We start from the raw sequence: 143,381 nt of genomic DNA, 5'->3' as shown, positions 1-143,381 counted from the left end.
CAGCATAGCACTTGTCACTTTCTGATAGTAGAATATTTCTATATAATTATTTTTTGAGGTAGTATTAAAATAAAGATTTTGTAAGACGATAAAACTCTATTTTGAGTCCAGCTAGCTTATTCCATATCCAGTGAATGACCAGAGAGTCAAAGGTCAATTGAAGGTCAGTTTAAGTAGTAAACAGGTTTATGTTTTCATGACTGATTTTGCAAGAAAATGATAGTGGATAGTGATAATTAATAGTAAATAATAAAAATGTGAACTTGAGAGACGCTAATCTGAAATTTCCTAGAAAGAAAATAAGCAGACATTTTTAAGGAACCACTCAAAAAAATAAGTTTATTGTTTTGGGGGAATGCTGCCCTATTTTGAAAATCTAAAAGGGACCCCTCAGTTCCCAAGGTGACATAACAGAGCTCCAAGCTAGAGAAGAGAGGAGATGTTGGGAGAACAGTAAGTTAGACATGGCCTTATGCTCCTTCCCCAACTACTGGGCTGACTCAACGGGGGACAAATGACATCATGGAGAGTACACCTCCTTAGGGTGTGGAAAATCCAGGAAGAGCTGCTGCCTGACTTCTGATCTGGGGCTTCTGAGAACAGCAAGCCCACTGAAGCTCTTCGTGTCAGGAGGCAAGGCAAGGACAAGCGAGATGGTAGCTTTGATACAGGAAAGAAGAGCATCCCTTCCCCTCCTTCCACCCCTTACACACACCAGCTTTCCAAGGCAGATCTCAAGGAGTGCACAAGAATTCCAGACTTTTCACAGATTCCTGTGGGGATTTATTTGGACTCAAGATTTTGAGATGACAAAATGTTGCCATGTTTTAAGTGTTTAAAATAAATTTCAGAAGATCCTCTTAAGCATTTCATTTCACATCTTTCCCTTAGTAATCAATCTAACATTTATTATTATTATTATTATTAGACATACTCATCATATCAGAAGCAGAAAAAAGGTCTATTTGTCAAAAATGTGAAGTAACAAAAGTAGGTTTTATTTCCTTAATTTTCTGTTGACAAACCAACTGACAAATTTACTACAAGAATCAGAGGCAAGCAACTCTCGAGAGGCTCTTGGAAGCAAGCTGGCTACTGTTTACAGTTAAATCTGGGGTTTGTATTTAATGTTTTTCTGTAAACTGTAATCTCTCTCCTATTTTGCTGTAATACCTCTTCAGGATTTAATCAGTACTGAGTGATTGTACGTATTAGATACCACGTATTTTATATTTCATTTGTTCTCTTAGAAGAATTAGATTATATATTATCCGAAAAAATAAAACTACAGTGCCCACTAATGTGAGATATTAAGGGGCAGTGGTGGAAATTTTGGATTATAAGTGTTTAGAATTAACCATTAAAAATTTTAGCATTGGGATTGGAAAAGGAGAGGCTATAGGTGAGATAACAGAGGGACTATTAAGGAAATTAGAACTTTTTTGAGGCTGAAAGAAAAGTCCAGGAACCAAAACAATTTTACCTTTAGAGTAATGCTTCCTAATGCAAAACAAATAAATAATTTCATGAAAATGTAAAATAAACAAAAATACACGGTTAAAATAGTGTAATAAACGACTAAAATAATAAACCACTTAAAATGAAAAATAAAAAGAGAAGCAATAGAATAAGTTTTAGCTAAAGAAAAAGTCACATAGGTGCTTTCCAATGTCATCAGGCTAGAAATGTTACTGTAGTTTCCTCATAAAACATCTTTTTTTTTTTTAATTGGGGTATAGTTGCTTTACACTGTCGTATTATTTTCTACTGTACAATGAAGTGAATCAGCTATATGTATACATATATCCTTTCCCTCTTGGATCTCCCTCCCACCTCCCCCACATCCCACCCATCTAGGTCACCACAGAGCACTGAGCTCCCTGCATTATACAGCATGTTCCCACTATCTGTTTTACACATGGTAGTGTATATATGTCAATCCCCATCTCCCAGTTCATCCCACCCCCCATTCCTCCCCGCCATGTCCACATGTCTGTTCTCTATGTCTGCATCTCTATTCCTACCCTACAAATAGGTTCATCTGTACCATTTTTCTAGATTCCACGTATATGCGACAATATTTGTTTTTCTCTTTCTGACTCACTTCACTCTGTATGACAGACTCTAGGTCCATCCATGTCTCCACAAATGACCCAGTTTCATTTCTTTTTATGGCTGAGTAATATTCCATTGTCTATATGCACCACATCTCCTTTATCCATTCATCTGTCAATGGCCACTTAGGTTGCTTCTATATCCTGGCTGTTGTAAATAGTGCTGCAGTGAACATTGGGATGCATGTGTCTTTTTGAATTATGGTTTTCTGGGTATATGACCAATAGTGGGATTGCTGGGTCATATGGTGGTTCTATTGTTAGTTTTTTAAGGAACCTCCATACTGCTCTCCATAGTGGCTGTACCAACTTACGTTCCCACCAACAGTGCAAGAAGGTTCCCTCTCGTCCACACCCTCTCCAGCATTTATTGTTTGTAGATTTTTTGATGATGGCCACTCTGACCAGTGTGAGGTGATACATCAACACTCTTTGACATAAATCACAGCAAGATCTTTTTTGACCCATTTGCTAGAATAATGGAAATAAAAACAAAAATAAACAAATGGGACCTAATTAAACTTAAAAGCTTTTGCACAGCAAAGGAAACTATAAACGAGATGAAAAGACAACCTTCAGAATGGGAGAAAATATCTGCAAATGAAGCAACTGACAAGGGATTAATCTCCAAAATATGCAAACAGCTCATGAAGCTCAATATCAAAAAAACAAACAACCCAATCAAAAAATGGGCGGGAGACCTAAATAGACATTTTTCCAAAGAAGACATACAGATGGCCAAGAGGCACATGAAAAGATGCTCAACATCACTAATTATTAGAGAAATGCAGATCAAAACTCCATAAAACATCTTGATTGAAACCGACAAGTTTGAAAATAATAGCTAAATAAAAGACAAAGCAAATCGTATCTCCTTCCACTGAATGCATGTCTGGTGGTGAGAGGTTTCCAAACAGATATAGCAGCTCCACCTACATGAAAAATGGCTGACAGACACTTTATTTTCGCCTCATTTCCTGCTCCACTGTTTACAGCCTCAGGGTTGTGTTAAATTGAACAGTTATCCCTAAACTGTGTATGCTGTCTATCGGAGGAAGACAGCAACTCCATTATTCCATTTGATAGCAGCCTTTGTAGAGGCCAGGGCTAGAAGGGGCTGGGAGAGGGGAAAGGGGAAATGTATCTGGGTATCGAAGGAAGTTTGATGACATCCTGATGTGTAACAAAATGCCTGCATCTGAAGGTGGATTTGAGTTTTGTTATGCTGCAATATTTCACAGGATTATAGAAACAAGCAGTGGGACTGTTAAGCACAGCAGATTCAGCCAAGATCAGTGCTCTTCAAACAATTTTAACTGTGACTGCAGTAAGAAATGCAGTTAACATACACACACGTGTATGTACATACAACTGAAAACAGTGAAAGCTGAGCAATATTTCAACAGTTACGTGCAAGGTGCACTGACGTTGCTAGCTGGGATTTCCTAAACTGATTTCAAGATCTGTTAAGAGGTTGGAATCCCCAGTTCGAAAAACACCGCCCTAGATGAAAGATTGTGGGAGGAAAGCACTGGGAATTGAGATAAGTACTAATGACCACAAATAGACCTATAGGCATAGGTCTTGGAAAAGTATTCAACCCACCTATGTGTATATCAAGTGAACAAAACCAAGGGAAATCTACAAGCCTTTTAGCAAGTGAGTCTGGAAAGATTGCTGTTTGTTTGAGGATAAAGATGCAAAAAAATGGAAATACAAAAAAAATCGAAATATCAAGAAAAAATGACCAGAAAATTTAAGACTCAGAGGAAGAGCTTAAAAGTTTTTAAAAATAATTTACTAGATAAATCAGACAGAAATTTAAACTTAAAACTTCATCACCAACAAGAATCAATACAACAATTACTCAAGTGCATGTTTATTTATAAAGTGGAATACAATAGAAAAGAAGATAAGAGAAATGAATATATTCAAATATACTGAGCTGAAATAACATCATTAAAATTATCAAATATTACTTTAAAATTAAAAGTTGATAAATCTGGTTCAAGGTAGAACTACTGACATAGATAATAAGTATGAGTTAAGACCAAAATGATAATGAGGTTAAAGGAATTTGAAAAGAAATGGTTTTGATGTTCAGAGAAAGATGATCCCAAATAAATGTAACCTGTGTCTTCCACAGCATCCTAACGAATGGAAAAAGTATTATTAGGAATATAGATGTCACACTTTGCTTTTAAACTGATCCTTCTCAAACTCTTCCAAAAAATTGCAGAGGAAGGAACACTCCCAAACTCATTCTATGAGGCCACCATCACCCTGATACCAAACCTGACAAAGATACTACAAAAAAAGAAAATTACAGACCAATATTACTGGTGAATATAGATGCAAAAATCCTCAACAAAATACTAGCAAACAGAACCCAGCAACATATTAAAAGGATCATACACCATGATAAAGTGAGATTTATCCCAGGGATGCAAGGATTCTTCAATATATGCAAATCAATTAATGTGATACATCATATTAACAAATTGAAGGATAAAAACCATATGATCATCTCAATAGATGCAGAAAAAGCTTTTGACAAAATTCAACACCATTTATGATAAAAACTCAACAGAAAGTATGCATAGAGGGAACATACTTCAACATAATAAAGGCCATATATGACAAATCCAGAGCAAACATCATTCTCAATGGTGAAAAACTGAAGGCATGTTCTCTAAGATCAGGAACAAGACAAGGATGTCCACTCTTGCCACTATTGTTCAACGTAGTTTTGGAAGTCCTAGCCACAGCAATCAGAGAAGAAAAAGAAAAAAAAGAATACAAATTGGAAGAGAAGAATAAAACTCACTGTTTGCAGATGACATGGTACTATACATAGAGAATCCTAAAGATGCCACGAGAAAACTTCTAGAGCTAATCAGTGAATTCGGTAAAGCTACAAGGTACAAAATTAACACACAGAAATCTCTTGCATTCCTATACACTAACAGATCAGAAAGAAAAATTAAGGAAAAAATCCCATTTATCATTGCAACAAAATGAATAAAATACCTAGGAATAAACCTACCTGAGGAGGTAAAAACCTGTACTCAGAAAACTATAAGACACTGATGAAAGAAATCAAAGATGACACAAACAGATAGAGAGATATACCATGTTCTTGGATTGGAAGAATGAATATTGTGAAAATGACTATACTATCCAAAGCAATCTACAGATTCAATGCAATCCCTATCAAATTACCAATGGCATTTTTTACAGAACTAGAACAAAAAAATTTACAATCTGTATGGAGACACAGAAGACCCCGAATAGACCAAGCAATCTTGAGGGGAAAAATAATGGAGCTGGAGAAATCAGGCTCCCTGACTTCAGACTATACTGCAAAGCTACAGTAATCAAGACAGTATGGTACTGGCAGAAAAACAGAAATATAGATCAATGGAACAGGATAGAAAGCCCAGAGATAAACCCACGCACATATGGTCACCTTATCTTTGACAAAGGAGGCAAAAATGTACAATGGAGAAAAGACAGCCTCTTCAATAAGTGGCAATGGGAAAACTAGACAGCTACATATAAAAGAATGAAATTAGAACACTCCTTAACACCACATACAAAAATAAACTCAAAATGGATTAAAGATCTAAATGTAAGACCGGACACTATAAAACTCTTAGAGGAAAACATAGGAAGAACAGTCTTTGACATAAATCACAGCAAGATCTTTTTTGACCTGCCTCTTAGAGTAATGGAAATAAAAACAAAAATAAACAAATGAAACTTCAAAGCTTTTGCACAGCAAAGGAGACCATAAGCAAGACAAAAAACAACGCTCAGAATGGGAGAAAATGTTTGCAAACGAATCAACAGACAAAGGATTAATCTCCAAAATATATAAACAGCTCATGCAGCTCAATATTAGAAAAACAAACAAGCCAATCAAAAAATGGGCAGAAGACCTAAATAGACATTTCTCCAGAGAAGACATACGGATGGCCAAGAGGCACATGAAAAGCTGCTGGGCATCAGTAATTATTAGAGAAATGCAAATCAAAACTACAATGAGGTATCACCTCACACTGGTTAGAAGGGCATCATCAGAAAAATCTACAGACAGCAAATGCTGGAGAGGGTGTGGAGAAAAGGAAACCCTCTTGCACTGTTGGTGGGAATGTAAATTGATACAGCCACTATGGGGAACAGTATGGAGGTTAGTTGAAAAACTAAAACAGAACTACCATATGACTCAGCCATCCCACTACTGGCCATATAACCGGAAAACCATAATTCAAAAAGATGTATGTACCCCAATGTTCACTGCAGCACTATTTACAATAGCCAGGTCATGGAAACAACCTAAATGCCCATCAACAGATGAATGGATTAAGAAGATATGGTACATATATACAATGGAATATTACTCAGCCATAGAAAGGAACGAAATTGGGTCATTTGTAGAGACGTGGATGGACCTAGAGAATGTCATACAGAGTGAAGTAAGTCAGAAAGAGAAAAACAAATATCATATATTAATGCATATATGTGGAACCTAGAAAAATGGTACAGATGAACCAGTTTGCAGCGCAGAAATAGAGACACAGATGTAGAGAACAAACATGGGCACCAAGGGTTGAAAGTGGGGGTGGGGGTGGGGTTGGTGGTGTGAATTGGGAGATTGGGATTGACATATATACACTAATATGTATAAAACAGATAACTAATAAGAACATGCTGTATAAAAAATAAGTAAATTAAATTAAATTTAAAAAAGTAAACCACCTTCCCCATGACACCTGTAGGAGACAGAGCCAAGGCTCTTCCCAGATTCCTTCCATACTTTCACTAGTTCTTCGCACCCACCCCCAGCTTCACCGTGCTTTGCTTCTAAGTTTGCATCTGTGAAGTTTTTCAGAGGTCAGTCTTGGGCTCCTTGACAAGTTCCTAGGGGTTTACCTCTGCCTTGGGTGTTGTCCATCACCAGCGACTCCCTGGTGCTGGAGTATGAAAGCTTAGCTTCCTTTCCTAAAAGTGGGACAAACTCTGAAGTGTAATTGATGCTACGGATCTTCCTGCCAGATCAGGCTGAAGTTAAGGCTTTGTCCAAAATCAGTTGCCCCCTTGCCTGGCTTCTTCCCTTCTATGCCCTTCTTTCCCCAACTCCTTTTTTTTTTGGTGTCTTCTGGAGGCACTTTCTTAATAACTCACTGGTTCATTTTTTCCTGTCTCAGGATCAGATTTTGGGGAAGGTGACCTAAGAGAATACCTCCCTTGATAACTAAAATATGAAGCAACCATAATGCTTTCGTTCACTCATTACGTTAATTAACTTATTCACTCGTTATATAATATTATTCACTCATTACATAATATTTTTCACTCATATAATTCACCCAGTCACTCATTATTACCCAGAACATAACAAGTTTTTTATTATATTGATTTTTTTCAACCTTATTAAAATATGAAGTTTCTACCGGATACATTACTACATCATTCACTATTGATTTGAAAGACGGGGATTTCCATGGAATCATGAATAAATGTTTTTAATAATGTCAAATAGTTTAAGTAAGTTTTAAATTTTATTATAAATAGTTTAATATAAAATAAACATACTCGTTAAAGAAAATTAAGGGAAAGACTCCTAAGATGAAAACAAGTTAGCTATAAACAAATTATAGAAATATCCTAAAACAGTGCATGGCTTGTGTGCTTGAAATCTGTGTATATATTTTCCAAGTAAACTCTCCTTATTGATTCTCCACTTTTTTCCTTCTTTTAAAACTTTACACAGGCTACAATAGGTGTTTTAGAATGTCAACGCCCTGGGAAATACTTCAGATAGTACATAATACTAGATCACACACTGTTAAGTTTTATAACTATTTTTTCAATCAGAGGACACCCTTATTATAAGAAATATGCTTTTGAAAATCTCAATTTAAAACTCATTTAATTCATACTTATCTTGTTAAAAGATGACATGTTTTTTTGTGTACTATTAAGTATAGTCCCCATGTGGCCAGAGCATCACTAACTTATAGTATACTCAGTTTGCTAACTTTAAAACTATGAAAATGGAAATATTTTTGTCGGTTTAAAAATATGAGGAGATATTTTCATTAAAGTTATACACACAGAGATTTTTTAAAATATATGTATTTTCCCATCACACTCTTTCAAAATCACCTAATTCAATTTTGTATGTCATAGATATTTCTAGTAAAATAATGACCAGATAGCACAAAATTATCAAAATAGGACAAAAAACTTCTTTCTTTATGGGATGACAGCAACTGTCAGTATAAACATAATACTCTTTTCTAGCCAGAGGACGTGCTATCCTTTACTCTGGTTAGTAAAGGTAACTGCAAATAACCTCCACTTCTAATGCAATGAAGTTTAGAGGTTTGTTTTAGGAGCTTAAAACATCTTTCAAATTTTTGATGAAAACCTTTTTTCTCTATTCAGGTTCCCAATCTCTTTACAGATTTACCTGTGAGTAAATCTTTCAAGAAAGAAAATTGCTTATTGTCTTAAATTTTGTGTTCCAACAAGGATAAAGACTTTAAACCAATGCAATGAAACTCCTATAGAATTACAGGACTCAAGGACTATTACTGGTGATTTTCTTATGGGAGTGACCTCCTGCAACCTGAAATCATGCGAGGTAAAAATCTACTCCCAATTTCTTAAGGCCTGCTTCGTTGTCACTGCCTATAAGCTAGCAGGCAAATAAATGGTTATCCTGTCCTTGTTCCTGATCTCTGAGTTAAATTTCATTGTTTGCTTTTTCTTTGGTCTTGGCAAATTTGGGCAGACGTGATGACAACACTCAAACTAGGTCAGACTAGGTTCTGGAATAGCATTAATTCCAAATGTAGGATATTTCTGTGCAGGATAAATACCAAATGTGAAGCTGGAACACATAAAGTCAAAAAATGCATCTGGATAATTTATGGGTCCTCTCTTTAAAATAATCTAAATAGCTAACTTTGCATCAACTTAGCCATCAATAACTTCCCATAAAATGTTTAGCCTGGATTGATGCTGTATCTTTTGTAATTTCTCAGAGGGCCAGAGAGAGATGAAGGTCTAGATATCAAACTGCAGATCCTAGTCACATACGAAGCTACAACAATCTAAATGTGCTTTGCAATTTTAACACAATGCAATAGTTAATATCACAATATACTTTGTTTTCAAAAGCAACATGACACTGGGTAAGCTAAGAATATTTGAAGCATTATATCTCAAACACTAAAGGTCAATTTTTTTGAAAACTGTATATCCTCCATTGTGTAAGATTCATTATTCATCTTTTGTGCTACATTATAACCCAGCGTCTTAGGCCCTCTACTAGAAAATAGATGGGATGAGGAAACAGAAACTCATTTTTATGTTTCTGGGCTGTTGGAAGTAGGCAGAGGTTGAAAAGAATCAACCTTTTCAACCTCTGCCTTCTTCAGCTCTTAGCAAGAATCCCAGAAATCTTCCAATTTTGTCCCTAGCCTTATTTCTTGAAATATTTCCTATCAGGAAAGGAAGCATATTATCAGTTAATAATGTCAGCTGCTAAGGATAATCTTCTTCAGCCTGTTTTCATCATTGTATAATCCCCCCCGCCCCCCCCCCCCCGCCCCCGGTCTACAGAAAATAGCTCTTCAGCTCCATAGCCCAGGCTCTTCTGTAACTCTTTTATTCACTTGAACTTGTTTTCCTCCCTTCTGGTTTTTTTTTCTTCACTGCAAGTAAGTCTATCCAATTCTCGTCTTAAGGCACGATTTTGAATTAATTCTACCTCTGTGCTTTTTCATGCAGCATTCATCTCATCAGAAATGTCTTCTTTTGACTGTAGTAATCTGTGCCTAAGAACTTCTTCTAGACCAAGAAGATGAGAAAAGACTTCTCAGCTTATTTCCATGCCATGCTGATCATTCTATCACTGGGCAATTCTTTAAGCGCTAGAGTTCTCTTACCTGTTCTTGATACTCTTTTTTTGTTTTGTTTTTGGGGTTTTTTTTTTGCGGTACGCGGGCCTCTCACTGTTGTGGCCTCTCCCGTTGCGGAGCACAGACTCCGGACACGCAGGCTCAGTGGCCATGGCTCACGGGCCCAGCCGCTCCGCGGCATGTGGGATCTTCCCGGACCGGGGCACGAACCCGTGTCCCCTGCATCGGCAGGCGGACTCCCAACCACTGCGCCACCAGGGAAGCCCTGTTCTTGATACTCTTTATTGCTGTTTTACTTATAATTCAACTGTCAGCTTATAAATTTGTATACGCTGTCACTTAGTGATTCCAAAACTTGATTATTATTCCAATCAACCAAGGAATGCTTTAAAAATACAGTTTCCAAGGCTCCCCACCCCAGACTTATTGAAACTAAATCTCTAGCTTTTATGCTACATAATCTATATTTTCAAATTCCTTTGTTGAGTATGACTGACATGCAGAATGCCATGTATTTAATGTTCAGAAGACAAGTATATATCTATGGGGAAAAAAATTGAAATGTTTCATGATTTTGTGTATTCTCCTTATATAGGGGGCATGCTAATCTTCTCTGTATCATTCTAATTTTAGTGTATGTGCTGCTGAAGTGAACACTTCAATCTATATTTTTATTTTATATTTCAAGCAAACTTTGTAATGGATTTTAAACGACCGATTTGCTAGGCATGTATTGTGTACCATCAATTTAGATATCCTATAAATTATATTAGTTGAGTTTAATGAAATTTAGATGCACTCACCTTTCTGTCCAGGCTTGTAGATGGGCATCTGTCTGAAAAAGACCATGTTTTCTTGGGGCCTGCTTGCTACCAGTCTTCTCTCTTCCTGACTGAGCGTTGCTCCTTTAGCAGAGAATGTAATGAAAGCCAGTGTGGCCTGAGGAAACTAGGGGGCAAATAAATACAAGATTACTGTCTGTTTTATCAAAAAATCCCTCCCTTGGGCTTCCCTGGTGGCGCAGTGGTTGAGAGTCCGCCTGCCGATGCAGGGGACGCGTGTTCGTGCCCCGGTCCGGGAAGACCCCACATGCCGCGGAGTGGCTGGGCCCGTGAGCCATGGCCGCTGAGCCTGTGCGTCCGGAGCCTGTGCTCCGCAACGGGAGAGGCCACAACAGTGAGAGGCCCGCGTACCGCAAAAAAAAAAAAAAAAAAAAAATCCCTCCCACTATGCGTTGGCATCACTAAAAGTTTTTTTGTTTGTTTGTTTGTTTTGGTTTTTTTGTATGATATATTTTTGCATGCCAAATATATTCCGAATATTCCAAATTAAGAGAAAATAAGTAACCCCGGACCTCAAATTTTTAATGTAATGAAGATAAGAAAAATAAAGATAATAACCAACACCATTTATTATTGTTGGAATTACCCTTTATTGCTCCAAATAGTTTATGAATGTAGCAAGGTACATAAAGTGACACTTATTCATTAATTTATTCAGCAAGGGAAACTGCCACCTTGAAGCTATTCTTAGACTGTTCCCTTGAAATGGAGACAGAAAGTCACCTATGTAAACATAAGGCAAGCTGACACCCACTGCTGCTGAGCAAGAATGCAACACAATGTTCACTAGTTGCTTTTTTCTTACTTCCTCCCTCCCCCCATTACTTTTTTTGAGGTTGCACCTCTTTTTATTCCTTGATAAACAGAGCTCAGGGAAGTGGTGCAGCAATTTGCTTTAGAAACTTAAGAGGACTTCTGGGAGATAAAGAAACCACCTTCCTGTTCACAGTTAGGGAAACTTGTTGAAATGGATTTGTGTGGACTTAAGTAAGCCTTCATCAAGGTCTAGTGATCTGTAAAATAAAGGTCTCCTGGCAGAACACCGAAGTATTACTTTTTTTTTTTTGCATTGCATTCTATTTTTTCCTTTTCCAAGAATATTGCCAAGTATTTTGTGTTACTTTATCCCTAGGAATTTGACTCAATACGAAACACTTGAAGACGATCTCATGCTTGCTGTGATCACATCGCATATCACAAAGAAATCTTCCGCTGAGCTCTTCTCTAATATGCCCTTTTACTGTAAATGGCAGGAAATCCATTCCACACTACCAATAGACCAACTCTTTTTTTCCCCTAAAATGCAAATTAACTATACATGTCCTCTTTAAAAACTTTTGAATGGTCCATAATTACCTACAGGATAAATCCCAAACTCATTAGTAAGTTTCTTCTTAAGAAAGTTCTTAAGGTTTCCAACTTTAGCATCCACCACTTCCCCACAGACACTTTTTGTCTTTTTTCCATTGAAAACATTAGCATTTTCTTACGTGAGCCACAGACGTATATACGTGTGTTAGATGTATATACCTGTGCTAAATACTCTGCCTAGAATGTCTCTCTCCATCATGACCTTTCTGCCAGGAATATACCTCCTGCTTCATGATTCACTTCAAACTTTCATGAATACGCAGATGAAATTACTTTGTGCAGCTTTGAACTCCCGTAACTTAGGTACATATCTTTATTACAGAATTTCACGTTCCACTATAATTGTTTGTTTTGATGTTATACCTGCACTAAGCTGTGAGGATCTTAAAAGCACTGCTGGTATGTTTTATTATGGTTAACTTCCAATGGCTGGAATATTATAGGCCCTTAATGAATGCTAATGGTATTTGAAATCTTTAATAAATGCAAGCGTCTTTTGAATCCAGTCTGGCTTTCAGCCAATTTATGATGTGTTTGAACTAACCACTTTTTCTTCAGTTTTATTGAGATATAATTATTAACACTGTATAAGTTTAAGGTGTACAACACAATGTTGACATACATATTGTGGAATGAGTACCACAATAAGTTTAGCTAGCATCTATCATCTGATATAAATACAAAAAATAAGAAAAGGTTTTTTCTTTGTGATGAGAACTCTTAGGATTTATTCTCTGAACTTTCAAATATACCGCACAACAGTGTTAACTGTAGTCATCATGTTGAATATTACATCCCTAGTATTACATCCCTTATAACTGGAAGCTTGTACTTTTTGACCACCTTCATCCAATTTACCTCCCCCGACTCCTGCCTCTGGTAACTACAAATCCAATCTCTTTTTCTATGAATTTGGCATTTTTGTGTTTGTTTTTAGATTTCACATATAAGTGAAATCATACGGTATTCATCTTTCTCTGTCTGACTTTTTTTCAGTTAGCATAATAATGTCCTCAAAGTCCATCCATTTTGTCACAAATGACATGGTTTCTTTCTTTTTTTGGCTGAAAAATGTTCCATTGTATGTATAAACCACAAAGAATGAAGTACTCTTGATCTCCAAACTTTTAAAGCAGAAACCCATTTCTTGGGGCGCTTTCTGTCCAAGAATCAGACACTGTTTTTTTGATGCAGAAAGATGCAACTTTCCAACCAATAATACCTTCTGCTGGGTCCCACTGTTGCACATTCCAGGTAATTAAAAGGAGTAAAGCTAAACATCATCTGATATTCAGAGTGCGGTCAACTTAATGAGGTATTATTTTGGTTTTTTTTTCTGTTTAACATCTTTATTGGACTATAATTGCTTTACAATGGTGTGTTAGTTTCTGCTTTACAGGGAGATATGTTCCCATATCTCTTCCCTCTTGCGTCTCCCTCCCTCCCACCCTCCCTATCCCACCCCTCTAGGTGGTCACAAAGCACCGAGCTGATCTCCCTGTGGTCACAAAGCACCGAGCTGATCTCCCTGTGCTATGCGGCTGCTTCCCACTAGCTATCTACCTTATGTTTGGTAGTGTATGTATGTCCATGCCTCTCTCTCGCTTTGTCACACCTTCCCCTTCCCCCTCCCCATATCCTCAAGTCCATTCTCTAGTAGGTCTCTGTCTTTATTCCTGTCTTACCCCTAGGTTCTTCATGACATTTTTTTCCCTTAAATTCCATACATATGTGTTAGCATACGGTATTTGTCTCTCTCTTTCTGACTTACTTCACTCTGTATGACATACTCTAGGTCTATCCACCTCATGACTAACAGCTCAATTTCGTTTCTTTTTATGGCTGAGTAATATTCCATTGTATATATGTGTCACATCTTCTCTATCCATTCATCCGATGATGGACACTTAGGTTGTTTCCATCTCTGGGCTATTGTAAATAGAGCTGCAATGAACATTTTGGTACATGACTCTTTTTGAATTATGGTTTTCTCAGGGTATATGCCCAGTAGTGGGATTGCTGGGTCATATGGTACTTCTATTTTTAGTTTTTTAAGGAACCTCCATACTGTTCTCCACAGTGGCTGTATCAATTTACATTCCCACCAACAGTGCAAGAGGGTTCCCTTTTCTCCACACCCTCTCCAGCATTTATTGTTTCTAGATTTTTTGATGATGGCCATTCTGACTGGTGTGAGATGATATCTCATTGTAGTTTTGATTTGCATTTCTCTAATGATTAGTGATGTTGAACATTCTTTCATGTGTTTGTTGGCAGTCTGTATATCTTCTTTGGAGAAATGTCTATTTAGGTCTTCTGCCCATTTTTGGATTGGGTTGTTTGTTTTTTTGTTATTAAGCTGCATGAGCTGCTTGTAAATTTTGGAGATTAATCCTTTGTCAGTTGCTTCATTTGCAAATATTTTCTCCCATTCTGAGGGTTGTCTTTTGGTCTTGTTTATGGTTTCCTTTGCTGTGCAAAAGCTTTTAAGTTTCATTAGGTCCCATTTGTTTACTTTTGTTTTTATTTCCATTTCTCTAGGAGGTGGGTCAAAAAGGACCTTGCTGTGATTTATGTCATAGAGTGTTCTGCCTATGTTTTCCTCTAAGAGTTTGATAGTTTCTGGCCTTACATTTAGGTCTTTAATCCATTTTGAGCTTATTTTTGTGTATGGTGTTAGGGAGTGATCTAATCTCATACTTTTACATGTAGCTGTCCAGTTTTCCCAGCACCACTTATTGAATAGGCTGTCCTTTCTCCACTGTACATTTCTGCCTCCTTTGTCAAAGATAAGGTGACCATATGTGCGTGGGTTTATCTCTGGGCTTTCTATCCTGTTCCATTGATCTATATTTCTGTTTTTGTGCCAGTACCATACTGTCTTGATTACTGTAGCTTTGTAGTATAGTCCGAAGTCAGGGAGCCTGATTCCTCCAGCTCCATTTTTTGTTCTCAAGATTGCTTTGGCTATTCGGGGTCTTTTGTGTTTCCATACAAATTGTGAAATTTTTTGTTCTAGTTCCGTGAAAAATGCCAGTGGTAGTTTGATAGGGATTGCATTGAATCTGTAGATTGCTTTGGGTAGTACAGTCATTTTCACAATGTTGATTCTTCCAATCCAAGAACATGGTATATCTCTCCATCTATTTGTATCATCTTTAATTTCTTTCATCAGTGTCTTATAATTTTCTGCATACAGGTCTTTTGTCTCCTTAGGTAGGTTTATTCCTAGATATTTTATTCTTTTTGTTGCAATGGTAAATGGGAGTGTTTTCTTGATTTCACTTTCAGATTTTTCATCATTAGTGTATAGGAATGCCAGAGATTTCTGTGCATTAATTTTGTATCCTGCTACTTTACCAAATTCATTGATTAGCTCTAGTAGTTTTCTGGTAGCATCTTTAGGATTCTCTATGTATAGTATCATGTCATCTGCAAACAGTGACAGCTTTACTTCTTCTTTTCTGATTTGGATTCCTTTTATTTCCTTTTCTTCTCTGATTGCTGTGGTTAAAACTTCCAAAACTATGTTGAATAAGAGTGGTGAGAGTGGGCAACCTTGTCTTGTCCCTGATCTTAGTGGAAATGGTTTCAGTTTTTCACCATTGAGGACAATGTCGGCTGTGGCTTTGTCATATATGGCCTTTATTATGTTGAGGAAAATCCCCTCTATGCCTACTTTCTGCAGGGTTTTTATCATAAATGGGTGTTGAATTTTGTCGAAAGCTTTCTCTGCATCTATTGAGATGATCATATGGTTTTTCTCCTTCAATTTGTTAATATGGTGTATCACGTTGATTGATTTGCATATACTGAAGAATCCTTGCATTCCTGGAATAAACCCCACTTGATCATGGTGTATGATCCGTTTAATGTGCTGTTGGATTCTGTTTGCTAGTATTTTGTTGAGGATTTTCGCATCTATGTTCATCAGTGATATTGGCCTGTAGTTTTCTTTCTTTGTGATATCCTTGTCTGGTTTTGGTATCAGGGTGATGGTGGCCTCGTAGAATGAGTTTGGGAGTATTCCTCCCTCTGCTATATTTTGGAAGAGTTTGAGAAGGATAGGTGTTAGCTCTTCTCTAAATGTTTGATAGAATTCGCCTGTGAAGCCATCTGGTCCTGGGCTTTTGTTTGTTGGAAGATTTCAATCACAGTTTCAATTTCAGTGCTTGTAATTGGTCTGTTCATATTTTCTATTTCTTCCTGATTCAGTTTTGGCAGGTTGTGCATTTCTAAGAATTTGTCCATTTCTTCCAGGTTGTCCATTTTATTGGCATAGAGGTGCTTGTAGTAATCTCTCATGATCTTTTGTATTTCTGCAGTGTCAGTTGTTACTTCTCCTTTTTCATTTCTAATTATATTGATTTGAGTCTTCTCCCTTTTTTTCTTGATGAGTCTGGCTAATGGTTTATCAATTTTGTTTATCTTTTCAAAGAACCAGCTTCTAGTTTTATTGAACTTTGCTATCGTTTCCTTCATTTATTTCTGATCTGATTTTTATGATTTCTTTCCTTCTGCTAACTTTGGGTTCTTTTTGTTCTTCTTTCTCTAATTGCTTTAGGTGCAAGGTTAGGTTGTTTATTTGAGATGCTTCCTGTTTCTTAAGGTAGGATTGTATTGCTATAAACTTCCCTCTTAGAACTGCTTTTGCTGCATTCCATAGATTTTGGGTCGTCGTGTCTCCATTGTCACTTGTTTCTAGGTATTTTTTGATTTCCTCTTTGATTTCTTCAGTGATCACTTCGTTATTAAGTAGTGTATTGTTTAGCCTCCATGTGTTTCTATTTTTTACAGATCTTTTCCTGTAATTGATATCTAGTCTCATAGCGTTGTGGTCAGAAAAGATACTTGATACAATTTCAATTTTCTTAAATTTACCAATGCTTCATTTGTGACCCAAGATATGATCTATCCTAGAGAATGTTCCATGAGCACTTGATAAGAAAGTGTATTCTGTTGTTTTTGGATGGAATGTCCTATAAATATCAATTAAATCCTTCTTGTTTAATGTATCATTTAAAGCTTGTGTTTCCTTGGTGAAAGTGGGGTGTTAAAGTCCCCTACTATGAATGTGTTACTGTTGATTTCCCCTTTTATGGCTGTTAGTATTTGCCTTATGTATTGAGGTGCTCCTATGTTGGGTGCATAAATATTTACAATTGTTATATCTTCTTCCTGGATCAATCCTTTGATCATTATGTAGTGTCCTTCTTTGTCTCTTCTAATAGTATTTATTTTAATGTCTATTTTGTCTGATATGAGAATTGCTACTCCAGCTTTCTTTTGGTTTTCATTTGCATGAAATATCTTTTTCCATCCCCTTACTTTCAGTCTGTATGTGTCTCTAGGTCTGAAGTGGGTCTCTTGTAGACAGCAAATATATGGGTCTTGTTTTTGTATCCATTCAGCCAATATGTGTCTTTTGGTGGGAGCATTTAGTCCATTTACATTTAAGGTAATTATTGATATGTATGTTCCTATTCCCATTTTCTTAATTGTTTTGGGTTCGTTATTGTAGGTCTTTCCCTTCTCTTGTGTTTCTTGCCTAGAGAAGTTCCTTTAGCAGTTGTTGTAAAGCTGGTTTGGTGGTGCTGAACTCTCTCAGCTTTTGCTTGTCTGTAAAGGTTTTAATTTCTCCATCAAATCTGAATGAGATCCTTGCTGGGTAGAGTAATCTTGGTTGTAGGTTTTTCTCCTTCATCACTTTAAATATGTCCTGCCAGTCCCTTCTGGCTTGCAGAGTTTCTGCTGAAAGATCAGCTGTTAACCTTATGGGGATTCCCTTGTGTGTTATTTGTTGGTTTTCCCTTGCTGCTTTTAATATGTTTTCTTTGTATTTAAATTTTGACAGTTTGATTAATATGTGTCTTGGCGTGTTTCTCCTTGAATTTATCCTGTATGGGACTCTTTGTGCTTCCTGGACTTGATTAACTATTTCCTTTCCCATATTAGGGAAGTTTTCAACTATAATCTCTTCAAATATTTTCAGTCCCTTTCTTTTTCTCTTCTTCTTCTGGAACCCCTATAATTCGAATGTTGGTGTGTTTAATGTTGTCCCAGAGGCCTCTGAGACTGTCCTCAGTTCTTTTCATTCTTTTGTCTTTATTCTGCTCTGCAGTAGTTATTTCCACTATTTTATCTTCCAGGTCACTTATCCGTTCTTCTGCCTCAGTTATTCTGCTATTGATCCTATCTAGAGTAATTTTCATTTCATTTATTGTGTTGTTCATCATCGTTTTTTTCATCTTTAGTTCTTCTAGGTCCTTGTTAAATGTTTCCTGCATTTTGTCTATTCTATTTCCAAGATTTTGGATCATCTTTACTATCATTATTCTGAATTCTTTTTCAGGTAGACTGCCTATTTCCTCTTCATTTGTTTAGGTCTGGTGGGTTTTTACCTTGCTCCTTCACCTGCTGTGTGTTTTTCTGTCTTCTCATTTTGCTTACCTTACTGTGTTTGGAGTCTCCTTTTTGCAGGCTGCAGGTTCGTAGTTCCCATTGTTTTTGGTGTCTGTCCCCAGTGGCTAAGGTTGGTTCAGTGGGTTCTGTAGGCTTCCTGGTGGAGGGCACTAGTGCCTGTGTTGTGGTGGATGAGGCTGGATCTTGTCTTTCTGGTGGGCAGGTCCACGTCTGGTGGTGTGTTTTGGGGTGTCTGTGGACTTATTATGATTTTAGGCAGCCTCTCTGCTAATGGGTGGGGTTCTGTTCCTGTCTTGCTAGTTGTTTCGCATAGGATGTCCAGCACTGTAGCTTGCTGGTCGTTGAGTGAAGCTGGGTGCGAGTGTTGAGATGGAGATCTCTGGGAGATTTTCGCCATTTGATACTACGTGGAGCTGGGACGTCTCTTGTGGACCAGTGTCCTGAAGTTGGCTCTCCCACCTCAGATGCACAGCACTGACTCCTGGCTGCAGCACCAAGAGCCTTTCATCCACATGGCTCAGAATAAAAGGGAGAAAAAGTAGAAAGAAAGAATTAGTAGAAGTAGAAAGAAAAAAAGGAGGGAGGGAGGGAGGGAGGAAGGAAGGAAGGAGGGAAGGAAGGAAAAAAGAAAGAAAGAAGATAAAGTAAAATAAAGATAAAATATAATAAAGTTATTAAAATAAAATATAATTATTAAGAGAGAAAAAAAACGGATTGATAGAACCCTAGGACAAATGGTGGAAGCAAAGCTATACAGACAAAATCTCACACAGAAGCATATACATACACACTCACAAAAAGAGGAAAAGGGGAAAAAATCATAAATCTTGCTCTGAGTCCCCCTCCTCAATTTGGGATGATTCGTTGTCTATTCAGGTATTCCACAGATGCAGTACATCAAGTTGATTGTGGAGCTTTAATCCGCTGCTCCTGAGGCTGCTGGGAGAGATTTCCCTTTCTCTTCTTTGTTCTCACAGCTCCAAGGGGCTCAGCTTTGGATTTGGCCCCGCCTCTGCGTGTAGGTCGCCAGAGGGCGTCTGTTCTTTGCTCAGACAGGACTGGGTTAAAGGAGCAGCTGCCTCGGGGCCTCTGGCTCAGTCAGGCTGGGGCGAGGGAGGGGTACGGAGTCCGGGGCGCGCCTGCGGCGGCAGAGGCCGCCGTGACGTTGCACCAGCCTGAGGCGCGCCGTGCGTTCTCCCAGGGAAGTTGTCCCTGGATCCCGGGACCCAGGCAGTGGCGGGCTGCACAGGCTCCCGGAAGGGGGTTGTGGAGAGTGACCTGTGCTCGCACACAGGCTTCTTGGTGGCGGCAGCAGCGGCCTTAGCGTCTCATGCCCGTCTCTGGGGTCCGCGCTGTTAGCCGCGGCTCGCGGCCGTCTCTGGAGCTCCTTTAAGCGGCGCCCTGAATCCCCTCTCCTCGCGCACCAGGAAACAAAGAGGCAAGAAAAAGTCTCTTGCCTCTTCGGCAGCTCCAGACTCTCCCGCACTCCCTCCCGGCTAACCGTGGCGCACTAACCCCTTCAGGCTGTGTTCACGCCGCCAACCTCAGTCCTCTCCCTGCTCCGACCGAAGCCCGAGCCGCAGCTCCCAGCCCCGCCCGCCCCGGCGGGTGAGCAGACAAGCCTCTCGGGCTGGCGAGTGCCGGTCGGCACGATCCTCTGTGCGGGAATCTCCCCGCTTTGCCCTCCGCACCCCTGTTGCTGTGCTCTCCCCCGCGGCCCCGAAGCTCCCTCCCCTCCGCCACCCGCAGTCTCCACCCGCGAAGGGGCTTCTTAGTGTGTGGAAACTTTTCCTCCTTCACAGCTCCCTCCCAGAGGTGCAGGTCCCGTCCCTATTCTTTTGTCTCTGTTTATTCTTTTTTCTTTTGCCCTACCCAGGTACGTGGGGGGGGGGGGGGGGGTTCTCGCCTTTTGGGAGGTCTGAGGTCTTCTGCCAGCGCTCAGTAGGTGCTCTGCAGGAGTTGCTCCACGTGGAGATGTATTTCTGGTCTATCTGTGGGGAGGAAGGCGATCTCCGCGTCCTACTCCTCCGCCATCTTCCCAGAAGCCCCCGGTATTTTTTTTTCTTGTATTTTCACCCAGTCCTTTTTAAAAAGACAGCCTCGTACTGTATACTTCTTTACCACGAAGGTTTTGGCCAAATCTAAAGAAAATTGTCTCTATCCCTTGACTATGTCTTCATACCTTTAACTAATACTTCTCTACATCACAGATGAGAAACAATTTCAGATCGGTGATCACTTACGTTATCCCTTATGAAAAGCAACACCAAATTCTACTTCTGTCCATGTTTTTCCTTTACTGGTTCTATGAAGTTTCTTTGCCCCTTTGTCATAACACTCACTCAAAGGTGTGACCCTAAAATAATCACTTAATATTTGAAGAATATTCAAATAGTCAGTTATGTATTTACATTTAGAACATCTTTGTTAACCAAGATGCAGAACGTAAATCACAGCAGCAGTGGGCATATCTGGAAGTCAAATGTTTTCTAAGACTTTAGTAACATGTTACAATTTGGAAGTCTAAATCTAACATCAACAACAGGAAATTTAACGCAAGGAATTTAAAAAACACAAATTAGTTGCTGTACATGTTTAAATTTGTTGAGTGGGAGAAGAAACTTGCATAACACTCCTTTTAAATAAGGTGAATTGAGTTTATATTTACACACAAACATGTAATCTGATTTATCTAATTAGGTGGAGATAATCATAATTAAATATTTGAATACATACTCCTCTGATAAATATATATATATACTACTTTAAGTTCACAAAATTGACTCACCCATATGAGAATTCTCTAGATTGTCAATTAGCAAGTAAAATTTGTTGTATCTACTCTTAGAATTTTCTATCTGGGGTGCATGTTTGGAATTTATTTTGGTTTATTTTCTCTTTCCATGGAATTGTAATACTTAGAGAATGATTCTCTTAATATTATTTACACTTGCTTCTGATTGTAATTCAGTTGCATCTGACTGAGAGTGATCGTGCTGATTGCTGTGAGGTGTCCCCATAGGACTTCCAAAGTGGATTTTGCACAATAGACATCGTGTGTGTGTACGTGTGTGTGTGCATTTGTGTATCTCCTTAACACACCCTCAAAATTTGGAAAAGTCATCTAGCTTTTTACATGTTAAATTTAAATGAGAAATAAATAGTATTAACGACAGAAATATATATGTACACAAGAACACAGACATACACGTTTTTTAGGGTAAATCCTATGAATATGAATGTTATTTCCATAGAGAATGCAGAACAATTGTTTCTGATTCTGTTCATTGCATGAGGAATTCCCCTTCTAAGGTGGGAAAAGATTTTGCCATTTACTAGAAAGGAAGGATTTCATTAGTAAAGTTAGGGGTGTGGAGAAAGTGGATAAAAGGATGGCTTGGGTTTTCCATCAGGCAAAATTGGTGTAACACTTCCAGCATATGGAAACCTCCCCCCCACCCTTTTCGATTCACATAAACACCAGCGTACATTTCCTCATCTTGTAAAGCAGAGATATATTTCATCATGAAGTATAAAAGTGTAATGTTGGGATAAGGCCTCCTAACAGTTACTAGTAAGAAGAGGTCCAAACAAAATCTAAATTAATGTACTTAATTTCAAAATCATTGCTCTAGTCAAAAATGCATTTCGGATGCCTTTTATGGAAAATGTTTTCAAAATATATCACCACTTCCCTTTATGAAATTAAAAAAAACAAGTCCAGTAACTATCAAGCTGAAATATAAATAAGACATAAATCCAAGTCTCTGTATCTTGTGAATATATTAGAGTAATATTTTTTGTGCTTTGATTTCCAGTTAATATTCACACATTTAATATATAGAGACATTTTATATCCAGATAATTTTGTCTACAGAGAAAAATGATTGAAGACTATATAGGCAATGTATACTCTTAAAAAGTAAATAGGTAATACTTACTGGTGAAAAGTAAAAATAAAAGAGAGAAAAAAATAAATTGTTTCCAGTCTTGTAAAAAAATATCCCAAGTTCCAAAGTCAAGTTTGGAGTATAACTTTTGTTCTGTCCTATATCCTTCTCATCTTTCAGGCTTCACTTTCTTTAAGGTATGGTTTCTTAGGTAGTATTTATAATTTTTAATATTAAGAAGATAGAAAATTTCTGGAAAGAACCCTAATCATTTTGCAACCTTTGGTGATAATCACTTTGATGATAGAGATATTGCTTTGCACAACATTCAGTGTTATGCAATTGTTTCCTCTTGGATAAAGGCTAAAGGGCAAAGGGAAAATGTGCCTGGAATTGATCATGGGTTGTGTAATGAATGAGAGCGTGTCCTTCCCTCTGTGGAACATGTTCTTACGAGAATTCTACCCACAACCCCAGCAGGAAGACACATCCTGCAGCAACTGGTAAGCAATGCGCCTCTGTCTTCTCCCTTCAAACCCCTCTTTGTGTGAACATCCACAGGAGTATGTACCTGCGTGGGGCTCTGGAGCAAGCTCACAGTGTTCTCTTTGGAATTACCTTTACCTAAAAGAATAAGGTTTCTGTAAACTTGTTTTGATTTTGGCATCAAAGTTGTCACAGCAAGTTATAAAAATTTCCAGAATCTTTTTGCCAGCAGAGGCCGACTTACTCTTCCAGGCGGAGTGAGGTTGGGAACGAACGCACCCTGCTGGGAAAGCACTGCAGCAAATGCCACCCCTTTGCATCAAAAGTTATAATTTTGTTGTAGCCAAAGGAACTACATTTACTCACCCTGTATTTTAAATATTAGTATATTAAGAATGTAGTTTGTGTGTAGAATTTTCCTTCCTTTCCCTGCATGGAACCTCACCGCCTGTTTTTCGATTCTGGTTCTATGACTTACCAGACTAATGGCCTCGGAGGAGGCACGTAAATTCCCTGTGCTTCTCTTTCTTTGTCTATGAATGGAAATCATTATAATAGCAATGATTTATAAGTTTATTGTGGGGATTAAATAAATTAATATACTTAAAGTGATTAGCACAGTGCCTGACACGTAGAAAACATTGGATATGTCCCTTTTGAGATGGAATATTACACACACACACACACACACACACACACACACACAGCCCAAAGTCCCAGTCATGGAGAGCATTACTGTGAGCAATGGATGATCGTGTCAGCCAGGCATCTGTACTGGCCCCTCTCCAAATGATTTCCCAGGATTAGTAATTAGAAAGAACTTTAAAAAGGAGATATCGTGGGCTCTATGTGAAGATAAGATAGGAAAACAGAAGCAAGGAATTGGGGAAAAAAATGAACGATAAAGAAAACTTTACCAGCTGTAAGTAAAAGAATGCCTAACTAACAGAGATTTTAAAATACCAAACATTTATTATCTCACTTAGCACAAATTCTGAGGAAGGTAGCACCAGCATTAGCTCAGCAGCTCACCAATGCCATCCAGAAGTTTCTCCCATTCTTTCTGCTCTACTTCTTTTGTATATCAGTATTATTTGTCTTTTTGGCCACAAAAAGCGCCAAATATTATTTTCTTCCCAACAATATCCCAATATGGAAGAAAAGGAGTCAGTAAGAAAAAAATATTTTGCTCCTGAATCTCTCTCTCTCTCTGTCACCCTCTCTACCAGGGAGCAAAATCCCTCTGGGTGCTGTACCAGGAGACACACACCTGTGTAGGTCCTTCGCGAGATTTGGTTTATATTTTCTCATTGTTAGACCAAAGTAGTGATCTGGGGTGTGTCCTTTAGAAATTTCCCTCCAAGGCTGAAGTACTTGAAACCCCAGTTGCCGGGAATCTTGGTGGCTGCTGGCTCTGATGAATTCAGCTCCGAGAATTGCCCTCAGTATCAGAAAGACTTTTCACCCAAGTTCCCTCCTCTTCCTTAGAGGCCTGAGCCATGGCCGCTGAGCCTGCGCTCCGCAACAGGAGAGGCCACAACAGTGAGAGGCATCACGGGGCCCAGCCGCTCCGCGGCATGTGGGATCTTCCCGGACCGGGGCACGAACCCGTGTCCCCTGCGTCGGCAGGCGGACTCTCAACACTGCGCCACCAGGGAAGCCCCTCCCACCACTATATTTTTTATCACCCATGGCACCACCTATGATTTCTCCTTCATATTGAATTGTATTTGAAATTGATGATGCAGTATTTGTCTTCTCTACTTAAATATAACCTTCATGAGGGAAGAAACTGAAAATCTATATTTTCTTTTGATTGTATTTTCTGTACCTAGGACCATATAACATATGGTAGTTGCTCAATAAACATTTTTTAACGAATAAATTATATTATGGCAGAACTGACCAAGCATCATTTATTTAATTAATAATTGTGAATTTTATTTATTTTTTTTAATAATTACTTTACCTTCTTTGATGAGAATAGGTTTAGGGAGCCAAAAAGAGAAGCAGGGAGACCACTAAGAAGGCTGTAAGGGAAATACACATCCAGGTAATGGTAGCTTTGTACTAGGATGGTAGCTGGGAAGATTGAATGAAGAGGAGATATTTAGAATATGTTATGAAAGTGAAGTAGCCTGGAGTTGCTGTGAAGAATGAAAGAAATTGAGGAATGAAGAACGAATCCTTTATTTTTGCTAGTGCTATTGAATGAATAGTTAAAACAATTTCTGAGATGGAGTGTGAATGAGCAGAGAATTAAGAGTTCTACTTTACACATGTTGTGTATAAAATACAAATGCTTTTTTTTTTTTCCAGATATAATGTACAGATGTCAAGTAGGCAATTGGATAAACTGGTCTGGAGTACAGGGGAAGGATGGGAGCTGAAGATATACATTTGTAAAATGTGCGCCTCACTGGCATATAGTTAATATTCATATCAAATATTGGCCCAGCTGAGCCAGATTCTTTTAATAAAATTAAATAAATTTTAAAAATTAAAATATAAAATTATTTTAAGCCAATATTTTCTCTTATTGGAAAAAAATTGGGTTTTTTTTTTTTGAGCCTATTAGGGCTTAAGCACACTAATATTTATATATCTCAGAGGACTATATACTATGCTTTGACCATAAGAATCTGTACCTCCCCTTTTCTTTTCAGATTATATTAAATAAAAAAATATTATAGATCATCAGATATGTTCCAAGAACTGGCCAGAATGCTTGAAGCACAAAGATGATTACAATGTGATCCCAGTCTGTATTAGCATCAGCCATTGTGTTTTTTGTTATTGCAGTTACATAATCTTCTTGTGTTATTGTAGCAATTCTCATTATATAACCAAAGTACCATGCTCTAAGCACAGTGTTATCTTAATAAATGTTCTAATCAAATTGAATTACATGTTAACAAAACTCACTAACATTGTCGTTGTATATTCAATTCTACCTCTTCTGCCCAGGTCAACCAATATAAACTCATGGATGAATTACATCTAGAAGTGATCAGTCCTATCCTAAATAGTTAAATGAGTAACATGAGATTTTTAAGCCAAAGTTTCATTTTGATGGGTCTATTTTTTTTAATGTGCTTGCAAGACTGTCAGTCTACACTACAGCTGTACTAGCATGTTCCAGAAGTAACCTCAAGAGGAAAATAATCCTGTTAGATTATGTATAGATGAATAGTTCAATATAAATTTTGCCAGAATGATATATTAAGTTTAGGCAAATAAACATACACAAGTTATCATAAGAAATTAACTTAACAACTATTTTAGGATTAATTTATCCTGGAGGATCCATAATAAGTTATTTTTATATGGAGATGAATGTGTGAACTTTTAGCTTCAATATTTTGATAGTGAAGAATGCTGGTGTATCAGCAAAGTACATCAAAATAAAAGGTATAATTGAGCAAAGTAAAGATATTTTATGAACAGTATATACCATGAAGACTTACTTGCTTGGTATTTAATACTGGCATTCTAAGAGATAATTAACTCCAGGTGCTTCTTCTACACAGAAGAACTATCTATCAGGACTTCTAACTTAAACAAAATTAATTGGATGAAGGAATATTGAATATTACAAAAATGTGACACAATAAATATTCTGCATATTTTCTTGAGATCCATTTTCATTGGATCATTCTTATCTGGGGAGTAGGAACTTGAGAAGCTCAGAGCAATTATCCCAGAAGACCCAACTAAATCTCTACATCTAGTACACTACGGTTCTAACAAATCCCTTTTACTTACATAAAATATCTTTGTCTTTAAATCTGTAAATCTATAAATCTATATGAATCAAACCAATGCAAGTTAAGAAAATTACTGGTCCGACTTGTAACAAATTATTGAGGCCAACTGTATGTCGAAGTGGACTGTATCAGTCAAGTTTTTCCAGCTAATGGGAACAGTAAAGGAATTTATTGAAAGGTTGTTAAGGAACTTTTCTTGATGTCCCTTTTGCTCACAGTGAAGCCCACAGGTCATAAGAATCTTCACCAGTTGTGTGGTCTTCAGTTCATAACCTGAGGAATCTGCTTCATTGATGGTTCTACTTGAATGGGGAGTTGCACCAGCCTCATGTTTAATATAACTACTGCACTGTGGTACATGGAGGGGCTCCATGAGATCACCATGGTTCCATGCATACTCCTGCCCTCATTGTTTATCAGTAAATCTATTGTTTTTGAGAGTGTGTATGTCTTATACCAGAGGCATAAACAAGGGAATCTCCAAATGGCCAGATAACAGCTTCCAATTCAGTGGAATTTGTAAGTGAATAATAAAAATATATTTCACTCCTGGGTTCTAAAACATCTAAACCAGAAAGGCCCATATTCCTGAAAATGGAAAATAAGTGCTTTGCAATAGCCACTGCCTAATCTACATGTTGGCTCCCAGAGTCATGTATTCCATCTCTGGAAGGAAGAGGGGCAAGTCCTTCAATATAACTCATTCCTAAACCTCCATCCCCCAATATATCTTTTTCTAAATCAAAAATCATCTTGCCACACATTTGTTAAGCTTCATAAAACAGTGTAAATCCTTATCGCAGGCCACTTGGTGGATGTTTTCATATACTTAGGTAATTTTCCCACATATGTGTTTCACTTCGAAGAATTTCGAAAACTCCATTCCCAGATTATCTTGACACCAAGAAACAGCTAAGTGATGTAGGTTCAATCAATCCCATGCATTGTTATGAGACTTGGAATCAGAAGTGAGTGAAAGGAGGAGGTGGTGGGGGAAAGTGTGAGTGCAAGTGGGAACTTCTAATTCATTGAAGATAAGATAAGCAGAACTTTTCCCATCTAGTCCAGTGTGTTCATTCCACCAATCAGGAAGCCAAGGGTGGGGATTCTGATCATGGCCAGGCATTATCAATTATAACCAGACACCTGGGAACTGGATAAATAAAGAGGAGACAGATCTGGGCTCCATCATTTCTACTACGAAGCCAACTTGGAACAAATCTCCAGTTGTCCTTGATACTCACAATTCTCCACTCTTACCTCAGGTATTATTAAAGAGGTAGGGGCTTCCCTGGTGACACAGTGGTTGGGAGTCCGCCTGCCGATGCAGGGGACACGGGTTCATGCCCCAGTCCGGGAAGATCCCACATGTCGCGGAGCAGCTGGGCCCGTGAGCCATGGCCGCTGAGCCTGCGCGTCCGGAGCCTGTGCTCCGTAACGGGAGAGGCCACGACAGTGAGAAGCCTACATACTGCAAAAAAAAAAAAAAAAATCCCTCAGTGGATTAATCTCTGTTAGAAAATTATCTGTATTTTTGTAAATTCCCTTGTATAATCCTGATTTAATTTTGTTTTACAATAGTTTACACCTAAAAACAAAAACTTGAAATTATCAAGCAAGTCATACAATTACAGATTCAAACTCAATCATGGAATATGAACCTCTCCCTGAATTTAAATCAGTCCATATGACTGAGTCAATTTTCTTCATCTGGGCCTTCCAGGTAAAAAGAGATAAAGGTCAACATTTAAGCAAATAGTAATCACGTTCCAGTATGCTTGGTCATTGCTTGTTTTGAGAGCTACATTTCACTGAGAATGTCATGAAATAACTTTGTAAGTGTTTACTTTTTACTTAAAAACTTCATTGTTCCTATCTTCAATCTTCAGTGAAAAGTACAGAGAATGAATGGAATTCAAAAACTGAAAATTGGCAAAGCCCCCAGAGACTTTAGATCTTCCATGGTCTAAGGCATTGGCTGTAAGCCTTGATGATATGGACCCTCTCTGATGGATTAAGTACCCCATGCATTAGGATACTTCTCTATTCAAACAGATACAACTAGCTACAACCAGTTTTATTAAACAGCAGACAGCTTTGTAAAAATAATCACTCAAGCACATCCCTTCATAACTCAAACACGGAAACTTAGTCTTCTCGAAGAAACACCATAAAAAATCCACCCCTAGCCTTTGAAGGAAAGGATCTTGACAGGCACTGTAACAACTAACATAGCAGTAAAACTCCAAGGTGTTGATCCTTGGATTCGTGTCTTCCAATTAAGAAGACACACACCATCTTCTCTTGATCAGTGGTTATTATCTTCTTCTGATTGCTGAGTGTCTATTCCTTTTGGAGACTTTAAATTGAGGATTCTTCAGTGTCCTGTAAAAGCAGATAGTTGCAGGGAGTAGAAAACTTCTGCCCAAGATGATAGAACAAAATTAATTTTCTGGTTCCTCATTATCCTATTTCTTTATTTCCTCTTCTCTAATCTTGCCTACTACTGTATTTTAGCACCTCATATTGACCAAATGAATGATTTCTCAACAAGTTCCCTAAGGGAGATTTTCTTTGTCTTCTTACTGTTGACACCCTATGGTCTTCTGTCACTCAAGGAAAAATAAAATGATACTGTGCATTATATTCAGACAATAGCTACCACTTGTAATTATCAGATTGGCAGGTCTGTTATCTCCTATCCGTTCCTGCTGTAAACCATCTGATAGCTGTTCCTTTAAAATGTGCATTCTCAAATAAAGAAGATGTGGTATATATATATATACATATATATATATATATATATAAAATGGAATATTACTCAGCCATAAGAAAGAATGAAATAATGCCATTTGCAACAACATGGATGGACCTAGAGATTATCATACTAAGTGAAGTAAGTCAGACAGAGAAAGACAAATACCATATGGTATCACATATATGTGGAAACTAAAATACAACACAAATGAACATATCTATGGAACAGACTCACAGACATAGAAAACAGACTTGTGGTTGCCAAGGGAGAAGGCTGGGGAGAGGGAAGAATTGGGAGTTTGGCATCAGTAGATGCAAACTATTATACATAATAGATAAACAACAAGGTCCTAATATAGCACAGGGAAATATATTCAATAACCTGTGATAAACCACAATGGAAAAGAATACAAAAAAGAATATATATACATATAACCGAATCACTTTGCTGTATAGCAGAAATTAACACAACATTGTAAATCAACTATATTACAATAAAATTAAGAAGAAAAAGGCAAAAAAAACCCCCCAAAAATGCATTCTCAACAGGGGTGACATCACCCCCAAGGGGGCAAAAATTAGTTCTTATAGGTTGAAAATATCTTATGCTTTTTATGTATAAGCATGTTTATAAACTCAAGATATAAACAGGTACACAGCAATCTATACCTACAGTAATAAAATCTCTTGGGTATGGCCATTAGAAACAAAATGTCTAAAAAGGTTAGTCAAAGACCAAATTGAAAAAACATTGAGAAACCTGCTAAAATATTTTAGAAGGTAGATTTTCTTAACAGGTCTCATGTGGTACTTAAATTACCCTTACGTTGTTAATCCCAACTGTTAATCTTATAAAAATTAAACCTTTAAACCATCTGCCCCCCACCAACAAAATATTTCTATGTATCCTTTTTTTTTCCTTTTGGCCTTTTTTTTTTTTTCTTTTCACTGTGCAGCTTGAGGGATCTTAGTTCCCTGACCAGGGATTGAACCCCGGGCCATAGCAGTGAAAGTTCTGAGTCGTAAATACTGGACTGCCATGGAATTCCCAAAGTCATTGTATCCTTATCAACTGTGCAGGAAGTATTTAGCTACTCAGAAAATCTGGCCACCTTAAGGGACCAATGATGGATTCCCTCCTATTAAAGTGAAGGATCCTTATACTACCAGTTAGGGCTGTGCCCATCCCGGGTACCACTGTTTGTGTGGACATCATTTTTACTCTTAAAACCCAACAATTCATCTTTTAAAATTAAAAATATATATATTGAAATATAGTTGATTTACAATGTTATGTTAGTTTCAGGCGTACAGCAAAGTGATGGTTATCCATATATATCTACTCTTTTTTAGATTCTTTTCCCTTATAGATTATTACAAGATACTGAGTATCGTTCCCTGTGCTATACAGTAGCATTTGTTGTTGGTGCAACAAATCATTTTAAATCCTTTAGCCAAAGTTAGCATAGCTCATGATTTTTACCTTAAGGAATTCTCAAGGGGGTGTTTGTGTTATAGCAAACACTTCTTTCTGTACTTCATAAAAAAATACAAACAATCAAGTAAACAGCCCATGACTAAGCTAAAAGAAAAAGCCACCTGGCTCTCTGAAATGAACCTAGAAGGATAATCAGACATGTTTTATCCGTCTGGGTTTAATGATCTCGGTTCTGGGCTTTGTGGTCTATTTCAAGTACTAAAACAATTTTGTTGCTGGTAGTTGTCTGTGTTGCCCTTGACTCTTTGCATCTTATCCAAAGTCTTAGGTGCGATTGCACATCCATGATTACATCACATGATTCAACAACTTGTAACAGCATCATGAAGGACCAATTCTAACTACAGACAAAGTTCTCGGGAAAATCTCCTGATTCACAGAATTTTAGCAATGGCTAAGATCTGGATATCACAGATTAACGTCCTATAACTTGTGTTCATCTGCCTTTAACCAAAAGCAGGAATTAAGATAGAAAAATATGGTCCTGAGAGCTCTTAGCTGGTGTTCTCTGCTGAACATAATTTCACAGAATACAAACATTACACAAGGTCACTCTGGGACCACGATAGAGTGAGACAAAAACAAGGTCACTCATTAATCATCTCTAAGCACAGACAGAAATCAGAACACTGTGTAACTGCAAATATGACCAAATATTTCCCTCTCTTAGCTCACATCAATGACTGCTGCTTCTTTTCCACTTATGGCTTAAGTCTCGGTATGTTATTCTTGTCCCTTGTATTAAAGCTATTAAGAAAACTTCAGTGACTACACAGGGGTGTGCATGTAAAAAGAATTTTAAAACTCCAAAAAGTATACTTAAATGGAAGTTTTAATAAAGGCAAAAGATCTGATACCACAGGAGAAAGTAAACACAGGCAAATATCAGGAAGGTCCTAGACCTACAGGCACATCTTCCAGGGTCCTCTTTCCATCACACAGGACAAGCTTTGTCTCTAAAACATGAACCGCCAAGATGTGTGTGTAATATCTCAGCCTCTGGGAAATCAAGGCACAAGTTTGTTAGAGATTTTTATTTCCCCACTGGTCACACAGCCAAAACCTGTCTATGTAACCAGGTTTACCTGGTACAGAACATCAATCCATACATTTTCAGCAAAAAATGTAGCCAAACTGATATAGGGCACAGGCATGTATTTTTGACACATTAAACCTCACCTTATAAATCATTAGTTCATCCATCCCTATCCTGCCCATGTTTTCTGGCGTCCCTGGAGATAATCACAGAGTTACCATAAAATAGCTGCAAGTTAGCACTATCCCTATACAGTACTCAAAAACCCCATGAACCAAGTTGCCCAGTGAACCAAAATGCTGGTTTCTGGCATCATCCAATCCAGAGCAAGCCCCACTTTATCAAACTCTCCCCAAACTTCCCAGCACAGGGCCAAATCCTGTAACAGATCCTTCCTAATCCCTTCCTACTGATACACTCTGCCGTGTGAGATAAAGTTGACTTACAGCTGAACTGAACCAGAAGAGCTGCAGCCTTATCCCTGGTAATTCATGGTGGTCCGACTTTGACTCTTGGCTAAAAAAGGGCAATAGAATTTATAAGGTACTGTTCAAAGTGTGAAACTCCTATGTGACCCTTAGGCCAGTTTGTTAATGGATGATTTCCAACTGGTACAACCAGTTAGACAGCCTGACTTGACGATGTGACTGTGGGAATAAGAACCCAGATGGGAACTTCCATCTCGAGCTTTCCCAGAGCTATGATTCCTTGCATAGATCTTGGTAGTTCAATTCAGAGGCAGAACACAGACGACGTGTGAAAAAGAACCCTGGGTGATTGCCCCTGGAAATCTCTAGCCTACCAAATATTTGCCTACATTGTTTTTCTCATGCTGCCCTGTATCCATGGCCTTTAGATAAAGGCTTTACATAAGTATGCTCTATGGAGTCTTGCAATTGCTTTCAAACATCCAAACTGGCAAAAACCTTGCACCCGTGGATCCCCGTGGTGTGTAGTATCCCTTGCTATACAGCACATAGCAAACTCAGATTTAACTCAGACCTGTTTTTTAAATTAATTATTTATTTATTTTAAAACATCTATTGGATTTTAATTGCTTTACAATGGTGTGTTAGTTTCTGCTTTATAACAAAGTGAATCAGTTATACATATACATACGTTCCCATATCTCTTCCCTCTTGCATCTCCCTCTCTCCCACCCTCCCTATCCCACCCCTCTAGGTGGTCACACAGCACTGAGCTGATCTCCCTGTGCTATGCGGCTGCTTCCCACTAGCTATCTACCTTACGTTTGGTAGTGTATACATGTCCATGCCACTCGCTCGCTTTGTCACAGCTTACCCTTCCCCCTCCCCGTGTCCTCAAGTCCATTCTCTAGTAGGTCTGTGTCTTTATTCTCGTCTTGCCCCTAGGTTCTTCATGACCATTTTTTTTTTTAAGATTCCATATATATATGTGTTAGCATACGGTATTTTTTTTTTTCTCTTTCTGACTTACTTCACTCTGTATGACAGACTTGTACCTTCCAGGACATGGAAGCAACCTAAGTGCCCATCAGCAAATGAATGGCTAAAGAAGATGTGGCACATATATACAATGGAATGTTACTCAGCCATAAAAAGAAATGAAATTGAGTTATTTGTAGTGAGGCGGATGAACCCATTTGTTTTCTCATTGCCTGAACTCTTGTTTAGAAAGTACTTTTAGAAAAATAATAGCAGCTAACCAACAGCTTCTCGGAGATTCTGTCTCATTTTATTATTTTATTAGTATTCTAAAGAATGAAAAATAAGAAATGAATTGGCGCTGATATTAAAAGTCATATATAGTGTTCCCATACACACTGAGACAAGATTTCACAGATTGACATGTTTTGTTGAAAACGTAAGTACTATAATCACTTAAACAATGAGGATAGGAGCCCCTCTAGACCAGGAAGTTCTTTGTTTTGTTTTAGGAAAACGAAGACGGGTGGTTATAAGGAGGTATTAGTGGCAACCGCCTCACGATCTGAAGTTGGAGATGGAGGAACAATGTAAATTACACTATCCCAGCTATCTATAGCTGAATAACAAATTAGTTAGTGGCTTAAAACAACCACAGTTATTATTATTACTTTAACAAATTGATTTATTTATTTTTGGCTGCATTGTTGGGTCTGTTGCTGCAGGCAGGCTTCTCATTGCGGTGGCTTCTCTGTGGAGCATGGGCTCTAGGAGCATGGGCTTCAGTAGTTGTGGCTCCCTGGCTTTAGTAGTGGTGGCTCACGTACTGTAGAGCGCAGGCTCAGTAGTTGTGACTCACGGGCTTAGTTGCTCCACAGGATGTGGGATCTTCCTGGACCAGGGATCGAATCCATGTCCCCTGCATTGGCAGGCGGATTCTTAACCACTGCACCACCAGGGAAGCCCACACAATTATTTTTTATTGAATATATTTGACATATAACATTGTACATTTAAGGTATACAACGTATTACTTTGATACATTTATATATTGTAATATACTTGCCATTGTGACAATATTTATTACATTACCTAATTCTGGGACATTATTGTTGTCTATATTCACCATAGATCACTGCGTCTCGTTTACTATTCGTCGTAACTTTGTACCTTAAACATCATCAGTCTTACCCCCCACCTCCCATTCCCTGGTAACCACTATTTTATTCTGCGTTTTTCTCTTTTTTTTCAAGTTTAACTTTCTTAGATTGCACACATGAGATCCTACGGTACTTGTCATTCTCTGTCTGACTTATCTCACTTAGCACAACGTCCTCAAGTTCCATCCGTGTCGTTGCAGATGGCAGGACCTCCTCTTGTATTGTGGCTGAATAATGTTCCAACCACAATGACTGTGTTATCTCTTACAACGCTGACAGGGCTCACCCAGGGGATTCTCCCTTTGGGTTTCTAGTGCAGTTGCAATCTGATGATGGCCCTGGGTCTGGAGTCGTTGCAAAGCCTTCCCCACTTACATGTTTAGCAGTTGAGGATGGCTGTTGCCTGGAACTTCAACTTGGGCGGTTGTCCAGAATACCGCTATGTGGTGTTGTAACCGAAAGTGGGTTCCGGCTGCTCCCATTTCCTTGAGACCAGTTCTCAGAATTGTGGCAGTTTATGTCATGGCTATAGTCTGGTCATCATGTAGTTAACTTCTTCCACCTAGTGGGAGTTTCAATATCTACAATAGCCACTCAAATGATATGGCTCAGAATATTATCTACAGCCCTTGAGGAGGAAGTAAAGGTCCTTGACTTTGCTTAATGACTAAACTATTATTGTTTGGTCTCCTTTGACTATTTTCATTTGTTTCTGCACTTTCTTACTTCTCTGATTAAACTTATTCTTTGGCTAAAATTTTTCCACAGACAAAAGGCAGGCTGAGGACGTGGTGGTCGGGAGGACCATAGAAGGTCCTGCTCTGTTTCAGCTTCACTTCTCAGCTTAGAGGCTGAGTTCCAAAAGCAAGTGTCCCAAGAGCTTCTCAATGTAGGCGGAAGGTACACTGATTTTTACGATGTAGCAAGAGATGTCACATTGGTTGAAATCATGTTCAAGGACAGTGGGCACAGACCTTTATTCTCAATGGCAAATGTCAAAGAAATTCAAGGTCACGTTTTTAAATTGACTCTAAAATTTTGAGGGAATGAGCAAATCACTATCCGTAATGCGGTACATTCAATAATAAAATTGGCCTAGACTCTTCAATAAATGAATGCCACAGGGAAATGAAAAAGAGCAGACGGACAATTCTTTAATAAAAGACACCAAAGTAATGTTGAAAACCAGACAACAGGCCCCAAATAGATTCACTTGTGCTAAGCTCCATGCCGCCAAACCAAGACTTAATTAAGACTTAATTACAGTTTTGGCTCTCCCAGAATTGGAATCTTTTTTTTTTTTTTTAAGATGTTAGGGGTAGGAGTTTATTAATTAATTTATTTATTTTTGCTGTGTTGGGTCTTCGTTTCTGTGTGAGGGCTTTCTCTAGTTGTGGCAGGCGGGGGCCACTCTTCGTTGCGGTGCGCGGGCCCCTCACTGTCGCGGCCTCTCGTGTTGCGGAGTACAGGCTCCAGACACGCAGGCTCAGTAGTTGTGGCCCACGGGCCCAGTTGCTCCGTTGCATATGGGATCTTCCCAGACCAGGGCTCGAACCCGTGTCCCCTGCATTAGCAGGCAGATTCTCAACCACTGCACCACCAGGGAAGCCCCAGAATTGGAATCTTAAACCAGTCAATTAGGAATTGTCTGATAAGAACTAGTTAGGTCATCTGCCTGATAGATTCCTACAATCCCTTAAAGGAAAGTAACTTTGCAATAACCAATCTACTTTTTTTTTTGCCTACAACAACTCCCTTGTTCCTGCTCCTTTCTGCATATAAAAGTCTCATATTTTATAAATCTCCTTGGAACTCCTCTCTATCTGCTAGATTGGATACTGGTTTGAATCAGTTTTTGCTCACACTCTTAAGATTTTTCATATTCCTCAGTTTATCTTTAAAGAGTGACAGTCACCAAATGCAAAGTGTAAACTTTGATTAGATCCAGAATTGAGGAGGCCAGGGGTTCTAAAGGACATTTTGGAAAGATTTGGATGTAAAATATATCTTAGAATATATATTAAATTATTTTGACTTTCTTAGATTTATTTATATATGCAACTTACTATTCAATGCATTCAGAAAAAAAGGTAATAGAAAGCAAGAGAGAGAGGGTAAAGGATATGTAGGAAAATTGTAATAATTGTTAGATCTAGGTGAGGAAAATACTGGTGTTGAACGAACTGTTCTGGAACCTTTTTGTAAATGTGAAACTTTCCCCCATAACTGCATTTTTAAAGTTGCAGCTTCACATTATAGTCACAAGGTGGCGATAGACTCACTTTTGAATTTGTATAAGGACACTCCTGTGAAAGGAGCGTCCAGAAAAAAATATTTCGTAACATAACATCCTCAAATGCTGGCTCTAGGAGGAAAAATGTAAAAATCCCAGAAGGCAAAAATCACTGAGAAAATTCACACCACAGCTGAGTAGTTAAGATTCAAATAAAAACGCTGGAAATTGGAAGAAACACTGAAGTAGGAAGAAGCAAGGACTGATCCTTGCTTCAGGGAAAAACCTAGTTCTAGCCCTGGCTTCATCAAGGTCTACTTTTGTGACCTTACTCAAGTTGGCTATGAGTAGCTCTCACATGTGAAATGAGGAAAATATCTGAAGAAAAACTTGGAGAGCAATTTCAGTCAGAATTAGAATTCCATTTAGAGATTATGCCTATTAGAGGTCTTCGCTTAGAAATTTTTAGCCAGGTAGAAGTTACATAATTCCTAAAGTAGAACACTGAAAATTTCCCATGAAGCACAAAGGATAAATCCAAAGCACATTCTGATTATGCAGCATTCAAAGTTTATTTTGAAAGGACCCTAATAGATTGTCTTGATAGAGAATGCACTTTGATTCATATACCTGGGTGATCATATTTGGGTTCTAGCCCTATTAGTGGATCACCTTTTAAATGTTGACAAATCATTCTATGCTGCTTATAGTATCATTTGAAAATGGTCTTTTTAGAAAAACTGCTCCTGTAACTCAGCCACCTTGCTGAGGTTCCAGGCAATCAGCAAACACATACAAGAGTGACAAAGGCTTTGAGCTAACCCGAGTCCCAGTCAGCATCTCATTCCAACTGCACTAGAGACCGCCAGCAAGAGCCACCTAGGTAAGCTCATTCAGTAAACAAATTTGATTTTATAATTATTTGTTTATTTTTCAGGAAATATTTATTGAGCATCTGCTATGTGCCAGAACCATGCATTGGCTAAAAATACTAAGAAGGTTTTGATCTCATGGAGCTCATATTCCCACGGAAAGGGCCTAATAATAATAATAGCAATCATGGTAATCAAATAATAACAATAATAAAATGATAAGTAGATAAATAATTATCTAATTTCATATATTATGAAGGAAATAAATAAGGTGTTGCAAAGGGACAAAATGGATAAATCTGATTGATACACAACTTTCTTTTTTTCTGTTTTGCTTGGTCGGAAGGGAACAAGTGTAGCCACAAGAACGAACACACACACACACACACACACACACACACACACACACACACCAAGTAAGTCCACAAGAGGGCAGAATGGAGTTAATCGCAAACAATTGCAGATGTAAACTTTCTGCTGCTGCCAAGGGGTAAACTAAAGGCTATGACCACCAGATCAGGTTACTTCATGAGTTTATAGGTGTTTAGAACTTAAAATTTTTTTATAATTATCTTTTTACTTGCACTTCTTGGATTTTCCTCTCCCACACTGCTTGGTAAGAAAGTCAAAAGTTCTTCCTTTTTACCCATACTAGCATTATAAAGGAAAAGAATCTGATTGCTGGCTACCTAAACATCTGTGGATCAGAAAAAAATGGTTAAACAAACCCCTAGGCTTATGCATCAAGCATGCTTTATTTCTAAATTTTTCCCACCATAAGTGTTTTTCCATGATACTTGCTTTTTTTAAAACTTGAAGTACAGTTGATTTAGAATGTCGTGTTAGTTTTGAGTGTACAGCAAAGTGATTCAGTTATACATATATATATATTATTTTTCAGATTCTTTTCTATTATAAATTATTACAAGATATTGAGTATAGTTCCCTGTGCTATATAGTAGGTCCTCGTCGTTTATCTATTCTATATATAGTAGTGTGTATATGTTAACCATGATACCTGCTTTTTAGCCCACACTGTGTATATTGAAGAGCTCTGTGGAATGGGTGGAGCAGGAAGGTAAAACAGAAGGAAATGGACTTCAAATTCAAACACATGGCATAGGAAATAAACAGAAGGAATCTCACTGGTCCAGTCTGGCATGTGTTTTTAAAAAGTGAACACGCAAGAGATCTATCGGAATAAACACATCTCTTCTGTAACTTCAGCTTCCCCAACTGCAGAATTGAAAAATATATCACATTTTCCATTAGAATAATGAAAAATTTGATTACATATTTCCTACAGTGTGAGCCATAGAAAGAAGGAAACATAGAAGGAAAATAAAAAAGCAATGAGGAAATTAAAATGGAAAGAGTTAGGGTCCCTTCCCAAACTCCTTTAGTAATGCGTCTCTGATAGGAGTCAAGAGAATGGATTTTAATCAGTGTTCTGCCACAACCCAATTGTGTGATGGTATTGAAAAAAAAAGCATAGGCTGTGGGAGAAGCAGAGGACTTCAGAAATCATTTACTAAAATTTTTCTGGAGGTGAGCGAAGGCATAGAGGGGATGGATGAAGTCTACAGGATTAGAAACCATTTCTCTTAGCTGGTCTGGGCTTTGTTCCATAGAGAATCACTGTCTCTTAAAATGAGGTGTTTTCTTTCTGTATCTGTTTTCCCATTTATTTATTTATTTTTTTGTTTGTTTGGTTTTTTTTTTGTTTTGTTTTGTTTTGTTTTTTTTGCGGTACACAGGCCTCTCACTGTTGTGGCCTCTCCAGTTGCGGGGCACAGGCTCCGGACGCGCAGGCTCAGCGGCCATGGCTCACGGGCCCAGCCGCTCCGCGGCATGTGGGATCTTCCCAGACCGGGGCACAAACCCGTGTCCCCTGCATCGGCAGGCGGACCCCCAACCACTGCGCCACCAGGGAAGCCCCGTTTTCCCATTTATTGAATGAGGAGATTAAACTTGAATGTCTGTAAGACTAACAACAGTTAAAATTCTCAGTGTTTGTTCCACTTTGTACCACAAAATGCACATTAGGCCATGCTAAGAGTATATACAGTTAAAATGAGAGAGACGTGAAATGGAAATTAAAGAATTGGAGAGGGGGGACCTCCCTGGTGGCGCAGTGGGTAAGACTCGATGCTCCCAATGCAGGGAGCCCAGGTTTGATCCCCGGTCAGGGAACTAGATCCCACATGCATGCCTCAACTAAGAGTTCCGCCTAATAAATAAAGATTAAAAAAGAAATGGAGAGGAGATGTGTAGTCAAGTGGCAGAACATACTTTATTTTTGACAGGTTTTAGTTCTTTTTGACAAATCCATTTATTTTCTGTAGCACAGTCCTCAGAAGTAATTTTTGTCCTTGTGATGTAAACACAACTGTTTTCTTTAGCGTCACCAGTAATTTGTAACCTGTGGAGCAGAAGAAAAGCCTCTCTTTAGTGTTTGTGATTTTCTCACATAATTCTCCTCATCCAGCCAGTATGTTCTGTAATTTTCAGCAAACAACAAGGTGCTGGTTATTAAGCATGGAATAAGTACCCAGTTATTAAGCATGGAATAAGTACCCAGTCACAAATATAATGATATAAGCTAATATAAACCTCTGGAACTTGCAAGCTCATCTTCACTGGAAAAGAATAGTTCTGAAAAGAAATGTCATAATGATACAAACAAAGGAGAAGCTTTGGAAACTGGGAATTGAATCTCCTATTAACATGTTATATGAAAATTTCCTACCTTCACTGAGCCTCGATTTTCTTAAATATATAGTGTATAGATATTTGGGGAGACATTGAGATCATGTATATGAAAGGGTGATCATGCTTAAACAAAGAATGTGTTCAGTAAATGTAATAAGTACGTAGATACTCAGTGTCTACAGAATTTGAATATATCAATAGTGAGAAAAGGAGGCTCAGTATGTATTGGATGTAGTAGGAGGTTCCCTTTTTTTCCATTCCAAACAGGTTGGTGAGTGTCTGCTACAATATATGTACTGTTAGTTCCAAAGAAGCAGAGTCTTATGGCTCATTGCAGGTGGGGCATGAGTAGAAGTTAAACAGTGGGATGGCAAGATAGAGCTGGGGTGCCAGGATGGGGTGTGTGCAAGATATTCACCTATTTGTCTCAAATAGAAAGTGAAGTGGTGGCAGTGGGCAGGGCTCCATCACAGTTTTAATTTGTTCCTTTGTTCCATTTCTCCTTGGAGCCCCTTGGCCCTGAGAAGCCAACCTGATTCTCTCCTAGTGCCTGACACCCTAGTCAAATCAGAATTTCTCTTGACCAAGCTATTGCAAAGGTCCCCTGTATTTTATCTCTTCCACCCTTCTGGTCCTTCCTTTGAATTTCAAGATAACTTTTTTACCGCTCATCTGGCCAAGTGCCCTTCTAAAAGGCCCTAGGTGACTTCCCAGGCCTTCTTTGACCAGATCTCTGCCTAGTTGTCTAACATTATCTCATTTAATCCCCAAAACAGTCTTGTGAAAAAACTTAATTTCACAAAAAACTTAATTTCACAAAAAACTTAATTTCACAAAAATTATTTTCACAAAAAACTAAAAAAATAGTTTTTTTAGTTTTTTATATTATGTTATGATAATATAACTAACACATAAAGGGTGTTAGTTTCACAAAACACCCTTTATGTTTTTCTTTACCTGAAAACCAAGGTAGAGAACTAAAATAAAAGCAGAGTCTAACTGACGTTCTTTCTACTATAATATGATACCGTCCAGGTTTACCTGATCACTATCTTAACCAAATCATCATTTTTATCCTCAGAATAAAGTAGAGTGTTCAATCGAATTTAATCCATCATGTTTGCCTATATTTCTGCTCATAGACACTTCAGAGTTTTCCAGTTTTATTATAAACCTTAATAAAATAAACGTAATAGCCCAATAAGAAGCATACACACACACAAACCAAAATTAACCTTTACTATGTACAAAAAAAAAAAAGTTAATATAAAAGTTGCACTTATGTGTAAATAAAATATAGAAAATAATCCCTAGAAAAACAAAAAAATCAGAGTGTAGTTTATTTACCAAAATATGTTTGCCTTTTCATACATTTATTCTAGTCCAGAACACTTTATTTTAAAATAATCTTCATTTTAAAGTATGGCATCTAAAAAAATATTTTAGAACATGGGTCAAACAATGTCAAAATGTGCTAATTAAATCAACATTTCTTTTAATGTCTAATAATTTTCCACACAATAAATTATTACTATATTTTAGATAAACTTGAACATGCTCCTGTGTCTTGAATTTTAACCTCTTGTTTTTTGAATGATAAAAAAATCCATTTTAACTGTTATTTATACAAATGTGAATAAAGCATTCACAGACTCAAAAAATGTAACAGAATATCATCTGTTCTGAAAAACTCATCAGATTTCTTTTCAGAAACTTGGTTGAATGTCTGCATACTTTCACTTTCTAGGGAAAAAAATGTCCTGCCCTTTGTTGTACAAATAACGATGAGGTCCATTAAAAATTTATAATTTAACTGTGTAACATCAATCCTCCTATAACACCGATGGTTAACTTGACCGTCTCACACAAGAAACTATGAGACAACCAAAAAAACGGCAAATAGCTCTTTTGTGGCTTATGCAGATTGACTACATCTCTTCAAACAACCCTCCTTTCAGACCGCTGGTTGAAATAAGCTACAATACTTGTTACAATGTGGGTAGTTTCTCTCAAATGTCTGGATACCCCACGCTGATATTTACTATATTTTTTCCTCTTGTATTCATTGTGCCAATGCTGGTTGTGACCCACTAAGGTATGTGGTCCCACAGTTTGAAAAACACTACTTCAACAATTCTTCATGCCGATAGCTTCCAGCTAGAAATTTCTTAATTTTTAAATGTTGTTATTTTAAAAACTGTTTCATGTGCCCCCACCCAAAGGAGTTAGTCTCTTCCTTGTCTCCTAAAACTCCATTGCTGGTAAAAATATATATTGTTGCAAAGGGTTGATGTCTTTTCATATGTGAAACTTTTCAACCAACTTCAGAATCATTCTTCTTCTCAGACTATTCTGATCCTCCTGAACATTTCTAAACTAAATTAAAATGATAAATCTCAATCTTCAATAACAATGTTACTATCTTGCCATGTAAACCTGATGTAAATTGAATATTCAAATTAGCTTATCCCAATACTCACATATTAGAATTTAAAAAGGATCCATTTATCCACTTCCAGTTCTTTTCTGGTAATGTAAAATTTAATCCAATCCAAAACATAATTGCTTCTTTGTCTATCCGGTTTTGTATGAGACTCTATAAATGAAACAGAAGAAATGACTGAATATTGAATCTGTTTATCTATTACTGGTTTGCATCCTTCTACCCATCCTCTGAAACCCAGTTCAAGTATCACCTCCTCTCTGAAGCCTTTCCTAACTCCCCATCGGAGTTAATTATTCCTTATTTGTGATATTTCTGTCTGCATACTTATATATATCCAAATATTTGTATTAATGTTGTTGTATTCATTAAATTATATTTATTTTGCTTACATGTCCGTTTAGTGTCTCAGATTGTGAGCTTCTTGAAGTCAAAATTAATACTTCCATCTGCATAGAACCCTCCGGGCTAAAGCACGAAGATCTCGATATGGTTAGAAGCAAGGGCTAAGCCGTATTAAAGTATTTTACTTAATTATTTACCAATTCTTCCTGATCTTGAATAAGCAGCAGACGGGATTCTTTTGTGAAACAGTCGGCTAGACTGTCATTCCAAGGTTTGTAAGTGTCATAAAAAAGCAAGCATTTATCTCCGATTAGTTGCCAATTTGTTGGGCACTTTAACAGAACTGGTCTCTCTAAAGTAAGAAAGAGGAAGAAGAATAAATGTTATGTTTCTAACCTGCCCCCCACCCCACTAACATTAATCACACATGCACAAGTCATTATAAATTCAGGGAAGTCGTTGATCATCACAGTGAGAACAATTCATGAATTTAATATAACTTTGAGGGTTTTGAGACATAGTTCATTCTGGTACTAAGAGTTGAAAATTAGTGACAAATTAAAACACTGACAGACAGAATAACTTGTTCAAGTCCACACAAAGCAGATGCTGGTAGAGTCAAAACTCTTTCTGAGATTCTGTAAATCCATTACAAGAGTTCTTTCTACTCCATGATGACAATATCAAACTTCTCTAAAAAATGGCTACTTTAAACAACATGTAAAATGAAAAGCAAATAACAATTCATTTCCATAAGTTAATGGCAAATACCATGAAGAAAAATTATAAGAAAATTTCTAATTGCTGAATTATATATTTGCCTATTAATGGAATCTATTGGATAGCATTTTCCAGAAGGATTTTCATAGTTTCTTAAAATTTCTGTTATGTACGAATGTATATAATAAATGATCACATTCTGCTACAGTCACTCAACAATAGTGTCTTTATTAACACACACTACTTAATAAGTACATGGACGAGATCAATGTCTTAATGTTTAATACAATAAATATTAAATTATTCATTTTATGTCGTGTTCCATTAATTAACTTCGGACCAGAGTTAGCTGCTTGACATATTCATTAAAATCATCAAATATCCCACTTCAATGCATATTTTACTTTATAGCTTGGGTTTTGGCTATTAATTATTGAATATCCTAGCAGCAGCTTCTCATAAGGCAGTGTTATCTGTTGGTTAAGATCGTAGGCTCTGAAGTTAGACCACTGAAGTACAATTCCCAGTGTCACCACTTAGTACCTGTATGACCCTGGATGAGTTGCTTAGCCTTTCCATGCCTCAGTTTTGTCAAACATAAAATCAGAGCGATCATACTATCTTAATGTGTGGGTTGTTATGAACCTTAATTAAGATAATGCATGATACCTATCAAATTTTAGCCATTATTCTTAGGAAAGTCAAGCCACAAAATATACCTGTTGTTTCCTTCCTGTTCTCTTGAACATCCATGCTGCTTTTCTCTGTTGATTTTTGTCTCAAGAATATCACTAATAAATCAGGAGAAATCATTAAGAAGATTAAGGCTGAATGGTGCAGTGAAATGGATATGTTATATTTATCACTTCACGAAATTTTTATCTCAACAAGCTTGAAATGCACAGAAGATAAGAGCAATAGCAGTGTAGTAACAAAGGGTCTACTTAGAAGACAACATAAACAAACACACACATAACAAGTGAACGCACACAGACATTGAGTTAGTGGTTTCAACTATATAAGTAAGCTCCCAGGTGTTACTTAAACTCTTAAATTGCTTCCACTCCTTGCCTAATGTTCCATCTTCAGAATAAGTATAATTGTGCCTATACCCCACGGGAGAGATTGCCTAGGACAATCTGGAATTTAGTAGGCACTTAAGGAACTGTAAATAATTGGAAATTTTTATTTTCTTTGTTATTGTCATGGTTTTATCATAATTGTGACTTTTTAAATGTCCTTGGAGCACATGTGAAATCCCCCGTGAAGCCTATCAGAACAGTTAGGAAGAGAAATATGACAAAGGATGACATTTGCTTAGTAGGTACCGGCTGAGCACTGTTAGAGCACTGTTTCATAATTGTTTTTGTTTCATGGGTCTTCCACTAAATTTGGGGTGGCCAAATGTTAACATACTTTAATATTTATGGTAAAGTAGAATAAGTAGAACAAGAAATCAATGATCTTGCATCACTTACCTGAAACACTCAACCCAATCACAGTCAAGGCAAGAAGAATAATCCCGGCACAACAAAGTTTCAGAGCAAATTTATGCCAAGGTGGACCCTGACAAACATCTGAGACATTAAGAAAATATACTTGATTAACTCAGTTGAGTTCATCTAATACAAAAAGCAGAGGTTGTTTGGATCACATAAGAAAGAGCTAGATTCATGTTGGGGGTAGGGGCAGGAAAGGACATTTATCAGTCATCTTAAAGTAGGGTCCCACAAGATGGAATCTCAGATCCAACTGAGAGTTGCTTATAGATAAAATAGAAATATTTATGCCTGTCTTGTGTACGAAGGATTGGTATAAGAATCAAATGAGATAGATGTGACGGTGTTTTGAAACATGCCAAATGCTATACAAAAATGAAACATATACCCTACCGTACAAAGTAAGTCCAAGAATTTTGTCCAACAAGGAAAGCCTTCATTCATTCAAGATATATTTGTTGAGGCTCTGTTTTATGCCAAACAACATGTTAGGTGCTGGTGGTATAAGACAATTCTCTTCTTAGACGTGGATTTCTCTGCTTTACTGTTGCCTGGAACAATCATCTCCAATTTGGACCAAATGGATGGAATTCAAGGAAGAGTATTTTACGAGCTTGCATGTTATTTTCAGTATTTCAATGAATATAACATAACATGAACCTGTGTCTACAACATTGCATAGTCTAAAAAATGTCAAATACCTTTGTTTTTCTCTGTATCATGTCAATAACGATGTACTGTATATCTCATGTTCATCAAAAGTTGTGATTGTATTAATTAAAGTGGGATCATAATAACCTTATCAATGGATTTTATAGGGAAAAATAATCAAAGAGGAACTTATTAATGTAAAAAATTCTTGTAAAAGACTGAGCAACCGCTTCCAAAATTATATCAGCTCTGACAGGAATTATTCTGGTAATCTGTACTTCGGTTATTCTACTTGAAGTTGTGCTTAGACAACTTCTATACCTGACTTATTTATAAGACCCCTTTTATTCCCATTTGGTTTAAAATATGTTATATATATTACAATTATAAATTATTTTCTAAATTGTATTATTAGAGCCAAGGGCCTTTACAAGTAAAGGTTTACTAATTTAACTATATCTATCATTTATTTATGTTATCTATTCCTTTTTATATTTTTTCTAATATTCCTCAATATAAAGGAATACATGCTTTTAGTCACTTGTTAAAAACTTTAGCATCAGATATGTTAAAATGTTGTCTTTATTCTCATTAAATGTTCCAGAGTGACCCACAAATCCATTTCTACTTTAGTTTTTTACACTCTCCCTGGCGATTAAGTTGTGCAACCCAGTTTTCAGACAACTGCTCATGGTCTCTTCATTAGGATGTGGACATTCATAAGAGTTAGCTCTTTCTAAAATGTCCCTGGGGAGATGGAATTTAAGATAACTAAATGTGATAAAAGATTATGGGAGGAAACAGATAATAGATTAGATTTCAGGTAGTGACACCTGGATTATCATCTGGAGGGGAGAGACAAGAGTAGACAATTAGAGGAGCTCCAAGGTCCTGGGTGTACATCCGAAAATGGGAGAACCAGACTGGAGAATATTAACCTAGAACTTCTAAGGCGAGCTCGTGTGACACAGAGCAACTAAACTTAGTGAACCTAAGACTAGTCCTACGTGACGTTTCCTCACAGTTGTATCTACTATTCTACCATTTTTTCTTCCTCAGCCTTTCCTCCCTTGAAATTTTGAAAAATGGAGAAAGCCCTATATAGTCACTATTTTAACATTTAGTACTGAAGGATAGCAGTGGTTAAGAGCAGAGCTCTCAAATCTAGCAGATTTGTAGTAGAGCATGTTACTTCGGGCAACGTAACCTTCATAAACTACAAATTTCCTCACCTGTGAAATGTAGAATAATACTACTTCATGAGGTTTTGGAAAGGGTTGTATGAAATAGTTCTTCTAGACATGGTGTGTGATACATAATAACCGTGCATCTAAAATTTAAAGAACTGAGTGGAGGGTTCTGTGTTGTTTTTCTGCTGCACTACATTAGAACTAATAACAACAATAGAGTTATTGTAACAATAGAGTTACAATAACAAATTGAAGAGGCCAGGTAAACTTTAGTCATCTGGAAATACCCACATAAGGCTAGTTTTTTGTTTGGATATAAACAGTATGCCAAATCATCTCACTTTTTTTCTCTAAACCTTTCCATAGCTTTCTCTCAAGCAGATCTAAGTCTGTACGTCTGTAGAATAGCCTACAAATCCCTATTCATTCCGGCTTCCCTTTATATCTCTAACTTTATCTCCTGCTGCTTTCCATGCAGACATGCTCTGTCATTTCACACTAACCTATGAGCTCTTTCTACAAGATGACAGGCATGTTCTCATCCCACGGATCTTGCATCTGCACTGGTCCATCTTTTAAAAGGCTCTTCTCCCAGGAAGCATACCTTTGTCTCTCAATTCTTTCAGGTCTTGACTCAAATGTCATCTTGTCAGGCAGGCTTCTATGATTATTCCATTTGATATCATACCCTCTCCAAAAGCTAACTCTCAATTCCATTTTTTAAAAAATATTTTCTCTATTGCACTTAATATTATCTAACACATATATGTATACATATATGTTCTTAGTTATTCATTTATTTGTAAGCCTTCCTAGTAGTATAATATAAACGCAATAAAGGAAACTATTTTTTCACTATTTTGTTCACTGTTGTATTCTCAGCACCTAGGGCATGCCTGACACAGGTGTTTATTTTTGGATGAATAAATAAACTCTAGAGGCATTTTTGCCAACACCTATCTACTTTTCTAAGAGACCAAATCCTGGGCCATAAACGAGATTCGTCACCACTCACATCTCTCTCTGGTTTTCCTGACTGCTTTTGATATAATCACTATTCTACAGTTACCATTTTGGCTAAACTGTTTAGCCAAAGAGCTTATTGGTAGTTTCACAATAATTGTAATAGCAGATCAATGTGTGGCGAAAGAAGGTCACCTGCCATTTCAGTAAACAAAGGATGTTGCGACCTTAAAGCCACCAGCCAGTGCAGCTGCCCGGATAGTATAACTTGAGGGGAATTCAGGATGGAGAAAAACAGGATACTGGCCCTAGATAGTTAAGATGCATGTCAAAGGAATTATTTCAATGAGCCCAGACTTTTGCATCTTCCCACATATAGAAAAACACTAAAATCATTAACTTGAGGTGTCTGTTTCTGTGTTTAGCAGTAATCTTTTGATGTTTTACTACATTTTTTTTTAGCAAAATCTCCTATATATCCCAGCTCCTCCCTTACCTCTTGGGGACATTTCCTCAGAACTATCAGAGAGGCTGCCTTCTCAGCTATAGTCCTCTGTAAAGCCACCAAATACATAATTCTCAACTTTTAGGTTAGGCATTTTTTTCAGTTGACAAGCGTTTTGTAGTCACACATTTTATTCTGACTTTATTCTATGTTTTCTCAGATTTACTTTTAGAATGATATTTTGTGGAATAATGACGACAATTAGAATAGACAGATTTTCTGGCCTCATTGATTTGGGATCACAGACAGTAGCTTTTAAGGAAAATCTCGCTGTCTTTCTCTATTTTCATTCTCCAATATCTTCCAACACCATCCTCCTTTCTCTCCACTTCTGCTAGATCTGAATAGGGAACAGAAAGTCTTTCTCTTTCGCATCAAAAAATAACCATGGCTTGACAAATTCTCACTGTAGTTATCAAAATTCTCCAATTTCCCGTAACCCCCAAATGAAGGGTATCATGAAACTATTTGATAACCCTAAGACTTTTCAATCTCCAATTTAGAACATTGATAACTTAATACTTTCAAATTATACCAAACCATCCTAAAAAGATACAACCCACTTGCCAAGCACACTATGGAATGAATATCAGGTTGGATAAAAATTGCAATATCATTGATGTTTAGTAAGTTTGGTTTGACTTCAGAATGTAATACTATGTCCTGATGATTTTATACATTTTTTTTCTGCTTAATTTGTAGTTTCTCTTCATCTATCCCCAGGCCATGGAATCCATCACCTATGACCTCACATTAGAATATCCCATCTCTTTCACTCAGAATACTAACTCCTCTGACATACAGAAAATTGCCAACTTCAACAAGTATGAAATAAGTGCATCAGTGGTATTCTCCTGTGGTTTGTGCCTTAAATCCTTCTAAACTGTTATACTTTTCAATTTAAAAAAACATCAGATTGTTATTATATTCAAGTTTTTGATCTTGAATATAATTTTCTTTCAGAACATTTTTTTCCCTTCCCTTTGAAGGGTGAACGATGTTAATCATTGAGCCTACACTTTGTATTCTGAAAGGAATGCCACGGATGCAAATGCATTGGAACTTAATCACAGTATTTTATAGAGGGATTTGAAATAAGGTAGGTTACTATTACAGCAAGGTAGCAAAAAATCTCTAAAAATATTCATTTGTTAAAAAAAAAACAAAAGCAAAAACAACAAAAAAGGGACTTCTCTGGTGGTCCAGTGGTTAAGATTCTGTGCTTCCATTGCAGGGGGCACGGATTCTATCCCCAGTCAGGGAGCAAAGATCCCACATCCCTCACGGTGTGGCAAAAAAAAAAAAACAAATAAAAAAATCAAAATATTCCCTTGTTAATGCATGTAAAATATTTCTTCAGGATCCTTTAGCCAAGGCTCAGTAATAGGAACTATATTCATTTTCCACAAAAGTATCTTGATAAAAAAGAAATCTATAAAGTATGTGATTTTTCCCACATTTGTGATTACCTACCGACAGGCCATGCTATATCTGTTTAGCATTAATATAGCTGCTGCTCATCTTCAAAGCCATGATTTAAAGCTACAAATTCAAGAGAAAAATCTAACTATGGAAGATATACAAATGCCAAAAGGAAAATTAAAGCCACTTACTCTGAGGAAGAGATGGGGGTGACGAGCTTTCAAGGCCAGCATTCCTGGATATGTTTAAATCAGCATATATCACAGGTTTGTCCATTGCAAAGAGAAGAATGAGGCACTAGACTTGCGTAAAAGAAAAAAACTACAGTTCTATGAGGCAAGAGAAGCAAAAGGAAGTGCTCAGCCTTGAAAAGCTTTATTATCTTTCTTACCTACCCACACTTCTAGCAGTGGGTTTTCTCTATAAATTAGTGAGAAAATCCACTTACTGGCTGTCCAGTATACTTAGATATGTAATATCTACTTTGTTTAATTAATTGGCCTGTTTGACAGAATTCTGGGAAGGTTTGTTTGTTGTCTTTGTAACCATCCTCTTTGAGTACTTTTCTCAGGGCCAGGACCAGCGCGAGGGAAATGAAGCACTCTCATTTCCCTCCAAAAAAGTCAGGAGTCAAGATAAACAATATTAAATGTAATGCTGTAAAAAGTAAACACTAATGCAAAAAAACTGCAGGATGCCTTTCCAAAGCTCTAAAGTCTTCCTGAAATATTTGTGCTCCCCCCAAAAGAGGCAAAATGTGGAAAATGGAGTCGTAAATGTGGAAAAGGCTGCTGAATAATACAACAGAGAAAGCAAAGAGCTAAAGATCAAAACGACTCTTCGCTTAAAATAATGTTTTTAGTGCACTGAAGTTTAATTTCAAGTTATGAAGCATGACTGTGACCACTAGGAATCCACAGTGGCCATGTTAGAAACGATTGAGGAAAAAGTGTTCCCTTCAACCAGAAGCTTGCAAAACTTTGTGAGCTCCAAAAGTATAAACTGGCTAGAAATATAAACCAAAGAAGAGCCTTCACTTGTCCATATGTAGTATGAAATAGATTGATGGATCCTTTTCTTTGTTACAACTATCTTCACAATGATCTTCTATCACAAAAGATCCTTACTATGAAATCGAGATTGTATACATATAAAATAAATCGTTCATGAGAATTCACACCTGGAGAATTTTTCTCATTATGTTAATGCATTCATCGATCATCTAATTCCCTACATGACACTTTCTAAACACAACATATCAGAATTCAGAAATTTACTGTCACTATTATAGATAGATAATAGACAGAGAGATAGATACAGAATATACACACACACATACACATGTGCATGGGATATATATGTTATTAAAGTTTTCAGAGGGTAAATGATTATAAGTAACTGAGATTTAGGATGTGGCAATAGTAGCTATAATATTGAATAGCTCAAGGAACAATAAAGATAGATTACTTTTTTTTTTTTTTTTTGCGGTACGCGGGCCTCTCACTGTTGTGACCTCTCCCGTTGCGGAGCACAGGCTCCGGACGCGCAGGCTCAGCGGCCATGGCTCACGGGCCCAGCTGCTCCGCGGCATGTGGGATCTTCCTGGACTGGGGCACGCACCCGTGTCCCCTGCATCGGTAGGGGGACTCTCAACCACTGCGCCACCAGGGAAGCCCAAGATAGATTACTTTTAAATTTTATTTTATTTATTTATTTTTGGCTGCATTGGGTCTTCGTTGCTGCGTGGGCTTTCTCTAGTTGTGGCGAGCGGGGGTTACTCTTTGTTGCGGTACACAGGCGTCTCATTGCGGTGGCTTCTCTTGTGATGGAGCATGGGCTGTAGGCATGTGGGCTTCAGTAGTTGTGGCACATGGGCTCAGTAGTTGTAGCTCGCAGGCTCTAGAGCACAGGCTCAGTAGTTGTGGCACACGGGCTTAGTTGCTCCATGGCATGTGGGATCCTCCTGGACCAGGGCTTGAACCTGTGTCCCACTGCACCACCAGGGAAGCCCCAATAAAGATAGATTTTTGATTTTGCCTATGTCATCTATCTTGACATTGAGATTTGCTGAGTTAATAGTGGGAGTTTGAGTGGATAGGAAAATAGAGTAAAATAAAAACAAAGTTAATTTTGAATATGAATAAGTACAATAGAGGCTATATTATGGCTACGACATGGAGAAAAGAGTGATAAGAGAATCATTTGTGCAAGAAGGTGAAAATACAAAAGGCAACAAGTGGTGATCGTAAAACAAGATAATCCACTCTAGACTTAGAAAATGGTGACTTTAGTAAGATGGCCGACTAGGAAGCTACGCCCTCTTTATCCCACAGAGACGCTGAGTTAACAACAGTATGTGGACAGAATACCTTTGTGAGAGCTCTAGAGACCAGTTGAAAAATTACAGCACCCAGGCCTTTGCAAAACCAAGAAGAGATTCCAACAAAAGGGGTAGGAATCTCAGCATTTGGTGTGGAGGCACCAAGAAGAAACCCTGTATAGCAGGGATCCTTCTTTGAGATTAAAACAAGAGTGGACTGTATATCCAACAGCCTGGATTGTCTGGTGGCTACTCAAGGGACTGGTTTCTGTCTTGCCTGACACAGAGTGCTTATAGGACCAGAAGAAGTTTGGAAGCTAGTGAAAGCTGAAGCAAGGAGATGCAGAGCTGTAGTTCTGCAGGCAGACATGGGGAAAGCAAGAGGTGAGAAAAGGTTTGATAAGTTCAGGAACCTCCAGCTGGGCTAACTGGTGAAAGGTCTTAATCTTCACAAAGGCTCTATACAAAGCCTAGGAGTGCCAATCCCAGAAAAAAAAAAATACACACACACACACACACACACACACACACACAACACACAGAAACATGGCCCAATCAAAGGAACAAACAAAAACCCCAAAAACTGAAACTGATTTAAAAAAAAAAGTCAGATCTATGAACTGCCCGACAAAGAATTTAAAGTAATTAGTGAGAACACAGAGAAACAACTTAATGAAGAGAATACTATGAATAATTGTATACCAACAAGTTGGATAACCTAGAGGAAATGGATAAATCCCTAGAAATGTACTAAGACTGAATCATGAAGAAGCAGAAAATCTGAACAATTCAACAATGGGTAAGATTTAAATAGTATTAAAAAACCTCCTAACAAAGAAAAGCCCAGGACCAGACGAATTCATTGGAGAATTCTACTTGATATTTAAATAAAAATTAACACTAATTCTTCTGAAAATCTTCCAAAAATCTGAAGAGGATGGAACACTTCTAAGTTCTTTGAGACCAGCATTACCCTGATACCAAAGAGAGATAAAGACATTACAAGAAAAGAAGACTATAGACTAGTATTCCTGATGAATTTTAAAACAAAAATTTTCAACAAAATACTAACAAACTGAATTCAACGGCACATTAGAAAGCTTATACATGATGACAAAGTGGATTTATTTCTGGAATAGATGACTGGTTAGCATAGGAAAATCACCAATGTACTACACCACATTAATAGAATGAAAGACAAAAACCACATGATTATCTTAACTGATGGAGAAAAACCATTTGACAAAACTCCACACCCTTTTATGATAAAAATACTCAACAAACTAGGAATAGAAGGAAACTACCTCAACATAATAAAGGTCACTTATGAAAAGCCCACAGCTAACAGCACAATCAATGGTAAAAAACTGAAAGCTTTTCCTCTAAGGTCAAGAACAAGACAAGGACGCCTGCTCTCACCACTTCTATTCAACATAGTATTGGAAATCCTAGTCAAACCAGTTAGACAAAAAAAAGAAATAAAGACATCTAAGTTGGGAAAAAAAAAAGAGAAGTAAAATTATCTCTGTTCAGAGAGGACATAATCTTATATGTAGAAAATTGTCAAGACTCCACACATGCAAAAATCTGTTAGACTAATAGATGAATTTGGCTAAGTTTCAGAATAAAAAGTCAATACACAGAAATCAGTTGCATTTTTATACACTAATTAATGATCTGGAAAGGAAATGAAATTAACTAATTTGCAATAGTATCAAAAAGAATAAAATACTCAGAAGAAACCTAATTAAGGAGGTTAAAGACTTGTACACAGAAAAGTACAAAATATTGCTGAAAGAAATTAAAGAAGACATCGATACATGAAGAGTCATCCCGTGTTCATGGATTGGAAGACTTAACATTGTTAACATGTGCATACTAGAACTACCATATGATCCAGCAATTCCACTCCTGAGTATATATATTTTAAAAAAATGAAAACACTAATTTGAAAAGATACATGCACTCCAGTGTTTATAGCATCATTAATTACAGTTGCCAAGGTATGGAATTAAACTTTACAGTTGCCAAGATATGGAATTAACCTAAGTGTACATCAGTAGATGAATGGATAAAGAAGATGTAGTGTATATATACAATGGAATACTACTCAGACATAAAAAGAATGAAATTTTGCCATTTGCAACAACATGAATGGACTTGGAAGGTATTATGCTGAGTGAAATAAGTCAGAGAAAGACAAATACTGTATGATATCACTTATAAGTGGAATCTAGAAAATATAATGAACTAGTGAATACAACAAAAAAGAAACAGACTCATAGAGAACAAACTAGTGGTTACTAGTAGCGAGAGGGAAGGCAAGAGGGGCAAGGTAGGGGTAGGGGATTAAGAGGTACAAACTACTATGTAAAAAATAAACAAGCTACAAGGATATATTGTACGACACAGGGAATATAGCCAATATTTTATAACTATACATGGAGTATAACCTTTAAAAATTGTGAATCACTGTGTTGTACACCTGAAACATACAAAAATTTTTTTTGTTGTTTTTTTTTGTTTTTCTGCAGTATGCGGGCCTCTCACTGTTGTGGCCTCTCCCACTGTGGAGCACAGGCTCCGGACGCGCAGGCTCAGCGGCCATGGCTCATGGGCCCAGCTGCTCCGCGGCATGTGGGACCTTCCCGGACCGGAGCACAAACCCATGTCCCCCACATCAGCAGGCGGACTCTCAACAACTGAGCCACCAGGGAAGCCCTGAAACATACAAAATTTTATGTCAGCTATACCTCAATTTAAAAAAAAATGTGTATACTATCCACAGTGATGTTCAACACAATCCCTATCAAAATCCCAATGGCATTTTTTTTCAGAAATAGAAAAAAAGTCATTCTAAAAGTCACATGGAATCTCTAAGGAACCTCAAATAAACAATTCTGTAAAAGAAGAACAAAGTTGGAGGACTCAACTTCCTGATTTCAAAACATATTACAAAGTGACAGTAACCAAAACAGTGTAGTAGTGGCATAAAAACAAATAAACCAATGAAATAGAATAAAGAGCCCAGAAATAAACCTCCAGGTTTATGACCATTGGATCTTCAACAGCAGTGCCAAGACAACTCAATGGGCAAAAGACCATTTCTTCAACAAAGGATGTTAGGAAAACTAGATGTTTACATGCCAGATAATGAAGTTGACCCTTATCTTACATTATATACAACAATTAACTCAAAATGGATTAAAAACCTATAAGAAAGTAATACCTATAACTAAAAAACTCCTAGAAGAAAACATACAGGAAAAGCTTCATGACTTGGTAATACTTTCTTTTATATAATACCAGAAACACAGAAAACAAAAGTGTAAATTGATGAATGGGACAGCATCAAACTTAAAAAATTTTGTGCATCAAAGAACACAATCAACAGAGTAAAAAGGTAACCTACAAAATGGGAGAAAATATTTGCAAATCATATGATAAGGGGTTAATATCCAACATATATAAAGAACTTCTATGACTCATCAACAAAAATCAAAAAGCCTGATTAAAAAATGAGCAAAGGATTTGAATAGATATTTCTCCAAATTGATATCCAAATGGTCAACAAACATATTAAAAGATGATCATCATCACTAACCATCTGAGAAAAGCAAATCAAAACCACAATGTGATATCAGCTCACACATGTTAAGATGATTAATATTTTAAAAATTACAGAAAGTAACAAGTGTTGGCAAGATGTGGAGAACTTGGAACCCTTGTATCTTGTTGGTTGGATAGCAAAATGGTGCAACCACTATGGTAGTGGTATGGTATTTTTAAACATAGTTTCTTAAAGTTTAAAAATAGAACTATTAAATGATCCAGTAATCCAACTTCTAGGAATATATTCAAAAGAATTGAAAACAGGGTCTCAAAGAAATATACTCATGTTCATAACAACACTATTCACAATAGCCAAGAGTTGAAGCAATCCAAATGTCTCTCAACAGATAAATGGTTAAAGAAAATGTGGTATATACATGCAATGGAATATTATTCGTCCTTAAAGCAGAAGGAAATTCTGTCACATATTGCAATATTAATGAATCTTGAGGCTACTATGTTATGTGAAATAAGTCAGTTATAAAAAGACAGTATATTAATCCACTTATAAGAGGTATCTAAAGTAATAAAATTCACAGGAACAGAAAGTAGACTACTGGCTGGAGGGAGGGAGAAAAGGGAGTTACTTAATGGGTATAGAGTTTCAGATTTGCAAGATGAAAAAATTCTGGAGCTCTGTCTTACAACAATAAGAATATAGTTAATACTGTTTAACTGTATGTTAAAAATTATTAAGAAGGTAAATTTTACATTATATGCTTTTACCACAATAGAAAAAAGAAAAAAATACAAAAGAAAGCTTTCATAGCTGATGGAAAACTAGCGTTCAGTAATGATAGATAAGGGAAGGGAGGGTATATTGTCTAAAAATATTCGAGAGGTAAGGGCAGTGTTTTCGATAGGATCTCTTCCCTCTCCCCTACCAGAGGATAGGAAATGGTCAATTGTTGGAGGAATGCAATGGGACAATGGAGATGGGAGATGGAGTAAAAGCCTCTAAGGGTTAAAATGTACAGCAGGGTCACTGCATTTATGTCCTAGATTGACACATTAACCTGTGTGCACCATGAACTAGCTTATTCAGATATGGAATCATAAACAAAATGATTCCTGCTAAATTTAAACAATTAAACAATACTTAACGCCTTCTAAGAAAATTTTTAAATATTAGAAAATTAGATGTGGTTTTAGAGAAGATAGATAAATTCTAGCCACTGGAGAATTCATCATGTAGCTATAGATTATCACTTTGCATGACCCGCTCACTCATTAACATCTAGCTGTACTGCTTAAGTATCAAATTTTGGTTTAAGTCTCAGTACTTCATTGTAAAATCAAATACATTTTATCCCTACTTCTTCTGTGTTCCTGCAGATCTGGCACACAAAACATATTTGTAATTTATTTGCAATGTGGTAATATCAACTTTTGTCGGTTTTTTGGGGGTTTTTTTTTGCGGTACGCGGGCCTCTCACTGCTGTGGCCTCTCCCGTTGCGGAGCACAGGCTCCGGACACGCAGGCTCAGTGGCCATGGTTCATGGGCCTAGCCGCTCCGCAGCATGTGGGATCTTCCCGGACCAGGGCACGAACCCGTGTCCCCTGCATCGGCAGGCGGACTCTCAACCCCTGTGCCACCAGGGAAGCCCAACTTTTGTCTGTTTTGCTATTAAAGGGAAATTTTCCCTTGAATCATGACTGTTTTCTCATGCCAGAGAATAATTGTAACAGAGAAGAATAAACCTGACTTCATATTGGATCTATTCCTTTAGCTCTCACCGTTATGTCCTGTTGCCTGTGCTTAGTCGTGCTGGCTCTGCACCTTTGAAAAAGAATGTTGCCTGAAGTATACAGAATATCCCTTTCTCAAGGCTCTGCCTCCCAGGCTTGACCTTTAAAGCCATAACATTTTTCATTGGTATAGAGATTAAAAGTTACAAAAAAGAAAATAACATTTGTCTTGTTGGAGGTTTATGGGAACATCATGACCAGACCTATGTGGACAGCTGCAAAAACAAAGGATTATCACATTGTCTCTGGGGTCTGGCCAGCACCAACAAGTCTGCAACAAACAGCTACCCCCCTCCCCTTTTTTGTATAAAAGAAGCCTGATATCCAATTCGGGTAAGATGGTTCTTTGAGACGTTAGTCCACCATCTTCTCAGGCTGCTGGTTTTCCAAATAAAGTCACTATTCCTTGCCCCAATACCTTATCTCTCGACTTACTGGCCTGTTGTGCAGCAAGCAGTACAAGCTTGGACTCAGTAACATAATTACATGGATATGTATTGAAGGAATAAATGAATGTGAGATGTATTCTATGCTTCACATTTGCAGTGGGGAGCAGATCATACTGCAAAAATTGAAGACTTCTGAACACCAACTGAACCTACTGATTAACACCAGACCAAATACAAACTCTTCCAAAGAGTAAATGTACTTTCTCTAGCTTGTTCCATAATGGATTATACCAATATTCAGAACATTTTCAACATTTTGATGAGAAAAAGATACTGCACAGAAATTTTTTGTGTTTAAGGTTCAGAAATTTCCACTGCAAACAAAATTAGGTCAGTTGACTTTATGCACAGGAAATACTTACCACAAATATCTCCCTAGAGACATTTAAGTATTTACATCTATGGTCAATAAGTGTGTCAGCTAGCAGAATGCCAATTTAGCATTTGCCTGAAGTTCAGTCACTAAAATGTGTATCAATAGTGTTAAAACTAACTTTTATAATCTAAGAATTGCATTTATTTTTAGAGTACACAGTTCTCCTATTGTTTCTGTGTTGTTAAATACAGAGCATGTAAATGGAAGATAAGGCAGCTGCTAGAAGTTAAATTCTCAAAGTCCTTTTATAAAGTGATATGATCACCTTCTCACGAGGTTACTCATACAGTCATTCAGTCTGTGTTCATAAAACATCTACTAGGTTACACTCCATATTATTTGTTGGGAGGGTTTTGTAAGTAAAATTCAAATATAAAGTACATATACACAATACAAACTTAGCAACAAAAAATGTAAAGTACAATCTAGGTCTTCAGAAAATAATAAAAGGGTGGGGAGAATTTCCAGCTAATATCGTGTGGCTGCTGTGTTGGGGATGGTGGTAAAAATAAGAGAATTTATCTAAAGTGGAAAAACAAAAGTCTTACAGCTAGAGGCCAAGAGACTTGGGTTTTGAGCATCATGCAATGTCAAAAATTACATAAAACAATTCTCTGTGTTATCAATAAATATTTATAGTGAATGCATAAAAAGAATGCATGTAAGGTATCTGTACCAATCTCAGATTAGATGTTACTTCTGGGAGAGAAGAAAGGAGAAAAATGGCGTTAGTTGTATCTGTGAATTTTATTTGTTTATTTTTTAACTTGATATGAAGAAACTATGGGCAAAATTGTCAATATATGTTATATGTGAGTCACATTGTTTTGAATCACTTTATCTGATTTTTTTCATTTTAAGTCTCAAATATGCTCTTGGCCATAATTTTATTTTCAATATCTTTAGTCATTTTGGTTACATGAATTTCATGATCAGCAATTTTTATTTTATACAAACATCAACTTCAACTAATGTGATTTTATCCCATTTATTTTAGTTGTATAACATATTACCCATTATTTTATCTCCTTATGTGTGTGTGTTAGACTTAACTTTTGCTATATGATCTATATTTTCTTTGTGTACTATATAGGTGTGCATTCTTCTTTTGGAAATTTGAAAGTTTTATAATCTTATTAAGGTCTTTAGTGGTAACTATTTATTTACTTATTTACATTTTGGATGAACATTTACATTGTTTTTATTCTGAGTGAGGTTGAGTATCTGTTCAATGCTTTAGAGCCATTTGTAGATCATTCTGGTAAATTTTCTGCTTTTGTCGTTTGACTATTTTTATATTGAATTTTAGAGGAGTTCTTAATGAATTTAGTCCAAATGTATTTCTAAGAGTTTTTTGGTATGTACTCAAAACTGTTGAGTGTTATTACTCAAGCTCATACGGCACCTTTCTCCCAATTTATAACCTTTACATCAGGAATCAGCAAATATAGAACAGTGGATTAAATCTATCCTGTTACCTGCTTTTTTGTAGTCTGCAAACCAAAACATATTTTTAAAATTTTTACATTTTTAATTGTTGAAAAAAATCAAAAAAGTACCTTGTGATATAAGAAATCTAAATGCAATTCAAACTTATATGCAATTCAAACTTAAATGTTTGCAAATAAAGTTTTTTTGTTAGAGTTTAATTGAGGTAACACTGGTTTATAACGTTATATATGTTTCACATGTACATTATATTTTGACTTCTATATATATTAACAGTGTGCTCACCACCAAAAGTTTAGTTTCCATCCATCACCATACAGTTGACTCACTTTACCCATTTTGCCCTCCCCCTCCACACCCCTTTACCTCTGGTAACTATTATTCTGCTCTCTGTATCCATGTGTTTGTCTTGTTTGGTTTGGTTTGTTCACTTATTTTTATATTCTACATATGAATGAAACCATATGGTATTTGTCTTTCTCTGTTCGACTTATTTCACTTGGTTTAATACCCTCAAGGTTCATCCATGTCATCGCAAATGGCAAGGTTTCATCTTTTTTATGGCTGAGTAATATTCCATTTTGTGTGTGTGTGTGTGTGTGTGTGTGTGTGTGTGTGTGTGTACCATATCTTTAACCATTCATCTACCGTTGGGCAGTTAGGTTGTTTCCATACCTTGGCTATTGTAAATAATGTTGCAATGAACGTAGGAGTACATATATCTTTTTGAATTAGTGTTTTAGTATTCTTTGGATAAATATCCTGAAATGGATTAGTTGTATCATATGGTAGTTCTATTCTTAATTTTTAAAGAAATCTCCATACTGTTATCCATAAAGATTAAATCAATTTACCTTTTCACCAACAGTGTATGAGCGTTTCCTTTTCTCCACATCCCTGCCAGCATTTGTTATTTCTGCCTTTTTGGTAATAGTCATCCTAATGATTGTGAGATGATATCACACTGTGGTTTTGATTTGCATTTTCCTAATAATGAGTGATGTTGAACATCTTTTCATGTACCTATTGGTCATCTATATGTCTTCTTGGGAAAAATGTCTATTCAGTTCCTCTGCCCATTTTTTAATTGGGTTGTTTGTTTTTTTGTTGTTGAGTTGTATGAATTCTTTATATATTTTGGATATTAACCATGCATCAGATATAACATTTGCAAATGTCTTCAATTCAGTAGGTTTTCTTTTTTTTTTTTAATTTTTGTGGATGGTTTCCTTTGATGTTCAGAAGCATTTTAGTTTGATGTAGTCCCAATTGTTTAGTTTTTCTTTTGTTTCCCTTGCTTGAGAAGACCTATCCAGAAAGATATTGCTAAAAGTGATGCCAAAGAACATACTGCCTATGTTTCTTCTATGGTTTTATGTTTTTGAGTCTTACATTCAAGTCTTTAATTAATTTTTAGTTGATTTTTGTGTATGGTGTAAGATAAGGTCTAGTTTCATTCTTTTGCATGTGGCTGTCCAATTTTCCCAACACCATTTATTGAGGAGACTATCCTTTTCCATCGTATGTTCTTTGCTTCTTTATTGTAAATTAATTATCCATATACCTGTGGATTTATTTCTGGGTTCTCAATTCTGTTCCATTGGTCTGTGAGTCTGTTCTTCTGCCAATACTATGCTGTTTTGATTACTATAGTTTTGTAGTATAATTTGAAATCAGGTCATGTGTTGCCTAAAGGTTTGTTCTGTTTTCTTTCCATGAGCATTCTATATCTTTCCATTTCTTTGTGTCTTCTTCAATTTCTTTCAACAATGTCACAGTTTTTTTTCTTTTCTTTTTCTTTTTTTTTTTTTTTTTTTTACCATGCAGCACGACCTGTGGGATCTTAGTTCCCTGACCAGGGATTGAACTCGGGCCCTCGGAAGTGAGAGTGTGGAGTCCTAACCACTGGATCACCAGGGAATTCCCAATGTCACAGTTTTCAATGTACAGGTATTTTACCTCCTTGGTTAAATTTCTTCCTAGGTATTTTATTTTTTGTTGCAATTGTAAATGGGATTGTTTTCTCTTTCCACTTCATTGTTAAGTATAGAAACACAACAGATTTTTGCATATTGATTTTGTACACTGCAACTTTACTGTAGGCATTTATTATTTCTAATAGTTTTTAGGTAGATTCTTTAGGGTTTTCTATCTATAAAATATTTCTTCCACTAATAGTGACAGTTTTACTTCTTCCCTTATCAGTTTGGAAGACTTTTTTTTTTTTGCGGTATTCGGGCCTCTCACCACCGCGGCCTCTCCCGTTGCGGAGCACAGGCTCCGGACGCGCAGGCCCAGCGGCCATGGCTCACGGGCCCAGCCGCTCCACGGCATGCGGGATCTTCCCAGACTGGGGCACGAACCCGTGTCCCCTGCGTCGGCAGGCAGACTGTCAACCACTGCGCCACCAGGGAAGCCCAGTTTGGATGACTTTTATTTCTTTTTCTTGCCTAATTTCTCTACCTAGGGCTTCCAATATGATGTTAATTAAAAGTGGTGAGACTGGACATGCTTGTCTTATTCCTAATCTTAGAGAGATAATTTTCAGTTTTTCACTGTTGAGTATGATGTTAGCTGTGGGTTTGTCATATATGGCCTATATTATGTTGAGTTATATTTCTTCTATACCCATCTTATTGTTAGTTTTCATCATATATGGGTGTCAAATAATTTTCATTGATCTTTTCTATTGTTTTTGTAGTCTCTATTTCATTTATTTCTGCTCTTATTTGTTATTTCCTTTTTTTCTGCTAACCTTGGGCTTAGTTTGTCTTTCTTTTTCTAGCTCCTTGAGCTTTGAAGTTGGGTTGTTTGTTTGAGATCTTTCTTCTGTCTTAATACATGCATTTATCACTAAAATGTCTCTCTAAGAACAGTTTTTGCAGCATCCCATTGATTTTTGTGTGTTGTTTCCATTTTCATTTTTTCAAGATACTTTAAAATTTCCCCTTTGAGTTCTTTTCTCATTCATTGTTTGTTTGGGAGTGTTGTTTAACTCCCAAATGTTTGTAATTTTTCCAGCTTTCCTCATGTTGTTGACTTCTCTTTTCACACTCTTGTTGTTGGAAAAGAAACTTGGTATGATTTCAGTCTTTTTAAATTTGCTAAGACTTGTTTGGTGACCTGTCATATGATCTGTCCTGGAGAATGTTCCATGTGCATTTGAGAAGAATGTGTATTCTGCTGCTTTTGCATGGAATGCTCTGTAAGTGTCTGTTAGGTCCGTTTGGTCTAAAGTATTGTTCAAGTTCAGCTTTTCCCTGTTGATTCAGCAATCTGTCCATTGCTGAAAGTGGGGTTTGAAGTCCCCTACTATTATTGTATTGCCCCTGTTTCTCCCTTCAGATCTGGTATTTGCTTAATATATTAAGTGCTATTGATGTTTTCTACTGCATTCTTCTTTTTATTCATTGAAATCTTCAGGTTCAGAATTTCTGTTTGATTTTGTGGTTTCTACCTCTTTGTTAAATTTCTCATTTTGTTCATATATTGTTTTTCTGATTTCACTGAATTTCCTTTCTATGCTTTCTTGTAGCTCACTGAATTTCTTCAAAACAGCTATTTTGAATTTTTTATCTGGTAAATAATAAATCTCTGTGTCTTTGACTTTTATTATTGAAGGATTACTATGACTTTTGCTGATGTCATGTGTCTTTGATTCTTTTTTTTTTAATAAGAAAATAAGAGTTATTAGCTTGTGTTCTGAAGATGCAAGCCAAAATCTGTTAAATGTTATAAAACAAGTTTAAAGATTCCCAAAGGAGACATAAGCTTTTATTCTTTTAAATTGTTCAGTATACATCCTTACATGAAAAAAAGAAAAACTTCTATAATTGTGCAGTATCCATAATCTACTCATAAACACCCAATATAATTTACAAAAATAATGCTTTTGAAACAAATAACCAAATCTTACTTAAGATACTCAACAGTAAATCTCTAATAAAAACTCTCAGCTTAATTAAGTGGCTACATCACCAAGGAACTCTTTCCATTACCAAATTCTACCCAATTCTACAATTTGCCCTCTATATTAAATAATAATCTTAAACAAGGAGAATCATAGGACATTGAAAAAACAAAACAAAACAGAACAAAAATCCTCTGTGAAATATCTTAACATGTTAATGCTGCATTTGGAGATATAATCATCTATCTTGAACTATGACGAGTAAACTAACACCTTCTAAATGTCTTTACACTTCTTAAAATCAAAGGCATAATTCACAATTAAGTATTTTTCCAAATTTGCAACTCACTGTTTCAGGCAGAGTTGCATTGATTAGGCTGGTAGAAGTACTGTTTTTTTGCACGGACTGGTTCCTTGGCCACAACCAGACATAAAGATCTAATGGTTTGTTCTAACAATGCAATTGCTTGCTGTTGGGAAATGTCCTGACCCAGTGGTAAGTATGTGATTAATAGCCAATATTTGGTCATTTTCCTTCAACCTTTGATCCCTGCCAGCTATACTCCCTGGCTGCACTTCCTTCACGAAGATATCAGCTTCTCCCAGATTTTGACCTCTGAGCATCACCACACTGAATCCAAGGCCTCCAGTTGAGGGCTGTTCTATATCTATATATTCAATTTGCTGGCCCTGAGCCATCTGTTGCATGATTGAGTTAATATCATCATTTCCCGACTTTGGGGTCCAAGGAAATAACCCAGACACAGTCAAGTTATTAGAGGACCTTTGGGCATTCCCATTAGTAATGGCACCATCCATGATCATCAATAAGCCTTTCCTAGAAAAATCAAAGTTGGCTGAACAAGCTGAGGGTATATGGCTGAGCTGCCCCTTCAGTTGCTTGATGGACTGTTGAAGTGTGCGTATCTGGATGAAGAGAGGACTGGCGTTTTATAAAACATAGATAGCTTCTCATTCTGCAAAGTGTCACCCTTCTCCTGTAATTTCATTTTCAAGCGATCAAGAACTTGTAGGACCTGCAGTTTACCTGTAGCAGGATTTTCAGGCACCTTGAATTACTGTCTTCAATCACATTTAAAGAAACCTGGTCGGGCGGAGGCACCGGTGAGAGGGCAGGTGGGCGGGTTCAGCGTAGTCCTCCCTCCTGTCTTTGATTCTATGTTCCTCGGAGGTTTGCATTAGTGTTTTCACATTTGAAGTAGCAGTCACCCTCTCCAATCTTTGCTAGCTGCCTTCAAGTGAGAGATACTTTTGGCTGGTCCTGCTTATATGCTGAGGCTTTCTTCCATCTTGTATGGACACACTTCCTGCACACTTCCTGCTCCCTCTTTTGGCAGAATTCTTAAGCTTCTATGCCTTCTCTCCACCTTACAACACACCAGGCTGACTGTTGGTAACCTCCTTTTTCTCTTCTAGAAGCTGGTGCTGTAGCTCAAGATTGTGGTTTCTCACTTGTGTTCAGACCATGCCCTATTTTCTGTGCATCCTGTCTGTCTATACAAGCTTGCTTCCAACACCGCCCTCAGGAACACACCCAAAGAACGAAGCACAGAGTGGGAGAAGGTGTAGGTTTGGCACTTGGGGCATTGAGGGCGCCCACAGGCAGTTGGGGGCATCCTCAAGTGAAGACCCACCCTGGGTGGGTCTCCTGCTCGAGTCTAGACCACAGTCAGTAGGCATCTCTTTAATGCCCTCTGATATTCTTATCTGCCTCTTTCTTTCATACTCTGTAGTCGAGAGCCATCACGGCTGGGGAATCCCGGTGTTCACTCACCGCTGTCTCTTTTCCCCTTGGGAGGGATTCTCAGCCTCCTTCTTATCTAAGCTGTGCCACCTTGAGGGAGGGGTGATGCTTGTAAAATTCCTCTTACCCGTTTCAGTGGGTTTTTTTTGTTGTTGTTTGTTTTTTTGCTCCTACGGAGTTCTAGAACTTCTTTAGAAACCTGAACATCTATAAAGGCTCTCTTGTCCAGATGTATCTGTGCAAGCCAGCATTTTGCAGAGGTTGGAGCCTGTTCCACAGTTTTATTGGGGTATATCTGCCTGTTACCCAATGCAGAGGTACTCTTCCTGAGTACCTTGGTGTGTGGTGCTGCGTACCACAGCTCCCACAGAGGCACTTTTGCTCACGGATAGATGCCAAATTTTAGAAGTTAAAGAGGGGACAGAGATCACGGGTGTCTTATGGAACCAAAATATTACTCTGTAAGTTTTATAATTTAAATTAATATTCTTAATTTTTATATTTGTTGGTTGATCAAAAGTCTATCAAATGAATTCCTGCTTTTGTCAGAGGAAGAACTTAGCCACATTTATATTTCTTATATTTGCATCCCTTTTGGGGGGGTAATAATAATTTCAACTGTTGTTTAACCTCAGGTCTATATTTCATCATATACAGTGTAATATTAATTATGTGTTTACTTAAACTTCAGTATTAAGTAGAGTCATTAGCCCCAGTGGAGAATCTATAGTTCCAGTCATTTTGTACAATGTCTTCACATTTTTTGAGATTCTTATTTCCAACTATCCATTGGTTGTCTGGATTTCTTTGTTAAGTAGTTTATTTTCAGAAAGAGTCTATATATGTTGCATTCAGTAAGTTCCTAATGTCAGGTTTTGATTTGACATTTGCATGAGAACAGGAGGGTGTAAGAGCTCGGCTCATTTGCTGTGTTCCTCAGACAAGGTAGACATTATTCTTTTATTTTCAGTCATTGATGGGGCTGTGACAAAGTCTAAGGTGAGCAGGATACTTTTTCTTTATACCTAAAAATAAGGGACATCACCAGGATGTGCTTTTTTTCTATTAATGCTCAGACTTAGTTGTCCTCTTATTTGGGTAGAGTTATCTTCTATTAATGCATAACTTTTTTTCTGTGGTGTTCTAGTCTTCAGAAATACTGATTTTAGACTTTTCAGATTTCCTTATTCCTTCTTTCGTAACAATCACCTTTTAAAGTGCTTTTACTTGTTTGGCAGAGTCAATTCTACTTCATGACGTTTCTACAGAATATCAGAAGGCATTCCTTTGTTTCTGATAAGGAAACACCTTTCACCTTCCTTTTCTGTGCTGAGAGATGCCAGCTCATTTTTTTTTTTTTTAATAAATGTATTTATTTATTTGGCTGTGTTGGGTCTTCGTTTCTGTGCGAGGGCTTTCTCTAGTTGTGGCAAGCGGGGGCTACTCTTCATCGCGGTGCGTGGGCCTCTCACTGTCGTGGCCTCTCTTGTTGCGGAGCACAGGCTCCAGACGCGCAGGCTCAGTAGTTGTGGCTCACGGGCCTAGTTGCTCCGCGGCATGTGGGATCCTCCCAGATCAGGGCTCGAACCCGTGTTCCCTGCATTGGCAGGCAGATTCTCAACCACTGCGCCACCAGGGAAGTCCTGCCAGCTCATTTTTCATCTCTGTATTATGTCTTATCCTTTTAATTTCATCTGTTATAAGCATTTTTTTCAGTCTAAGTTGTCCATGATTTCTTAAAGAATGAAGAAGTATTTTTATGAAATTATCTTATTTTTCCCGAAACATTTATTCAAATACAAATTCTTGATCTGCTTTTGGATTCTTTTTATCCTAATTGTGGTGGGGATGGCAGTAAGATGGTGCAAAGGGAGCATCTATGCATAGGTCCCCTGTAAATTATTTCTGGAAATTTGCTGTGTGTGGGGGAAGCTCTCTAAGCCAGTCATTTGTTCAAAGATAGTTTTGGAAGTGATGGGTATAGTAATATGGATGGGTCAGGAATTTTCAGTTTTACACCAGGTATAATATGAAACTGTCAAAGGATTTTGAGGAATAGGTAAACTCTATATGCACACGTGAAGAACAATGCAAGTAGAATCTGGGTGGAATACAAAAGAAGAGATTATATAAATAAATGTAATAGCATTTTCAAATAATTGATAAGAAGAATCATTTGTCTGCTCTAAACACCCGTGTAGAATGCTTTAATATCAGCTGATTGTCAGAAAATATTTTTCCGATGGTATTTAAACGGACTCCACCTTCAGATCCCTGAGTGAATTTTTAAAATACATAATATATCATTTATGAGAAAAATATTTTAAGCACTAACAATAATAATATTCTAATTCAGAAATTTCAGCAGTCTAGCTCAGTATTATCTACGTTTAATCCTCTCCTAACCGCACTCTACGTTTTCCCTGTATTTGTTGACACATGTTTGATGGTTTTATTGGCTTTATTACTGTTTCAAAAATTACATCCAAAATTTCACAGCTTAAAACAACAAGCATTTATTATATCACAGCATCTGTGGCTCAGGAACCTGGGTGCAACTTAGCTGGACACTCTGATGTAAGGTTTCTCAATCAAGGTGCCGGCCAGGGATGCAGTCATTTCAAGGCTTAACTGGAGGAAAATCTGCTTCCAACCTCACTCACACGGCTGTTAGTTGGCCTCAGGCCCCTGATGGTTGTTGGCTGTAGACAGCAGTTGTTTCACACATGGACCTCTTCATAAAGTTACAGGAAATAGAGTAACAGAGTTCACACAAGACAGGATTCACAGTTCTTTTGGTAACTTAATCTCAAAAGTGGCATGTATTCATTTTGCTGCATTATATTCATCAGAAATTAGTTACTAGGACCAGCACAGACTCAAGTAGAGTGGATTACACAAAGGCATGAACATAAGGATGCAGGATCATTGGGGGCCCCTAGAGGCTGTCTAGTGCAATTCACTCTTGACGTGCAATAATTCACCTCTCTCCTACATGCAAAGTACATTCACCCTCCCAAGATTCCCAAGCATCTAATCCCACTAAAACATTAGCTCAAAGTGCAGAATCTTATCAAATAAATCAGATTCATAAGTGGATGTTCCTTTGGATGTAGTTCTCTGAGCACATTTTCTGTAGAAATGTAGATCAGAGAAACTAAAGAGACAAGCTATTTGCTCCCTACACACTCCACATACAAGGGTGCAATATAGAATAAGAACTATAGACATTCTTGTTGAAAAAGGGATCAAGTGGTAGGCACACAGGAGTGACTGGTCCATAGCAATTCTAATATCCAGCCAGACAAACACCTGAAGCTCTTTGATTATGTTTCAAGATGTGGGAATAATGCTCTGTGTCTCTCAGCTCCACCCTCTGTGTTCTTTGTTCACCTGCTATGTCATCCTTCTTTTATCACAAAAGGTAGCACATATTTGTAGCTGAGAAATGTTCTCAGCCTACTTCACCAGAGTAGAAATTTGGGGGTCCACCTTTATTGTCAAGAGGCAATAAAATACCTCTTTCATTTTATATTGTCTCTGACCTTTCGATCCAAATTGGCAGTGTTTCTGCTGATATGATTCTCTCAAAAACCTTGTGCATCTCCTGTGACTTTCATTAGGGCAATTGCCACTAAACAACAACAACAACTCAAACCTTTTTCTAACTTGGACCCCTGCTGACACACTGAGGGACAATGCTGTATGCATCCTGTTGCTTGGTTGGGAATATCTGTGGGTTATAGCCTTAAGCTCATTGAAGGACCTTTAGCGTGACTATAGTTCTCTCGGCATTAGTTTCCATTTTTCTGAAATCTAAACAATAGTTTTTACAGTAATAGCCTAGGCTTCATTGTTAGACCACAGTACTCCTGGTATTACCATTGACTTGGTCTTTGTGAAGAAACCATTTGTTCATGTTACCATCCTGTGCCCTATGGAGAGGCTGGGAGTTTTAAAATCCATAAAGCCCTGGCTCCATTTTGTTTAAAACATGCCTTCCTCCATTTCTGTCTCTCTTCTCTCATTTCACTCAAAACAGCAAGAAGGAATGAGATTGTGCCTTCAACATTTTGCTTGGAAATCCCCTTAGCTCGATCGACCCATTCAATTTAGGAGATTTTCTGCTTTCCACATAACTGCAGATAACAGGATTGCTAAACTTTCTGACAGTATTTAACAAGAATCTTCTTTCCCCCAGTTTCCAATAACATGTTCTTCACTTTCTTTTAAACCCTCATTAACAGCATCCCCAAAATCCGGATTTCTATTAAAAAGCTGTTCAAGGGAATCTGGACATTCTCTACTACGTTCCTCAAAATCCTTCCCGTTTCTGTTCATTCCCAGTTCTCAAACCACTCCCACATTTTTAGGTCTTTGTTATGGCAACATATCCTGCTGCATACCAAAATATGTGTAAATTACCAACTGCCGCCTCACCAATTACCCCAACCACAGCATAACAAAACAAACATTTAGCGTCTCAGTCTCTATGGCTCAGGAATCTGGGCACAGAGTTATTAGGTGCCTCCGGTTCTTTTATAAGTCTGCAATCCAGGTGTTGACCGGGGTTAGTGATCTCAAGGTTGGCTGGAAAAGGATTTGCTGCCCAGCTCACTCATCTGGAAGTCGGGAGCCGTCAGGCGGCCAGAAACATCAATTCCTTGCCAGTGGGACACTCCATACAGCTATTCACAACATGGCATCTGCGGTCCCTAGAGTAAGGGCTCCTACAGTGTTATGGGTTGAATTGTGTCCCCCTAAAAGATATGTTGAATTCCTAACCCCCACCACCTCAGAATATAATCTCATTCAGGAATGGGAGCATTGTAGATATAATTCATTAAGACAAGGTGATCCTGGAGTAGGCTGGGCCCTTAATCCAAAATGACTGGTATCCATATAAGAAGAGGGAAAACTGGACACTGACACAGAGAGAAGAACACCATGTGAGGAATTACACTGGTACAGGCCAAGGAATGCCAAGGATTCCTGGTGATACCAGAAGTTAAGAGAAAGGCAGGGAACAGACTATCCTTGATAGACTTCAATAGAGCATCATCTTCCTGACAACTTGATCTCAGAATTTTAACCTCCATAACCGTGTGAAAATAAATTTCTGCTGCCACCCAGTTTGTGGTAATTTGTTATGGCAGGCCTAGGGGGAAAATAAAAAGAGAAAAAGAAAAAACAATAAAAACAACAAGAAACCCAGCAATCCCACTCCTGGGCATATACCCAGAGAAAACCATAATTCAAAAAGATACACGCGCCCCAATGTTCATTGCAACACTATTTACAATAGGCAGGAGGTGGAAACAACCTAAATGTCCATCGACAGAGGAATGGATAAGAAGATGTGGTACATATATACAATGGAATATCACTCAGCCATAAAAAGGAACGAAATAGTGCCATTTACAGAGACATGGATGGACCTAGAGACTTATACAGAGTGAAGTCAGAAAGAGAAACACAAATATCGTATAATATCACTTATATGTGGAATCTAGAAAAATGGTACAGATGAACTTATTTGCAAAGCAGAAATAGAGACACAGATGTAGAGAACAAACTTATGGGTACTAAGGGGAGAAGGGGGGCGTGGGATGACTTGGGAGATTGGGATTGACATATGTACACTACTATGTATAAAACAGATAACTAATGAGAACCTACTGTACAGCACAGGGAACCCTACTCAGTGCTCTGTGGTGACCTAAAGGGAAGGAAATCTTAAAAAGAGGAGACATATGTATACGTATAACTGATTCACTTTGCTGTACAGCAGAAACTAACACATTGTAAAGCAAATATAATCCAACAAAAATTAATTAAAAAAAAAAACAAGAAAAAAACATAGTCATCTAACCTAATCTCAGAAGTGACATTCAAGATTTTTGCCCACAGCTTCTGGCTGGTGAAAAGCTCACTCTATGGTAGTCCTAATATGTGTTGCCTACACTCTGTGTTACAGCCACTATAAAATAAATAATAAATAACACATATAAAGTATGTATATAGCATTCTTTAGTCATTCAAAAATCATTGAAAAAAGTGTTATTATTTATTTTAAGTAATTGGTGAAGTAGGAAGAAAAATCATTATTCCTTATGTCGGAGTTTTGACCTGGAAGGGATTCTTATTTTTAGTTTTGCACAGGAAACACTAAGCTTTATCACAGTGTATAAGGCCTGATCTGCTCAGTCAACAACTTGGTTTTTGTCTGTATGATGTAAAGGTAGGTGGTTAAGTGGACTTGTTACCTTGGCCACTAAAATTCCTACCTTCTCCTGTGACCTGCTCTCTGCAGACATTGTCTTATTGTTTAAAGTTAAAATGAGGAATATTAAAAATTTAAAGAGTTTATTTGAGCAAAAATTGATTCAAACTGGGCAGCATCCAATCTAGCAGACAGAAAGGAGCTCCAAGGGGCTGTACAAAATGAAAAACTTTCAGACAGAGGGGAATAGCATCAAGGAAATTATACCAGGCAAAGAAAGTGGGTTAGTTAATGCAAAGTTACTTTCCTTTAGGTGATGACAAGATTACATAGCTATTGCTGGTCAGGTAATTCTTGATCAACTGGTGTAAGATTCCATTTCTGGGGGAACCAAAACTATAGTTAAGCCTCAGTTTGGTGAATTGGTTGCTAGTGACTTAGCACAAGTGACTGCGTTTTGGGTTCGTCTTGTTTTTAACACCATGAACACCATTCCAAGAACCCCTAATTCCCTCCACCTACTCCTGAAGTGCATTTCCCTTTATTCACCTCCCAGATACACCAGAGGCAGGAGGGAAGTACCCAGAGCATGTAGCCATCCCTTTCCAAATCAAGGAAGTCACTTCCCGGGTCTCCCTAAGTCACTTTCAAAGCCACTAAGTTGTTCCTCTCCCCTTTCCACAAGGGCAGGCTCAGAAGAAGTGGAGTTTTAGGAAGAATAATTCCTTGGGCTTTGAAGAAGTCTGAGTAGAAATCCTGAAATCTGTCCCAGGTGAGTGGTCTGCCTCCCTTCGTTTTTTTTTTTTTTTTTCTGTACGCGGGCCTCTCACTGTTGTGGCCTCTCCCGTTGCGGGCGCACAGGCTCAGCGGCCATGGCTCACGGGCCCAGCCGCTCCGCGGCATGTGGGATCTTCCCAGACCGGGGCACGAACCCATGTCCCCTGTATCGGCAGGCGGATTCTCAACCACTGCGCCACCAGGGAAGCCCACTGCCTCCCTTCTTGAACCTGAGTTTTGCAAAATAAGGGTGGGGGAGGGGTGGATGTGATGATACCTGAAAACAAGATCTGCTTGCTCCTGGGGGCTGGTCCCCTCTTTATGTTGTGTGGCACCCTCTTCTTTACCCGAAGCAAACTTCCCCTGATCACCTCCACAGCCTCCTGCTCTGGGAGGGGATTCTTCTAAGGACTTCACGAACTTGCTCCTTTTACTGACCTGGCAGTGAGTGTTTCTGCCTGCACAGATGCCAGGGCTGGAAGTTGTTGGATGTCCCATCACCAGCAGCAGAGGCCTTGCCTGGGAGATTGTTAAAAATACAGGACCTCAGGTCCTACCTCGGACCCAGTGAATTCAAATCTGCAGTTAACAGGATCTCCAGATGATTCTCAGGCACCATAGCAAAGTGTTTAAACCACGGCTGTAAATGACACAGCCAGAATCAGTTATTTCGAGGATTTTATTCCAAAGCCCCCCTTGGTGTGTGTGTGTGTCTGTGTGTGTGTGCATGTGCACAGGCTGTGGGAGTGGGAAAGGGAAGGAGGTGAACATTGGCGCTGCTCATTAAGAATTTGCATTTGATGTTTGTCCGCACCTCTGAGGGTATTTGTACATAAAGAAATGGAGTAGTGATCGCTAGAGTGAAACTTGTGTAGCTGCTCCAAAAACCCAGGGGTTTTTTTGGTTTGAGTTTTTTTTGTTTTGTTTTGTTGTTGTTTGTTTGTTTGTTTGCTTTACCTGAGTTCATTTACTAAGAGTTCGTACCAGGGGGCGCTGCAGGTCTTTCTTTTTTTTTGTCCTTAAAACTTCTGTATACTGAAGTCAGAAAGCTCAAATTATTGGTAAATGCTTCAATCCACATTATTTCATTTGATACATCAATACCTGCATTTCCCAGGTATTGGGTCTTTTGACTTTATGGATGAGTAAAGAGCAAGACTGACCATCTGTTTCCAATCTCCAAAACCCAGGCTCCTTTTGCAGCCTACCGCACCACTTGTTGCTCTTATGATAACTTCAATATGAAGTTATACAGAGAAAGAACTAAAATAAAATTTTGCCCAAGGCTGGGTAAGTAGTCTGTCTAAATTCGAGTAGATGAAAACAATATTTATTGTGTTGCTTTGCTAAGAGTCTTTTAATTGTTTGCAACACAAAATGCAACCCATATTGCAAATTCATATAAAATATTCTGTTAGGTCTTCTGCTAGAAATTTAAAGGGTATCACGGTACCTCTGAACAAGATTGATGCATGTATATGATGACCTGGACAGCCCTGATATTTCCCTAAACTTGTATAAACTTTAGACAAGTGTCTACCTAACTATAGATCCCTCACTTCCCTTTTCTTAGAGCATTTACCTTAGAAAACTTGCAATTGTACAATTGTAAATTCTTTCTTTCGGCCTGTTTGAGAGGTAAATCTCATAGCCTCTTGCCTGGGTCTTTGGGAAAGACCCAAGAACGTCTTTCCCAAAGACTTGGGAGCCATCTCTTTGAAATATAATCATCAAGAGAGACAGTTTCCCTTTCACCCCAGTCTCAGTTGGAGAATAGGAGTCTGGTTTCCACAAAACATAAAAGAGCTATATATCTCTTATATATATATCTATATATCTCTTTTGTTTTTTCCTGTAATGATAAAGTTTTGTTTGCTTTTTCAAGTGCAATAATCTGGATGGTCAGGACACTATTGTTACCTCTAATTAGGTACCTTCAAGAAAAGGAAGTCAATTTTCTTTGCTTATGAAGATAATCTGTTCATTCTTCTCCTGACCTTCTCCTTCATGTTCTCTGTTGTCAGGGAACAGCCATGTTGGTGCTCCTTCTGCTGCTGTTTTTTTTGTTTACCCCACAGGTAATTCTGATACACTGCTTTGTAAGCTGGGCCTGTGTTGTAAAATAAACATCTTTAAAATTATATTTACCCTTCAGCAAGTGTAGATGGATGGGTAAAAATTCTCTTTCAAAAGTTACTATGGTCATAGCCAAGCAAAAATACAGATTTCAGCCTCAATCTTTTTCTCTTGATGGGTTAGTGCTTTAATTTGTTTAGCAGTGTCTCCAGCAGTTTCTAAAGTGCCTTTTTCAGGGACTTCCCTCGTGGTGCAGTGGTTAAGAATCTGCCTGCCAATGCAGGGGACACGGGTTCGATCCCTGGTCCAGGAAGATCCCACATGCCGTGGAGCAACTAAACCCATGTGCCACAACTACTGAGCCCACGCACTGCAACCACTGAAGCCCGTGAACCTAGAGCCCATGCTCCACGACAAGAGAAGCCACTGCAATGAGAAGCCCGCGCACCGCAATGAAGAGTAGCGCCCCCTGCTTGCTGCAACTAGAGAAAGCCTGCACTCAGCAATGAAGATCCAATGCAGCCAAAAATAAATAACTTTAAAAAGTAAAAAAATAAAGTGCCTTTTTCTGATTTTCATTTAAAGAATTGTGGCAGCAAATGATCTTTGACCCTTAACTTATGTCACGTGTACAGAGCACACTCACTGGAGCTCTGTACATGTAACATGTATAACTTTCAGTTCTAGGTTAAGGATGAGTGTGGGTTCTTAGGTCACTGTGCTAAAAACAGTTATAATGCTGACTAAAAGTCACCTGCTTTTTAAAATTAACAGACTTCATTTTAGCTTTATGAGAAAAAAAGCAGTTTAGGTCTGCAGAAAATTTTAGCAGAAAATACAGAGTTCCCGTATGCGTTTCTTCCTCTTATGCATCTTCCCCTATTTTTAACACCTTCCATTATTGTGTTACACTGGTTACAGCTGATGAACAAATTTCGCTACATTATTATTAACTGAAGTCCATAGTCTAAATGAGGGTTCACTCTTTGTGTTCTGTATGCTATGGATTTTGAAAAATGTATAATGACATGAATCTGAAAGGGACACAGTCAAGGGACAAAGTCGGTAATTAAATAGTTAACCCCACTAGGGGATTGTAAGTAAGAAAAGTATGGGAGACCCCTGTAAGTTAACGATCACTTAAGAAAGCAGGTTTGCTTAACCACAAAATGAAGCAGGCTTGTGTATGCAACCGAAGCATGAGACGTGCCCCAAAACAATAAAACAATGGTGGCATGAGACCCACATCCTGCTCAGTGAGCTCAGTAAGTTAATGACCCCTAGGACATGCTCTCTGCACATAAAAAACAATAATTTATGGAAAGGTGACATTGCATTGCAAAGTGAAAGACCCTCATGGTATTGAGACCTGAAATAATTTTTCCATAGTGCCATGACAGTCCTGGATTAACCACGTAGGGACAAGAAAACTCCCCAGCTGGACCTGGAGGAGGAGCTGATGATGGAAGCTTGACGTCTACTCAACAATGAGGAAGGGCTTCCCTGGTGGCGCAGTGGTTGAGAGTCCGCCTGCCGTTGCAGGGGACGCGGGTTCGTGCCCCAGTCCGGGAGGATCCCACATGCCGCGGAGCGGCTGGGCCCGTGAGCCACGGCCGCTGCGCCTGCGCGTCCGGAACCTGTGCTCCGCAACGGGAGAAGCCACAACAGTGAGAGGCCTGCGTACCGCAAAAAAAAAACCCCAAAAAACCCTGGGGTCCACCTATTCATCCCTCCCAACCTTCCCACCTTGGCCCCTTAGACAGACCTTTTCACTGTCTGCATAGTTTTGCCTTTTCCTGAATGTCAAATCGTTGGAATTTTACAGTACGTAGCCTTTTCAGATTGCCTTCTTTCACTTAGTAACCTGCATTAAAGGTTCTTTTATGTCTTTTCTTGATTCGAGAACGTTTTTTTAAGTCTGTTTTGCCAAAAGTTTTACTTTTGTTTTAGTTTCGAAGAATTCGTTAACGAAGAGACACCGCCCGTCACACAAATAGACAATTTCAACTTAACTTTAATAGAAAATCATTAAAAAGAAAGAAATAGAAATGAAAAGGGAGAGAACAGTAAAAGCGTGTACCTCACCAAACTGGGCCGACACCTACGTCCAGACTCGAACGGCGCTGGGAAGTCCCAAAAACAGCAATCTGGAGTCCCAACTGGGCAAGGTCCCGGGCAGTGCGTCCACTCCACGGACGCATATTGCAGTTTAGGGGAGTCCCGCTGATAATACCAGGCCGCAAACTGGTATCATCAGTGTGCCTGCAAATACGCAGCTTGGGGTTTCTTCAACGATGCTGTTTATCTCATTTCGTGTATCCTAAGAATTTCTAGATCCCCGGGAACTGGCCAGGTCCCTGAGGCTCATGGAACTGCACGATCCTCTCCCTTCTTTATCTTAAGTGCCGCCGGACTTGCTGGCCACAGCTCCCAAACAGGCACGTGGTCCAGGCAAGATCACAAATCAGTTAGTGGCCTAATATCGCCTCTGAAGCCTGAACAAGACGGCTTCCATTTCAGTCCTCCTAACAAAGTCCCTGAATATGATGCCATTGTTTGGAGCGTCTACAGTGTGTTTAGCCGTGTATATATTGACAGGCATCTTGGTTGCTTCCAAGTTTTGGCAGTCATGAATATAGCTGCTATAAACACACCTGTGTAGGTTTGGCATAAACTTCAGGTTTTTGTTTTTGTTTTTGTTTTTGCAGTACGCGGGCCTCTCACTGCTGCGGCCTCTCCCGTTGCGGAGCACAGGCTCCAGACGCGCAGGCTCAGCGGCCATGGCTCACGGGCCCAACCGCTCTGCGGCACGTGGGATCTTCCCGGACCGGGGCACGAACCTGCGTCCCCTGCATCGGCAGGCGGACTCTCAACCACTGCGCCACCAGGGAAGCCCCTAAACTTCAGTTTTCAACTCATTCGTGTAAATGCCAAAAAGTGAGATTGTTGGATCATATGATGAGTGTATTCATTTCTTAAGAGACTGCCAAGCTGTCTTCTAAACAGTCATCTGCTTTTTATTATCACCCCTTGATGAAACTTCTAAATCATTTCAGGGATGAAAATAAGCCACCAGAAAAAAAAAATCTGTTGATCAAAGACTGATGTTTGCAGTTATGGTATTGTTTTGAGAACATGTTCCTAAACTCCTTTCCACCTGGACCAATCTCACTGTGGACAGATCCTCAGCTTTGAGATCTGATCACCCCAAGGAAGTCCGAGAAAGTGTGATGGAGACAGGTGATGCTATATTTAAGATCATTTAAAAATCAAAATGGAGTAACTATGGTTCACACATCCAGAATGGAGCCAGGTGGCCATCGGTGGATGTGGTTTCAGATGCATTCTTGCATCACTGAGGACTTGAACTTTCGGAACTGTATCTAATTTAAGAACACCACCAGCCATTTTCACGATATTTGCAAGCAGCTGCTGGCTGCAGACACTGTTTCCAAGTGCTCCCCTCCCTGCCCTGCAACTGTATAACCATTTTGAACCCCAACACATTCTTGTTTAAACAAGCACCCTTATTTCTTGCCAGCTCCAATCTGAATTCTTGACAATTTATGTAACCTTGCAGTTTTTTGCCTCTGTGAGCTTTCCCCATTTTGTAGTCCTGGAACGCATGCAACTCAATGCTTTTTGATCTGTGCCTCCTGAGACCTGAGCTCCTAACCACACATCAGCACCTTTCGGGTGTGTGTGTGTGTGTGTGTGTGTGTGTGTGTGTGGTCACAAGCAGGGTTTTCTGTTCTCAAAAGTCTTGGTTAACACAGGTTAGACAGCCTCGTCCCCACCTCTGGTAGGCCAGTGTGGCAACCAGCCTGTGGCCTGCTGCAGACTTTCCCCTGCTTTGCCAGGAAGGGACCCGGTTTGGGAGACAGCCTGAGCAGCGGGCAGTCTTCTTTGATCCACTGTTAACCCACCAGGACCCCATCAGGCGCTCCGCAAGTTTCAGTGTCCTCAGGCGACTTTGGAAAGGAACCAAAGACCCCTAACCTGAAGGCATCCTGTTTACAACGGTTCTGACTTTCTCTTTTGCCTCGAAGCCCTGGCAAATGAAAAACAGGAAGCAAAACTGGGTTAAAAAAAGCTGGGCGTGACATCCGGCCGTGGGATATCTACTGCCCTCTGGTCTACTGCCAGTGCCTGCTTCCTGGCCTGCCCCAGGCGGTGGCAGAAGGTTGAGGCCTGGAAGCCAGAGACCGTCCAGGAGGGGCTGCGGATGGGGAGGGATGTGGGATGGGGAGGGATGTGGGCGCAGACCCCGAAGCTGGAGCCCCCTGGAGAGCGCGTGGGTGGGGGGGGCAGAGAGTTCATAGCCCTGAGACCAGCCATCCCCACAGGGCCGCCACCGCTCCAGCACCATGTCACAGTGAAAAGAGGAGCCGCCAAAGGGAGAACCGAGAAGAGGAAGAAGAAAACGCCTTCCTTGGTTTCACCCAGGCTGTGAACTCTCCAGGGCTTTCCCAACAGAGGTGAGGGTCTGGCCTAGACAGATGATTTCAAGAAATGTGACCTGATTTCTCCCCAGATGCCTGGGCCCCTAAGCCGCCCTCTTCATGGGAGTTTGCGCAACTTTAGGGAGTGAGTGGGAGATTCCTTAGGACAGGCCCTGTGGTCTGGGGATTAAGGGCTTTGAAAGGCTGGGAGACTGCGGCAGGCATTCCTAGTGACCTGGTTCAGGGCCCCTCCCTCTTTTTATGTCTCAGTGCACCCCAACCCCAGGTTGGTATCTTAATTGGAAAATAGAGATCCCTTTGGAACTGGCATGGCCCCCTCTGGAACTGGCCCCCTCCATTCCAGGAACACAGATCTCCCAACTTTCTTGGGGAGAATTGCCTTTAAGCTGGGTCTGAATACCCTCAAGCTCCCTCTGGCAGAATACCGTATGTTAAAACAGAAAGTTCCCATCCAGGTGTCATACAGGTTAATTGTGCCACTGGCTTCTTAACATACTGCTCTTATTAACTGAAATTTCAGAAACAAAGACCTGGTTGAGATAAAGAGGCATTTATTGGGGAATTGTTAGAGCTAAAGCCTGGAGACACAGATTCAGGAAGCTCTGGAGTTGTGATCTGCCAGGCCAAAAAAATGGAGGAAGTTTATAAGAGACAAAAGCAAGAAGCCCTGGTTAGTTTTAAACCTTGTCAAGAGCTATCATTGGAGAAGCTGAGGGTGCTTGTTAAGCAAGGATTGGTTGAATTTGAAATAGTTGCATAACCACAAGGCCACAAGGCAGGAGGGGGAAACTTGAAACCAAAAGGAAGCAAGGCGGGGGGCGGGGGGCCTTGAAACCAAAAGAGGTGGCAGATGTTCTGTCCTTGGATCTGGTACAATACAAACAAAGTTCAAGTTCTTTAGTTCTGAAATCAGGCCCTCACTGGCCTCCCAACTCCATTTTTGTATGCTGAACTGTGATTACTCCATGATAATTTCTTTTCTTTTTTTTTACATAAATTTATTTATTTACTTTTGGCTGCATGGGTTCTTCTTTGCTGCGTGCGGGCTTTCTCTAGTTGTGGCGAGCGGGCTTTCTCTAGTTGTGGCGAGTAGGGCTACTCTGTTGTGTTGCGTGATTTGATGATAAATGATTAGGAATACAAAAAACATGAAGAAATGGGGCTGCCACTCTAACTAGATGTGTTACACAGCTGCTGCAGTAAATAACTCCCTAAATTTCATTGATAGCACAGTATATATTTACTTATAACTCAGGTAGCTGTGGAATTACTGGTCACAGGAATTACTGGTCAGAGCGCAGCTTTCTTTCCTGGAAATTCAGGGACATAAGTTTCTTTTATCTTGAGGCTGTGCCGCCACCTCTAAGGTCTCCTTGATATTTTCACCTAAATAGAGAAAGGGGAAAGCTTTTGTGAAGACATGTCTGAGCTTGGGTGTCCTCAGCCTGAAGCAGCTTGAAGCAGGATTTTGGTTCCTGACCAGAGATTGAAGTCAGGTCGTGGCAGTGAGGGGGCTGAATCCTAACCACTAGACCAGTGGCCAGCGACAAGGCCCTGGTCAGTACGGCTTTGCAGAAAATGAATTTCCACAAAGAAACGGAAAGTAGTGAAACACGTAAAGTGTTTATTAGGGAGAAAAAGAGTACGTGTGAATAGGCACACGTGGGCAGGCTCAAGAGAGAGTTGCGCCCTCATGGTAGTTTGAATCACTTTTATGGGGCATTTCTTCTGGGTTTCCTTTGGCCAATCATCTTGCTTTGCCTGGTTCTGAGTCCATATTTGGTACATCTCAGGGTTCTCCCGTGTGTGTGTGCATCTCTTAGCCAAGATGGATTCTGGCCAAGAGGCCTATGGGTAGGTTGACATCACTCCCCTTTTTGACCTCCAAAGAGCCTCTCTGAGCATGTATAGTCGGGAAGGTCTCCTTGACCTTGAAAATGAGAAATATATGGTCTCTTATCTGGGCAGGGCTTAGCTTCTCCTCTTCATCTTGGAGTATCTGTCCACAGGGGACAAACTCCAGCTCTTCAGCCTGGGGCCCATCTATCTCCTGCCTCAAGTCCATTTCTGGAAGGTCTGTGCCCAGTGACATAGCGACATACCTCACCTTGATTCATATTCACATTAGTGAGAATTATTTCTGTGGCCACATCTAGATGAAAGGGTTGGTGGAAATGTATATTTATAATATAGAAAAAATCCTCAAAACCCAACAGCAAAAATGCAAAGACTCTAATTACAAAATGGGTAAAAATCATAAAGATACATTTCACTGAAGAGGATAAAGAGAACAAATAAACACATGAAAAGATGCTCAACATCTTTAGCCATTACGGAAATGCTAATTAAAACCACAGTGAGAGACTACTCCACAAACCTCAGTACAGCTAAATTAAGAAACACTGACAGGGCTTCCCTGGTGGCGCAGTGGTTGGGAGTCCGCCTGCCGATGCAGGGGACACGGGTTCATGCCCTAGGTCTGGGAGGATCCCACGTGCCGCGAAGCGGCTGGGCCCATGAGCCATGGCCGCTGAGCCTGCGCGTCCGGAGCCTGTGCTCCGCGGTGGGAGAGGCCACCACAGTGAGAGGCCCGCGTACCGCAAAAAACAAAACAAAACAAAAAAACCCTGACATCAAATGCAGGGAAGATGTGGAGAACCTGATTCACTCATACGTTGCTGGTGGGAATGTAAAATAGAATAGTGACTCTGGAAAAGCTTGGCTTTTTTTTTTAAAGTAAATGTACAATTACCATACAACCCAATCATAATTCTGAGTATTTATCCCAGAGAAATGAACATGTATTTCACACAAATACCTCTGCACAAATGTTTATAGCCATTTTATTCATGATAATCCAAAACTGGAAAAAAAGAAAGAGATGTTCTTTAATAGAGGAATGGTTAAACAAACTAGCATACATCCACACCATGGAATACTACTCAGCAATAAAAAGGAGTGAAGTCCATTGCTTCCCTGGTGGCGCAGTGGTTGAGAATCTGCCTGCCAATGCAGGGGACACGGGTTCGAGCCCTGGTCTGGGAGGATCCCACATGCCACGGAGCAACTAGGCCCGTGAGCCACAACTACTGAGCCTGCGCATCTGGAGCATGTGCTCCGCAACAAGAGAGGCCGCGACAGTGACAGGCTCGCGCACCGCGATGAAGAGTGGCCCCAGCTCGCCGCAACTAGAGGAAGTCCTCGCGCAGAAACGAAGACCCAACATAGCCAAAAGTAAATTAATGAATTAATTAATTTTTTTAAAAAAAGGAGTGAAGTCTTAATACACATAACAATTTGGATGAATTGCCAGAGAACTATGCTGAGTTAAAAAAAGCTAATCACAATATTCTATTCTCTTACCTTTCAGAGCTGCTTTCTACTGGCAGTCATCAGAATGACCAGCATTCCAAGTGTAAACGCCAAAAGAAAAACTGGGCTTGAGAAGTTTAAAACTTAAAATATAGAAAAAGAAAAGAACACACGAAAAAATATTTTTTTTACAAATGAAGTATGCTTTCATTAACTTACATCTAATTTCTTCCACCTCTCTGCCATCTTACAAGCCACTGCCATACTAGATCTCAAAGCACCATTCTGATTATTGATGCCCCATTGCATGGTCCCCAGTGGCTATATCCATGGCCATTTACTGTCTCTAATCTACCTTTATAGCCCCAAACACCATTGTTTTCAATATTTAAACTTCCCTTATTGATGCACTCTACACCAGCGGTTCCCAGTATAGGCTCCCTTTTAGAATCATTTTGGTCGGGCCGGGGTTGGGGGGGGGGCGGTGGTGGGGGAACATCTCAGAAAATATGGACTCAAATACCACCTCTCAGAGATCCTGATTTAATTAGGCTCTCCTGGTGCGTTAGAATCATTTTTTAAAAGCCTCCTAGTGATTCAAATGTGTAAGCAGGGTATAGAATCATAATTCTACCTCGTTCCCTATAGCTGAAATAACAAGTTCAACTTTGTCTAAATCCTATCTTTCCTTTAAGCTTCAGTGTAAGTGCCGTCAACCCCCATGAAGTCTTTTCCCAAAGAGAAACACTCCCTGGCCCTTGGGCCACAAGCAGTATAGTTGGTAAGTTAGTTGCAGACCAAGTTGATGTCACACTATCATTATGGACCGTTTAAAGCCTCTCCTGTTTCACTTATCCTCCTTTAAGTCCCATTTTTGCCCCTCCATAGGCACCTATTCTTGCGCATTTGATGTGCACTATTTTTTTTAAACAGATATTGTTTCTCACACAGATATATTTAATAAATATTATTATTTTAGTATAGTGAACAGTTACGTATCACAAGATTATACTTAATTTTCATGTAACTATAACCACCACCCTAATCGTTAAATAGGATATTACCGGCCGCACTCAAGCCTTTTTGTTCTCCTGCAAATCACTATTCCCTTCTTGCCGCCAAAAGAATCTTCTTAACCTCGGAGATTACTTTTGCTTGTTTCAGAGCTTTTTATAACTTGAACAGTTCAAGGTGTATTCTATTGTGCCTGTTTTCTTGTATTGAACATTATGTTTTTGAGATTCACCCATGTCGTTGCCTATAGCAAGAGTTTGTTCATGCTCATTGCTGAATAGTATCCCATTGTATTAATATACCACAATATTTTTCCATTCTCCTATTAATGGGCATCTGAGTTTTCAGTTGTTGGCTATTACAAATAATTCTGCTATAGCGATTTTGTGTGTGTCTTTTTATGTACATATGTGTTTATTTGGGGGGGGCAATGTGACTAAAATTTCTGGATCATGGTTTAGCTATGATCAACTTTAGTTGTTATGTCAAAGAGTGTTCCAAAATTTCTATAAATATTTATACCCCCACCAACAGTGTATAAGCGTTCCAGTTGTTTTATATCATCCCTAAGAAATTGTATACTGACCTTTTTCATTTTATCCATTAGAGTAGATGTTTAGTGATATCTGTGGAATATTTTCCCTGTGAAAATGTTTTTTTCTATACCAAGGTAAAGTAAATCTCATTCATGTTGTCTGGTATGGCAAAATTCTGGACGTTTCACAAAATAATACTAAGGAGTAATGCTTAATAATAAAGTTACTAATAGTAACTTTTGTCAACAGGAAATGATCTTCTCCTTAGGGATTCGGTGACAATTTGTTATGGAATTTATTCAAACATCTGTTGCTATGTTTTCAAGCTCACCAATCTTTTCTCCTGCAAGTCTAACCTGCCATTAGTCTAGTCAGGGAATTTTTCATCGCAAGAAATTGCAGTTTTTGTCACTAGAAGTTGGGTTTGTATCTTTTCTTAAATATCTTCTGTGACTGTACTTAATAGTTATAGAAACATTTTGATTTCCTTATCTGCTATTTGTAATATCTGTATTATTCCTGATGCTGAAAGCTCAGCCCTTTGTGCACTGGTGCTGTTAGACCTGCGCGGTCTCCTAGGAGTTTCGACTCGCCCAGGAAACAACAAGAGTCGGAAGTCGATGCAAAACCCAAGAGGTTTATTGAAGGCCGGTGCACCGGGGTTCCTTGGTCCTCACGCAGGAGGTCGAAGAAGGAACCCCTTTTGGGCGCGAATATGTCAGTTTTATAGGTTCCCACTTACCCGTATGTAAATTATAGATTTGGTTGTGTTTTCCTGCTGATTGGTCCCGGCTTAGGCTCGGACCAGAGAGGGAACTTGTCCCCAGCTTCCTGATTGGTCTTTGACAGATACCTTTTTTACATTTTGTTTATCTCCCTCCTTCTCAGAAGGGAGCCGGACATCCTGGAAATTCACCCGTTGTCTAAGAAGCCCCTATTGTCTGGAGAGTTCTTAATCATTAGCTGGAACAATGTCCCTCGAGTCCCACAGTGCCTAATCAAATCTCAGAGACAGAATTTTGGGTGCAGTAGAAAAGAATAGCTTTATTGCTTTGCCAGGCAAAGGGGGACACAGCGGGCCCATGCCCTGAAAAACTGTGTGTCCCAATCCAGGGGAATTTGGTGTGGAGTTTTAGCAATGGTTCAAGAACTGGGGTTGCTGATAAGATTAGGGTGTGTGCAGGGACTGCACTCCTTTAATCTGGTCTCAGGTAATCTAATGAGTTTCTGTGGTTCCTTAAATCTGGCCTCAGGTGGTCTGCTCGAAGAGCTTCTCTGGTTACTTTAATCTGGAATGAAGAATGCTGACATCTTTCACTTGTTGGGGGGTTTAGTTCTATAAAGACCTTAAAGATATTGTTATGTGTATCCCTTGAGGCAGAACCAGCGCCCTGCCCCAAGGCTGCACTGTTGTTTCTTGACTGTTCCTACCTTGTCTCTGCATCCCCTCCCTTCCCTGATTAGCAACTGTTCTAATCTGCCTTTAGAACTCAGGGAAGGTCATGGAGGCTGGAGTCTATTCCTTACAAACAAGAAATGGGGGACAGAAAGACTTCCATGCCCAGGAGTTCCACAGGGTCCTGCTCCGTTTCATTCCTGGGCCTGTTTGTATTGGCTCATTTTCTTCACATCATGGGTCATGATTTCCTGCTTCTTTGCAATCTTTGATAGCATTCCAGAGATTGTGAGTTTTTACCTTGTTGGGTATTGGATATTTTTGCATTTCTCTAAGTATTCTTGAATTTGTTCTGAGACACAGTTAAATTATTTGGAAATGGTTCTAGCCTTTTGAGTCTTCCTTTTAAGATTTGTGTAAAGGAAAAGTCTACAGTCCTTCCTAATTGGTGTTTCTTCCCCGTGAATCTCCTTTACTATGCACACAGAACTCTTCACTTCTGTTCACTTCTGGTCACCAAATGCACGAGATTTTTCCCCTAAACAAGCAATTCTCTATGACACTAGCCTGGTGTCCCACGATTTAACTCAATTCTAATACTATCAACCTGGAGATAGCATCAGATCCCACAGGTTAAGGGCCCAGTCCCACAAGATTGCTTCCCGCTTCAGATGCCAGTGCAAGTAGTAGGCCCCCAGGTTACCCATAACTTCTGTTCAATTTGACTACAAATCAGAGATTACCATGACCCCCTCCTCGATTTTGATTAATTTGCCAGAGTGGCTCATAGAGTTCGGGGAAACCCTTATGCTTACCAGTTTATTAGAGGGTGTGATAAAGGATACAGATAAACAGCTTGATGAAGAGATTATATAGGGTGAGATCTGGGAGGGTCTTGAGGGCAGGAGCCTCTATCCCCATGAAGTTGGGGGCATCACCCTCCTGGTGTGAATGCGTTCATCAGTTTGGAAGCTCTCTGAATGCCATGCAATTGAGATTTTATGGAGGCTTCCTTGAATAGGCATGATCGGTGGTTAACTCCATTTCCAGCTCCTCTCCGCTCTCTGGAGGATGGGGGTGGAGCTGATAATTCCAAGCTTCTGAATCATGACATGGTCTTGCTGGTGACCAACCCCCTCCAGGAACCCATCCACCCAGAGTCACCTCATCAGAACAAAAGATGCTCCTCGTGCAATTATCACTTAGGAATTTACAAGGGTTTTAGGAGCTTTGCGCCAGGAACAGGAACATTTTACATATATAAAAGATATATGTATTTTTCCTATCATCTCAATTTGTTAGAAGCAATCAGGTCACCATTTAGTCTATGGCTAATCGTTCCCCACCACTGAAGCAAGATATTTATGAGTACTCCTAAAAGGCCCCATAAATGATGAGGTTTCCCAGTCTGGCTGGTCTGAACAGGCACTATTCCCATCTGGATGGGAACACTGGATACTGCTTCCTCTAGTCATTTCATGTTTTTTTCCCTCCATCCTCATACACAAGTGCTGATCAGTACACTGCTGAATACCCAAGGGGGACACTCTGTACACCCCCAGAATCCTCTGGCTGTGTATCTCTTTCTTTTCTGATACTCTATCTGCATAGCCCTTGTCTCTGAGCTTCCCCTCTTCACCTCAGGGAATCTCTTGGCATTTCTCTGGTTTTCCCCTGCTTAAATCACACATACAGAACTGTCTCTGGGCAGTAGCTGGGGCAATTGCAGGACTCACCAAATTTGTTTTCAGAAGATCACTGCCCTTCATTGATTGATGCCCAGTGATTGAAAAGTATTTTTTTTTCACACATTTTCTTTTTTTTCTTTTTAGTTGATTCAGGCAAGAAAGTAAATCTGGTCCCTGTTATTCCATTTTGACAGGGAACAGAAGTCTGTGGAGTTGATCTTTTTTTTTTTAATTAATTAATTTATTTATTTATTTTTGGCTGTGTTGGGTCTTCGTTTCTGTGCGAGGGCTTTCCCTAGTTGCGGTGAGCGGGGGTCACTCTTCATCGCAGTGCGCGGGCCTCTCACTATCGTGGCCTCTCTTGTTGTGGGGTATAGGCTGCAGACGCGCAGGCTCAGTAGTTGTGGCTCACGGGTCTAGTTGCTCTGTGGAATGTGGGATCTTCCCCGACCAGGGCTCGAACCCGTGTCCCCTGCATTGGCAGGTAGATTCTCAACCACTGCTCCACTAGAGAAGCCCCAATCTTTCTAAGTTAAAAGCACTTTGCATTTTAAAATTCTAAAGGACTTGTCAGCTTCATTTATTTCCTTTACAGCCCACTTACTGGGCGGTAGTTTTGCTTTTCTTTTAGCTGATTGTTCAGATTCAAACTGTTTCCCCTCCCAGTTCATGCTTTTGCAACTATTTCGAGACAGTGCCAAGTGCTCCTGATGAAGCAGAAGCATGACTGTGGAGGAAGCTTCTTTGAAAATCTTACAGGCAGAACCTACCTCCAGAGAAAGCATGGAGGAGGGACGATCTGGTAAGGTAAAATTGATAAGCTTTGACAAAACAAAACAGCTTTTATTCCACTGACCACTGACAGCAGGATAGAAATTGCACTGCAGGAATATAATTCTTCACAGTTAACCTCCATAGAAGGAGAGATGTTTTGAGGGACTAGAGGTGGGTGAGAGGACAAGTGTGTAATTGTTGTGTTGGTGATTGTGTTACTATTTACGTTACTTAAATATTTCTGCACAGTGAATTAGGTTACAGGAGGCTAAGAGAAAAATGTTCTCTGGGTTTATTTTTTTTTTTTTTATTTTATTTTATTATTTTATTTTTTTGCTTTACGCGGGCCTCTCACTGTTGTGGCCTCTCCCGTTGCGGAGCACAGGCTCCGGACGCGCAGGCTCAGCGGCCATGGCTCACGGGCGCAGCCGCTCCGCGGCATATGGGATCTTCCCAGACCGGGGCACGAACTCGCGTCCCCTGCATCGGCAGGCGGACTCTCAACCACTGCGCCACCAGGGAAGCCCGGGTTTATTTTATTAGTCCTTGCTGGCAACCTGCACCCTGGCAAGTCACATTATGATATTAAATAACAGATCATTATATCCCAGAGTCATGACAAACAGACAACAATGGATTTGTTTTTTTAATTTTTATTTATTTATTTAATATATCTTTATTGGAGTATAACTGCTTTACAATGTTGTGTTAGTTTCTGTTGTACAACAAAGTGAATCAGTTATAAGTATACGAATATCCCCATATCCCCTCCCTCTTGAGCTTTTCTCTCATCCTCCCTATCCCACCCCTTTGTTTATTTATTTTTGAGGTTTTTTTTTTTTTTTGGTATATCTAACAATTTGGAAATACATATACTAATAAAAGTTGCCAGTACCTACTGTATAGACAGGGGACTCAGCTCAATATTAGGTAACAACCTAAATGGGAAAAGAATTTGAAAAAGAATAGATACATGTATATGTAAAAAAACAAAATTAACCATGACACCTATTATGTAGTCTGATTGAATCTAGTAATCATATACTTGGAATTTGTTATTTGTTAGACACTGGGCTACAAAGACAAATTGTATTTAGACCCTGATTTCAGGGTTTCATCATCTCAAGGACAGCCAAATGAGTTACTCCAATTTGATGTGATTAGTGCTACAATATATTTAATGAAACCTAGGGAGTTGGAGATGGCTTCACTTCTGAAGTGACCTTTGACCTGGTGTCACATTTTCTAGAAGAAATAGGATTAAAACTCACAATTTTAAAAGAAATATTTATTGCAGTATGGTTGCTTTACAGTGTTGTCTTCGTTTCTGCTGTGCAGCAAAGTGAATCAGTTATACATATATCCCCTCTTTCTTAGTTTTCCTTCCCAGTTAGTTCAGCACAGAGCACTGAGTAGAGTTCCCTGTGGTATACAGTAGGTTCTCACTAGTTATCTATTTTATACATAGTAGTGTGTATATGTCAACCCCAATCTCCCAATTCATGCCACCCCTCCCTTCCCCCCTTGGCATCTGTAAGTTTGTTCTCTACATCTGTGTCTCTATTTCTGCTTTGCAAATAAGTTCATCTGTACCATTTTTCTAGATTCCACATATAAGTGATATTATATGATATTTGTTTTTCTCTTTCTGACTTACTTCACTCTGTATAACAGTCTCTAGGTCTATCCATGTCTCTGCAAATGGCACTATTTCGTTCCTTTTTATGGCTGAGTAATATTCCATTGTATATTTGTAACACATCTTCTTTATCCATTCCTCTGTTGATGGACATTTAGGTTGCTTCCATGTCCTGGCTATTGTAAATAGTGCTGCAATGAACATTAGGGTACATGCATCTTTTTGAATTATGGTTTTCTCCAGGTATATGCCCAGGAGTGGGATTGTAGTTCTGTTTTTAGTTTTTTGAGGAGCTTCCATAGTGGCTGTACCAGTTTACATACCCACCAACAGTGTAGGAAGGTTTCCTTTTCTTCACATCTTCTCCAGCATTTATTGTTTGTAGATTTTTTGATGATGGTCATTCTGACCAGTGTGACCAGTGTGATGATGGTCATTCTGACCAGTGTGATGGTTAACTTCTTCTTTCTTCTTCTTGTGGGATAAGGGGCGGTGACCACTCTTAGCTACTTCCTTCCTCATTCTCACCAGTGTGAGGTGATAACTCATTGTAGTTTTGATTTGCGTTTCTCTAATAATTAGTGATGTTGAGCATCTTTCATGTGTTTGTTGGCCATCTGTGTGTCTTCTTTGGAGAAATAAAAGTCATAATTTTTTGTTCAAAAAGTAATTCTAACTAAGTACAAAAGTATATTTTCTTTCCTTTGGGTACAAAAGTGCCCCACAAAATTTCCTTTTGGAATCAAGGGTAAGTCTGATATTCAGTGATATCATTAACTATTTCAGCTAAAATCTATTGAGGCTCATTTCTGTGTCCAAATGATTTTCTCTTTGCTTCCCCCTTTGTCTCTCTTCCTCTTTATGTCTCTCTCTCTCTGTCTCACAGGCTCTGGTGTACTTTTGTGTTTCCTCTCTCTCTCTCTCTTCCTCTCTCTCTTTCTCTCTTTCCTATTCATTCCCTGGCCCTTTGATTATGGTGGCTCTTCAGCTAGCCTTATGTCATCCTGTTTAGAGTACCTTACCAAAGTAGTTTATAAAATGTGCCTTACCAGAAATTTTCAGGAGTGATCATAAAAATGATATGAGCATTTTTTAAACATAATCATTTTAGTTAAAGAGTTTTGATTTAATGAGAACATCAGAGTATTAAAACAACATAGTGATTAGTAAAAGCATTTGTTGAAATATAGTATCTGTTTAATTTTGTTATTTATCAACATCCATGCATTAAAAAAAAAAATTGTAACCTCCTTCCCCTCTCCCCAGTTGATGTTAGCTGAGAATTAATTTCTTACTGTTCTCTAAGGAGACTTTTGTTTAATAAAACCATGAATAATTATTGACTCAAAAAAAAAGTCCCTGCAGAAACTGGAACTATTGGTATATAGATCCTTTGTCATTTAAAAACCGATGTGGGTGTTTGAGAGTGGGAGTTGGAGGCTAAACCCAACCGCCAGCAAACCCTTTAGCATTTGTAGTTTATAGCAAATTTGATGAGAAAGAAAAAGAACATAGCTCACACGTGCTTGTATTTCAGTCCAGCAGAAAGAATACCTTTTACTGAACCTCTATTTTCTGCTAAAAACAAACATTTCCTTCTTTCTTCTTCCCTTCCCCCCTCCCTGAATTTTATTTTTTATCAACAGGATATTGTAGTTCCTGAAACACAGGGTTCATGCTTAATGAAAAAGGAAGTTCTTAACGTTAATGTTTTTCTAGCTAAGTCAAGTGATTACATAACCGAAACTATTTGACCAGTGCAAATGTGAAACCTATTCTTTTGAAATTTAAACTGTTCCTGTAAGTTAACTAAGTTTTCTAGAACATGAAAATAAAAGTTAAAACCAGTAGACCAGTAATATGGTTCATTTCTCTGTTCTTCTGTGAGATAATTTCTGACACCATTTTTCAAACTAGAAATTTGAAGGTTGTTGTGTTCAGAGTGTAATATAAGAGGCATACGAATTTAGAGGGAGACAAAAAAAGGACACACCAGAGGAGTGTTAGGAAGGAAGCAATTTTCCTCTGCTCTTCTGACTGGTTTAAGAATTAAATTGACATGAGATAAATAACAGGAGAAAATCAAACAAAAGTTTAATAACATGTATACATGGGAGAGACACAGGAAAATGAGTAACAGACTAAAATGGCCAAAAACTTCACCTTAAATACTGTCTCCAGCTAATGACAAAAGATGTTGGGGGTAGTGGTTTGGGACTTCAAAGGGGAGGAAGGTCATTGACAAGGATATGGAAAAGCAAATGTTTGGTGAATAAATGTTTGCTGGGCCACACAGAGACAAGGGACACAAGAGTAGACTCTGACCTTTAGGCCATGTTCAGTTTAAAATCATCACACTCACCTCTTAATCTTTGCAGATATCTCTGGTGATAGCTCTATTCCAGGAACAGGTCTTCTATCTAAATTGTTTTAGGCAGTTAGGGGGATGGTCAAAGATTCTTCCTGAGTCTTTTGGGCCTTGATGGTTTTCAGCTTGAAATAATCCACGTGCCAAAGAGACATTTGGGGGTGGCAAATTTTATTCCCCTACAAAAAAGGAGAAGTATTAATAAGTAAGCAAGAAAGAGAAATGGAACATGAAACAAGGGAGGGTGTTAGGAGCTAGATATAGGGAAATAAAGGAGAAGAAAAAGGGGGGACTTTTAGAAGATTAGTAAGGGGGCAAATAGGAGATTTATTGGAGAGGTGTAAGGGGAGATGTACGTCTTACTCTTCTAACAATGAAAAAAATTATGGAAGTCATAACATACTGAGTTTCTAAGACAATTTTGCTTTAATGTAGAGCCAGAAAGAATGAAGGTCGAGATTTTCTTATGGAGGCAAAATCCAAATGTTGTATACTGTTTAAACAAGCCAATGCGATATTGTTTTCCCCTGCCTAGCATTTAAACTGAGGCCCCCTATCATTCTGGAAGATATACGTGAAATGTAGTGGTTAAAAGAAAGTCAGCAGGAACTTTTTCAAAGTATAGTTGACATTCAGTAAAATTCACTCTCTTGGGTTACATTTCTATGAGTTTCGACAAATACATATAATCATGTAACCACATCACAATCAAGATATAGAACAGCTCCACACCGCCCACGCCCATGCCCTTTGTAAACATTTCTTTCCCGTTCCCTCACCCTTTGGCAACCACTGATCTGTTTTCAGTTCTTACACTCTTGCTTTAGAAGAATGTCTACGGAGTCTGACTGTTTTTCACTTGGCGTAATGCATTTAAATTCATCCATATTGTACTGTGTATCAATAGTGTGGACTTAGTAAAGAGAGACATTATTCACAAGGACTCTTACAATAGGAAAAGGGCTCTAAAAAGGTTCTCATGTTATAAATAGGGCAAGAAGGGGAACAGAACACCTGTGGGGAAAGAGAGCATGAGTGTGAAGAGCAGGTGTCATTTCCAGAGTTAACACTTCTCACTTGTGTCCCAGGGACACGTGGTCATGAGCACACATGAGCTGTTATGCATCTCAGTGCTTTCTTTAGTGCTTGTTTGCATTTTCAGGCAAGCCAGAGTTTGGGGGTTTTTGGGGAGGAGAGGGCCTCACTAAAATTTATCAAGCCAAAGCAAAATAAGAAATGAAGAATTTTGAACATGTTACTGAGTGCCAGCTCGCTTAGCTCGCCACACGACAGGCCAATGAATCAGAGAGGAGATGTTGAGGCAGGGAATACAACTGTACTCGGAAAGCTGGCAGACCGAGAAGATGGCAGACTAGTGTCTCCAGTAAACCGTCTTGTCAGGTCTGGATGCCAGTTTCTTTTATAGAATCAGAGGTGGTGAGGAAGTAAAGTAAAAGGGCCATCAGTCTTGCAAAACATATCCTGGAATGACCAGCCTCGGTGAGGGGATGGTTAATTTCTTCTTTCTTGCAGCCATTCACAGGTGGGCAGGGTCAGATTGTCTCCCTGTGAGCCCAACCAAGGCACTTTAGTATAACATTCAGGCAGAGGGGCAGGGTTCCCTGAGGCAAACCATGATGTATGATTATAATAAGAAAAGCAACAAAAAGCAAAGGTTAAAATCAAAGAAACAGATTGAACATGGAGTCTGATTTAGCTTTTCCCTATTAAAATTCCCCACTGTCAATTTCCATTCCACAATCTTGTGGGATAAGGGGCAGTGACCACTCTTAGCTACTTCCTGCCCTGTAGGGATGATGAGGGGTGATCGTGGAACGGAATCGATCAGCATTGGGCAGGGAATAATTCTTAGAAGTTTTAGTAAATAGTACAATTCTCAGTTATTCAGACCTGACGCTGTCCTGTTCAGTAGAACAGGACTAAGCAAGTACATTGATCCACGCTTCTCCAGCTGTAAGGAAATTGCAGTGTCAACGCTTATCCTTTTTTTTTTTTTTTTTTTTTTTTTTGCCGTACGCGGGCCTCTCACCGCTGTGGACTCTCCTGTTTCCGGACGCGCAGGCTCAGCGGCCATGGCTCACGGGCCCAGCCGCTCCGTGGCATGTGGGATCTTCCCGGACCGGGTCACGAACCCGTGTCCCCTGCATCGGCAGACGGACTCTAAACCGCTGCGCCACCAGAGACGCCCTGATTCTTATTCTCTCATTAGCTCTTCTTTCAATAACTGGAAGATTCTCTAGGGGAAAACAAACAGTTTCTTGGGCCGTGGTTCTCATTTGTGGACCTGGACCTTTTGTGAAGGGGGTTGGCAATAGGGGAGTTGAGGTACAGCTGACTGTACAGGTTGGTTCTGTGATAAATTTAAGTTTTTCTTCCTAATACCTTCATGAGATTGAGATTATGACATTTGTATTTATAGGTAAAGACCTCCAAAGAAAACGCCTACTAATTACATCTCCTCTAATCCTGCTTTACTCTTGCATCATCATTATTATTGTCCTGATTACAATTGTGATGGTACTTTCCATTTTTTTGTCAGGTAAGTTACCTGTTCTCCAAACTTTACTATGTTCTTCACACGTTCATGTTGTCGATAAATAGTTACTGAGCTCCATTATGTGCCAGGCACTGTGTGAAGTGCCTGAGGTATATCAGTGAACAAAACACACAAAAAAATCCCTGCTCCCAGGGAACTCATATTGTAGCAGGAAGACACAGATACTATAATATAGGGGTAACAGTTTGAAGAATACAAGGGGCCAGGGTAAGCCTCCTTGAAAGGATGACTTTTCAGCAAACTTTTGAAGGTGATGAAGGAGCCATGTGGCTATATGGGGAAAGCATTCCAGGTGGCAGGAACAAGCAGAATCAAAGAAGGAATCTCCTTGGTATGTTGGAGGAAAAGCAAGGAGGCTTCTTCAGCTAAAGCAAAATGAGAATGAGGGAGAGTAATGGGCTGGGGGTCAGGGAGATAATAGCCTTATGAGTCAGTTAAAAATTTCAGCTTTGGGCTTCCCTGGTGGCGCAGTGGTTGAGAGTCCGCCTGCTGATACAGGGGACACGGGTTCGTGCCCCGTTCCTGGAAGATCCCACATGCCGCGGAGCGGCTGGGCCCGTGAGCCGTGGCCGCTGCGCCTGCGCGTCCAGAGACTGTGCTCCGCAGCGGGAGAGGCCACAACAGTGAGAGGCCCGCGTACCGCAAAAAAAAAAAAAAAAAAAAAAAAAAAAAAAGACTTCAGCTTTTATTTTGAGTGTAGTGGGGAGGATGAGGAAGAGGGAAATTGTAGGAGAGGAATGCCATGATCTGCATTTCACTGTAGAATAATCATTTTGACAGCTACTTTGAGAAAAGATTGTTAGAAGTAAAAGTAGACTCAGGAACACCTATTAGGGAAAACTTGTAGAGATCCAGGCCAGAGAGGACCGTGGCTTGGCTCTGATGGTAAAAGTGGAGGTGGGACTAGGTGTCAGAATCTATCTACTTTGAAAGTTGAGTCAACAGTATTTCCTATCAGATTGGATAAGGGAGGAAAAAGTGAGGTTATGGAACAAAAACATCTATTCTTCCCATAGCCTACACTCTGAAATCTTGCTGGTTTCAGAGCAACTAACAAGGGCCCAAATATTTTCATATATATTTAGCAGAAATATGTATAAAACAAAAAACGACATAGGAAACCCTACGTTGTATGTTTGGTACTAAAATCAATATTTGAACTGTGTTATGTTTTGTCTACTAGAAGGTTTTTTTTTGTTTTTTGTTTTTGGGTTTTGTGTGTGTGTGTGTGTGTGGTACGCGGGCCTCTCACTGTTGTGGCCTCTCCCATTACGGAGCACGCGCAGGCTCAGCGGCCATGGCTCACGGGCCCAGCCGCTCCGCGGCATGTGGGATCTTCCCAGACCGGGGCACAAACCCGTGTCCCCTGCATCGGCAGGCGGACTCCCAACCACTGCGCCACCAGAGAAGCCCTACTAGAAGGTTTTATACCCGCTAAGAAATGTACCATAGTAAAATCTAGGAAAGGCAAGGAGTTTGCCTTTCTTTTGTCAAGAGTAAGAAGGACTGATACTAAGGAAGATGTGGGAAAGGGGATCTGTATGATACTAGGAAAGAGTACTACAGAAATTAAATGCTACAGAAATTGATTCCTTAAAGCCATTAGTGTCCGTGTACCCCTGGGAAGTCAGATACATAGGTACTCTGCTTGAAGTCCAGTGGACTGGTGACTTCTGTGCCTGGGATAAGACTGCTAGTGATGACTTAGGAAGGCAACAATTGAATGTACGTATTTCAAGACTGACCTCAGAGGTAAAAGATCACCATATAAAATATATATATTTATTCACATATTAGTTTCTGTAGACCATTCTGTTCCAAGGCAAATCCTCAATATAATAAAATCATTTAGGAAAAACCAACTACTGCTAGCTTGCCCTCAGCAAGTGATCATGGATCTCAATATTGTATTCTCCCAGAAACCAAAAAAAGAAAAATGATCTCAGAAAGGCCTGCTGTTTTGACAAGCAGTGAAATGCAATCATATTTCCACATATTGAGTAGCAGTTGGTATTTTATAAGTGGCTAAGGCTGGTAGCATTCCAAGAGGCATTAGAAATATTAGTTGGTAGTGCGTTACAGCTCAGCAATTCTGCACATAACCAAGAGTTGGGCAGCATCCACAGAGAGTATTTATTATGTAGCCAGGCACTTAAGAATATGTTTCTGGAAGCAAAATAAGATGATGATAAGGGAAATTATGTAATGAGTGGTGCCAAAATACGTATAAAGGAAAACTATTCATTGGGAAAAACACACGCATTTGGGCATGGAAGACATTTTTAACAATTTGTCTACCTATAGAAAGTAGCTCCTGTTCAGATTTTAAGAAAAACAAAATGCTACTAGCGGAGTCCATAAAAGTTCAAGAGTCTAGTTGATATTTGGCCATGTTCTTCTTCAAATCCCTCATTTTGGAATTAGGTTATACTGTACCTACACATACACATGTATATATATATATGTGTGTATATATACATATGTAAAAAAAAAAGACTGACCTCAGGATGGTAAGTGGAAAAATAGATAAAAGGGATGAGAAAATGTATTTGTTATGATTCACCGTGTCTGTCCAACTTTTAGTGAGAAACACGAAGACGGTCTCACATGTTCTGTATGTTACCTGCCCAAAAGCATGGATTGGATTTGGAAATAAGTGTTTTTATTTTTCTGAAGACGCAAGGAATTGGTCATTCAGCCAGACATTCTGTACCTCATTAAAAGCTGGTCTTGGTCAGTTTGAAACCGAGGAGGAGCTGGTAAGAAATATTATTGGATCATGTTCTTTGTTGAATACTTAGCACCCTGAGAAAGATATAGGCTGCATAGGGTGAAAGCTGAAAGATAAGGAAGGACCCCATTCCAGGTAGACTTGGGGGCATGGGATGCATATTAGTGCCTAATATTTGTTTGGGGTATATTCTCTGCCTGGAACCCTGTGAGACAATTCAGATACATTCTCTCATGTAATCCTCATAGCTGACCTTCAATTAGATGTATTGTTCCCATTGTACAAAGAAATATGGTAATCATGTAATTTATCATCCAAATTGGGACATTTTGGGAAGTGAAAGTGAGAATATTAATATTATGCTGGAACCACAGGCATAACCTGGGACTTTCCCAAATTGGGATGTATGGTCACTTTAATGTAATTTAGGATTAGAGATATTTGAGTGACTTAAGCTGAGAAGCGGGGACTAGTCTCCCTCCAGAGTCTAAGCTTTTCAATTATACCAGGCTGCCACCCAAAGAGAGAAGGCTGGAGGGAAGAGAGACTCAAGAGTAATATGAAAGAGACACGTGTTTTTACTTTCTGTGTTTTATAATAGAACTTCCTGAAAAGATATAAAGGCCCTTCTGACCATTGGATTGGCCTTAGAAGAGAATCATTACATCATGTTTGGAAATGGACAGACAGCACTGAATATAACGCCTCGTACGTTTTTAGTCTTCTTTTCCTTCTATTGTGTTTACATGTGGTTATGTGTGTGTGTTGTGCTTATGGGAAAATAAATTTAATAGCATGGAAGGCTTACTGCTCTATGAGGTGCAAAATAGAAATCCTTTGTATGCTCTTCCGCTTATTAGCTGTGCCTTTGGAAACACTTATTGTGATTTCAATTGAAATCTTTCATCCACTGACTTAAACTGTGCTGAAATCCCTATTTAGAATGTAGAGAGAACAGCTGATGCACAGCAGGGGTCCTACAATCCCTAAAAGCCACTGGAGCATTGATATCCACAGACCCTCAGTCCACTCTCCCAGCGGCTGCGTCCATTCACAAAAGGGAGGTCGTCAGGGAACCCGTGGGAATCCCCCCTAAATTATCTCTGGAAGGAACTTAGGAGCATACCTTGGGTTCTGAACACTTCAGTGGGGGTATTTTGAATTTAACCATTACATTGGAGCAGATAAAATATAAGGGCCCTGTCGCTTCCATCAATCACAGCTAAGCCGTTTTAAGAATTTACTATTAAGTAAATAGTTTTATTTTCACACTTATATGAAACAGGTCAGGACAACACTGAAAATAATCTTCACTGAAGGCCACTGACAATGGAAGTAATCAATAAACAATCAATAATAAGAATAGAAAAGAGTTTTATTTGAGCCAAGCTGAGGAGTAGCCCGGAAGCCTGCTTCGCAGATTACTCTGAGAAACTGCTCCAGAGAAGCAGCGTTTCCAGCAGAGTTTTATATTTTATATTTAATATCTTGTCAGAACAGAGAACATTAAACAAGTCAGGGTTACATTTCTTCAAGGTTTCAAATAAAAAAAAAAAAAAGGACCAGCATGTACACAGCCGGCCAGTATGGCCTTGGCCCCTGGGAAGGGAGTCTTATCATTGAATGAGGACAAGCATTGGTGTCCCAAGAAGAGGGGCATTTAATCTTTATTTTTTTATTTTTTTGCGGTACGCGGGCCTCTCACTGTTGTGGCCTCTCCCGTCGCGGAGGACAGGCTCCGGACGCGCAGGCTCAGCGGCCCTGGCTCACGGGCCCAGCCGCTCTGCGGCATGTGGGATCTTCCCGGACCGGGGCACGAACCCGCGTCCCCTGCATCGGCAGGCGGACTCTCAACCACTGCGCCACCAGGGAAGCCCCTAATTTTTATTTTTAACATGGTCATTCTTTACTTCTGGTCAATGTGCCCTTTTCTTTAATAATTAAAGCGGATGTACAAATGTATGTTTGATAGGCCACATTTTAGATAGCATAAAATTCAAGTTAACTCATGTATAAGCCAGAATGACTTCCCTATATCTCAAAATGTGATAATTTCTTTTATCACCGCTGATGGCAGCAGTTCACTTGGCTACAACAGCAAGCACTAGTTAAATACCTGATAAACAACATAACTGGATTTGGTATGGACGATGATAATCTTCTGATATTCAAGCAGGGACTCTGAGAATAGAAAAGGAACGAAATACAGACGTGGTATATATTTACGAAGAAGCCATATGAATGACAGATTTTCACTTTTCTCTTGTTCACATGAAAAATACCTGGAGTAGGGGTGCTGAAGAATACAGAGGAGGAATGAATGTAGATGTCTGTCCAACCTATGCTTTTTTAATATTTTTGTGTTTGGTTTTAGGTTTGTTATCAAAGGAGTTGGGGACTATGCCTACCTGAATAACATTGGACTTAGTAGCGCCAGGAGCTACACAGATAGAAACTGGATTTGCAGCAAGACAAATAATAATGTCACCGTGGAGTTAAATACTTTAAGGACTTTTTAGGGAATTTCACGCACCATCTCCAAGAGATGCATTATAAATTGTTATATACAGCTGCTGCTGTATTTCTTGGCCTGCCAAAAATATTAACAATGTGCATTTATAATCCTTGTTACCAGCAAAGAGGCAAGCTATCCTTGAATGATGTAATATAGGGATTTGGAAGAGCATGCTTCTAAACTAAGTGGGTGTTAAGTAATATGAGCTGATATTTGTATTTTGAACCCTATAAATATGAACGAGTTCCTCCTTTTCTGTACAGACAGCCCTGTATTTGTACACATGGGACCATAAAAATGACTATGACAGCTGAAACCATGCAAAATGATTTTAATAACCAATGAGAAAAGATACAATTGGTTGACACATTCAAAATTCTCTTACTGTCAGTTAAAAATATATAGGGAAATTTTAAAAAGCACTAAGACTAGGGACTTCCCTGGTGGTCCAGTGGCTAAGACTCTGTGCTCCCAATGCAGGGGGCCTGGGTTTGATCCCTGGTCAGGGAACTAGATCCCACATGCCACAACTAAAGATTCCACATGCCGCAACTAAAGATTCTGCATGCCTCAACAAAGTTTGAAGATCCCAAGTACCGCAACTAAGACCTGGCACACCTGTTAACCATAAGTTTGTCTCTGTTTTGTAGATAAGTTCATTTGTGCACTTTTTTAGATTCCACATGTAAGCAATATTGTATGATATTTGTCTTTCTTGTCAGTTTCCTTTTGTAATTCTAGATACAGTTTTGTATATATTTATATATATTATATATTTTTATATACACTTGAGATTATGTATGGATGCTTTTTGGCTTACAGTTCATTTTATCTCAGGTTTTCTAAGAAGCAGGGACTATGTCTAGTTCACTTCTGTGTCCTCGGAGACTAGTATTGGGTTGGCCAAAAAGTTCGTTCAGGTTTTGTGAGATGGAAAAACCCGAACGAACTTTTTGGCCAACCCAATACAATGCCTCAGGTATAGCATATGTTCTAAATATACCTATGGATATATCTTCATGACTATGAGATCCTTTCCTATTTGCTTACCTTTGCTTAGTTTCTGCTAACTTTCTTATAAAGAAAGCTAAATTTCCACAGAAATCTGGAAAGTAAAAAAAAAAAAAAAAAAGATTTTATATTGATAAACTTACATATGAAAGTTTAAGTTAGTGTGACTAACTTACAAATGAAATTTGAGTCAAACTGTGACCCTAACTGACCTAGTATTCTTCTACAAACTATTTTCCAAGCCATGTATCTAAAGCGTGAATTCTGTTTCTTAGCTGTGACCTTTATAAATTACATAGCCCCTCAAAGTAGAGTTTCTTCCCGTGGAAAATAAATACAAGTGTAGAGTTCCCTTTGCTAAATGGGAAGGAAACCTAAAATAGAGAGGATATAAGTATACCTGATTCATTTTACTTACAGCAGAAACTAAGACAACATTGTAAAGAAACTATACCCCAATAAAAATTAATAAAAAAAAGAAAACATGTTGAAATCAAACCTTTGATGGATATGAAACTATACCAAACTCACTTGGGAGCGTGCAGACAAAGCAGTCTCAGAACCTTCACAGTTCCTGACAAAACTGTCAATCTTGGATGGGGAGGGGTACAAGTAAGTCTAAATAATATTAAGAAGAATATTCTGTACAAATTGAGATGACTTTCTGACATAAAAGAACTTTTTCTTCTAAATGCTAATGTTTCTATATTTCATAGACCTTAACTCTAGTTTCAATCTGAAATAAAATCAGACTTCAACCAGAAAAAAAATTTATATATATGTGTATGACTACCAGTTTCACTGGCTAGTTTTAAGATTCAAATGAGGTAACAGATGAAAGTCTCTTGTCACTATATCTGACTTAGTAAATATTTAATAAATAGTTTTTCTTCCATTATTGCTCTATGGAAATAAAAGTAAAAATAACGGCAAATATTCTGCTACCAGTGTGGGAACGTCTAAGTGATGATAAATCCATTGTCACTTTCCTGCTGCCACCAGCAGGAAGTCAGTGAGCTGTATAAATCAATTTCTAGTGCTTCAGTAGAAATCACTACTGGTTGAATTAATCATTCAAAGCTCATGAGGAAAACATTTCTCCACAGGAACAAGCCTGCAAAAGTACCCAGAAAAACATCTACATAATTTGGGACTTACCCATTCTTCCCCTTTAAATTCATTCTGATTCATTCTTTATATTGTAACCAGATGGATTATTCTAATGCAAAGTGTGATCGGGTCACTCCTTTAAATAAAATCTACTAATGACTTCTCCTTTACTCTCAGTGTACCACCCAAACTCCTAAGGCTAATCAGGGTCATATAATATAATTGTGTCACTGCCTCTCCAAAATATAAAAAACAAAACAAAAGCCTCCTAGAATTAATGAGTCCAGAAAGGTTGCAGGATACAAGTTCAAGACACAAAACTTAAATCACTTTTTATATACTAACAATTAAGAAGTGGAAACAAATGAGAAACACAATAGCACCTGTCATTCCAAAGAAAGTGAAATATTTATGTACAAAATTAAAACACATTCATGAAATGAATGCTGAAATTTTAAAACGCTGATTAAAAAAATGAAAGAAAACTGGATAAATGGAGGTACAGACTGTGTTTGTGGATTTGAAGACTTAATATAGTAAAAATATCAGTTCTTCCCAAAGTGATCTATAGGTTTAATGCAATTTATGTCAAAATCCAGCAGGATTTTCAAAGAAATAGACTATTCCAGAATTCAAATGGAAAGACATAGGCCCTAGAATAACAAAACAATCTTGAAAAAGAACAAATTGGAGGGAATCATTTTATATGATGTTAAGGTTTACTACATTGCTAAGGTCATTAAACAATGTTGGCAGAGTGCTGGACACATAGATTAATACAAAAGAACAGAGAACCCATAAATAGACCCACATAAATATGACCAACTGAATTTTCACAAGGGTACCAAAGCAATTCAGTGAGTAAATGATGCTGGAGCACTTGGACATCCTCTGGCAAAAAATGAACTTTGACCTAAACCTTACATCTGAAACCAATATTAGCCCCAAAGGGACTCCAGGCATAAATCTAAAACATAAAACTAGAAAGATTTTAGAAAAAAATATAGGAGAAAAATTTTTGGATATAGAGCAAGGCAATAAATTCTTAGACCTGACATCAAAAGCATGATTCATAAAAGAAAAAATTAATAAACTACACCTCATCAAAATTAGATACTTTTTTGTTTGCCTAATACCCTGTGAAGACAATAAAAAGACAAGCTAGAAACTGGGAGAAGAGTTGGCACATAAGTTGTCTGACGAAGGACTAGTATCTAGAATATAGCAAACTCTCCAAACTCAATAATAAAAAATCCAACTAGAAAATAGATAACTTTTTTAAAAAAAGATTTTCTTTTAGGTAAATTTCAGGTTTACAATGAAATTGAGAGGACAGGTCAGAGACATTGCATATACCCCCTAACCAGACACATACGTAGCTCCCACATTATCAATAATAATATTGATATTATTATCACCAGGCATGAACCTACATTGACACATTATAATCACCCAAAGTCTACAGTTTACTTAAGTGTTTATTCTTGGTGTTGTGCATTTTATGGGTTTGGACAAAAGTATATCGACATATATGCACAGTTACAATTTCACTGCCCTCAAAATTCTTTTTGCTTTGTCAATGTATCTTCCTCCATTCCCTGACCCCTGTAACCACTGATCTTTTTATTGTCTCCATAGTTTTACCTCTTCCAGAATATCATACGACTGGCGTCATACAGCGTTTTCAGATTGATTTCTTTCACTTAGTAACATGCATCTAAGTTTTCTCCATGTCTTTTCATGAATTGGTAGCTCATTTTTTAATAGCTCTGAATAACATTTCTTTTGCCTGAATGTTCCACAGTTTATCCATTCATCCACGAAAGATCTCTTGCTTGCTTCCAAATTTTAGTAATTATGAATAAAGCTGCTAAAAACATCCTCCTGCAGATTTTTATGTGGACAGAAGTTTCCGACTCCTTTGGGTAAATACCAAGGAGTGCAACTGCTAACTCATAGCGTCAGTATATTTAGTTGTGTAAGAAACCACCAAACTCTTTCCAAACAGATGGTATCATTTTACATTCCCAAAAGCAATGTAGGAGAGTTCCTGTTGCTTCATATCTTTGTAAGCATTTGGTGTTGTCAGTGTTCCAGATTCTGACCACAATAGATGTGTAGTAGTACCTCATCATTATTCATTATTCTAACTTCATTTCCCTGATGGCATATGATATGAAACATCTTTTTCATATTTGCTTACTTGCCCTCTGTATATCTTCTTTGATGAGGTGTCTGTTAAGGTTGAGTTTAAGAGTCCTTTGTATATATATTTTGAATAACAGTCATTTAGTGGATGTGTCTTTGACAAATATTTTCTCCCAGTCTGGTTTGCTTTTAATTCTCTTAATATTGCCTTTTTGCAGAACAGAAGTTTTTAATTTTAATGAAGTCCAGCTTATTAATTATTTCTTTCATGTATAGTGTCTTTGATATTGTAGCTAAAAAGACATCATCATACCCAAGGACATCTAGGTTTTCTCTTATGTTATCTTCTAGGAGTTTTATGGTTCTGCATTTTACCTTTAGGTCTATGATCCATTTTATGTTATTTTTTTGTGAAGGGTGTTAGATCAGCGTCTAGATCATTTTTTGGTTGTTGTTGTATGTGGAGTTTCAATTGTTCAATCACCATTTCTCCATTGTATTGCCTTTGCTCTTTTGTCCAAGTTCAGTTGACTACGTTTATGAGGGTCTGTTTCTGGTCTCTCTATTCTGTCCCATTGATCTATTTGTCTTATTTCACCACACTGTCTCGATTACTATAGCTAGATAGTAAGTCTTGACATTGAGTAGGGTCTGCTCTCCAATTTTCTTCTCCTTCAATATTGGGTTGGCTATTCTGGGTCTTTTGCCTCTCCATATAAACTTTAGAATTATTTTGTCAAAATCCATAAAATAACTTGCTGCATTTTAAATTGTGATTATATTGAATCTATAGATCATGTTGGGAAGAACTGACATCTTGGACAATATTGAGTTTTCCTACCTGTAAATATAGAGTATCTCTCCATTTATTTACTTCTTTGATTTTGTTCTTCCGAGTTTTGTACTTTTCCTCATATAGAACTTGAACATATTTTGTTAGATGTATACCTAAGCATTTCATTTTTTAGGGTGCTAATAAAAATAAATGATATTTTGTTAATTCCACATTTTGCTTGCTCATTTTGGGGGTCATGGAAAACAATTGACTTTGGTATAGTCTCCTCTCAGTCGTGAACATAAGGCTAATATCACGTGACTCAAAGCCCCAACCCTCTTCTCACATGTACTCACATGGTTGTTCTTTCTGGTGTGACTATCCTCACATTAGCATAAACTATTGTTGGCTGAAAAATATGCATAACCTAAAAGTTGATACTTATGTTTTATTCGACAGACTTACTGAGGACTATAGCCCACAGTTGGCAGCCTCTTAGATAGCTCTGAGGGACTGTTCCAAAGGGGTAAGGGGTAAGGGGTAAGAGGTAAGGGAGAAGCCAGAGTATATAGGAGTTTTTGCTGAAAAAAAAAAGATGATGTAGTTGAACATCAGAAGGTTACTGCTAACCACATAAAAACCAGACATCTCAAATGAGTAATTTTAGTGCTTTTCTATGTATGGGAAGATGCAAGAGTCTGGACTCATTGAAATTATTCCTTTGATGTGCATCTTGACTATCTAGGGCCAGTATCCTGTTTTTCTTCTTCCTGGATTCCTCTCAGGGTGCACCGCTGGAGGCGGCTGAAATGGGCTGATGGATTTATGGCCACAGCATCCTCTGTTTACTGAAATGGCAGGGGTCATTCTTTGTCCACGCTATCTAGCCAGGATGTTTCTATTACTTGGGAAAATCCAAAGGTTTAGCGGTTACCTCCAGGAACTGGGACAAAGGTCAGACCTCACTTTGAGTAAAGTTAATTCTTCACCACACAATGGGCAAGAGACACGAGCAGACATTTTCCAGAAGAGAATGTTCAGAGGGCAAATAAGACCAAGAATAGATGCTCGTGGTCATCAGCCACTAGAGAAATGCAAATTAAAACAACAGTGATAAGTAACTATATACATGCCAGAATTATTAAAAAAAAAAGAATGACAATGCAAAATTCTGATGAGGATGCAGAGAAACTGGATCATACATTGCTGATGGGAATATAAAATATTACAGACTTTCTGGAAAATAGTTTGACAATTTTTTTGTGTGTGTGTGGTAAGAACACTTAACAGGAAACCCCCTCTTCACCAATTTTTAAGTATACAGTATAGTATTTTTATCTATAGGCACAATGTTGTACAGCAGATATCTAAAAGTTATTCATCTTGCATAACTGAAATTTTATACATGTTGATTAGCAACTCCAATTTTTCCCTCCCCCTGTTTCTGGCAACCACCATTCTGTTCTTTTCTTCTATGAGTTTGATTACTGTAGGTACCTCAGTAACTGGAATCATGCAGTGTTTGTCCTGTGAGTGGCTTAATTCAGTTCTCATAATGTCCTCAAGATTCATCCATGTGGTTGCATATTTCAGGATTTCCTTCTTATCTAAGGTTGAATAATAGTCCATTGTATGCATATACAATGTTTTAAACTTTTGTTCATCCAAACCTCTGTCTTTGTTCTTGGTGGCCCCCAGGAGTTTAGAGGATGTTAGGTTCCAGCAGGATTAGCATATGCTGAGCCTCCTTAGTTCTCTGAGACAGGCAAATTAGAAACCAGATCCTTGGGTAGCAGACAAAAAAGTTGTGGTATAAGCTGTGCAGTCCAACTTCTAAGGAAAAGCTGGGAGTGGGCTTTATCATCTTTTCATTCTGCACTGAGCTGAAGGGAGGAGCTGTGGGAAGTACCCTCATGCTCATTTAAAACAGCCCGTTTGCTAGAGTTCCCATAGGACCCAGCGACCCCACTCGCATCTATCAGCAACCCCTGAGCATCTATTCAAAGAAAACTATAATTTGAAAAGATACAGGCACCTCAATGTTCATAGCAGCACTATTTACAATAGTCAAGACATGGAAGCAACCTAAATGTCTATCAACAGATGAATGGATAAAGAAGATGTGGTACATATATACAGTGGAATATTACTCAGCCATGAAAAAGAATGAAATAATGCCACTTGCAGCAACATGGTTGGACCTAGAGATTAACATGCTAAGTGAAATAAATCAGGCAGAGAAAAACAAATATATGATATCACTTATATGTGGGATCTAAAAAAAAAGGTAAACATGAACTTATTACACAAAACAGAAAGAGACTCATAGACATAGAAAACAAACTTATGGGTACCAAACATGAACTTATTACACAAAACAGAAAGAGACTCATAGACATAGAAAACAAACTTATGGGTACCAAAGGGGAAGCAGGGGGAGGGATAGATTAAGAGGTTGGGATTAATATATACACACTACTGTATATAGATACAGATATAGATAACCAACAAGGAATTACTGTATAACACAGGGAACTATACTCAATATTTTGTAATAACATACGAGCAAAAAAAATCTGAAAAGAATATATATGTGTACAACCGAATCACTGTGCTGTACACACACAACATTGTAAACCAACTATACTTCAGTTAAAATAAAAAATAACACCCCTTTGTTCTTGGCAGTCCTCAGGGTATTAGGTATGCCCAGCCCCTCAGGCAGCACCTAGAAAAGTTGGGGTACTAGATGTGCAGACCAAACCCTTTGCTCCTCGGGGGAATCTGGGAGCAGGACATGCCCTCCTGATTATATGTAGAGGCTCATGGGATGGGGAATGTGGTGAAAAAGTGTTGTCAGCATTTTCTACCAGTTTTGATGTGATTAGTTTCACACTCATCCAGGGTAAAAAAGGCTCTCTACCAGCTTCTGGATTTCTCACAAAGGAATTAATCTATGTGTGGCTGTTGAATTGGTGTATTGTGGCAGGAAAGAAGAGTCCAGAACCTCCTATTTTGTCATCTTGTTGTGACATTGACAGTTTCTTTTAACACTAAACACACATCTTTGTTTGTAATAGCCCAAACCTGTAAAGAACCAGATGTTCTGCAATGGATGAATGATTAAGCAAATGCTGTTACAACCATACAAAGGAATACTACTCGGCAATAAAAAAGGAATGGACTGTTGATACATGGAACAATATGGTTGAATCAATGTTAAAAGTCAAAAAGCCAATCACAAAAGTTTACATACTGTTTGAGTTCATTTTTATAACATTCTTGAAATGACAAAATTATAGAGATGAAGAACAGGGGCAAAGGATGGGTGAAGGGAGAGGAAAAGGGAGTGTGGCCATGAAAGAGCCAGAGGATGGATCTATGTGGTGATGGAATCATTCTGCATCTCGACTATGTCAGTATCTCATCTTAGTTGTGATTTCATATGGCAGCTTTTAAGATGTTACCGTGGGGGACAATGGGTAAAAACGACATTGGATCTTTCTGTAGTATTTCTTACAACTGCATGTGAATCTAAAATGATCTGAAAAGTTTTTTAAAGTTTAATTTAAAAATAATGTTACCAAATGAGGTCCCACTGCGCACTGCTCCAAAAACCAATACTGGACAGAGGCAAGTGTTGGTAAAAAGGAAAGTTGCTTTTAATCAGAATGCTGGCAATCTGGGGAGATGGTGGACTCGGTGTCCCCCAGAACCACCTCCAAAGATTCTGTTTGGTCATGAATGTTTTTAAAGGGATAAAAGGAAACAACCTCGTTAATCATTGAGATGGAGGGTCAGAATCATTGCCATCCTCCACTGTGTGCAGACTTGTCGTGCAGGCTTGTTGACTTCTTGTGACCTTTCTTTCAATGCTATCTTGTTCGCACAGTTTGTTTACGAGATTACTGAAGGGGAAACTAGGGAAGAGAGCTGATAGTCTGGTAATAGTAGTCTGAGGTTAGTGATAAGACAGAGGGGTCTCCTGCATGTAAGCAGCTCTTTACAGAAAACAGCCCTCAGCAGGAAGCTTTTCTCCTTGTCATTTTATCAAAGCCATATTGTAACTTAGTTTTTTTTTTGCGGTACGCGGGCCTCTCACTGTTGTGGCCTCTCCCGTTGCGGAGCACAGGCTCCGGACGCGCAGGCTCAGTGGCCATGGCTCACGGGCCCAGCCGCTCCGCGGCATGTGGGCTCTTCCCGGACCGGGGCACGAACCCGTGTCCCCTGCATCGGCAGGCGGACTCTCAACCACTGCGCCACCAGGGAAGACCCCTACATTTCTTGAGAGAGGAGACAAGTGGGCTCCAGGCTAGATATTTATGACCAACTTCCTGTCTGCACTTTGAGACAGAAATAACAACAGGAACGGGGTAAATAGCTGAACTTTGTTTCCTGTGGACACTTTAAGGTAACAGTCATGGCAAGGACAGAGAGGGGCTAAACGCTGTTTGAGCAAAAGATCAAGAGGTCACATATTTCCTCTCCTTGGGGCAAGGGAGACCTCCCCAACTGCACATGCACAGAAAGGGTCTTTGGCGGTCAAAAAGGAGGGGACACCACCCCATAATATGTGATGCCAAGGCCCCCCATAGGCCTCTGGGCTGGAATCCATCTTGGAAAAAAGTTGTGCATACATGTTGGGGAGGGTCTTAGGGCAGGTCAGGTGTGGAAAAAGAAACAAGGTAATTGGCAAAAGATAAACAAAGACCCGGAAGAACTGCCCTGTGTAAATTACTTAACCACCTCTTTACCGCTCTCCTCCCCATTAGGAAGGATGCCCATACCCTTGCTCTCCTGGTGTGCATCTCTGTCTTGCTTCTGTCTTAACTAAACAAACGGTTTCTCTCTGTGCTCTCCCACTTGTGCTGTGTCTCTAATAATAAACTCTGTACCTGGCTTTACAGTTTTTGCCTCCTTGAGAAATGCATTTTTCAATGGGGCAAGAGCCAGGGGAATTTTGCTTCTAGCCTCTAGCCCCTGGTGGACTAGTGGCTAGGTTTCCTGGTTTTCATCCAGGCTACCCAGGTTCAATTCCTGGGCAGGGAACTAAGAACTCGCTTCAAGCCACCGCTCTCTGCTGTCTCTCTGAGATCAAGTGGGCTTCAATCATTTCTCTCAGATCATTTTCATGATACCCTAGGATGAAATATACCATTTCTCCTACCCTTGAAGGAACACTGGTATTCAGAACATTTAAACCCAGGCACTGGCCCATCAAAAGAGTCTCTGGCCAGTGTTCTATTCTTGAGGGATATAGCTTTATCTGAGCCCTGAAGGAAAAGGTTGTAGATATTCTCCAGACCAAAGCTTCACTGGGAGTGGTGGGATGAATTGGGAGATTGGGATTGACATACATACACTAATATGTATAAAATAGGTAACGAATAAGAACCTGCTGTATTAAAAAAATTCAAAAAAGAAAAATAAAGTTCATAATATTTCCTTAAGCCAGCATGAATAATTGTGACTGAGCAGGACATTGTGGGGTCTTCCTGGGACACACCCCTCCCGCCATGTCCTCTGCCTGCCTCTTGTTTGGAGAAAAGGTATAGTCTCCCAGGCCTCTTCTGGGTCACAGAAAGCTCAAGAATTAATGATTGAAAGGACATGAACATGTAGTCACAGAAACAGCAGCTGTGCCAGGTAGCAATGTAGACAGCAATCAGCCCTGTGGCAGTCATAGAATCTTTAGCTCCTCTCTGGATTACCTAGATGGTAGTATCTGATGCGCATTTCCTGAGCTGTTTTACAGATGCTTAACACCCCCCCCACCCCCCCACCCCCCCCCACCCCCCCGCCGCGCAACCTAATGGCAGAAGTTAACTACTTGATGACCATGACTACTAGCCCCCAGACCTACTGGAGCCCAAGGACTGATGTTAACCCCTGTGACACCACCCTGTTACCTGACCATCAACCAATCAGAATCAAGCTGACCGCACACCCTGACACCCCCCCCCTTTAAAAATGCTTTTCCCAAAACCCATCAGAGAATTAGGGTTTTTTGAGCACTAGCTGTCCTAGGTTCCTCATCTGGCACCTGCTAAAAAATGTTTTTCCTCAGTGAAATTAAGACAACATTCTGTGTACTTTCTCCCTGCACACTGCAGCTCCCTAGGAACCATGGAAAAACATGTCACTGTATCTTACGCAGGGTATCAGGTATCAGATATAGGTTTTCATAAGAAAGTAAACAGGACAATAAGGTGTAGGAATGACAAAATTTGTGTAGTTTAATAAAGAGCCTTTGTGTTATTTGGAAAGTTCTTTTCTCATGCTTCTTTTATAATTTGTGCTTGAGTCATCTTAAATTTCAAGGGGTTTTCCAACTGTGCTATATACATTCTCTTCTCTTTTGCAGTTCCCTTCAACTGGAACATTTCCCCTTTCAAACTCAAATGCCTCACTTTTTCATTTAGCCAACGCCTATTCAAGTCTTCAGTTTGCAAATTTATTTAACACTTCTTTGGGAAAATTTCCCTCGGTTAGGTATCTCATTAAGTGCTCTCATAATAACTAATTCCACTGCCTTTTGTATCAATAACTTGTCACAATGAATCATATATACCCACTTAACTATTCAGTTTTCTATTAAGTTCCTCAAAGGAAGGGACTGTATCTTTTCATTATTCTACACTCAGAATCCACCATGAGGCCTGGTGACTCAAATGTACTAAACTTCAAAAATATGTGATAAATGTCAAGTGAATAACCACATCATTATCCGGCCACTTAGTTTTCAGTTTCCTTTTCTCGGAATGAGGAACGGTTACAGCACTGTGAAACTGAGAGATTTGATATTAACAGATTCCACACTGAGTTAACACTGACCTTTATTTACTGCCTTAATTTCAAACTAATTTCCAAATCAGATCATTTAATCGTGGACTCTGTCACTAACTGTGAATTTAGAACAAATTTACTTGGTCCCTCACTCAAGGAGTTCATCTTAAAATAAAAGTAATAATATCAGCCTCATTATGTAGTTTGACCAATTAAATAAGACATATTTAAATCTTTTGTCCATGTTTCTGGATCACGGTAAGTGACAATAAACTGTAGCTTTATGTTGTCATACCATGATAATAATGGTAAAAGTAATGTTATTAGTTCTGTCAGCTGATTGGGAATTCCAAGAAAATGTGAAATTTATTAAGGTTACTTCCTTTTCTCTTTGACAACAAAATCATGAAATGATGTAAAAAGGATAAACTTGCAAGTTCATATGTACTTCTGTCTATAATAATGCAAGTTGAGAGAGAGCAACCTGATGTTGAGAAGAATTAGAAGAGCCAGATTCAAACAAACAAACAAACAAATTTTAAAGGCACTGGAAAGTTTTTAAGGTAACTGGAGGAACAGGAAAGATTCAGAGAAGTGAGTAAACATTTTGGGAGTCCCTCGTCTCCTAGAGGTATTTTGGTGAAGGGTCACCTGCTCAGAATCTGGGCAGAGGGCCATGGCTAGCAGGCACTCTCCTAGATGAGATAAAAATCTCTGCCAATGCACTTGAAAGGCCAAAATCCTGAAGACAAAAGAGGACCAAAGAAGTGAGATTAATATTTTTCCTTCAAGCCGTTTGCCAAATTATTAAACTTCACAGGGAAAGAGACTAAGAAGAAAATTGTGAAAAGCAGAGTGGAGTTGTGACAGTCATGTGGTGTTGAGGAGAAAAAAATTTAGATTCAGTCTCCCACAAGGAAAAGGAGCTATAGTAATTATCCAGGATCTCAGATGGAATTTCTAGAAGGTTTAGTCTTAGGTGCTGGGGTAAAGAAGAAGTGGTGAATTGGTAAGAAAAAGGTAGATAGAATTTTGCAGAAACTGCAATTTAGACTTAATCAACTCAGTCACTGTTGGATTAAGACAATATCTGTAAAATCTAATACTTACCAGAGGATTATGTGAATACTATCTGGAAGAAGGCTTCATATTTTATATATGTATAATTACAGTGAAAACAGTCAAGCAAAAATTCTTTTATTGTACCAAGAGGTAAAACAAACAAACAGACAAATGAAAGGTCCCATGTGGTGCAACTAAGAACTGACACAGCCATAAATAAATAAATAAATATTGAAAAAAAAAAAAAGAAGCTTGGCAAATTTAAAACAAGATAGACTTTTGAAAATTATACCTAGGAACGTTATAGTAAAACGACTGTAAATTAAAGGCAAAGTTAAAAAGAAAAAGCAGCACAAAGAAGGAGGTATAGTAAGAATGGCCAGTGCCTTTATAATGGAAACATGAGAAAATAATATTTTTTTAAAGTGGTGAAAGAAAACAACAGAAAACCTAGATTTTTATAACAAGTGAAGATACGTTTTGGAAGTGAAGTCAGCACAAAGACATTTATCACCCCCAAATCTACACTGAAAGAAACATTAAAAGGAATTCCTCAAGCAGGAGGAAAATGATTTCAGGTAGAAACATGGAAATGTGGCCAAGAAATGAAAAGCCATGGAAAGGGTAATATAAATTAATATCGATTATACAAAGCAGTAATAAAAATACCTTGAGAAGTGCAAAGAGTAAAACTAGAATTAGATGCATGACCACAATAAAATGTTGGGAAAGAAGTAATTTGAGTTAAAGTGTTCTAGGGTTCTAGTATTTCTTGGGAGTGGTAAAGTACTAAAATATATGAGACAACATGAAGTCAAGGATATGATTTTAATCTTCAAATAAGCACAAAAACAATAGTAAAATAATGGTTGACTAATTGTCACACAGAGAACATGCTAACCAACGCTGAGTGAATACACATTTTTTCTATGGAATTGGAAATGCTCAGAAAAATTGATTACATGCAGGTTATCATTTGGGCCCAGGACAGACTACCCCCAAATATACCTCAATGGATATTGACTATTTTGAATTAAAGTTACTTAAGAACAATTTGAATCTCCTGTCTCCGTGAAAACAGAAAATAAATCTCTCATATGAAAAGTGCACTCTCTGTGTCTGGAGGTAGGTTGCACTTATCACCAGAGATAGGGTATCTTGTTACTTCTTTAATTTATTACCCCAAGCCCAAACTGTCTAGATTCTTCACTAATTAATCCTAAGTTTTTTTTTTTTTTCCTGTCAATTCCTCACAAATTTATTGTTTATTCTTCTAAAAAGTATAAAAGCCTGCTTTGGCCACTTCTTAGGTCCCTTTTCTATGAGATCTCTGTGCATACAAATTAATATTTGCTTCTTTTTTTCCTGTTAACCTGTCACTTTATTATTAGTCCAGCCACAACAACTCAAGAGGGGTAGGAGGGAAATTTCCCTCTCCCTGACACTATAAAACAAATTTTAATGTATTTTAAGGGAATAAAATAATTCAGAGTGTTTTGTCATCCACAGTGGAAATAAGACAAATATCAATAATGAAAGAATAATTTAATGATGCAAATATTTGAGCCACCAAAAAACTATGAGAGCTCATCATTGAATTTGATAAACTTGCAGGGTATAAAATCAATACACAGAAATCTGTTGGATTTCTATATACTAACAATGAACTATCAGAAAGTGAAATCAAGAAAACAATCCCATTTACCATTGTATCAAAAAGAATAAAATACCTAGAAATAAGTCTCTCTAAGGAAGATTATAAGACACTGTACTTGGAAAACTATAAGCCACTGATGAAAGAAACTGAAGATGACACAAACAGATGGAAAGGTATATAATGTTCATGGATTGGAAGAATTAATATTGTTAAAATGACCATACTACCCAAGACACTCTACAGATTCAATGCACTACCTATCAAACTATAAATGGCATTTTTTTTTACAGAACTAGAACAAATAATTCTAACATTTGTACAGAAACAGAAAAGATCCTGAATAGTCAAAACAATCTTGAGAAAGAACAGAACTAGAGGTATCACACTCCCTGATTTCAAAGGGTACTGCAAAGCTACGGTAATCAAAACAATATGGTAGTGGCACAAAACCAAGCACATAGATCAATGGAACAGAGTGGAACACCCAGAAATGAACCCACACTTATGTGGACAATTAATCTATGAAAAAGGAGGCAAGAATATACAATGGGGAAAAGACATCCTCTTCAACAAATGGTGTTGGGAAAATTAGACAATTACATGTGAAATAATCAAACTGGACTACTGTCTCACACCTTGCAAAGGAATACATTCAAAATGGATTAAAAACTTAAATATAAGACCTGAAAAGATAAAACTTCTAGAAGAAAACATAGGGAGTGTGCTTTTTGACATTGGTCTTTGTAATATCTTTCTTTAAATATGTCTCCTCTGGCAAGGGAAGCAAAAGCAAAAATAAACAAACAGGACTACATCAAACTAAAACACTTTTGCAAGCAAAGGAAACTATCAACAAAATCAAAAAGCCACCTACTGAATGAGAAAAGATATTTGCAAATAATATGTGATACGGGATTAATATCCAAAGCATACAAAGAACTCACACAACTCAACATCAAAGAAAAAGACGCAATTAAAAAATGGGCAGAGAATCTGAATAGACGTTTTCCAAGGAAGACACACATATGGCCAACAAGCACACGAAAAGATGTTCAACATCACTTATCACTAGGGAAAAGCAAAAATGAGATAGCACTTCACACCTGTCAGAAAGCCAACCAATAGCAAGTGTTGGCAAGAGGCTGAGAAAAGGGAACCTTTGTACACTATTTATGGGAATGTAAATTGGTGCAGGCATTATGAAAAACAGTATGGAGATTCCTCAAAAAATTAAAAATAGAACTATCATATGATCCAGTATTACCATTCCTGGGTATTTATCTGAAGAATACAAAAACTCTAATTAGAAAAGATATATGCACCCCTATGTTCATTGCAGCATTATTTAAAATACCCTAATTATGGAAGCAACCTAAGGGTCTATGGATAGATAAATGGATAAAGAAGATGTGGTATATATAATACAATGTACTATTACTCAGCCATAAAAAAGAATGAAATCTTGCCATTCATAACAACATGGATGGTCCTAGAAGGTATTACGCTAAATGAAATTAGACAGAAAAAGACAAATACTAGATGATTTCACTTATATGTGAAATATTAAAAAAATAAACATAACAAAACATAAACAGATATAGATTATATAAACAGTTATAGATACACAGAACAAACAGGTATTTGCCAGAAAGGAGAGGGGGAACGTAAGGAAAGAAATATGTGAGGGAGATTGAGAGGAAAAACCTCCACTTTACAAAATAAATGAGTTACAGTAAGTCCTTTACATAGGAAACTTCGATTTGCGAACTTTCAGAGATGCAAACGTGCGTTCACATGTCCAATCACATAAGTTAGCTCACGTGTCTGGTATATGTTGTTACGTGTGTGCATCCTCTACAAATGGTTGTGCTTCTGTGTATTTTACTGTATAGAGTACAGTAGTACAGTACCTTTATTTCAAGCCCAGGATGTCCAGAAGGAAGCATAAAAGTGGTGGTGATGTAGCTGGTACAGTACTACCCAGACATCACTGGATCGTTTTTTCAAGAGGGTAGATAAAATTGAACCCAGCAAGGAACCAGAACCTGCGCCATCAACGTCAGGCGTGAGTGAAATTGCAGCTTGTTCTCCATCTCCTGTTGCTGGCGATCCTTCAGCTCTACCATCTCCCACCTCCTCTCCCTCCTCCAGTCGGTAACTCTTCTTGCCTGTTCACTTGATGCCAGCCCTTGTATGCCAGCTGTTGTGCTGCACTACTGTACTTTTCAAGGTACTGTACTGTAAGTTAAAAATGTTTTCACTATTTTTTGTGTTTGTTTGTTTTTTATGTAGTATTTGTGTGAAAAGTATTATAAACCCATTACAGTACAGTGCTATATAGCCAATTGTGTTAGTTGGGTACCAAGGCTAACTTTGTTGGACTTAAAATGAATAAATTGGACTTGCAAATGTGCTCTTGAAACAGAATTCATTTGTATGTAGGGGAATTACTGTACTACCAAACGTTGTTACTCTTTTTCTTTTTTTTTTTTTTTTTTTTTTTTTGCGGTACGTGGGCCTCTCACTGCTGTGGCCTCTCCCGTTGCAGAGCACAGGCTCCGGACGCGCAGGCTCAGCGGCCATGGCTCACGGGCCCAGCCGCTCCGCGGCATGTGGGATCTTCCCGGACCGGGGCACAAACCCGTGCCCCCTTCATCGGCAGGCGGACTCTCAACCACTGCGCCACCAGCGAAGCCCCGTTGCTACTTTTTTCCATGGGTAAACCTAAGTGGCCTCTTGAGGCTGGTAGAAAACCATAAATTGTGCTTTTGGTTCAGAGAAGGAGGCGGGCAGGACAGACAAGCCCAAGCCTTGTGTCACCACTGTTGGCAGAACCAAACGTGATGCAAAGGGGCTTTTTGCTGAAATCTGTATTCCAGCTCTCTAGGTGGAGATATGGGCTATCTTCTACCCTCAGTTGTGGGAATTCTATGACTTATTTATTCCATCTACAGAGTTGTGGTGCAGCTAGTGTGCAAAAGTCAAAGGGGTCCTCATGTGAAGTAGGGGCTCTTCACTGGCCTCTTGCACTGTCCCGATCTCATTTCCTAAGTTAGTGAAGCGTTTCTCGTCTGGGCAGTTTCTCCTTCAATTATCCATGCCTGTTTTAAAGACTGTCATTAGCAGTGCTCAAAAGCTACTTTTAGGTCACTCCCCAGGTCTCTATGTGTCGTGGTTCACGTGGGAAAATTTCTGCTGGCCATTAAGGAACTTGACTAATTCTATCCCATCAACTGCTATAGCTCTAGAAATTTCTTCCGTATTGTGACACATATTCAGTTTAAAATTTAATTTATGGTACCATTCTGGACTTTCCCCAAGTCATATGTATTGCTGGGTATTTCAATGAGAAATTGGAAGGGTAGACAAGTCATTCTTCACCAGAAGACTCTGTCATTTTAGACATGTGCTGTTATTTACTTTAAAGGTATCTACTTGATCTCAGTAAAGGATTAAAAAATGAGCACATGTATGACATTGCTCTCCTATATTCAGGTTCTCTTTAAACACCATCATTGTATTCAGTCCTCCTTCACTTGGTTCTTATCGTCTACACCTCTTACAAGCACACATACTGAAGAAGGCTATTGTTTCTAATTGCTGTAAAATGTATTGAGCTATATATAATTCATGGTTTAAAAACAAATTAGCTGGAGTTCCTTTTGTTCAACATCTGGAAGAAAACTATTATCTTTATTCTAGACTAACACTGTTGAATCAGCTTTCTGCAATGGTGGAAATATTCCACATCAGTGCAACCGAAACTGTAGCCACGAGCCACAGTGGGGCTCATGAGCGCTTGAAATGTGGCTAGATTTTAAAAATTTTATTTAATTATAATTGATTTAAATTTAAATACTCAAATGTGATTAATGGCTACTATATTGGAAAGCAGCTCTAAAGGTATGGTTTGGATTTAGAGATGAACAGGAGAGTGTGAGCCTTAGCTTGGCCACTGTTAGCTGTGTAATATAGGCAAGTTTCGTAGACTACAAGATTCATTCATTTTACTCTTAAAGTAGGAAAAATATTCATAGTTTCATACCTTTTAGGATACAATGTCTTGGATAAAATAAACACTATACATGTCAACTTTTCGTATAATTAACTTCTCCTTGCATGTCTAAAGCATAAAATTGTACAAATTCAGAAAGATGTGAATATTTAAAAAGAGCATCCTTGGTATGCAGGGAAAAATTACTTTGCTAATAGACAAATCTTCAACCTTCCCAAATCCAGAAGAATGGAAATAACGTAACTATTTATTACAGATGTCTGTGAATATAAGTTCATACCACTGGGAGGCAGTATAATACATTAGATTAAACAGGATTTTAGTACAGAAACAGATTTGGGTTCAAATCTCAGCTACATTATTCAATGATTCCGTGAACTCAAGCAAATTGTGTAAGCTCTCTAAGTCAAGTATAAAGTGGAAGTAATGATATCTGTCTTGACTACATCACTTTAGAGCTAAGAGAATCACTTAAGAATGTGTTAAAGCATCTTCAATTTTACCATATTATACAGGAAGTCCCCATTCTCCAAACTTTCATTCACAGAATCATTGCAGTTATGAGGTTGTATAAGGAAGCAATAAATGTTAAAAGCAATAGAAGCCAAATTATTTACTGATGAGCTAACACTTGCAAATTGCCTGCCACTCACTCACCCTTCCTACCTGGCATTAGCCTTCCTTCATCTGTGTCATGACACCAAGGACATTGTGGACTGCCTTTCAACAGCTGTCAGACGCTAACACTTGATAATACTGAACACAGTGTGTACTATGACAATTACATTTACTTTCAAAGTAATTCAGATTTTACGAAAGCCATGAAAGTAGTAGTAGAGATTTGTCTAAATCAAAGGCAAAGTTATTGACAAATGGGAGAACATCAGAATTAAACACGTTAATGATTTAAATATAGAAAATCAACAGGGACACTAAGAAGATTGGCAGGTGCTTCAAAGGAGAATGAATTGAAGCACGAAGTAGTAAGAGATGCTCTTGGTAAAAATAAAATCCAAAAGTATTCTATTTTTTTTGCAAAAATGACACATTATACATGTTACAGAAGTCAAACAAGAGTTAGAGTCGTGCTACTCCGCTATTATAAAATTAGGTTGAGAAATAATGGCCCTCTCAACCCTTGATTCTTTCTCAGTCTAATAATTACTGCATATACACAATTGTAGCTTAAATCTTATTTATCGCTGCGTTGGGTCTTCATTGCTGCTTGCGGGGCTAGCGGGGGCTACTTTGTTGTGGTGCGCCGGCTTCTCATTGCCGTGGTTTTTCTTGTTGCGGAGCACGGGCTCTAGGCACGCGGGCTCAGTAGTAGTGGCTCGCGGGCTCTAGAGCGCAGGCTCAGTAGTTGTGGCGCACGGGCTTAGTTGCTCCGTGGCATGTGGGATCTTCCTGTACCAGGGCTCAAACCCATGTCCCCTGCACTGGCAGGGGGATTCTTAACCACTGCGCCACCAGGGAAGCCCCTTAAATCTTGGAAGTATAAGATAAACTTATTTTCAAAACTTTTTTTTTTTTTATTTTTCAAGATAAAGCTTACTGAACTCCCCTGCCCCACCATTTATTATGAAATGTTGGTCTTTCTTTTACATTAGTTTGTACAACTGGACTTTAATATCAGGTATACAACGAGGACTTCTAGTACATATTAAGGTGACTTATTTAGGAAAAAATAAAATAAAATTTGGAAATTGCTGAAATAATTTGATGTGGTTAGATACACACTTTGGTGGGTTTTTGTTTATGTTTTATTTTGTGCCTTTGTATCAACTGTGCCTCTTCTCATAAACAAATGGAGAGACAGTCAATGCTCTCAGCTGGGCTATTTATTTATACAAATAAGAATTTTTTCAAATGTTATTGACAGCCTATTTTCTTTTTTCACATATTGTTACTTCATGTTTTCTTCCACGTTTCTACTGCTGTTTTTTTTTAAGCTGAAAAGAAAGAGCCCATTATATATCAAGGCTATAACTCCTTGTTTTACATATACATTGCAAATGTTTTCCATGTTATTTGTCTTTAAATTTTTGTTATGGTGTAAACGTATTTTACATATGATTGTCAATAAATCCATCCATTTCTTTCTTTATTGTTCCTGTCTTTTTTTGACAGTTATAGAAAATTATTCTCTATATAATTTATTTCTCTTTTTGAATGTTTTGGTCCAGTCTCTAGATGACTAAATTGTTCTATGGCTGTACAAAGACCACTTTGCTCTACTCTCTTGGTCTTGGAGACCCTAAATTTCCTAATGCTTCTTTTGATTGTTTTACCTATCAAAATGTTGCTTCCTCAGTATCAAGTAATTAGGAGAATATTATTCTTGGTTGAACCAAATTCACAGTAGGTGATTAAAAAGGATGATTATTCACACATTAATATTCATGGTAAAGTTTCTCACAGGATAAAGGAAAATTAAGTAAAGACACTTAGGTGGTATAGAATAAGTATCTTTGGGAAAATTTTTTTTCAAGAAATGATGTATTTGTCTCTCTCCGTCTGCTCTGTCTGATTTATTTCACTTAGCATAAGGTCCATCTGTGTTGTCACAGATGGCAAAGTTTCATTCTTTTTTATGGCTGAATTATATTCTATTGTGTATATACCACATTTTCTTATCTATTCAGCCATCAGTGGACACTTAGGTTGTTTCCATATCTTGGCTATTGTAAATAATGCTGCAGTGAATATGGGGGTGCATATTCAAGTTAGTGATTTTTTTCTTTCTTCTTTTGGCTGTGCTGCATGGCTTGTGGGATCTTAGTTCCCCAACCAGGAATCGAACCCGGGCCCTCGGCAGTGAAAGTGCAGAGTCCTAACTACTGGACCACCAGGGAAGTCCCTCAAGTTAGTGTTTTCATTTTCTTTGGATAAACATCTAGAAGTGGGATTGCCAGATTGTATAGTAGTTCTATTTCTAATTTTTTGAGGAACTTCCATATTGTTTTCCATAGTGACTGCACTGATTTACATTCCCATCAACAGTGCACAAGGATTCTATTTCCTCTACATCCTTTCCTGCACTTGTTATTTCTTGACTTTTTGATAGTAGCCATTCTAACAGGTGTGAGGTGATAATCCTTGTGATTTTGACTTTCTTTTTCCCTGATGATTAGTGATGTTAAACATCTTTTTTTGTATCCATTGGCCATCTGTATATCTTCTTTGGAAAATGTCTACTTAGATTCTCTGCCCACTTATAAATCAGATTGGATTTTTTTTTTTTTTTGCTGTTGAGCTGTATGAGTTCTTTATATATTTTGCATGTTAATCTCATATCAGGTATATAATTTGAAAATGTTTTCTCCCATTCAGTAGATCGCCTTTTTATTTTGCTGATGGTTTCCTTTGCTGTTCAGAGGCTTTTTAGTTTGATGTAGTCCCACTTGTTTTTTTAATTTCCTTTGCTTTTGGTGTCAAATCCAAAATATCATCACCAAGACTAATATTAAGGAGCTTGTTGCCTATTTTTAACTCTAAGAGATTTTTGGTTTCAGGTCTTACATTCAAGTCTTTAATTCACTTTGAGTTAACTTTGTGTATGAGGTAATATAGTGGTTCGGTTTCATTAGTTTTTATGTGGCTGTCCAGTTTTCCCAACACCATTCACTGAAGAGATTGTCCTTTCCTCATTGTATATTCCTGGCTCCTTTGTCATGAATTAATTGACCATACATGTGTGGCTTTATTTCTGGGATCTCTATTATGTTCCATTGATCTGTGTGTCCATTTTTATGCCAATGTCATACTGTTTTGATTACTATAGCTTTGTAATAAAATTTGAAATCAGAGAGTATGATGTTTCCAGCTCTGCTCTTCTTTATCAAGATTGCTTTGGCTACTCAAGGTCTTTTGTGGTTCCATACAAATTTTAGGATTGTTTGTTCTATTTCTGAAAAATGACTTTGTAACTTTGACAGAGATTGCATTGAATCTGCACATTGCTTTAGTAGTAGGGACATTTTAACAGTATTTATTCTTCCAATCCATAAGCATGGATTATCTTTCCATTTATTTGTGTTCTTTAATTTCTTTCATCAATGTCTTATAATTTTCAGTGTATAGGTCTTTCAGCTCCTTGGTTAAATTTATTCCTAGGTATTTTATTCTTTATGATACAATTGTAAATGCAATTGTTTTCTTACTTTCTCTTTCTGATAGTTTGTTAATAGTGTATAGAAATGCAACAGATTTCTGTATATTGATTTTGTGTCCTGCAACTTTACTGAATTCATTTATTAGTCCTAACAGTTGGTAGAATCTTTAAGGTTTTCTGTATACAATATCATGTCATCTGCAATAGTGTCAGTTTTACTTCTTCCTTTCCAGTTTGGATGTCTTTTCTTTCTTGTCTAACTTATCAGTTACTTATGTTGAGTTGCTCTCAATGTCTTGAGAGAAACAGAAAATTTTTCTAATGATGCTTTTTTTTTTTTTTTTTTTTTTTTTTTTTTGGGGTACGCGGGCCTCTCACTGCTGTGGCCTCTCCCGTTGTGGAGCACAGGCTCCAGACGTGCAGGCTCAGCGGCCATGGCTCACGGGCCTAGCCGCTCCGCGGCATGTGGGATCTTCCCAGACCGGGGCACGAACCCGTGTCCCTTAGCATCGGCAGGCAGACTCTCAACCACTGCACCACCAGGGAAGCCCCTAATGATGTTTTTAAAGAATGCCCTTGTATAATGGCTCCCTCTGCTGGAGAGAGTCTGCACTGCTTGTTGTTATCAGCTACAACTTGTGCAGGGACAGGCTAGCCAAGTTCCTAGAAATATCTGGAATTTTCCAGGAAATGAAATTTCCAGAAACCACTGCTAGCTGCATTGTGAGGGGGCTGGAGATAGGGTTGTTCTGCGCTTTCAACATTGCAGACATCTTCTGTTAAAATGAGGGCACTGATTAGGAAAGAACGAGATCTTGAAAACTAGAATGGGGACATAGGGGAAGATTCCAATCAAACTAGGGATATGAAACTAAATTCTATCGAGTCCTTTTTGCCATTAGAAGTATCCCCGTGACCCCTGTGTGAGGAGGTTAACTTTGTTTTGCCTGAAGAAACTGTAATGGCCTCCCTTAAGCAGAAGAGTCCTGAGGTGAGTGAACAGGGGGCTAACTTGAATCAACAGACCACTGTCCCCTCAATCAATTCCTAGACATGAGTCAGTTTACAGAGCCAGAACCTCCTTAATTAAGAGTTGGGGGGCAAGTCCCTTGAGGAAGGGCCCTGCTAAACTGACAAACTTTTTATAGTTAATCTTTTCCCCACGTTTCCCCAAAGAGATCTATGACAATTTACCTGGGTGACTGTGCATTGCGAAAAGAATCAGACTTTGGGGGAGTTATGGGCACTGACTCTGACCTGACATTAATTTCAGGAGACCAAAGACATCACTGTATTACACTAATCAGAGTAGGTCAATATAAGGAGATCAGATGATCAATGAAGTTGAGGCTTAGATCCACCTCACAGTGAGTCCAGTAGGTCCCAGAACCCATCATGTGGTTTTTCTCCAGAATCTGGAATGTAAAATTGGAATAGACCTACTGGACAACTGGAAGAATCCCCACATTGATTCAATGACCTGTGGGGTAAGAGTTGTTATGGTAGGAAAAACCAAGTGGAAGCCACTTAGAACTGCCTCTTTCAAGGAAAATAGTCAACCACATTACTGGAGGGAACACAGAGACTACTGCCACCATAAAGGACTGAAAGAAACAGGGGTGGTGATTTCCAACAAACCCTCATTCAACGCACCTATTTGTCCTGTGCAGAAAAAATGAATCTTGAAGAATGACAGTCAATTATTGTAAACTTAACCAGGTGGTGACTCTTATTGCAGCTGCTATTCCAGATGTGATTTCATTGCTTGAGGAAATTAACACATCCCCTGGTACCTGATATGCACCTACTGACCTGGTAAATGCTTTTTTCTCAATACCTGTTTGTTAGTAAAGACTACCAGAAGTTGAGATTACATAGCAAGACTTTAATGCCATTTGGGCAGGTAAGCTTTGCACCTCTGCTGTGCTCAGCTGTATTTTCTTCTTCCTCTCATTTCACCTTTGTCTTCTCTCTTTTCCTCTCCCCCTCCTCCTGCCTCCTTTGTGTTGGCCTCCTTTTATCTTTTCCTTTGTCAGATTATCCTTCCAGGTATTCACAATAAATTTATATTTTGTACAAGGATTTTGTTGTATCAGGCTTTGTTTTGTTTTGTTTTGTTTTTTGCAGTACGTGGGCCTCTCACTGTTGTGGCCTTTCCTGTTGCAGAGCACAGGCTCTGGACGCGCAGGCTCAGCGGCCATGGCTCACGGGCCCAGCCACTCCGCGGCATGTGGGATCTTCCCGGACCGGGGCACGAACCCGTGTCCCCTGCATCGGCAGGCGGACTCTCAACCACTGCGCCACCAGGGAAGCCCCGTGTTGGCCTCCTTTTATCTTTTCCTTTCTCAGATTATCCTTCCAGGTATTCATAATAAATTTATATTTTGTGCAAGGATTTTGTTGTATCAGGTTTTGCATCCTCACTGAATCTGACTGGCTTTCATTTTCCTCTCCAAAATCAGGTTTTTGTTCCCAACGTCTTTCCCCATCACGTCAAGTCACTGTTTTGGTTTTGGCTCCATCAATATCAATTGTACAAATGGTTTTTGCTAACCGACACCAGGTATACCTGATGTTCAGATGGGTTCCAATAAAAACAATAAACACAAAAGTTTGCTTTCGGCTGGCAAGGCCAGCAATACATCTTCACTGTCCTACCTCAGGGATATATCGCCTCTCCAGACTTATAATTTAGTCTGCAGAAATCTTGATCACCTTTCTGTTCTACAAGATATCACACTGGTCCATTTTAATGATGATGTTTTGCTGATTGGACCTAGTGACCAAGAAGTCTCAGCTAATCTAGACATATTGGTAATTTGCATGTCAGAGGGTGGGAAATAAATCCAACAAAAATTCAGGGGCCTTTGACCTTAGTGAAATTTCTAGGAGTCTAGTAGTGAAGGGCATGTCAGGTTAACCCGTCTAAGGTGAAGAAGTTGATGCATCTTGACCCTCCTACAACCAGTTTTGGAGGCAGTGTATGTTTTAAATCAGAATACAAGATATCATTCTGTTTTTCCCATAGCCAGGATTCAAGACCCCAGGAATCAAGGAGTGGAAATGAGAGTGGCACCGCGCTATTACCTCTATCGATTCACTGGAAAACTTTTGCTTCCTATCCCTGTGACCTTAGTATGCTTTACTTGTCTATAGGTCTTAGTTCCAAAAGGAGGAATGTTTCCATCAGGACCACAGCAGTGATTCCATTAAACTGGAAGTGAATACTGCCACCCAAGCAGTTTGGGTTTCTCGTGCCTCTGAATCAATGAGTGAAAAAGGGAGTTACCATCCTGACTGGGTTAATTGATTCAGATTCTGAGGAAAAATTGGACTGCTACAACACATTAGAGGAAAGGAAAAGTATGTCTGGGATACGGGAAATTCCTTAGAACATCTCTTAGTACTACCATATCCTGTGATTAAACTCAAGGAAAATTACAACAGCTCAATTCAAGCAGAATTTGTGGAATGAATGTTTCAATCACTCTACCAGGCGAAGAATCACAACCAGCTGGGGTGCTTGCTGAGGGCCAAGGGAATATGGAATGCATAGTGGAAGAAGGTAGTTGTAAATACCAACTATGATCATGTGACCGGTTGCAAAATGAAGACTGTAATTGTTATAAGTATTTCTGCATTATTTTGCTATGAATATGTGAATGTATGTATATTTACACATAATATTTGTTGTTTTCCTCCCTTAGCTTCATATCCTATGTGAAATAAGATGTACTTATAGTAGTTAACTTTAATCTCAGTATTTAAATTCCATGATTGTCAAGGAGAAGACTGAACATTGCCCAAGGACTTTGCATCCTCTTCTGTGGAAAGCTTAACATGTTTTTAGTTGTAGGCAAGATAGTTGTATCATATTAGGCGGAAGCATAACTTTGTTATTGTCTTTATTTGGAGATGAAGTATGGTTTAAGAAGATTAAATATGGGTGCCAAATCGACAAAGCATGGGATGTGATGGTAAGATTTGTGTGTCAGCTTGGCCATGGCTAAGGTATAGCACTCCGTCATTCAACAAACATTAATCCTGGTGCTGCTGTGAAGGTATTTTGTATATCTCATTATCATCTATAATAAACAGGCTTTAAGCTAAGAATATTATCCAGAGGTAACCTGGGTGAGCCTGATCCAGTCAGTTGAAAGGCCTTAAAAACGGAACTGAAGTTTCCTGAGGAAGAAGAAATTCCTTCTGTGGACTGAAGCATCAACTCCTGCTGGAGAGTTTTCAGCCTGTCCTTCCAATTGTCTGGTTATAAATTCTAGATTTGCCTAGCCGGCCGCCATAACTGTGTAACCTAATTCTTTGCAATCTATCTATCTATCTATCATCTGTCTATCTATCTATCTATCTATCATCTATCTATATCTTAAATTATCTATCATCTGTCTATTTTTAGCTCCCACAGTGCATAAGCAAATTTCTTGCAATAAATTTCTCTGTTTCTGTATAGCTATCTATCTATCATCTATATCTATCCTACTAGTTTTGTTCCTCTGGTGGTACCCTGGCTAATTCAACTCTCTTCATTGAGAATTCAGGTGACCCTTCTTCACCACAAGAGGAATGTCTGCTGTCTAATGAGTGGCTCACGGATCCCTTCTGCTGCTTACACAGGGCCACCAGTTGGGAACAAGTAAAACCCATACCTCATAGCAATCAGGCCCCATGAATCATGAGGTCCTGGCCATGGGGCCCCATATATCCTTTCAGGCTGCCACTAGAGGGTGACATAGGGTCTTTGAATAAATCATAGTTGATTGTTTATAGTAATCTTTTTATATATTAATAAATTAGTTGGGATTTTTTAATCTATGACTGAGGTTGACCTTTATTTCTTTTCTTTATTTATATCCTTTGGGGTTGAGTGTCACAATTTTTTTGATGTATAAAACAATTTGGGATATTTTGCTTCTCAAATAATCTCTGAAAGAGATTGTGGAAGATTTGCTTTACTTTTTTTGTTTTCCAGGGCCTGGAATTTTGTAGAAAGTTATAATTTATAGATCCAATTTTATTATAGTTAAGAAAACAAAATTTAAGTTTCTTCTTGTATGAAGTTTTGTAAGTTGTGTTTATTTTTCTAGAAAATGTTCTAACTAAATTTTCAAGTTTATTGTCATAACATTGTTTATATTATCCTTTTATCTTTTTAACATGGACAAAATCTGCTGAAATGTACCCTTTTTATTTTTGAGATTGCTTATATGTGTTTCCATCTTTTTATCTTTATCAATCTAAAAGTAGCTTTAACAATTTAATTGGCTTTAAAAAATGCAACTGTATTTCATATCTCTATTTCATGTTCAATTTATTATTTTTGCTCTTAATTTGGTAATTTCTTTCTCCTTTATCTTGGATATAATTTGCTGCTTTTTATATTTTTGTACAAATGTTCAGATCATTGATATTCAGTATGTTCAGAATATGCATTTCTTATTTTTTTAATTTTTAAATTTAATTTAATTTATTTTTTTATACAGCAGATTCTTATTAGTTATCCATTTTATACATCAGTGTATACATGTCAATCCCAATTGCCCAATTCATCACACCCCCACCCCCATCCCCCGCCACTTTCCCCCCTTAGTGTCCATACGTTTGTTCTCTACTTCTGTGTCTCATTTTCTGCCCTGCAAACTGGTTCATCTGTACCATTTTTCTAGGTTCCACATATATGTGTTAATATACGATATTTGTTTTTCTCTTTCTGACTTACTTCACTCTATATGACAGTCCCTAGATCCATCCACGTCTCTACAACTGACCCAATTTCGTTCCTTCTTATGGCTAATATTCCATTGTATATATGTACCACATCTTCTTTATCCATTCGTCTGTCGATGGACATTTAGGTTGCTTCCATGACCTGGCTATTGTAAATAGTGCTGCAATGAACATTTGGGTGCATGTATTTTTTTGAATTATGGTTTTCTCTGGGTATATGCCCAGGAGTGGGATTGCTGGATCATATGCATTTCCTATAAGCATATATATTTATATATATATATATATGCATATATATATGATATATATTTTCCTATAAGCACAACTTTAGATTTGACCTCCAAGTTTTGATATACATTATCACTCAGTTAAAATTATTTTGTAATTATTATTGTGATCTTTAAATATGATCCAGACTATTTTCAAGCAAGTAAATTTTTTCATATTATATTTTTGTTATTTTTTCCTTTTTTTTTGTGGTACGCGGGCCTCTCACTATTGTGGCCTCTCCCGTTGCGGAGCACAGGCTCTGGACGTGCAGGCTCAGCGGCCATGGCTCACGGGCCCAGCCGCTTCGCGGCATGTGGGATCTTCCCGGACCGGGGCACGAACCCGTGTCCCCTGCATCGGGCATGTTCAGGCGGACTCTCAACCACTGTGCCACCAGGGAAGCCCCCTTCAGTTGACTTTTAATGACCTAACAATTAGACCTCCATCAGCTGAGTCTTTTTCTTTTGCACCCCATCTCCCTAGCCACGTATCAGCATTTTACTTCTGTGATCTCTTAGAGAAAACTTAATATAATAAGTATTTTTTGAGTAGTTATTATGTAGTAGGTAATTTAAAAGGCACTAAAAATATAAAAACAGATATTGGGTCTTTATGTGATTTACAGTCAAGTGAGGGCAGAGGACATTAATCAAATATTCACTCAAAAGACTTGTATAGGTAAGACCTAAAATGTGGTAAGTACTGGGGAGGGGAATATAATGTCAGAATATTTGACCTTGTCATGGAGCTCAAGGAAAAGCTCTTAAAAACTGAGCAGAGATATAGAGAATATTTGGGAGGTAACCTGATGGAGAAGAGAAGAAGGAGAATTTCAGGTCTAGAGAACAACTTCTGTGAAGGCAATGTGGTGAAATACAGCATGAGTTCCAGAAATTAGTTTAATGGAGTTGTGGTCCTAAGAGTTTGGGTGTTTGGTGTAGGAAGAGACAGAATAAGTAAGGAAAGGTTAAACCTGATAGGGATTTCTAGGCTATGTTATGGAATTTGGTATTATTATAAGGAAGATATTGAGGTATTTTTTAAAGGGAAGATTGCATTGTCAGTATATATTTTTAAAAACATCACAGAATTCAAAGCAGGGAATGATTGAAATGGAAGAAAAGTAAAACAGGAAGTTGTTGTTATTGCAGTTATTTAATATTTTAGTACCTTTGTATTAAGATCGTGAAAGGGGTGATGGAGAGAGGAGGACAAGTTTGAGAGAGATTTAATAAAAAAAAAAAGTAAAACTTGGTGATATGAGATGGAAAGGGGATAGCAGCCTAGAGCTGTGTGTGAAAGAGAGGGTTATAACAAGACCACAGCTGGTTTATAGATGGCATAATTGTCTTGTATGGCATGTCCTTTATTGAGATATGGAGTGCTGGAAGATGGTTCCTTTTATGATGAAATTTAATGAATTATTTTTATATGTTGAGTTCGGAGTACCTTTGAGATTGTAGATTTGCTACGTTAAACAGGCAGGACGGTATACAGGTCTAGTGATCAGGGAATGATCTGGACTAGAGATATAACATTGATAGGCATTGCATTGTATGTGGTAGTTGAAATCATGAGAATGTAGGTGATTAGCTAAGGATATCATAGAGGGAAGATGCAGAAAAGATAAAGACTGAAGTTCCAAAAATACTGGCAAAACAAGACGGATGATTGAATAACTACATTGATCATTTACATGTAAAAATCTATTCATCATAACTACTCATTTTCTAAAACATTTTCTCTATTGCCCTTTCCACACTTCTGAGAAATATTACTATACCCACATGAATCATAAATGGACACACACACACACACACACACACACACACACAGCCCTCTAGGACACATGCAACCCTCTGAACTTTCTTATGATCTGAGCTCAAGCTTCATGTGGTGTCTCTCAGTCAGACAAATGGAGACCAATTTTCTGCCGAGTGGATTACAGTTGACAAATCCACTGATGATGTTTCTCACAACTTTCTTCAGTTATCTCAGTATAAGACACCAGGACACATTTCATACTCCTGGTCCGTGGCTTTTTTTTTTTCTCTGAAAACCTATAGAAAGAAAGCAAATGGTTACCTTTACGTCAGCCATGAATATATGCATACGTCAAGAGACTTAAAAGGAAATATTTTTTAATTTTTTGGTGAAAACATAATCATTCAAACAATTTAAATACACAACAGTATGATGGGTAAAGCAATTCTTCCCACTTTTAGCTTTATTTCTCAAAACCTGTCTCCAGAGAAGTTCATTAGAGATAGCTAAAATATTACCTCTGACTTTTTTATCATTTGAAAATTGATCACTGTAAGAAATAAGCAGGAAGTTATGTTTCGTAAACTAAACCTGTGCACTCATAAGAGAGTTTATACTTGCTAATTTACCTTTTAGATAAAAAGACAAAATCAGGCAGTGGGTCAAATCCTGTTTCTCACATAAATCTTCTGAGTGGCTGGAGGGAGATTTCTTTTCTTTCTCAACTTTCTGTGTGAACCATTTTATAGAAATATTTATCAGAGTGTAGGAAATTTATACCCGTTCTATCAGTTCAGGGCCAACAATGTCAAACGTCTCTATCTTGTCACATACAATATGGGATTAAAACCACAAAAAATGCAACAAAACTTACAGCTGGGGGTCAAAAGTGCTATTGTCCACCCAGGTCCATAATTCCTCTCCAGGAGGGATCCTCAAACCAACCCAATAAGAGGCTGAAGCCTGTAGGTTCCGCCATAGGAAACTCTAAAGAGAATAGGAAATGGTACATGAAACAAAGTGATTCTGACAGATGCAAGAAAAATAGCGCAAGTGCACCTTCTACGTGCTTGGCACTGCACTAGAAGCTGGGAATGGACAGGTTAGACATGCTCCACGCTTTCAGATAGATCACAGTGGAGGGAAATTTTACTGCAACTCAGTGGGATGACTGCTAAACAACAATTACGTACAATGTTAGTAGATATCAAAGCTGTGGAGTCCAGCTCCCTGATTTGAGTCCTAGCACTACTATTTACTACTACACATCTTTGCACAGTTATTCAATCTTTTTACTTCTGTATTTTTCCAATCACTAAAATTCAGATTATAATAGTACTATCTCAAAGAGCTATTATTGATTTGTTAATAAATAATAATATTATTAAACACTTCCTGGCACATAATAAATGCTCCTTGCATAAATGTTATTGATTACTACTAAATACAAGTATGAAATAATATCTAGAAGCAAGAGAATACACAGGGAAAGTTACAGAAAGAAAGCAATCTCTGAGCTGATGGGACACATACTGTTCATAGGTTTTTTTGTTTGTTTTTGGTTTTTTTAAAGATTGTTTTGGTGTGGACCATTTTAAAGTCTTTATTGAATTTGTTACAATATTGCTTCTGTTTCGTGCTTTGGTTTTTTGGCCAGGAGGCATGTAAGATCTTAGCTCCCGACCAGGGATCGAACCCACACCCCCTGCATTGGAAGGCAAAGTCTTAACCACTGGACTGCCAGGGAAGGCCCTGTTCATAGGTTGTTTTTGGTTTTTGTGGGTTTTTTTTTGCGGTACACGGGCCTCTCACGGTTGTGGCCTCTCCCGTTGCGGAGCACAGGCTCCAGACGCGCAGGCTCAGCGGCCATGGCTCACGGGCCCAGCCACTCCGCAGCATGTGGGATCTTCCCGGACCGGGGCACGAACCTGTGTCCCCTGCATCGGCAGGCGGACTCTCAACCACTGTGCCACCAGGGAAGCCCCATAGGTTTTTAATATCTCTTTTTGTACAGTGACATAACCCCTGAGCCAAAGTATATGGCCAGCCATAATAAAGGTGACATTTCCCAGCCTCCCTTTTGGCTAAGTGTGACAATGTGACTGACCTAATTTCTGACTAATGGGATAGAATCAAAAAATACTGAAATTCTAATTCAGCATTTAAAGAGTAAGTTCATATCCTTCTATTCATCATTTTCTTCTCCCCTGATGGCTAGACTGTGAACTGTGATTGGTTCTAGTGGTGAACCAATCAGAAACAAGTAGACACAGCACCCTACTGATGGGAGCAGAAATCTCACAGCAGTTTAGACTACAATGTGAGTGACATAACTTATTACGTATATTCTAAGATAGATCTTTCCCCTATTTTAACAGTTTGACTTTGGAAACATTGAACAATCTAATGGCTTATGGTAGTTTCATTGGCAGCTTCGTTTCTGCTTTTTAATTGCACTATTTCTTTTAAGGGTACTAATGATACATCTTATCATTGAAAGTGTCTTAGATTCAATGAATAAAGCAAACATCCATTTGTTTCAGCTACAGCAATTCTGGAACTCTGTCACATGCAGCTTAACTCATATGCTAAATGACAAAGCTGTTTGTTGGAAAATAGTCATTAGGCATATAAAAGAGGTGTTTCTCCACTGAATTATCTTTGCACTACGGTCAAAAGAAATCAGTTGACTATATTTGTGTGAGTCTATTTCTGGCCTCTCTATTCAGTTTTGTTGATCTATAACTCTCTTCTTTGCCAATACTACACCATATTTATTAATTTAGGTTTATAGTAAGACTTGAAATTGAGTAGTGTAAGTCTTCCATTCGCTTGCTTTCTTTGGGTTAGTTTGCTCTTTTCATAGGTTTTTTTTTTTTAAGTAGAAGCTTAGAGTAATGATTCTACATTATCTTCTTTTCAAATATAAGCATTTGATGCTATAAATTTCCCTCTAAACTGCTTAAATTGAAACCCATGAATTTTGACATTATATTGTTATTTTCATTCAACTCAAAATATGCTTTAAAAAAATTTGCCCTGATGCTTCCTCTTTGACCCATACATTATCTAGAAGTGTGATGTTTAACTTTCAAACGTGTGGGATATTTCCAAACATCTTTCTGTTTCTAATTTGCACTTTAATTTTGTTATGGTCTGAGACATACCCTGTGTGATATCTGTATTTGTAAATTTTTAGGTCCCAAAATATGATCTGTCTTCATGAAAGTTCCTTGGAAAAAAATGTGTATTCTGCTGTTGTTGGATAGTATTCTGTAAAATCCGTTAGGTGTAATTGGTTGATAGTGTTGTTCAGATTCATTTGTTTATTTATTTATTATCTACTTGTTTTGTCAGTTACTCAGAGAAGAGTGTTGACATCACCAACTATAATTGGGGATTTATCCATTTCCCCTTTCAGTTCTATCAGTGTTTGCCTTGTTGCATTCACGTGTATAATTGATCACCATAATGGGCTTTAAGGGCTAGAGCCCAGGCTCCGCAGCAAGAGAGGCCACCGCAATGAGAGGCCCGTGCGTCGCAAGGAAGAGCAGCCCCTGCTCGCCGCAACTAGAGAAAGCCCACGCGTAGCAACGAAGACCCAATGCAGCCAGAAAATAAAAAATAAATTTATAAAAATAAAATCAATACTGGCCTTATTTAGAAGGTTTAGTGTCCAACCTTCTTGTAGCAAAATTTCAATCTAAATTAAGCCAGAGCTAGAAAAATACTTGTTTTCTTCAACAAAGAGCAAACCTAATGAGAAGGACTATGCTGTATTTCCTTTCCCCCAACATCATCTTTAATTTCAGCTGCCATGCGATCTGATTATAACCTTTGTGAGCAATGGGTTAAACATGGGAAATGAGATAGATATTTTATGTCATACATTTAAAATGAAATCTGGTAAGCAGTGGGGTCCCTTGTAGAGAAGAACTTAGGTATATAATACCAAATGAATTCCTCTTATACCTAGCCAAAAAAAAGCATGAGATAATAATATAGTTCAATGATTCATTCAACCAATAATTGTGTAGTTAATAGCAATGAGGTTTAAAAAATTTATTTCACAGAATTTTTCAAATTTGTAACACAAAGAAGGTATTGCAGTTGTGAAGGATGCTATAATCTCCAAATTTTATATCTCACCATATCAATGAAGTCTTGGATCACCATGAGATGTGAATTTTTCATGACACAGTCATTTTTACTTTCATTCCAAGATTTCTCACTTTTAGCAACCCAGTAACATTTCCCCCCATGTAGCTTCCAGTCTTCAGAGGGGCATGATTTACTAGCAGTAGAAGAGTTGAAACAACCTGGAAGGAAAAAGGATAAGTAATTAAAAGGAACTTGTGACTGTATCCCTAATACTGTGTGTATACTAATTAAAGATTCTCAAAATGTGTTAAATTATGGCCTAAGCTTTCTTTGACAAAAGTAAGTGCTTTCCTCCAGGTGGATTTTGAAAAAAAAAAAAAGATTAACAGAATTGCAATATGTGTATATTGTTTCTTTCTCTCTTTCTTGTTTCTTTTTTCTTTCTCCATTTAGTTTAATTCTCTTAAAAATATATTATGCTTTCTATCAGCTAGGCAATGCACAGACACTAGGATAAAGCAATGGACATCCAAGCCTCAGGGAGATAAAAATTTGGAGGAAAAGTAGAAATTAGAGAATTTAATTAGTGTTCTGCCAATGAACCAGACCTTTTGAGAATTATATATCACACTGGAAGAATTTTTCTTGGGAAAAAATTGTGTAATAGATGTCCCCCCAAACTCATGATCTACCCATGTACAAGTGGATCTTGGCATCCAAAAATGTGCTGGTAACAAATAGATCTAATTTATAATATTTGCCAGTAGATTTAGATGATGACACATAGGTATCCTACACATACCAATAATTTATTGTCCCCTAAAATAAATATTCTTTAAAAACACACATATACATACACACAATGACTTGAAGCCATTGAAGAGTAAAAAAAGCAGGCAGATTTTGGAGAGTAGCTGACACTTGAAATAAGGTATGACAATTTAGAAATTTCCTGTTTTTACAACTTTTAGCCTAAGACAGACCAATGTTGGTGCCATGTAGAATGAGCAAAATTTTGGTAGACAATTTGAAGTCTCTCTAGTCTGAATAACCAAAGAACAGAATTGGGGGCAACTACAGATGTTGAAAATAAAGAGTAAATTCCATAAAAGAAATAAACAAAAGGTGTGCATCAACTGCTGTGTATAAAAATTTTCTAAGTCCCTGGCTGATGAATGTGGAAGCTAGATTACAGATAAAAATTAAAAAAAAAAAAAGAAAAAAAAACTGACTTGAGATTTAAACTGCTGCCCCCAAAATAGAAATTTAAATGAATCAAACCATACCAAGAAAAATCAACACTTTTTGGAGAAATGTATCAGGATCAGTCAAATTTTAAAAAATCAAATACTTTAAAAAACAAGCCAACATTTTTTAGCAGGAAATACAAACAAGAGATTTGGTCACTGAGGACTTTAGATATTTAAATAATTATATGTATCATAAACAATAATGTTTACATTATTTTAAGAAATAAAAGAATAAATTACAAAATGATCAGATAACAGGAGACTATCACAAGCTAACTGGAGGGTTTGAAACTAAGTCCTTAGGTTTGAAAACTATAATCATTGAAATTAGACTCAGTGAATGAGCCTACAGCTTAGAAACAGGAACAGAGAGAATTTGTGAACCACAAGGTATATCTGAAAACATTGCCAAGAATTCAGCACAAATTGACAATCATGAGGACAAAAATGAGAGGTTAAGTGAAATGGAAGATAGAAAGCAAAGGCCTATCGAACATCTAATTTAAGTCCTAGAAATAAAATACAGAGAAGGTAGACAAAGAATTAGGAATGATGGCTGACTAGTTCTATTAAGTTTTACTTTACATATTTTAAGTTTATTCTATTATTTTATTTATTTTTTATTTTTTGAATTTTATTTATTTTTTTATATAGCAGGTTCTTATTAGTTAACCATTTTATACATATTAGTGTATATATGTCAATCCCAATCTCCCAATTTATCCCACCACCACCCCCCTGGCCACTTTCCCCCCTTGATGTCCATACGTTTGTTCTCTACATCTCTGTGTCTATTTCTGCCCTGCAAACTGGTTCATCTGTACCATTTTTCTAGGTTCCACATATGTGCATTGATATAAGATATTTGTTTTTCTCTTTCTGACTTACTTCACTCTGTATGACAGTCTCTAGATCTATCCAAGTCTCTACAAATGACCCAATTTCATTCCTTTTTATGGCTGAGTAATATTCCATTATATATATGTACCATGTCTTCTTTATCCATTCCTCTGTCGATGGGCATTTAGGTTGCTTCCATGACCTGGCTATTGTAAATAGTGCTGCAATGAACATTGGGCTGCCTGTGTCTTTTTGAATTATGGTTTTCTCTGGGTATATGCCCAATAGTAGGATTACTGGGTCATATGGTAATTCTATTTTTTGTTTTTTAAGAGCCTCCATACTGTTCTTCATAGTGGCTGTAACAATTTACATTCCCACCAACGGTGCAGGAGGGTTCCCTTTTCTCGACACCCTCTCCAGCATTTGTTGTTTGTAGATTGTCTGATGATGCCCATTCTAACTGGTGTGAGATGATATCTCATTGTAGTTTTGATTTGCATTTCTCTAATAATTAGTGATGTTGAGCAGCTTTTCATGTGCCTCTTGGCCATCTGTATGTCTTCTTTGGAGAAACGTCTATTTAGGTCTTCTGCCCATTTTTTGATTGGGTTGTTTGTTTTTTAATATTGAGCAGCATGAGCTGTTTATATATTTTGGAGATTGATCCTCTGTCCTTTGATTCATTTGCAAATATTTTCTCCCAGTCTGAGGGTTGTCTTTTTGTCTTGTTTGTAGTTTGCTTTGCAAAAGCTTTGAAGTTTCATTAGATCCCATTTGTTTATTTTTGTTTTTATTTCCATTACTCTAGGAGGTGGATCAAAAAAGATCTTGCTGTGATTTATGTCAAAGAGTGTTCTTCATATGTTTTCCTCTAAGAGTTTTATAGTGTCCGGTCTTACATTTAGGTCTTTAATCCATTTTGAGTTTATTTTTGTGTATGGGGTTAGAGAGTGTTCTAATTTCATTCTTTTACTTGTTGCTGTCCAGTTTTCCCAGCACTACTTATTGAAGAGACTGTCTTTTCTCCATTGTATATCCTTGCCTCCTTTGTCATAGATTAGTTGACCATAGGTCAATACAAGCCTTTCTCAAGAAAGAAGAAAAATCTCAAATAAACAATCTAAACTTACACCTAAAGGAACTAGAGAAAGAAGAACAAACAAAACCAAAGTTAGTAGAATGAAAGAAATCATAAAGATCAGAGCAGAAATAAATGAAATAGAAACAAAGAAAACAATAGTGAAGATCAGTAAAACTAAAAGCTGGTTCTTTGAGAAGATAAACAAAATTGATAAACCATTAGCCAGACTCATCAAGAAAAAGAGGGAGAGGACTCAAATCAACAACATATTATTTTATTAAGATGAAACAAATTTAGAGTTGGTATCCTTTCCTGCTGGATTGAAACTAGGATTCTAGGGCCTGTTATAGATAGGATTATCTGTAACAATAGAAGGATTAGAAAACAAGTTAGAATTTAAAGCTAGAGGCTTTATTAAATACCACTGTTACCACCTGTATCAAGGGTACAGGAGTACAGTAATACGCTTTTGTTCTGGGGATAATGTCCCACAGAATTTGCCCTCATAGTCTCACTAGTTAAAAAAAATTAAAGTTTTTAGAATGTGGTCAAGGGGGCTTGGGAACATCAAAATCTATTTTAAAGTTTTAATGAATTCCTAGAATTTGAATGTATCCTATAACATGGACTGGTGAGTCTTTCTAATAGAATTATATATGCATGTTCAAAAAAAGAAAGGTATATCATTTTTCAATATAGAATTAAATTAACGGATTAAAAGTAATGAAGAAAACAGCTGGAAAGAAAAAGAAAACAGAAAGGACAAATGACTGAGTGTCTTCTCGACTTTAAAAATTAGGTAAATACATTCAGATGAGAAAGCAAGATAAAGGTTACCATTTACAGTTTTTTACATGTAATGACATTAAAAATTGACAAAAAGCTTCCTGATATGATCATGAATTTTAAGAATGAAAATATTTTGATTACATTCTGTGCCTGCACATGTCCCAAAAGAAGTTAAAAAAAGAAAATGCAATTATTCCAATATAATACCTCTAAATTCATTTACAACTCATTATATAAGCTTATTTTTCTCATTTGTCTTGGATCTTTAAATATTTTTGTCAAGGACTGTAATAGGTCCCTGAAAAACAATGATCTAAACCATCCCTCTGTAGGGGTAGAGGAATCTCCTCTTTATTCAGATATACCCAAGTAAAATCCACACTACTGTCCATACTTGTTTACTCAGGAATTAGGCAATATAAAATAACATTACCTATTGAGGTGCTTGTTTCAGATTTATTTTGCCCAGTACAGTATTTCTCTTTTGATTCATTATTTACTTTAGTATGTCTTGCAGATTTGAACTGGATAACTAATAAAAGAAGAAACATATTTTCTGTATTAAATACAAAGCAGAAATTCATTGGGTTCTAGAGACTCTGAAGTTCATTAATGTGGAAACTCCATAGTAATTTAAATGATTAAAAATTTAGAGGGAAAAACAACATTACTTTTTCCAAGATTTGGACGTTCCTTTGCAAGCATTCTTGTTAACCTTATTAATGCTAACTTTAGGGGAATTGGAAAAATATGACCTGGGACCAGAAGGATACTCACTTTTTTTTTTCCGGAGTTTTCATATTTATTTTAATAAACACAAAATAACCAGCTCTGGATATAAGTCTCATTTGGATAGCTTGTATTTTGTGAGTTCTTATTCACTGTATCAGGTATCACTTGATTCATGGAAAGGGTTTTATGTGTTTTGACTTCAGTTCATGATTCTGTTCCTTTTGAGATTGTGCATGTAAATCGTACACATAGAAGGGTAGGGTGAGCCCAGAGTATTTTTCGACCATGAAGAAGACAGCTGTCTTTCTGATGGCCACTTAACTGAAATTAGTTTTGGTAATTTATAATGTCACAATAGTGTGTATTAGGCAATTAAATCTTTAAAATCTATTGTAGTAACAAACAAATCTGTTTTACTAACAAAAAACTGTTTTGATAACAAATCTATTATCTTATAACAAAAGGAAACATAGCAGAGATGGTTTCTTGTTTTTTGTTTTGGCCCCGCTGCCTGGCATGGTGGGATCTTAGTTCCCTGACCAGGGATTGAACCCGTGCCCTCTGCAGTGGAAGCGTGGAGTCTTAACCACTGGACCACCAGGGAAGTCCTAGCAGAGATGTTTAATGCTAAGTATTTTTGCTTCCTCCCCTCAATGTTAAAGTCCCAATTCAGCCATTGACTAGTTACATTAAACTAGTCAAACCACTTATCACTCTGGGTTTTGGACTGTTCACCTCAACTGGAGGTTTGACCTTGCTGATTTCTAGAGCCCCATTCAGTTCTGAATTCTATGACTCTGCCTACTGACCTCGAATTACTAATGACATTCATAATTACTAATATCATTCACAAGGGCAACATAGGCAGACACGGCCTTTGTCTGTTCTAGAGTTTGGTTTAATCTGGAAATCTGAATTCCTTAGAATATATATATCATCTGGGAGTTTTTCTCCAAGCATTTATTCAATAAAATATTTAAATAATTGTCACATGAAATTGGACTATGTTTAGCTATATCCACAGTATATGAGTATAATTTTAAAATACTTGATTGAATTGATTGATTTTAGACAAATTTCCCATCCATGAATACAAGATTGATGATGATGTCCAGGAGTAACTAATATGGATAAGCTTAAACAGAAATATGCTTCATTATTTAATTTGCTTTCACTGACCGCAGCTTCAGAGAAGATGGTGTATAACTCACAATCAACTGCATTGGGAAATGCATTGTGCATAAAATGCACTTTATGATTTTGGTCATAAAATATAAATCTAATCTCTTTATCAATGAAATGAATCCATAATATGTATTATATCACAATCTGAAGTTCTATGGAAAATCTCTAATTTTAATTGTGTATCAAATTTCATGCTTTTTGTGAAGTTATAATGTATAGGAACCACTTGAACAGCAAACGCAATTACAATAGGTGGTGCTAAAATACTTTGGGATAAATAAATGGTATTGATAATTACTTACCAAAAATGCTCAGCACAATTACTATTACAAGAAGGATGATAATCATTGCACATTCAACTTTCAGGAAAATTCCATGGTGGTGAGAATCTATAAAATTGGATAGATTTCACTAATAAGCCCAGTAAATAATTCCTTAGGTAGTAAGAGGTAGGGAAGGGCTGAATAAACTTTGTCAGTTATGCTCCTGAGTTACTTTCCTTTGAAATATGTAGATCCAGCTTCCTTTTACACACACACACACACACACACACACACACACACACACACACACAGCATATTTGGTCCCCTGGTTTGTGAAAAGGGGGACCTAGAAAACTGTGAATAGATGTAAATTTTTCCTTGTTGATTTACCATACATATTCCTCAGTATTAATCTTAACTATAATTTACTCTCTGTATCCCTAAGTTTTTATATAAGACTGTGAAATTCTCCAGTCTCTAATAAGCTTACTGACAACACTCACTTATTTGGATTGATCCGTTCTTTCATGCCTCCTCCTTTATACAGTACACCTATTTCCTGTGACATGTAATTGTAATTGCATAAAATCATACATTTTAAAATAAAAGTAATTTTAGGGATAATCTTGTCCAACATTCGCATATTAAAAATGGGGATTTCAAGTCCACAGTCACACAGTTACTTGATAGCAGAGCTGAGACTGTACCTTGGGTGTCTTGACTACCAAAATTAGTACGGGGTTCACTATCTACTCTATCTCTTGTACTTGAAAGATAAATAAATCATAAAAAGAAACTGGCATTTTTAGCTTTGGGTTGATAGTTAAAACCAATAGGCTCTTATCCCAAATAGTTACAGTATATCAATTCCACTAGATATGTGATATATACACACACACATACAATATACTGAGAGTGCACTACTATAACTGATGTTGAAGTATAACCAATTACAAAACCAAGTGTCGAGACATTAACCTGAGTGTTTATTTAGTGGAATCCTATTATAGAGTGTTTTGTCCACATTATTATTGTTATTAAGTAAAGCATCTTTAGTGAGAATTTATTAATTCTCAAAGCACTAAAAGAAATCCATGTATTTTCTTTTATTAGGCAAAACAATGCAAAGTATACCAGTCAAGGCCATCACCAGAAGAATGTGATAATATCCCAACACACGTTTCTAGTGTGAAGAACTGGGGTTACAGACTTAAAAAGCTGGAGAATAAAGCATCAGAGTTCATGAAAGGACTAATATAAGGGGTACTAGGTCATTCTTTTAGGCCCCTGAAGTAAAGGTTATAAAGGCATGAATTTCTGAATCTTAGCCTGGGATATTCTCAGTGGAATCATACTTTGTTACTGAGATTTCACTCAGTGTCATGGTGATAGCCCTCTTTGTTTTGTATCTTGGAGAACTGATGAACCTACAATATTTAAAGTGTTTAGTACAAATGAAATCCATTTATTTAGTCATCCATTTATTCATCCGCCTACCCAGCATCTATCGATTGCCTGCTATGTACTTAGTACTGTGTGAGGTGCTGGGTATACAAAGATTAAGAGATTAGGGAGAGGGTTTCAACACATACGAGGCTCTGAAATGGAAAAGAATATGGTAATTTTAAAGAGCAAGAGAAAGCCAACAACCAGAGCAAAATAAGTGAAATTTACCGAGTTAGAAGAGAAAGACCAGGGATAATTGTGTAGGACTCTGTAGGACATTACAATCCAATGTATCAAATAGTTCTTTCCCTCTTCAATGATATGACACATGAGAACAGAAGTTGCGTTTATCCACAACAGAGACATGCAGTGAAAGAGTAATATGATATTTGACTTCTGGTCATAAGCATGACTGCAGGTAGATAATTTAATTTTTATATATTCATATTTCTTCATTTTTAAGATTAGAATATTGGACTGGACAGCATTAAAGATGTTGTCCCAAAATCTTTAAACCAGGAAAAGAGTAATGCTCTTTCCAAACAGAAGAAATTAAATCCTGGAATGTAGAATCAAAAATACTGGTTTTGTTGCTTGAACTGAGTTAAAATAACCTCTAGAAAAATGGACCAATTATATGAGATTTGGGGGGATGGGGGGAGTAAGAGTAAGGTTCTAGTCCATGTTATTTTTCAAACGAAGTTCTGTTAACGCGTATAAAATGAAAGCTCCCAGTCTATTGAGAAAATAAAGCAGAAAAGCCTCTATTCCGCAAGTTAAGAGAGATAATATTTAAACACAGAAAATAACAGACGCTTGCAACTGGAGAAAGCAACTCACCAGATCCACCTGAACACTGCAAACGCATAAATATAGAAGAAAAGATACATTCTTGGGAAATAATAGGAAAGCAAAACATCAGATCCACTCCACAAGGACAAAGCACCATGAGGAGACTTTAAGTTATTTAAACATTTTTATAAACTTTACAATATAAAAATTCTTACCCTAGAGAAGAGAATATAAATGCAACATGGACATTTCCCTAAGGCTTCATGTATAAATACACTGGATTTGAAAATCTATTATTTCTGAGGTGGTTTGTGTTTAAGGTTACAATCTTATCTTTAGCTGTGTGCCTATCTATTCATGTTCCAAACATATTCTATTACTCAGATAGTCGTTAATTCTAAACTTCTATGAAAACCAAAAGCAAAGTTCTACATATTAAGACTAAAGTTACAATTAACTTTATAACACTTGGCGTCATTAAAAAC

General features: G+C 38.2%; 3 protein-coding genes, 1 long non-coding RNA gene and 1 other non-coding gene across 8 annotated transcripts in view; 2 read left to right on the top strand and 3 right to left on the bottom strand.

Moving 5' to 3' along the window:
• Positions 1 to 10,598: 10,598 nt before the first annotated feature.
• On the bottom strand, positions 10,599 to 10,705 carry LOC117314331 (U6 spliceosomal RNA). Its single transcript, XR_004529084.1, has one exon. It is a non-coding gene; the product is annotated as a U6 spliceosomal RNA (small nuclear RNA).
• Positions 10,706 to 40,063: 29,358 nt separating this feature from the next.
• On the bottom strand, positions 40,064 to 50,600 carry KLRB1 (killer cell lectin like receptor B1). 2 transcript variants are annotated; one of them, XM_004325793.4, is made up of 6 exons: positions 50,431 to 50,598; positions 45,488 to 45,586; positions 44,729 to 44,800; positions 43,487 to 43,641; positions 42,982 to 43,097; positions 40,064 to 40,211 (listed from the first exon to the last, which is right to left on the bottom strand). In XM_004325793.4, exons 1-6 carry the CDS (start codon positions 50,513 to 50,515, stop codon positions 40,064 to 40,066), a joined length of 675 nt encoding a protein of 224 aa, XP_004325841.2. In that variant the 5' UTR covers positions 50,516 to 50,598. The 2 variants fall into 2 exon arrangements, with proteins under 2 accessions (XP_004325841.2, XP_073645153.1); XM_073789052.1 differs by lacking the exon at positions 45,488 to 45,586 and having other exon boundaries at positions 50,431 to 50,600.
• A 15,255-nt stretch (positions 50,601 to 65,855) lies between these two features.
• Positions 65,856 to 75,479, top strand: LOC109548461 (uncharacterized). 3 transcript variants are annotated; one of them, XR_012324530.1, is made up of 4 exons: positions 65,856 to 66,331; positions 72,779 to 72,865; positions 74,895 to 74,948; positions 75,183 to 75,479. It is a non-coding gene; the product is annotated as an uncharacterized lncRNA (long non-coding RNA). The 3 variants fall into 3 exon arrangements; XR_012324531.1 differs by lacking the exon at positions 74,895 to 74,948; XR_004529034.2 differs by lacking the exon at positions 74,895 to 74,948 and having other exon boundaries at positions 65,864 to 66,331; positions 75,230 to 75,479.
• A 12,525-nt stretch (positions 75,480 to 88,004) lies between these two features.
• On the top strand, positions 88,005 to 100,752 carry CLEC2D (C-type lectin domain family 2 member D). Its single transcript, XM_004311444.4, has 5 exons — positions 88,005 to 88,157; positions 94,577 to 94,696; positions 97,298 to 97,473; positions 98,047 to 98,153; positions 99,820 to 100,752. The coding sequence occupies exons 1-5, from the start codon at positions 88,079 to 88,081 to the stop codon at positions 99,962 to 99,964; spliced, it is 627 nt and encodes a 208-aa protein (XP_004311492.3). The 5' UTR covers positions 88,005 to 88,078; the 3' UTR covers positions 99,965 to 100,752.
• A 27,486-nt stretch (positions 100,753 to 128,238) lies between these two features.
• The window catches only part of LOC101329002 (killer cell lectin-like receptor subfamily F member 1), a 15,411-nt gene continuing 268 nt past the window's right edge, over positions 128,239 to 143,381 (bottom strand). Inside the window, exons 2-6 of the mRNA XM_004311445.4 lie at positions 140,698 to 140,784; positions 138,912 to 139,010; positions 134,564 to 134,733; positions 131,289 to 131,401; positions 128,239 to 130,710 (exon numbers count right to left, since the gene is read on the bottom strand). Coding sequence (XP_004311493.3) covers positions 130,593 to 130,710; positions 131,289 to 131,401; positions 134,564 to 134,733; positions 138,912 to 139,010; positions 140,698 to 140,784 — 587 coding nt within the window. The 3' untranslated portion in view covers positions 128,239 to 130,592. The remainder of the gene's footprint in view (positions 130,711 to 131,288; positions 131,402 to 134,563; positions 134,734 to 138,911; positions 139,011 to 140,697; positions 140,785 to 143,381) is intronic.

Source organism: Tursiops truncatus, chromosome 11 (assembly GCF_011762595.2).
Source record: "Tursiops truncatus isolate mTurTru1 chromosome 11, mTurTru1.mat.Y, whole genome shotgun sequence".
NCBI lineage: Eukaryota > Metazoa > Chordata > Mammalia > Artiodactyla > Delphinidae > Tursiops > Tursiops truncatus.
Note: the sequence above shows the minus strand (reverse complement) of the source record. Positions and strands in the feature narration are given on the sequence as shown.

Excerpts from the sequence above, each read along its gene's own strand:
- KLRB1 (XM_004325793.4), bottom strand. The coding sequence starts at position 50,515 with ATGGACAAACCTGTGATATATGCTGATTTAAACATATCCAGGAATGCT. Across the intron at positions 45,587-50,430 it reads ACCCCCATCTCTTCCTCAGA|ATGTTTGTCAGGGTCCACCT; the intron begins GTAAGTGGCTTT and ends TTAATGTCTCAG. Across the intron at positions 43,098-43,486 it reads TTCAAGATCAGGAAGAATTG|AGTCTCATACAAAACCGGAT; the intron begins GTAAATAATTAA and ends TTTCATTTATAG.
- CLEC2D (XM_004311444.4), top strand. The coding sequence starts at position 88,079 with ATGACTGTGGAGGAAGCTTCTTTGAAAATCTTACAGGCAGAACCTACC. Across the intron at positions 88,158-94,576 it reads CATGGAGGAGGGACGATCTG|GTAAAGACCTCCAAAGAAAA; the intron begins GTAAGGTAAAAT and ends TTGTATTTATAG. Across the intron at positions 98,154-99,819 it reads AGCACTGAATATAACGCCTC|GTTTGTTATCAAAGGAGTTG; the intron begins GTACGTTTTTAG and ends GTTTGGTTTTAG.